This window comes from Eurosta solidaginis, chromosome 3, assembly GCF_040869045.1.
Source record: "Eurosta solidaginis isolate ZX-2024a chromosome 3, ASM4086904v1, whole genome shotgun sequence".
Classification (NCBI taxonomy): domain Eukaryota; kingdom Metazoa; phylum Arthropoda; class Insecta; order Diptera; family Tephritidae; genus Eurosta; species Eurosta solidaginis.
This window is the reverse complement of record NC_090321.1, coordinates 79,774,927-79,919,105: the sequence shown is the minus strand read 5'-3', so window position 1 is coordinate 79,919,105 and position 144,179 is coordinate 79,774,927. Positions and strand designations below refer to the sequence as shown.

The 144,179-nt window shown below is 38.8% G+C and overlaps 2 protein-coding genes and 1 pseudogene across 3 annotated transcripts in view; 2 read left to right on the top strand and 1 right to left on the bottom strand.

Annotated features, from left to right (window-relative positions):
• Nucleotides 1–49,571: 49,571 nt before the first annotated feature.
• Nucleotides 49,572–120,473, bottom strand: LOC137244057 (chitooligosaccharidolytic beta-N-acetylglucosaminidase-like; annotated as a pseudogene).
• Nucleotides 84,649–120,052, top strand: LOC137244056 (uncharacterized protein KIAA0930 homolog). 2 transcript variants are annotated; one of them, XM_067772536.1, is made up of 9 exons: nt 84,649–85,486; nt 95,924–96,090; nt 96,157–96,438; nt 96,496–96,636; nt 96,708–96,889; nt 98,044–98,291; nt 105,874–107,502; nt 109,638–109,787; nt 109,860–120,052. In XM_067772536.1, exons 1-9 carry the CDS (start codon nt 85,372–85,374, stop codon nt 109,898–109,900), a joined length of 2,955 nt encoding a protein of 984 aa, XP_067628637.1. In that variant the 5' UTR covers nt 84,649–85,371; the 3' UTR covers nt 109,901–120,052. The 2 variants fall into 2 exon arrangements, with proteins under 2 accessions (XP_067628637.1, XP_067628639.1); XM_067772538.1 differs by lacking the exon at nt 105,874–107,502 and having other exon boundaries at nt 84,650–85,486.
• Nucleotides 120,474–136,060: 15,587 nt separating the features above from the next.
• The window catches only part of fat-spondin (extracellular matrix protein f-spondin), a 76,412-nt gene continuing 68,293 nt past the window's right edge, over nt 136,061–144,179 (top strand). The window contains exon 1 of the mRNA XM_067772541.1: nt 136,061–136,609. Within this exon, the coding sequence (XP_067628642.1) occupies nt 136,417–136,609 (193 nt within the window). The 5' untranslated portion in view covers nt 136,061–136,416. The remainder of the gene's footprint in view (nt 136,610–144,179) is intronic.

The window sequence follows — 144,179 nt, the reverse complement described above, 5'->3', positions numbered from 1 at the left end:
ATCAAACTTAATATACTCTGTGAGCTCTGCTCAACTGAGTATAAAAATCAAAATTCGAAAAATTTACGAGTAGGTATGACGTAAAAGGTTATAGGAATTAGGCATAAATAGCAGACAAAATTTGAACAATTAAAATAAATTGCACATTATTCCAATTAAATTTATTATTAAATTTTTAGACTGATCGCGATGGTCGTACCAATAATCACGAATGTCCAGATATTGGACTACTCGTCCTCTCAACTTGTAACAGTAGACTGCGACCAGCGAAGTTACAAATAGGAAACTTTAAAATCATACATATTATAGAACTACAAGACTATGACGATACTATAAATCATAAATCGTCGCTCAACCTCGCTGCTGTGCGGACGTGTTCGCGATTTGCTGTGGCTACTTGTGTAAACTCAAGAAGCAAGCAAACGAGAAAAAATATAAAAAAAAAAAACAAAAAAAACTAAGGAAAAAAAATTTTTAATAATAAACGAAATAAGCAATTAAACAATAGTTAAAAAGTGAAATTATGGAAGTTTTGAACACAACAACAATCGCGTGTGATGAATGTAAGCAACCCTTGGCGACCGATGGAGACTACGCCACCTGCACCACTTGTAAAAAGGCATATCATTTCTCCAGTTGCACTGCAATATCTAGCAACACACATGCTGGAATGAACGCTGAGCGCCGTCGCGCCTGGAGATGCCACAGGTGCAGGCAATCTGCCAAGTCAGAAACGAAGCAAGTACCTCAAAAAGGTAAGGGAACAGCATAATCATCATTACCGCCGTCCTTACTGTGACGTCCATACTGTGCAATCTGATGTTAGCGAACTCAAAGCTGACAGTAAGGAAATAATGCGTCTTATATCAGATCTATCTGCTAAATTTGAAAAATCGCAGGAAGACTTGAGACAGGAATTTGCAAAAACTACACTCGAGTTTGAAAAAACAATAACAGAGTTGAAGAGCCATGTCGCTGACCTTCGTGAAAAGTGCGATGAACAAACTTTAATAATATCTAGATTAGAGCATAATGAGAGTGCACAGCAGCAGCAATCACTTATACGTAACGTCGTTATAAGAAATATTGATAAAAGAGACGACGAAAATTTGAGCGCAATTGTAGAGCGTATAGCAGCGATTGCCGATGTAAACATTGCGGAGAGTGATATAGACGTCGTCTACAGGGAAAAGAGGAAGCAGGGTAATATAGTTGTTAAGTTTTGCCGTACAACAAAGAAAAGGGAATTCATAAAGACAACGAAGGGTAAAAAGCTGAGTGCAGGTGCTGTACTAAGCAATGGCAATGGAGCTGGTAAATATGTGCATGTGAGTGATCAACTCACCGCATACAATCGATACCTATTGTGGGCCGCCAAAAATAAGGCAAAGGCGTGCGGCTGGAAATTCGTTTGGGTTAAGGAGGGAAGGTGCTAGCCAAAAAGGGGGAAAACAATGATTTTATATATATTTATTCCGAATCAGACATCGATCTCATAAATTAGTATTAAGTACTTACACCTAACATTCAAGTTTTTTACGCCCATTTCTCACTTCTCGTTATATATCGAAACTCTTTACTTTCCATACTTTTATCTATTAATGAACACTATAACCTATAACAAATATACAAGCTTTAGAGACATCAATGCGATAAATATAAAAAACTTTACCACAAACTGCGTCTTCCTAAATATACGTCCGCTAAAAACAAATTTTAACAGCTTTATAACAGAAATAGATCCAATCATAAACAATATCGATATAAAAATCTTAGTTGAAACCAATATAGTAGAAGGAGAACAAAATCTATTTTCTATCGCTGGCTTTGTCGCAGAGTTCGTCAACAGAGAACGAAGTAAAGGAGGTGCTGTAGTTGTATTTATTAGAGATCGCCTGTCCTATAAATATGCCCCTTCGAAAACTATTTCTTACGAAACCATAGTAATTGATATCATACCTGACAACAACACTTAACTCAAATGCAAACTATACGCCATATACCGACCCTCGCTCAATAGCACCCATGAGTTTGTCAGAGAGCTAGAGAGCACACTGAAGAATGCAGATGATGAAGAATGCGCAATAGTTATTGGTGACATAAACATCAATATATTTGATACCAACAATAGGCAAGCTATGCTTTACCTAGACATGTTATCTTCGTATGGATTTGAAAATATTATTAAAGATTATACAAGAGTAGATGTGAAGAGAAAAAGCGACACATGCATTGACCACATTTTTATCAAAAGCAAAGATGCAAAATTACACTCCACAATAATAGAGACCAATATTTCTGACCATTACTGCCTTTTACTTGGTGTCTCTTTTGGTGGTTCTCTTTATCATTAAGTGACAAAAAAGTCGCCGATCAACTGCGTGAGGTTAATTGGAACGAAGTACTAGAATGTACAAACGTTAGCACTATGTATGAAAAGAGACTTTCTACCTTTGGATGTATCTACGAGAATGCTTTGGTCAAACATACAAAGAAACCTCGAAAAGCAAATGATTGGCTAACGAGCGAAATTATACGTCTGTGTAAGAAGCGGGATAGTCTGTACAAAAAATGGAAGGCTAACCCATATGATAGGAGCATAGAAATGCAATACAAAAAATTTAGAAATCACGTAAATAAAACAATTCAAGGTTCGAATCGAGCTCAAGGCCAGAACAATAATTTTTTTCTAATGATAATTATTGTTATTTTTTTAATTTTTCTAAATTTGAAAAATTGTATTTTGACATGATATCCGTAAAACATGGCAGGTGATTAATGAATTAATAGGAAGAAAACCCATTAGCACTGACTAAATGTTGTCTAGGAATTTTATAGGTGGGGATTTCAAAAGTATCTGTGATACCTTTATTATAACTTTTGATAACGGCATTAAACAAGCAGTCCACAATTGTGACATAAAGACTTTAATTGCACCAGAATGCAGTATATCGAATTCAATTTATTTAGACGAAGTAAGCGAGGAGGAAGTCCTGGATATCATAAAAAATTAGATGGCAAAAAAGGACCCGGTATAGACGGTATAAAACCAAAGGACGTTAAGAACAACGCAATTTTAATGAGTCAAATCTTAGTTAAATTTGTAAACCTCCGTCTAAGTCAAAGCGAAATCCCTGACGCATTAAAAGTTTCAGTAATAAAGCCTATATATAAACCGGATATAAAAACCGACCCTGTAAATTATAGGCCAATATCAATACTGCCCGTAATTGAGAAAATATTAGAGGAAGTATTGGTACGAAGATTGAGAAATTTTATTAATAAATATAATATATTAAGCGAAAACCAATATGGATTCCAGAAAGCGAAAAATATTAATCAGCTGTTAGGACATTTTTCTGATAAGGTGACTGAAATTCTAGGTAGAAGCCATCATTGCCTAGCACTATTTATAGATTTTAGCAAAGCGTTTGACACCTTATCCCACTCGAATTTTCTCAATGCATTGTATAATTCAAGGGTGCGAGGGGAAACCCTTAGATGGATTGAAAATTATCTTTCAATGCGGAAATACACAGTAATAAAATAATTTAAAAAATTTTTTTAAGTTAAACGGTTTTATTGAAAACAATACTTACATGAAGTAATAATAATACGAAAAGCTAGAAAATAATTAGGTAGGTCCTACATACTAGTCATCACACTCCTTATCAATCTATGGCGTTGATCAGACAATTAAATAAAAGCGTTGGGCGCGTGAAATTTCTAAAAATGTGACTGATTAAGGTTCAGTTAGTTTTACTTATGACTATCAGTAGAAATTTGACGCGTCCAACGCTTTTATTTAATTGTCTGATCAACGCCATAGATTGATAAGGAGTGTGATGACTAGCACCTAGGACCTACCTAATTATTTTCTAGCTTTTCGTATTATTATTACTTCATGTAAGTATTGTTTTCAATAAAACCGTTTAACTTAAAAAATTTTTTTTAATTATGTTATTTTCAAGTTTTTAGTCTTTATTTAATTGCCTATTATTTCTCATTCTATTTAGTTCATTTAGTGACTCATTATTACAAGGACTCTTTCCTGACAATTTGTTACAACCTAAGTCCTCAATACATAATCCTTCCAAAGACTTTACTCGACTCTGCGCCACGTATGCTTGTCCCTCCTCCATCTCCAAAATATTTTGATGTCACTTCTACCGGACTGTATGCAATATTTGTTCCAAATATGAGCCAAATCGGGCATCATAGGTCGCTTTCTATTCATGTATCTATGTATTATGTGTTCCAAATATGGCCAAAATGGGACCACAAATATGATTTTTGTGAATATCTCGATCCTTCCGCAACCTAGCGGCGATTTTTTTTTGATAGGTCGCTTTCAATTCTTGTATGTATTAAGTGTTCCAAATATGAGCCAAATCGGACCACAAATACGATTTTTGCGAATATCTCGATCCATGCGCCACCTAGCGGCGATTTTCTTTCACAGGTCGATTTCTATTCTTGTATGTATTAAGCGTTCCAAACATGAGCCAAATCGGTCTACAAATACGATTTTTGCGAATATCTCGATCCATGCGCCACCTAGCGGCGATTTTCTTTCACGGGTCGATTTCCATTCTTGTATGCATTAAGTGTTCCAAATATGAGCCAAATCGGTCAACAAATACGATTTTTGCGAATATCTCGACCCATGCGCCACCAGCGGCGATTTTTTTCTTATTATTGCATTGTCATCGGGTTCTGAACTATATTCCAAGTTTCATGCTTGTAGCTTATCGGGAAGTTACTTAAATTACAGTTACAAGATTCGTTCACAACGGCCGTGCAGCCGTGCATGCGGCCATGCGGCCTGTCAACTCAAGCTAAATAAAACCGTTTAAAAATACATAACACTTATAGTGAGAGAATAACAATTGAATGCGGATTTCCCCAAGTTTCAAAGCTAGGCCCGCTTTTATACATTCTATACACTAACAGCATGCTTCAACTGCTAAATAATTGTGAAGTGTTTGCCTATGCTGATGATACAGCTGTATTAGTTCCCCACATAGACCTTAACCAAGCAAAAAAAGTAATGCAGAGAAAGCTTAACATAATTCCATGACAATGGTTTGAGAATAAACGCATCTAAAACTAAAATTATGCATATCAAATATCCTGTTTCATAGCTTCAATTGCATACATAATAACGCCGCAACGTGTAACTGTGCCGAGGTTCTTGAAAAAGTAAACACATACAAATATCTGGGTGTGCATCTGGACGACCACTTCATATGGAATACGCATATCAACCATCTGCAAAAAAAGCTTAGGTCGACATCATACTTTCTGAAACATCTTAGTGTTTGCAGCCTTTATGATGTATTGAAAAAAGCCTATTTGGCACTGTCAGAGTCGTACTTGAGACATGGAATTACCGCGTGGGGTTCATCCACAGTTTGCAACTATTTACAAGATAGTCAGAACCAGATCATTAAAATTCTAGGCAGAAAGAAAAAGATACCTGATTCGAAAATATCCCTCAACAAAGAGCTCGGTATACTAAATGTAAAATCTATATATACAGTTACAGTTCTAAATGAATTTTACGATGAAGGTAAGTGGCGAATACCCATTGATCATCACATTGGTACCCGTAGGCGTAACGAAAACAGGTGGAGAATCCCAAAATTCTCGAACAACTACACAAAAAGAACTCTTACCGTACAATTCCCTACAATTTTAAATAACCTTCCAGTCAATCTCACTAACTTGCCTAATACTCCTGCCAGGAAGTCAGTTTTGGTAAAGTTTATTAAGAGCATAATATTGTCACGGATATTAGCATCACTAAGCTATACCATCACCAAAGCGATGCTAAGGCCATGCCAAGCAGTATTTACGTCAATAATCAAATCATGTATACACATATATAAGGCAGCCGAAAGATGTCACACACAGATGCATTTACTTATACGCCTATGTATGCGCGAGAGACTGTAAACTACAAACATTCTCATCAATAATTCAATCATTATGTATCTACATAAACGAATAAATAATTGCGTCTACACATATGTACATATACGAGCAGCGGAGCGGCAATGCACAAACACATGCATATATCTTATCTGAGTTGTCACAAGAGAGAGCAATAATTTGTGCACGTAGTTGTGGCTGGCGATTTTGTAGCCGAAACTAACTAGTAACTTCTGGAAATCGAAGAGCCTAGAAGTATGCAGCGTAAACTATAAAAGCGGGGCAGGCGAGTAAGAAGTTATTCAGTTTGATTTGAGTTGTCAAGCAGTTGCGATTAAGACGATATCTAGCGAGCAATAGCAGTATTATTTTGAATAGTAGTTTCATTGAGCTATCAATCAGTGTGGTTATTAAGCAAGCTATTCGTTGCACAGTTTGAGTGTTATTGTGAAGTACTTTAATAAAGGCCATTTTGCATTACTACAAATTGGAGTTATTTATTCAACAGTTTAGTGATTCGAACTTAGCAGAGGATTGCAAATAAGAGGATTTGCAAGTAAATTCGTTACAATTGGTGTCAGAAGAGGAATTGTTGAATAAATTCCGAAGATTGGGAATACAGCTTGGACATGGCAAAGTTGAGTGAATTGAGGATCCAGCAACTGAAAAAGGAGTTGGAGAACCGTGGTTTGAATACAACCGGCAATAAGATCGAACTTCAAGCACGGCTACGAGAGGCAGTGGAAGCAGAAGGAATTGATGTGGAAGAGTATGTCTTTCATCTTGATGGCGAGGAGACAACAAAAATTGAAGAGAAAAACGAAACATCGCAGACGGTTACCAGCACAGATTTGAACATGATATTGGCTGCAATATCTGCACAAACATCGACAGTAGCATCAATGTCGTCGAAAATGTCAGAAATGTCGTCACAAATGGCATCACAATTGGAATCGCAGGAGACACGCATAACATCGAAGATTGAAGCACAAGAAACGCGTATGTCAGAAATGTCGACACAGATAACATCCAAGATGGAAACACAGTTAGAAGAACAGAAGACATATATGGCATCCAAGATGGAATCACAGGAGACACGTATTGCAGAAATGTCATCTGAAATAACAGCGAAGATTGAAGCACAAGAGGCACGAATATCCGAAATGTCGGCGCAAATTTCAGCACAGATATCATCGCAGATCTCTGCTCAACTGGAAGAGCAAGAAGAACGTATTTCCTCGAAGTTGGGGGCGCAAGATACAAAAATTTTACAGTTTGAAGAAAAATTCGAGGCCGAGGTGGATGCTTTGAGAGGACGTATCGAGCAGTTGCACCTAAATCGCCCAGCAGTTTCAACGAGTAATCCAAAGGTAAAAACACCATCCTTTGACGGTTCTGTTCCTTTCCAGGTCTTTAAGCTACAATTTGAGAAGACCGCAACAGTGAACAATTGGAATGCTGAAGATAAAGTTGCTGCACTGTTCGTAGCTTTAAAAGGACCAGCTGCGGAAATCTTACAGACCATCCCAGAGTACGAGCGGAACCACTACGATACATTGATGAGCACTTTAGAGAGACGTTACGGAAGCGATCATAGGAGACAGATATACCAAATGGAGTTGCTGAACCGCTTCCAGAGGCCTGGTGAAACATTGCAAGAGTTTGCGTCGGATATTGAAAGGCTAGCACATTTAGCGAATGCGGATGCACCCGTGGAATACACTGAAAGGGTAAATATTCAGAGCTTTATAAATGGCATACGAGATGTGGAAACGAAGCGGCTACATATGCGAATCCAAAACTAACATTTGCTGAAACGGTATCGCATGCTCTGATTCAGGAAACAGCGTCGCTTCTGTGCAAGCCAGTTTTCAAAGCACGCCGTGTGAAAGTAGAAAGGCCAGAGTGGGTAGAAACAATTTTGGAAGCTCGGCAATCCAGGTCACATTGCACGTCATTGCGATCTTGGTCCTAATAGTTCCAACAATGTGGGTGGCCGTAAACGCAAAGCTGGCGGAAATGATCAAGAGCGTGTCGGATGTAAAGAACGAAAACTTGCCCCGGCTATTGAATGTCCTGTGATATCTGTGTCGCAAATTGGAAGGAAATCAAGCAGTCTTACCGTCAGAGGGAATGTGGATGGCAAGGCGCGTGTACTGACTTTAGATCGGGCGCATCTCATTCCTTGATCCGATCTGACTTGGTCAACAGGAGAATAAAACCGTTACCTGGAGCAAAGTTGCGTACGGTCACTCGCGAGTATAACCAAGTTCAGGGAGAAGTGATATGTGAAGTCTTGATTGGAAAGGTCACGGTTCTACACAAATTCGTTGTGGCGAAGATCGTTGAAGAAGTCATATTGGGAGTGGACTTCTTGGTTGACCATGACATCAAGATCGATATGCAGAGAAGTATGATGCGTTATGAGAATCAGGATATACCACTTAACTTCAAGTTGGAGAAAGGGTTCAGTAGTAATCGAGTACTGGTGGAGAAGACTCGACAAAAACCACGGAAGTCAAAGGCAAAGGTTAATAGGTGGAATGGGCCAAATAAAGCAAAATCAAAAGTACCTGCGAGAGAAACACTGGCATTGACAAAGCCCAAAAGACGAAGGAAAACGAAGCAACGAATTTCCGAGAAAGAATGCGAGGGCAGTTTCAAGCCGGAGCGCACTACTGTTGTGAAACGTGGGAACGATACTGATTATGCGAAGCCAATCCGTCAAGCGCAAGCTCTACGAAGTAGTTCATTGGCCAAGCAACAGAGTGCGAGGGAACGATCCAGGATAATGAGTAGTAAAATGAAACACAGGTACGACAAGAAAAATAATTTGGAAGGTTTCCGGGAGGGAGATTTGGTACTGTTATACAACCCTCACCGCCGGAAAGGTGTTCCATCCAAATTTCGGTGCAGTTGGGAAGGCCCATACAAGGTTGTGAAGAAGATCAGTGATACCATCTGCCACATACAAAGCATTGAGAAACCACGGAGTAGAAGAGTGGTACATTTGGCGATGCTAGCCGCGTTTAGATCGAGAGATTTACCTGATCGGGACGATCAGACTTAGGTGGAGGGCAGTGTCACGGATATTAGCATCACTAAGCTATACCATCACTAAAGCGATGCTAAGACCATGCCAAGCAGTATTTACGTCAATAATCAAATCATGTATACACATATATAAGGCAGCTGAAAGATGTCACACACAGATGCATTTACTTATACGCCTATGTATGCGCGAGAGACTGTAAACTACAAACATTCACATCAATAATTCAATCATTATGTATCTACATAAACGAATAAATAATTGCATCTACACATATGTACATATACGAGCAGCGGAGCGGCAATGCACAAACACATGCATATATCTTATCTGAGTTGTCACAAGAGAGAGCAATAATTTGTGCACGTAGTTGTGGCTGGCGATTTTGTAGCCGAAACTAACTAGTAACTTCTGGAAATCGAAGAGCCTAGAAGTATGCAGCGTAAACTATAAAAGCGGGGCAGGCGAGTAAGAAGTTATTCAGTTTGATTTGAGTTGTCAAGCAGTTGCGATTAAGACGATATCTAGCGAGCAATAGCAGTATTATTTGGAATAGTAGTTTCATTGAGCTATCAATCAGTGTGGTTATTAAGCAAGCTATTCGTTGCACAGTTTGAGTGTTATTGTGAAGTACTTTAATAAAGGCCATTTTGCATTACTACAAATTGGAGTTATTTATTCAACAGTTTAGTGATTCGAACTTAGCAGAGGATTGCAAATAAGAGGATTTGCAAGTAAATTCGTTACAATATAATGATTGTCCAAGCCCATACATAAATTCTGTATCTTTCTTCCCACTCTTTCCCTTCTTCCTACATTACCAACTCTTATATATTCTTCCTTTAACTAATGTCTAGACATATCTATAGAAAGTGTGAATTTAGTCTTAAGACTCAATGTATTAATTTAAAGATTTTTTTTTTGTTAATCTGAATAACCGCAGATAAGCGCCAAGCTTCGCGGGAACTGTTTCCATTGTAAACGAATTGTAAAAAAATGATTTTAAATAAATGCAAAATACAAAAAAAATATTTAGAGACATCAATCAATGAACAGCTACCAAACCATCCCGTAAAGCCAATCCTCATATCACTTGTCAAACAATCGAAAATTTATCTAGATAGAATTAGGGTAGTCATCATCATCATCATCTTCCTCAACTCCTATTGGAGCATAGGGCCTCGACCACCGACTTAAATCTTATTCTGTTAGGTGCAGTTCTTGTGATATCATTCCACGTGTATCCTGCGTCTTCGAGTTCTTTATCCACAGTTCTGCGCCAAGTTTTCGCAGGTTCACCAGGTCGTCGGCTTCCTTGTGGATTCCATCGCAATGCTTGTCTGACTATATTTACTGGAGGTCTTCTGAGAGTGTGACCAATCCACGACCACTTACGCTTGGTTCTTTCTGTGGCAGCCTTAAGTTGATTTGTTTTAGACCATAAGTCGTCATTTGAGATTCTTTCCGACCATCGAATTTTCAGGAATCGGCGCAGACATTTATTAATAAAAACTTGTAGACGTTTCTGAATTAAGTTGAGCTTTTCCACGTCTCGCAAGCATAAAACAGTACTGATTTAACATTCGAATTAAACAGTCGAAGCTTCATTTTTAAAGAGATTTGAATAGACCTCCACACGTTTGCCAGTTGCCCAAAAGCCATTCTTGTTTTGTTTATGCGAGACTGAACGTCCTCATCTGCACCGCTCTTATTTGAGACAATACTACCAAGATAAACAACGGACTCTACACTTTTGATTTCATTTTCGTCAACCGTAAGCATCAATGGCCTTGATGAAATATTATAGCCGCGTCTTATGACTTTCGTTTTCACTGTATTGATGCTTAGTCCGGCCTCCTTTGCATGTGTGTTGACAGCTTCTAAATTGTGTTGAAGGTCAGTACTTCTGTGACTCAGCAGACAGACATCGTCTGCATATTCTAAATCCCCTAGCTGAGTGAAAGGCGTCCACTGTACACCGTGTCCACCATTTTCTGCGTTCCTCATAATATCATCTAACGCCAAGATAAACAAGAGCGGCGAGAGTATGCATCCCTGTCGCACCCCGCTTTTAATTTCGAAGGGTTCTGAGAGGCACCCATCGTGACTGACCCGGCACTTAAATTCGGCATACATTGCCTTTATAATGTTAATTATTTTATTCGACATCCCACGTTTTCGTAGTATTTCCCAAATATATTTCCTGTCGAGACTATCAAAAGCTCTTTTAAAGTCGATAAAAAGTAAATAAGCTGATGTTCTGTATTCACAGCATTGTTCAACAATGATTCGGACGGTATTTATTAGATCAACACAGGATCGGTTTTGTCTAAAGCCAAACTGATTTTCTCTTAGATTTCCGTACACCACCTCTTGAATTCGGGACAGTAAGATCGTGGAGAACACTTTGCTAGGAATCGAGGGTAAGGTGATACCTCTGTAGTTGCTACAGTCAGAGGTATCTCCCTTTTTTCCGACTTTAACAAGTATGCCTTCATTCCACTGTAGGGTAGGATTCTTCTTCCCATACCTGACGGAAGATTGGAAGTAAGGTTTCAGCTGCGGTATCTGGATCTGCTATGAGGTATTCAGCATATATGTCATCAGTTCCTGAGGCCTTGCCCTTTTTTAAGGACGTGATTGCTGAAATTATTTCATTTTGCGTAGGGGGCGCGCTGTTTACTCCATTGAAGTGGGGTTGGTTGTTGTAGTTTGCAGCAATAGTGTTGGAATTTAAGGCCGCTTCACCTACAGGATTATTTAATACTTTCTTGAAGTGTTCCACCCATACACCCATTTCTTGTTCGCTTTCAGTAATAAGATTTCCGTTTAAGTCTTTTACTGGTTTTTGGCCACTCCTGTATTTTCCGGTGAGTTCCCTACTAATCTCATAGAGCTCCCTCATATTATTTAATCTGGCTGCCGCTTCAGCTCGACTTGCTAATGTGTCAACCCATTCCCTCTTGTCTTTTTTAGCACACTTCTTAATTAGCTTGCATTTTTCTTTATACGTTGCGGATAACTGCCTTGCTTCCTCCGTGTCATTGTTGTTCGTCCGTCTGAGAAGCGATTCTTTAATTTTCCGGCGCTGTTCAATAAGTTTCCACGTATTATTTGTTAGCCATATTTTCTTTGCTTTGTTTTTGTGTCCAAGGATACTGCTACCAATTTCTTGGTAGATATTGTTACGAATATTAGCAAAACTAAGGAGTGCTGCCGTCTCTAAGCCGATGCTAAGCAGTGACGTGAATGCACATCAATAATTCAATCATTATGTATCTACATAAATGAAACAATAACTGCGTCTACATATATGTACCATGTACGTATACGAGCAGCGGAGAGTCACTAACACATGCATATATCTGAGATACTTCTATAAGTATGCAATGAGAAAAACTATAAAATTGTGCAATTGTAGTTACAGCTGAGAAGTTTGAGAGCTACTGGACTAGTAGATTCTGGAAGCGCCTAGAAGATGTATAAAATTGTGCAATTGTAGTTACAGCTGAGAAGTTTGAGAGCTGCTGGACTAGTAGATTCTAGAAGATGCGAAGGTTGAAATCAAAGAGTATAAAAGGCGACAATTGTAGAGGTGCTGGAATTCATTTTGATTTGAGTTGTCAAGCAGTTACGACTAAGACGATATCTAGCCAGCAATAGCAGTATTATTTTGAATGTCAGTTTCATTTAAGCTATCAGTTGGTTATTAAGCTATTCGTTGCACAGTTTGAGTGTTATTGTGAAGTATTTTAATAAAGGCCATTTTTCCATTATTCAATATTGGAGTTATTTATTCAACAGTTTAGCGATACGAACCTAGCAAAAGGGCAAATAAGAGGATTTGCAGCAAATTCGTTACAATATTATTAACGAAGTCTAACCTGTCACCTGTACTACCACTCGTGTTTACCTGTTCAACACGTTCGCGTACTGCGGCATTAAAGGCATTTAGATTTTCTTCATGATTTAGTTTCTCAATATCAATTTTCTTGCTCATTTTTTGAAGGTTTTTCTGTATTGCGGCTACCTTAAATCTGAAATTACCAGCTACAAGGTAGTGATCGCTACCAATATCTTCTCCTCTTTTAACGCGCACATCTAGCAAGGATGACCTCCATCTGCTGTTTATTAGTACGTGATCAATTTGGTTATAGGTACGTTGATCCGGAGACGTCCATGTTGTTTTGTGGACTAATTTATGTAGGAATAAGCTTCCACCGATCACCAGACCGTTTTCACAACAAAATTCTATAAGCCTACTACCATTGTCATTCCGGGTACCAGGGCTGTGTTTACCCATGTATATATCTAGACCATCATTGTCAGATCCAACTTTAGCATTAAAGTCGCCCAGAATAACACATATTCCCCTTGATTAACGTCTGAATTTACGCAGCTGTTGAGCGTATCGAAAAATTCGTTTTTGGTTTCGTCATTTTGGCTTTCTGTTGGTCCATAAACATTGATGTTGACTAGTTTCCTTGCTCTAGTGCGGAGTTTAAGTATAATAATTCTGGGGCTTATCGGTACCCATTCAATGATACTTTTCGCTATTGTACTTGTTATTAAAAAACATACGCCGCTGGTGTGACTCTCTCCTTCATTTCAGCCCGAGTATAGGAACGTTGTTCCTTGGTCATTTATTCGGCCATATCCTGTCCATCTGCACTCTTGTATGGCTAATATGTCTATTTTGTATCGCTGCATTTCCCTCCGTAGTTGTTCAAGCTTACCATTCTCATAGAGAGTTCGTAAATTCCATGTACATATTTGTTTTTTATGCTTCATGCCGATTCTATGATGTTGGTTACTTTCTGGAATATGATCTTGGTCGGTCGTTTCAGTTTCATTCATCCCAATATTAAAGCGTGAATTTGGCACCTTCACATCCGATGTGCCAGCTGCCGAAGCAGAGGGATTATGTCGCAAATGCTGGTTACCCCGTGGAGAATAGTTTCCGGTAGCGTTTTGATCCATGCTGGAATATTATTTAAATTTCGAGCGAGTGATGAGTTCACAGATTGCTCGAAGCAGGCCGCTCCTTACATGGAGAACAGATGCCCACCTGCCGGCTACTCGGCTCCCAGAGAGGCGACAGTATTTTTTTCGTACTTTGGTTTATTAACGAAGTGTCCCTCTTCGGCCTGTGTGGTCCGCGGGAGATATTTGATTTCTCTCCTACCACCCATATCTGGGAGGCATTCCCCTATCCGCCACCTGGGGCTCCGCCCTCTAGGGATTACAGGCTCCCCCCGGCCACTTTAAGTGGCCACAATGTCAATTGACTTTTTAAATTTGACTGGCCATTTAGAAAATCTCAGTTTTACCTTATGACCATTTTGGGAAAAAGGTCATAACCATATTTTTACTCTATCGAAACCAGCACCAACACCAACACACAAAAAAGCTCTCCAGTATAAATCAGGAGCTTAGATTAAATGGTTTTTCTTATTTCATATTTAAGTTTTCGCGGTCACTCCGTCTTCCCGACTCGACTAGTATCTTTCACGCGGAAGTTCTGTGTATAAAGAAGACATATACACTCCTGTCAGAGAGCTCGGTCAACGGTCATAACCTCAATGATTACTTCAAATAGCCACAAAGTCATGCGACCTTATCACAACGTCAAATTTCAAATGGTTACTACTATGTCAACGATATTGACAATATGACCATCCTGCTTTTTCTGAAAAGCTCATAAAGTACACTCTTTTCTTCTCAAGTGGCCGTAAGATCAGTTTCTTTGCTCTTCACCCCCTCGTAGTAAAATGTTACCAATTGTTGAATTACATTACGTTTTATCGTTTAATTGTTTTTCCTTTATATTGTTTAGTAGAATGAAAATATAATTTTTATTACAAATTTCGGATACGGCGCTCCCTTTTCTATATTTTGGTCCAATTCTAGTGAAAAATCGGATAAAAAACTCGCCCTATGATGTTCTCTCTAAGATAAAGGAATTTAATAATCTAAAAGTTCCGAGAAAATTTAGAATAAAAAATCGGTGGAGATAGATCATGTGCAACTCTTGCTTCCTTTTTATCTCGCTCAATCTAATTGGAACGTCTACAGTACAAGCTTCGATATAGCTAATCCGCTTTTACAATTCCCGTCATCCTGGGGACCGAACATATATGTTTTTTCTCCCTATCCTTATTTATTTATTTTATTTATTTATTTATTTATTCATTATTTAAAGTCGACGACAAACTATGGTCGACTGCATAATATAAAAGATATATAAATATACAACTCAAAAGATAAAATTTAAGATATATCGAGATTTCAACAATGTTATATTACAAACAAAGATATATTAATGAACATTACTCTTTAATTTCAGAATATAATAATAATAAGAAATATGAGCAGAAATAAGATCTTTTACCGAAATCTTATACTGGCGGAATGCATCAGATTCCGCTCAGCATGATTTCGGAATGCAGTGGATTCCAATCTCGCTGTTGGAATGCAACAAGATTCCAATCAGCATGTCATGGGAATCCGGCAGTGCTAAGAGTAGTGTAATGAGGATACGCCATCACAAGGCATAAAAAAGTAACATGACCTGTGTTGTTGGAATGCACCGTATTCCAATCAGCTCGATGCCTGACCCATAAGATTATACTGCCGGAATGCTTACGATTCCGGTCAGTGACTCATGAAAAAGCATGTTTTTACGTTGTTGGAATGCACCAGATTCCAATCAACACAGTACTGTCTTGTTCCTTCTTAATGATACATGTTGATAAATGTTCCTCCATCCTTAAGCGAGAAAGTTCCTGTTTTTTATGGAAGGAATAAAATGCAGGCAAATTAAATTAGCTTGTATCTCTTAAATTAGATAGGCAAGTATTGCATTACGTATAGTGGCAAAAGTACATTCAAGACTGATACAGCTATACAAGTCATTGTAGTGCGCGCACCAGATAAGAAGAGGATTATTTTTAGCAAATTTTCGTCGACAAAGGGGTAAATAGAAAGGAACGTAGTGTCTGGATACTCTAGGGGGAACCGCAAAAAACAAGCGGCTGAGAAGGTCCGCAGAATCAATTTCTCCAATAATGAGCTTATGGATGAACAATACCCCCAGTAATATTCTCCGATTTTCCAGAGTGGGTAAGTTAATAAGAAGAAGTCTACTTCTGTATGGAGGAAGGTAGAGACTTGAGTCCCAATTAAGGCCGCGCAATGCAAATATCAAAAATTGCTTTTGAACTGACTCAAAACGCTTTATATGCTTTTGAGAAACAGGGGACCAAACGCATGAGCAATACTTGAGTATTGGACGAACCAGCGATGTGTAAAGAACCTTAGTGAGGTACGGATCATCGAACTCTTTAGCCCATCTTTTAACAAATCCAAGTAAACCCAACTTTGTTGGGCTAATCGACATTATTGCTGCTTGGCTGTCAATACAATAATTTAAGCGGCTGTAGTTTAAACTTTCATCCAGTGCTCCCTGCAGCAAATGGCACTGCTTCGGAACTAGCACAGAACTAATGCACAAGAGTTAGTACTAGTTCTAATTCTGTTCACTCGCAATGCTTTCAACTTTATATTGCTATGTTCTACGAAATGGCAATCGCTCCACTTTGCAAACCTTTAAACACGTTCTGAAGCTCACTAAGTCCGCCATTTGAGGCACCCTACGCCGATCTATGGTCGTATGGTCTGGGCTCAGCCTGCCTCCGAGGCATTGAGTCTCGCTGCTTACCCCCTCTTATTTTTAGGTAGTTTCTTATTTGTGTGTCGGTCCTCCAAAGAAGGATAGGAAATCGCTGTAAATAGCCTATCATTACTGGCGGCGTTCCTCAGGGATCTTTTCTTGGGCCAACGACCTTCCCGGAGACATCCAAATTGTCGGCTACGCAGATGATATTGTTGCCGTAGTAGTGGCCAAGAAACTGGATCAACTCCAAGCATTATGAAATGTCGCCGTAGCACAGTGTTCCGTGTAGAACAAGCTAGCTGGACAAAAACAAAGTTTTTTTTCCAAAAATATTGTAATGGAAAATGAAAGAAAACAACAAAATAACGGGATTTTTGCACACATTTGTTTTTTCGCTTATTATATCTTGAGTAATTGAAGTAAGTAAGCAGGAGTGGCCGTAATTTGCGTTGATTAATTTACAAAAATAGTGTTGAATATTACTTTTCATAATACTTTTAATTAAACACTTTTACATAATTTTTGTGAAGGATTCTAAGCTCGAAAGTAAGTTGAATTTTTTAATAATAATCCTTCCGCAATTAGAATATTTTTAATATATTTATGATTCCGTTATTAGGAAGAACAGGTACTTTTTACCTACATTTTTAATTTTAGAAAGAGAAAAGTTATATGTACCCGAGTGTACCCGCGCCAAATGTTACATATGTTATAGTCCCAAGTATTTTCTAATAGTCAAAAGAAAAAACATTGCGAATTCTTTGCACATCTATTTTTAATTTTTTTTTGTAGATTTAGTATTAACCATACCAAGAATGGAGTTTTTTGAAATTTGGTTGAAATATTCGAAAGAATCGAGAAATAAAGAGTTATTGAGTTGTTTTTTACTTATGGCTGATTTAAGAGAAGTAGCTGAGCATTTGTTAAGAAATTTAAGTCAACAAATTTCAAAATATTCATCCAACATCGATGAGAAATGGAACAGCTCTGGAAGACATCGGGAGCGATTTTGTAATAAAAACTCGGAGTGGCTTTCGGGAACAGATTTCAAGTTTACAATTACGATGGACTCAAGGTTGCCATCAGAGCAACCAGCTTTGTCTTTAGGTAACCCAGGACCCGGAAGACCACAGAAGGACTTTCTGCTTTCCAGTTAAAAGACCAAACGTCGTCGAGTGAACGACCTACTGCAATCCAGCAGTGCTGATGAGTTAGTTTATGCGGCAGAAGTATCAACGCAGATGCCCGGCAACAGGAATATTGCTAATATTATAAAAAGCTCACAAAAAAACACACAAAAAACGACGAGCAAGGTAACATATGAGCAAGGTGCAAGATGCTTGAGCAGTGTAGAAGCTTTGGCATACTATGTAGACAGCAAGTCGACGACTCATGGGTACAAAACGGCTAGGAAGTTGAGTATCAAGACAGGCCATACGATTTATGCATCATTTTATAGTTTAAGAAAAGCTAAGGCAGAATGCTACCCAAATGAGATTGATGTGCGTGAAACAAGTGCTGAAATTAAAGTTCAAGCCGCATTAGATAAAACTGTTGAACGTTTAATTTTAGCAAATCAAGAAGTTCTTGTTAGTTTGGTACCTACATCTGTGTCATTTACTTTAATCAGCAAGTGGGGTTGCGATGGAAGTTCTGGTCATATGATGAGTTTTTCTTTATATTTTCTTTCGTTCCTCTTTAGTTACAGGACGAAAAGGGTGACATTGTTTGGCAGAATCATCGACCTTCTTCTACGATGTATTGTCGTCCAATTAAATTTATTTTCTCTAAGGAAACAAAAGATTTTATTGTTTCTGAAACGAACAAAGTTTTAGAGGAGGTAAATGCTTTGTTGCCAACAAAGTACTTTCTCGAAGAATGCGAGGTTTCTGTAAATCACAACATGCTCCTAACAATGATTGACGGAAAAGTTTGCAATGCTTTGACTGAAACTTCTTCCGCACAGGAGTGTTATATTTGTGGCGCCACTTCAAAAGATATGAATGATGAGACACGGGTTTTTATGCCTAACCGAGATAATCTTGGTTTTAGCTTGTCTACTCTCCATGCCTGGATAAGATGTTTTGAATGCTTGCTTCACATAAGTTATCGTCTCGAAGTAAAAAAATGGCAACTTAGGAATGAGGCAGATAAAGAGAGTGTTAAGCAACGTTCCAACGAAATCCAGAATAAATTTAAAAGTGAACTTGGATTGATAGTAGATCAACCTAAACCAGGATTCGGCAATACCAATGATGGTAATACTGCTCGAAGGTTTTTCGAAAATTCTGAGGCTATTGCTGAGATTACGGGATTGGATGTAACGCTCATCAAAAGATTCGACACTCTCCTTCGCGAATTAGCATCTGGGTATAATATCAATATCCAAAGATTTGAGATATTTTCGAGTGAGACTAAAAAACTATACCAAGATCTCTATCCGTGGTTTTATATGCCTGCTAAAATCTTAGTGCATAGTACTGATATTATAAAATCAGCAATTTTGCCTATTGGTCAACTTTCTGAAGGAGCACAAGAACACGATTATGGAAGTTGAGATGGGGGACTGTGGATAAGTTACTGCTACTAACTATCAAATAAATTCAAAGGCTTGTTTGATATATTGATATTGAGCACTTCGGGGCGGTGGGAGATAAAGCTTCTGAAGTTAGCGGAGCCCTAATGCGAATAATACCCAACATCGGCGGCCCGTCAGCCATTGTTTAACGTAGCTAGTGATCGATAATATTATACGCAGCACCAGAGTGGTACGGATCTAAAACGACCCACCAAAAAGATATGCTAGCAGCTTACCGGTTTCTCGGCGAAAGACACTCTGTACACAAGATTTTGGAGAGAAACCTTCCGTAAAGGAATTTACTTCCCTAATATGCAGACACATATGCTGCTGCAAAGCAAGGAACATACCATCAACAGGAATACAAGGCAGCATTTTTATTGAAATATCATTCAAGCGCTTACATTTCGCGAAGTGTGTGTCCTTCTTTGCTCTCTGAATTCTTAAATTCTCACAAGCAAAAAATTTCTCCACTAAAAACGATACCAAAGTTGTGTAAAAATACTTTAAATCAAAACTGTTGAATAGACATTTTATAAAATAGGTTTATGAATATTTTTTTACTACTTTAATTGTTACTAATTGTGTTCCTTTGATCAACTTTGCATTTTAAAACAACAAACAAAAAAATACAAGATTAGTTAGGTTTAAGAAAAAGTGAAAAAGCAAAAGAGTACAAGTACATGAATGTAAGGAAAAGTGTAAGTAACCTACGGAGCATACCGAAAATTACAAATAAAACTCCTACAAAAACTGTTTAGTACTTTGAGGATAAAAAAGTAGTAAAAGCTAGTTAGGGCTATCAAGTGTACTCAGTGGCGATTGCAAAATGTGTTAGGGGAAGCGGTAAGACGAGAGAATTACACAAAAGATATGAAGGGAAGCAATAGAAAATACATAAAAGGAAACTAAGTGACAAGAGGCGGAAATGGTAGCAGGTGAGGAAGAATGTTACAGTTACTTACTTTCTTGTGATAAAAACAAAACACGCATGCAAAGCAGTATGTACTTGTATATTTATCAGGGCTGCAAACCGCCTCATGATACGAGACGATTCGGCTCTGTGGTTCGAACCTCTTTGGCAAAAGTTCTACCAATGGGTACCTCTGAACCACCAAACCGCTTCGGTTCAAGAGGTTCAACATTTTTATACATAGTGGAAGGTTTCTAAACCGGGGCAGATTCCTGCAGAAATGATAACGACGACCTCCCCCAAATTCCAACCTTTGCTTCACAGAAAAGTACATATGCTACATTTAGTACCATATGGTCACAAGGAATAACAGCCTAACTCTGACACTTTTACATATTGAACATAGGCAGGATACGCTGAATAATATTATTCTAGATACAGCTTAGTTGAAATAGCCGGCATCGATGATGTCTACTTTACAGCTTGCGCTTGATTAGACAGTGGTAGTCAACACTGCATTATAACAAACGCATTAAGTCGTAAAATAAACGCCAAGTCGATACAGTCCACTTTTCGCATTGCAGGGATAGGACATGCAGTCACCCATACAACAGAGTCTTGCGAAATCAAAATAAGGTCTTGTACCGAAATTTACAACACAGTCGTAAAGTGTTCAGTTTTGAATGGCATCACTAGGTCGTTCACATCCGAGAGGATTGGTGGCCCTTAGGCGGTAGGAACCTAGCTCGAAAAATCTTAAGGCAATGTGTTAATGCTGTCGCATGAAAGGACGAGGAGTAAAAAAGGTGGATTTCCATTTTTGAATTTCGGAGTGGAATATGCGGGTCCGATTTTAATTGTAAACAAACGAGGTAGTGGTGCTAGACTGGAAAAAACCTATTTATTTTTATTCGAAAGCTTCGCCACTCAAGCTTTGCATTTAGAACTGGTCACGAGTCTATCGGCCGCAGGGTATATGTTGGCATTAAAAAGGTTCTTTTCCCGTAGAAGAAGGCCTAGGAAAATTGAAGCAATCCTAAACTCCCGTCCAATGTACCACATGTCATCAGATCCTAACAACCGTTCTCCTCTCACACACGCTCATTTTTTGATAGTCCGACCCTTAACATCCTACGTTGGAGACGAAAATTCCAGTACTGGATCCATGCTAATTCGCTACAGACGCATCGAGCAGTTAAGGCAGTCCTTTTGGAGAAGGTGGTCTACTGAATATATATCACAACTTCAGCAACGAATTAAATGGAAGACGAAAAATGAAGACGTCGCTGTAGGAACTCTGGTGCTAGTAAAGGATGACAATGCTCTACCACTTAAATGGAGCATAGGTCGTATTGTCAGTTTGTCAACAGGAAAGGATGGTGTGGCTAGGGTAGCAACAATAAATACGAGTAAAGACATCATGCGCAGAGCGTTTTCAAAGCTATATCCGCTCCCAGTATTGGGCATCACTTTGGATGAAAATAATGGTACCTGCAGTCAGCAGTCATCAAGTTGAGAAAATCTGGGTTCCCTCAAGCCCGCCGGGATGTTACCGCGCCATCTATACGTAAAGTATATATTTGCGTTCATCACACTCACTCCATACTGTGGCAACACCATGTCATCGGTCATTTTACAAATTTTATATATACATACTTTTTACTTTACGAAGCTAGACAGCCAGATCGAGAGAGAATGGGAACAATATAAAAATCAGTTTTGCAAAGAACCGGGTACGGCTATAAAGTTAGAGCAGCCACTAAACTTCTTGAATGATAAAGCTGGGACTTTTTCATAATCAACCACAACATACGTAATGCATATCCTGCATGCGATGGCACCAAACATCTTTTCAATTGTAATGTGGAACCTACCCCTATATCAGCTACTTCCCTACAGGCCACCCTTGTTGAAACGGCTAGCTTCCTTAGACTCCCGTTAGAGGACTTTAATGATAATTTGGGTGGTCGCACCCATTGAATGGGGCGAAGCACTGTTAATACAACAACATGATCGCACGATCGCGTGCCTCCCGTGCTTACTCCAATCCTCAAGAAATGCGATCACACAAACAACAGGTCAGTATGCTCAGATCTTGCAACCAATTTTTGCCCACAACACGTTTATCTAGCAATACTATTACGAACAAAAGAAAACTTCAAATTATTTTCCTATTGCCAACGAAAAAATACTTGTCGTTCTGTTACCGCGCCATCTATATGTAAAGTATATATTTGTATTGACCATACTCACTCCATGCTATGGCAACACCATGCCATCTGTCATTTTACAAATATATATGTACATACTGCTTCGTCAATCGCAGCTGCTACTCACGTAAAAAATTACAAGAAATTGCTATACCAAAACTTGAATTTGTTAAAAACAAAATTTACATATTTAATAAGATAAAGACTCGAGTGTCTTCCGGCAAGTACACCGGGTCGAACACGTTCATAATAATTATTGAGCAAAGTAAAAAATAAACAATTTTCGTTCCCGATTGAACAAATAACACTCAACCATGGCTGATAAAGTGGAAGTAGTACCGGAGACCAACTCCACAGTCGAAAAGAAGAAAAGGAAATCCCGCAAAGGAAAGGGTGCTCAGAAGCGCAAACAAGACCGTGATAGAAGTAGAGTTAACGCGCGGGTTGAATCTAAAAGACATGATGACATAGCAGCAAAATATAAACTATTCGAGTCAGACGAGTGAAAGCGCTATTTCTACATGGACCCAGCAAGCTATATCAGAGATAGCTACAATACATCAAGTACCTATATCGTGTATATCTTTGGATGGTACACAAGTTGTTGCTCATAGACGCGTCTTTATAGCAGATGAAATCCATGAGATTCTGCATACTATCATGGAACATAAAAAATAAACGTTGACTTATAATTACTATTCAAAAAAATATTTGAATTTTCGTTTGAAAATTATTTCAAAGCAACGTAAGAAGAAAGGGAAATCCCGCCAAGGGAAGGGTTCTCAGAAGTGCAACCAAGGCCGTTATAGAAGTAGAACTAACGCGCAGGATGAATTTCGATAAATTTTTTTTAAAGATTCTCATCTTTATTGGTTTTTTTTTGCTTTAGGGCACAACGAGGGTATCACATTCAAGAAAGACACCAAGCGACTGACCTAGGTCAACTAAGCACTATAACAAACGTTTAAAAAAAAATATTGAGCAAGACTCACCAAAAAACAAAAGCATACACTGACACAAATTACCTCTAGGGTTTAGTATATAAATAAGCTAGGCCATGCAGGCGATAAGTAACCAGAACAACACACCGGATAATACACCACACCAAGACGTATACAATTCAATATGTCAAGAAACTATTACGAGTCTGTCGAACTGGTCTCTCTCACCCCCAGCGGTGGTCGGCTACAAAATAACTGCTCTGAACAGCTACATCCGAGGGATCGATACAGCAAGACAAGGTGGATGCAAAACCCAATCCTACACGTCGTGGCTGTCGTTGCCACATTCATATGTGGGGTCGTTCTCCTCGCTCTTCACTATGATACTGTTTTAAATATTTTTGGCGATGGAGTTTTAGCGTTAGCGAAAACTCGAATTTGGGGTCAGGTAACTGAATATCAGGGTGTGCTTAAGTTGTGGAGGGAGCACTTCCCCTGAGAATTACAATATACAGGCCAAAGAATAACAAGGCCCCCTACTCACGAGATAGGCGATCGCGCAAACTGCGCCAATTACCGCGGAATGAGCCTGCTTAATATCGCGTTAAAGGTTATATATAATATACTTCTCGACAGACTTAAGCCCAAAGGCAACGAATTGATTAGACCTTATCAGTGCGGCTTTCAGGGAAATTTACCAATCGACCAAATCTTTTTGTCGACTTCGAAAAGAAGTCACTTGTATACAGTTATGTCTGAGTTTTTTAAGTTCCCTGCAAAGTTAATAAGGCTCCGCTAAATGACTTTGAACAACAACCCCAGCTCTCTTGGTCCTTCTGGGAACTAGCATTTACAGCGAAAATAATGTCAGCTTCGATATCAAACGGTGCCAAAAAGTGCTACTTTGGACTGAGTAGGCAATTGAGAATTAAATTCCTCTTTCGACGAACAAAACTCGCACTCTAAAAGTCACTCATCATCCTGATGTAGAGCTCGGAATCATAGACTGTGTCGAGGGAAGATGAGATGGCTATTGGAGTGTTCGAATAAAACCTGTCCTGTCCGGAATAAAAACACAACGGCTTCGCTGGCTAGGTCATATTATGCCAATGGACAAAGACGCTCCGGCCAAGAAATTATTTCAGACGACACCGCAGTTTGGAAGTAGAGGAAGGGGGAGACCTTCAGTGAGTTGGGAGAGGCAGGGGAAGGAAGACTTGCCCTCCCATGTGGCGTCAGTTATCGCAAAACAGCAATAGCTGTCGTGACTTGTTACGAAACGGCCAACATTGTTTAGGCGGTTAACGCCAATCAATGATCATAATGATGGTAAAAATCGTACGAAAAAATTATGCATTCAAATAAATCATTGTTAATAAAGTACCTTGGGATTGAATTTCTTTTTAGATATAAGATGAATTCGCCACGGTTTTAATTTTATCAAAGTACGTGCAATCTTAACTAGATGGATAGGTTGCATGTTAAATTGAAGGAAGATTACTTCGAAAAGAAGGCTGTATGAGGCCACGAAATCTGAAGATAGGGGTGTGCCGCGGGCAGGGTATTATCACCCCAGCTGCGAACGCTTCTTATCAAGCAACTGCCCAGTAAGTTCGACGAGGGACCCGTCAAACATAAAAGGTGCGCAGATAAGGGGTCAGTTGACAGAGGTGTAAAATGTTTTCCAGCATTTAGCTCACTAAGAAGAGTTATAGGGACCCAAAATGGACTAGGTCTAAGCTTGAAGGAATAACTTTCTATAAAATAACTACGAATCATTTTAGACAGCCCGTTGGCGTGGAAGCTAAACTTGGAGGAAATAGTGAAGAGGACTTCTACGGTACTTTAAGCATTTATCATCCTTTCTTTCTCATTGGCTATTTACTAAAAAGAAATTAATGTAAGCTCATAATGGGTACTCTGACTGAACTCTGGTTCCTTGTGTCACATGCTTTTATATTGGGCTTCGTAGTGAATCAGCTATCAGATCTAGAAGCGGTGGGAAGTACAGGTTTTAGAAAGCTCCTAGTATTTGCCAAAAAGACGGAGTAATTTTATAACAAAGTTATTGGTTTTTCAAAGGCCTTTCAGTTTTATCGTCGAGCAATCTCCTGGTAACACTATTGGACACCTTCAGTCTTTATGAGGTCCTCACGGACCGCCCAGTTCAACCTAACCTAAGATGCAAGGGTATAATTTCTTTTATTATAATTAGAAAAAATGTACCACTATATTGACACAATAATTTTTTGTATGAAAAATTCAGAAAAAATCGGAAAATTAAGAATTGGAGCATTTTACTTTGCGAACAAATAAACTGATCATCTTATTTTTCTTTTGAAGAACATGCTCAAGGCTGTGTGATAAAAAGAAAAGTATTATTTATACCTCAATTTACATGAACTCTATACTTCAAAAAGGCTTTATGCAAAGACCCCAGCCATTTTTTGTTGGTGGTTTTTGGTTCGGTCCTAGAATTTTAAATTAAAATCAGTTTTTGGTTCGTTTCAAAGCCCAAACTAGCGAATGGTTCGCTATATGAACCAGTTCGAACCGGGTTTCTAACGAGATCGTACTTGTTGTAGTTGTAGTAAAACACCTTTGCTTCTAACTAGGTATGTGGTTCAGATTCTATTTTTACGCTTTCTTTGTTGTTGCTACAGTAGTTAGTTATATTCCTTTTGTTGTTTTAAGTTAGTCCATTACTTTTTACCGTTGTCTTCATAAACGTTGCTGATGCCTTGAAAGCGTGTTTAGTTAACCAAAAAAGAGCTTAAATTCATGACAAAAGCCATCAAGAAAAATAAAGAACAAAAAAGTCAAAGCTAGTTAAAAGACAGAAACAAAAACTTGGTAGAACTTTTCACTGCAACTTGGTATATAAAACGCTTTCCGTTTATATGCAATGCTGTTTAGTACACAATGGCAGTCCCCACGTTCCAATAGACAGTGATCCAGATTCCGATTAAAATTTAACTTACAAATGCAAGAATGCGCTCGTTTTATTTCCATTGGAAAAATCCCGAAACCCCGCGCAAAATTTCCATCGGGAAATGGGAGGAACATCTAAGGAACTGTTGCCTCTCTGCAGTCGTATTTAAACTATGGGCGACCGTAAAGTCCCCTCTTACCCATCTAAAAGGGTATCGGAAATGGGAGGGAAATGCGCGCGAGCTTTCTTCCACTACTAAGTAGTGCATGCCAAGGTCAACAAATCCGGAAGGCAAGCAGTTGCGCACATAAGCATAAACACAACGCGTCTCCACGCGAAACCATCGAAATTGCTACACCATCTAAGGCAGTAGGCCCGGCCGGAATTACCATGTCGATGCTGAAAACGGTTTGCTTTGAAGGATTCAAATACCTGGCGTTCATCTTCAACCTGTCTTTATCCAATTTCCTGGTCCCTGAAAAATGTAAAAAGGCGAGGATGGCACCGCTACTAAAGCCTGGAAAACCAGTTAACGTAGTTCGATTTCTATCTTTAATCGCCAGTTGAAAAGACGTTTGAATCCGCTCTGCTCTTCTATTTCACCGCAAACCTGAAATTTGCAAATATCATCAGCATTAACACACAAATTGCTGACTGAACCAAGAAACCCACCGTAGAATAGTACTCGTAGCACTAGACTTATCAAAAGGCTTTGACACAGTCAATCACAGCACGTTACTGCAAAACTTGAAAAGGTCTACCCTTCCTCCAGTCTCAAAAGTGGACTGCAACTATTTGTGTGATCGCAAGCATCGGTGAAGTTCAGCAACGTTACATCAAAACTCAGAAGCATTAAACAAGTGGTGCCGCTGGATAATGTCTATCCACAATTCTGATAAAATTTTACTTATAGAATTTCCCTTCCCCACCAGACCCAGACTGCATGATATCGGCAACAGGTCCTGGTCCACCCATTGATGAGGTTTGCTATAAAATTAACCACTATCCCCCTAGTCTCCAGTTTTTAACCTTGCAAAGCTTGCCCTGTACCCACAAGGGATATAAACGAGTTGCTGATCAAACGGTTTCTCTTGTTCGAGGAACCGATACCTTCTTATAATGTACGCTGCCAGTTGTCAACATTACTTTCTCTAAACCACCTCATCATTAATCTTCGATATAATATCCGGCGAAATAGACTGTCCGCCATTTCTTGCGAGACCCCTTTATGGAACCCTTTAAATATATTTTCCCTGATAATAACTTGCAGGCAGAAATACGAATCGCAATTGGAATTCTTCCTCCCATTTTTTCGAAAATCTATAAATTCTGGCGAATACTTTGTAACATTCTAAAAGTATGAACTGGGGCAAATAAAGGTCTTCATATCTGAAAAAAGACGGGCTTCATGCACAAATCCAAACAACTTATGGACGATGAGTCCAACGTCCTTATTCTTCAAACCCTGTAACGAGTTCTGAATGTGCATACGAGAAATAGCTTGCGCAGGCCCAATCTTTCAAGTTTCCAACAAGCATATTCCAAACTCAAGGAGACAGCTCTGCACACTTTAACAACAAAGATTGAGAAATGGATTGCTTTAAAGGTATTCGCTACTACATATGACATTGGATCGGCCAATTATGAAATTCGTGGAGACTTCCAACTAGGAAAGCTATCTTAGTCTGGGAGACTCCTGCTTAGCACGGTACTCGTTTAGAAGCACCCCAAAGATTTGCCTCATGCTCCTCTGAAATGGAACTTAATGGAGAGCACCTTACTAGAAGGGACTGGTTGCCAAGTTATTGCTAACGCCAGGGAAAATTTTATACTTCTAGCAACAACCGGTAAACTCTACGCAAGCTAGTGAGAATCACATTATTTTCCTTAAAGGACCCACAAAGGCATGGGAGTTATGCTCAACTTTTTGCTTAAACTGCAGGCGGGTTGTAAAACATTTCGACTAAATGCAGTCCTGCCCTAAAACGACATCCGATTTATCATGCCAGCATTCTGGAAACCTTTCCCAAGAACAGACTACAGTGTCCACCTGCGTCCAAAGCCTTCATCACGGTTGGCTCCAAACTAAATGGCTATGCGAAAGTCTTTCAACTAGAAACTACAGCGAAAGAGTTCCAAGTGCGTGACAATTTATTCGAATAAGAGTTAAGCAGCTGGCAAAGCTCTTCAGGCCAGGAACACTTCATCGAGTAGCATTATATTGCATACATAAAAGCATTGGCCTCTACGCGCTCAACTGCGGTAATGTTGGTCCAAGGTTACAGTGGTGTACCTAAAAACTGTGCTGCTAATGAACTAGAACTAAAAAATCACCCTAACATATGTGTATGTTGAACACATTTGTTCGGATTTAAATTTACAATACGATAGGTTAGATTATGTGGAGCTGGCTACTCTGTGAACACCTCAAATATACGGAATGAGTCGGTAGAGGTACCAGAAGTTTGTTTTACGGCCTAAATTTAATACCCAATCAAAAACCAGGACCTATGTTATACAATAACTGCAACCTCTTGTCAAATACTGGAAGCTTTCTATGAGCTATGCCACTGTCTGCATTTCAACATGATAGCTGTATCACTCCTAATAGCTGGAGTCTGTTATGGTATCGCATTTACTATGGGAGCAGTAAGGAAGGCGGTCGGCATGATGTGGTGGTGCACAGTGGCTAGTCATTGTCGGCTGGGGCGGGTCCTTGCCAAACTTACTGTCCCTGCGCCATAATCAGAAAAAAATGTCATATCATGCCTATCAAAACTAAAAGCTGTCAAATTCAAAAACCGACAGAAGCGCAGAGACCGACTCAAAACGCTTATAAATTCAAACTAAAACAACATCCGGCAGAACCGGATGTCACGGACAGACCGTTACAACGTTCAAAATTTAAAAATTCAAAAAAAAAACTACACGCAAAAAAAATGATCGAACCGGACACGACCGGTTACTAACTGCTGAAAAATAAAATAAAAAGCTGAAAATTAAAATGAAAGCAAAAAGAAAAATAAACAAAGAGGGCCGAATATATATAGGGGGCGCCGCGGGTGGTGTTGCGACGCCCGGTGCTTTGACCCACCCTCAAAATCCATGGCCACCGACGCACCTATTTTTCGGTGGCCCCTTACCTGGTAACCCTATGTGCCTTATAAATAAATGGCGACGCCAGCATTCCCATTTTAGATACTTATTTATTTATAATTCATTTCTATTAAAGTATGTATGCTACAAAAAAAATGCGATAGTGCAGGTTTCTTAACCAGGGCTACAGCATTGTTGAACTACGAATAGTTATTCACACTATGAAAGTGTAGGTAAGTGTGTGTAGTGTATAAAGTGAGAGAAAAAAAATGATCCAACAGTTCACACTTTATTGGGCCGAAACCGAAATGAAATCTAACCTGAATACTTAAGTCTGGCCAAGCTTGTTCTGTTGGGGGTTCCTTTCTTTTCTCTTACTTCTGCTCGTAATATTTCAAATAGTACAATTATTTATATCTCCCCCTTTTTTTTATTTTTTTGACAATCGTTATAAACGCTCTGTGTGGAAAAAATATGTAATTAAATGTACTTATGTATAGTAAATATACTACATACAACGTAAGAATTTGGTCGAGTACCCCTTTTCTGTTTTCCTTTCACAAACCATATTTTAGGGCTATAAAGTTGGGATACAAATTCCGACAATTGGGGCTCTCTTACAAAAGTATTATGTTGTTGTAGTAGAACTTATTTTTGAGTTTAACAAAATATCAATTTGGTATAACGCATAGTATAATGACACTAACATGTAATATGTACAAAGAAAACTTGTTATAAAAGCAATATAGGTTAAATTTGTATAGCGCTATGTATTATATGCACGTATATTATTTGCTTCTGGTTGTTCGAACGATATTGCTAGCAATAGTGAGTCATATGTATAGATATATATATATATATATTGTATTTGAGTGATATAAGAAATGAAAGTTTAAATCTTCTAGCCAATTCGTGCATAAATTTTTTTCTAACAACCCACGGTTGAGCTCCAAAAATGGATCGTTAAAACGTTTCACGTGATAAGGAGGCTTATTATCAATAAAATTTATAGAGCTAACTTCAAACATTTTGAAGCGACAAAATATATTATTAAAATGATAAAAAAAAAGGATGTATGCCCTTTGCTGTAAAGCTAACAATTGCAAGTATTCAATAGTAAAATTTGACGGGAAAATCGACCCTTGTTAAATGGTTAAACCGGACTGTATAAAACCCTCTAAGCATTACTTAGAAGTTTCTTTAACTACCCTGCAAAAAAACGCTCTCGTCATTCCACGTCATTGGACTAGTCACTTTACAGTCATAGGTTATATTCATAGTCACGTTTGTATGGCCGTGGGTAAGTTTTATGACCAAATTTTTTGTAGGGTAACTATTTTTAAGTCTATACAAGGCTGATACTTACATGGCCGCCAGAGTACGTACCATGGGCCTCTGCCGGCGTGGTTACTGGTGATGTTGACCTTGCTGGTGAAGCCGACGCTGTTGTTGGTTGTGGTGCGCGGTCTTGGGCGCGCCGTGTCGGTACTGTTGGTGGTTGTTGCGCTCTGGTCCGAGGTGATCGAGTGAACCTGGTGCCAATAAAACTTCGTGTTGACTTTTACGACCTGGATGACTTGGTGCTAATTGGGCGTACGCTGCAGCGTACTGCTGGCCCTGGAGGCGGAGATGGTGCCGGACGCTGTTCCGAAGGTGGTAATGTACTTCTTAAACGTAGAGAAAGAGGTTTATCTTCGGATACCAAGGGTTCTCATCACAATTAGTTTAGTGCCGTCTGAATCCGAATCGGAATCAGTAGTACTTTCCTCGCTAGGTGTGACTGTGAAACCCCGACCTACTTCAACTGGATATTCTATACGTTGAGTTTGTGCCAACACAACACAACCGTTGGAATGTTTATTACCACCCAAAATAGACGAGTAGAAAAGAGGTTTGTCGGAATGGACTTTGCGCTATCGACTCTTCCTAGTTTCTGGGCATTTACTTGAATACGTGCACAGCCGGCGAGGGTGTTTTGCGATTAGTTGAGTATAGTTGGGGATGCGCAGTTGATGTGAGCAATAAAGTTACTGAAGCAGTATCGGTGCTTGACGCCTTTGCTGTAGACGTTGTGCCAATAGATGTTACACGATCCTTTTGTATAATCGCAGGGCCGCCAAAAATTAGGCTGAAGCAAATTCAAATCTTTCCACCAAATTCCGAGAATTAACGGAAGAAACACATGTTCTGTTATTCTAAGCTTCCATAAATTTAGTGACTTTCAAACAACCTTCTCCTTTGCATAACGGCTTCTTCGAGAGTTTTTTTCCTTTCTTTTCTGCTCTCAATGTCTAAATTGGTTTATCGTTCGCCGGAAACTCATGGCAAATTTTTCGCTAGTGATCGCCGAATTTTTATTTCTTTGTTTCGATACTTTTGTATCGCAACTTTCGCCCCATCACCAGTCACTAGATGTGTTCGCACGAACACGCTCCCAAGTGGACCGTAACCGTAGACCATAACAGCAGACCGTAACAAGTCTTAGCCTGGCGAGCGCAGAGTACGAGCACACGACGTGCTCAATCGTTTCCTCCTCTAAACCGCTCTTCCCACGTCTGCTATGATTGTCTAGGGGCCTAGTTTAAAAACATTTCAGGCCAGAATGCAGTGTCCAGTCAGAATAATCATTAATGATAACGGTAGCTTGTTACCGTTGTAAGGCTGTGCTTGGGTTCACGTATTTCTTACTTGGTCGATCATGAGCAACTCTCACATTTTTTTAATCTCGTCCTGGGACGTCTACGGTACAAGCTTTAAGGGATGTGCACTTTAAGCTAGCTTATCCGATTTTTCATTCCCATCTATTCTTATATGCCCTGGGACCCAATACAGATGTATGCTTCTCCCTATCTCTATTCTTTCCAATATAAAAGTTGATGTTGCTGCAGTTTAAGCTGTTGTCTTTCATAATGACGCAATTGATGTTAGATCTGATATTAGAAAAAAATTTGAAAAATAGGAAAATCGGCTACATTTTTTGGACAAATTGGCTATTGGCTACACCCGATTTTTTTACTTACATACTTTATATTAGTTTCGTTTGATGTTTCTCCGCCAATTTCCATACAAAATTGGACTTGGAAATTTCGCTTTCGAGTTTTAAGGAACTTTAAAATAGCTTTGGGCTTTGTTATGTTGTAATATTTTAGATACAAGATTTTTCTAGATGGAACAGGAATCGAGATATTAGAAGATATTTAGAAAGCCCATTTACAACACGTGGAGTAAATTCCCGTAGAGCTAGATTTTTGAAACTAAGAACATTACTCAGAAGGCTATGGCAATGCCATATAAGGGAAAGAAAATTTCGCTAGGTGGTCTAGGAATCGTGAAAATTCAAAAAATCGTCCGAATTTGCAAAATTTTCTTTCGTTTTTAGGGAACTTACCGATAAGCCAGAGACCTGATATATTTAACGAAACTTTGGGCTCAACGAGGTTTTAGTATTTAGGATAAACGAGTCTTTTAGATGGAACAGGGATCGAGATACTTAGAAAGTACATTTACAAGACCTGAAATCTTGTGAGCGGTATTTGAGTAAACTCCCATAGAGCAAAATTCTTGAAACTAAGAACATGCTTCAGACTCCCATGGCATTGCAACAACAGGGAAAAAATGTTCGCTCGATGGTGCAGGGATCGCGAAAATTAATAAAAATTGGCTGAACTTGGCAATTTTGCGTTCGAGTTTTAAGAAAATTCCCAAAAAAAACAGAGACCTGAAACTTTCAACGAAACTTCGGGCTTTAGTTTGTTGCTGTCATTTTTGTAGCGATAAGTACACTCCCCGAAGGCCTTGGGGAGTGTTATCGATTTTGATGGTCTTTGCCTGATGCAGACCCGGCACGTTCCGGTACCAAGCCCGACCATATCGGGAACCATTTGTTATGACCACATGCGACCTTCTTGGCCATACCACCCTCCCACCCCCTAGATCCATTAGGAATTCGGGGTCGAGAGAGCCGCAGCTGTTAATGAAGCAGGATATGCCACGAACAGGTGAGGTTGGCAATTGGGTTTGGAGAAGCTATATATTGCGCTGGCAACCTGAAAGGGTTGTGCCACACAACCCCTTGAATCTGGTATTTTAGTCGCCTCTTATGACAGGCATCCCTCCTGCGGGTATATTCTGACCCCTTTATCCGCTGGGGGAGCTCTTTAGTTGCTTATAATGTTTAATGGTTATGTTTAAATTTGAATACCAAAGTTCAACAAAATTATATCTCTGAAACCGCCTTAAAATTGCAGAAGATTAATATATGCAAATGAAGGCAATTGGGAAAAACTTTACAACAACTATGTCATGACGTAGCTGAATGCGTTTGTAACAATTTCAACTACCGTAGGAGTGCGGGTTCGAATCCCACTCCCGGGCGAAAAGGCTTTGAACAGATTTACAAGGTATAATCGAAACAGCTGTCTCCTTGTCCGTCCTGATGTCACGTTGTTTAAAATTTTCCCAAATTATTAACTAAATTATAAAATTAAAAATTGCTTGAAATAAATGTTTTCATACATTTAAAGCAATACGGGCAATCCCCGATTAACTCATACAAAATTATGTATATCTGTTTAAAGAGACATTTTTCGTTTCCTTTGGTCTATTATAAGAAAGAAAGTACTTGAAAATAGTTTATCTTCTTTTTATTGATGTGTTTTATTTTGAAGGTAGCTAAATCTACCCGGATACAGACACACTACTTAAGAAATGTCTGGTTAGCAAGAAGAAAACTATTTCTCGAAAATGTGGTTTTGTATACAGATCATTTAGCACTTCATAGAGTGTGTAAAAATGTGTGGATGCATCTTTTCAAAGGTAGCTCATATGTGTGCATTATGACTAGGTTAATACTTACATACATACACATACATATACATATACCTATACCTCTAAATCATTTCGTCCTCGGTTAGGCCAATTGACCACAGAATTGCCTGCCAATTAAAGTACATGTCGAATTGAATGGGCAGATACTCACAAAATAGCAATGACAATGTAATTCTTTGCCCCACCTGACGTTCGACAAACATCGACACACTGTGCTAGCAAGGATAGTGAGCGGAAATACATCCCATAACTTAAAACGGCATGCACACATGTATGTATATGATAAATTTAATATCGCTACAAGTACTCGTACCGACACTTAAATAAATAGCGTTCACATTCCCACAAAAAAAAAACGCTCAAGCTATCACATGACAGAAGTGTTTGCCGTTACGCACTTCGTCCTATAGGTCTATTGTACCCTCATTTTCCTCACAGCACCTCGTCTAGGCCAAGCTCTCTGAAGAAGTCCACAATTGTGCTCACCTTTTGAGATTGTATTTGCCTAGTTTCTAGCTTCAGCGATCCGATTATCATTGGTCCTCTTGTCCGAACATCACATGCGAGAAGAATCTACTCTGGAGTCTCATCCTAGTTTGTGCATGTGGCTTTTGAGTTTGCAGTGATCTGTGAGTATGCCTGTTAAAATTTTAGGATATGCATTGCCTGTCGCTGTCCTAGATTTTCACACCAGTGTTGTTCTCCGGGGCATGCCTGCTCCTGCGTAAACTCTTCGCATGTTGTGTGGGACCCTATCGCCATGAAAGGCCTTTCAGCAGCTGCATTTTTGGCCAGCCCGTTCACTTGCCCATTTCAATCCACCTTCTGTGGCCCGTTACCCATCCGAGGTGGATGGTGTTACCATCCCCTAAAGGGCTCAATGCCTCCACGCACTGGAGGATTATTGAGATTCTCATCTAAACTGAAGATGTTGCTTTTTTTGGCACACAGACTTTTGGCGACAACTTCGACCTGGAAAAAATTAAATAAAATTAATTTTCCGAGGGGTATGAACATTTTGGTTCTGGGGGAGATGCCCGTTGCGATACCCTCTAGTGTCTTCCAGCCATCAGTGTACCAAATGAGAGTGTGATCCTAGAGGAGTGCTCCAACTCTGGCAGTGTCCAACGTGACTTTGCCTCCCAACTCTATTGTGTACTTTTTACAGCGAATCTTGCCCACAACTCCACTCCAGGCAATTCCAGACTACTGCCGCAAGCATTTTGGTCAAAGGCGCTCATTTTTTGAAGGGTTAGCTGGCATATGTGTATGTGTTCAAAGAGCAAGGAAACATTGAAATACTGTGCCAGTAGCTGCCCTGTATGGAGGACAGCCAACCATGCAATTTTCTACTTCCATGTAAGCCTCTTCATTAAGGCGGTTCATATATGACACCCAAAAGTAGTTTATCCTGCAATTTATTTTGGTTACGATTCTGATCAGAGATGCCTTATAGACATACATCAGGCTGTGCCTAATGGCAATTCTGAAGCAACTCTACGAGTGTATATGTACATCCCATGCGAATATCCCAAACTCCCTAAATTTCTAACCGTCAGGTATCCGAAGACCGCTTCCTTTTTAATCTCCCCCAAGCGGACTGAGATGTCAGTCAGTTTTAAAACACAAAAAGTATCTTTAAATATATCCCAAACTTCTCAAAAGCTTGGAATCTATCTTTAACCTTCACAATACAATTCATTTTTCGGCCTAAATTCTCTTCGGAGGTTATTGCATCTTGCATTTATTTATTTCTTTTTTATTTAATTACTATTCTACTTGTATAGGTTTTGCGATACATGATGACCGAAACAACCCCACATCTACGGTTACACAGTCAGCGTGTACTCTTTGTCCTGCCAGTCATAGCGTCTAATACTGTTTAAGCTCTATTGGGCTGCAATCACGATTTTCGCTGTAAAATATTCTGTTCCTCTCGGTTTTTTATAACTACCAATGTCCATTGGCCGGTAAATTTGTTGGCGCCCAACGTGGGTCATGAGTTGGTTATTTGGTACGAGCGCACTTGCATTTACTTTTTGGGAATTTTCTGGTCAGCATTAGACTCCACAATAAAGCATCATCATTGGATTACCTTTGCAACAAGAACATCGCTAAACATCAGTATCACTGCTGATCCAGCACGTATCGCTCGTCATCAAGCGAATATCAGTGCTCACCTGACTTTCCCCCGCTTATTCGTCGACACCTCAACTTGCTGCTGCTAAAACTCTTCATTTGCATACCGCGTGAAAACGATGCTTCATTTTTTCAAGGTTAATGTCGTGTGTGGCCTGGCCAACCGGTTGACGAGTAGGGATACTAACCACTATAGAATATTATACTTGGTTTGTTTCTTAATTTCTCATGTTCATGAAACCACCTAATGTTTAAATATAAGTATTGTAATGAAGTTTGGGAAATTCTTATTATTTTGCATCTTCTGCTACCGTTCGAATCGCTGAACTGTAGAATAAATAACTCAAATATTTGCTATAGCAATATGGCCTTTATTTTTAACTTTGCTGAAGTAGTACTTCACAATTACAATACTCGCGTACTCCATCAATAGCGTGTTAAAATCACACTGATTCGTTATTCCTCAGCTTGCGCTGCTTTTATACTCTCGGATACGTCGTTCACCCATTTCTCCTAACGTCTAGACTTTTCGCGAACAGCTGCTTATTTTTGCCTCCTTTATGTATCTGATATTTAGGTTTCTCTTCTACTTATATGTGTATGTATGTGTGAGTAACAACTTCTGCTCTTAGCTGGCGGCTACATATATGTATGTGAAATATTTTCTTTGCTGTTAGCTTAGTGGCGGTTTACATGTATGTGTGGCTGCTTACTTTGCTGTTCTTGTTTATTGTAATTTTTAAATATTTTTTAATCTCACTGCCCATTTTGTGTGCGTTATTTGAGAGCCGCAATGGGTCATCCGATGTGGCTACAGCGGTTATGAAAAAAAGTGTAGTATCAGACTCCAGAATAAAAATACTTTACCCATCTGCCTGGATGGTTATCTTGGTCAATAAAAAAACTATTCTAACTGAAACACGTCGTTGTTAGGCTGAAAATTGGCAGCAGAACCAAAACCGAATTTGAAACGGGAAGCAAATAAGGAACCGAAATTGGTACCGAAATCCAAATTTAAACCAAAATCAGATGGCCTAGAAGGTTTAATGTGGTCATATTAAATCGTTCCCGAGATGTACCTTAATCGTCCTTGCAAACCAACAACATCGAAAACATTCAAACCTTCGGGGAGTGTATTTATCGCCACAACTACAGCAACAACAACCAAAACCGAAGCTGGAAACAGAGCCGGAACCGGAAGACGAACTAGAAAGCCAAACGGACTAAATAAATAGGATTACATTTGCAGCCCACATTTGCTTTGCACACAGAGTATATTAACTTTGATTGGGTAACGGTTGGTTGTACAGGTATAAAGGCATCGAGATAGATATAGATTTCCATATATCAAAATCATCAGTATCGAAAAAAAATTTTATTGAGCCATGTCCGTCCGTCCGTCCGTCCGTCTTACGTTAACACGACAACTTGAGTAAATATTGAGATATCTTCACCAAATTTGGTACACGAGCCTATCTGAACCCAGAATAGATTGGTATTGAAAATTAACGAAATCGGATGAAAACCACGCCCACTTTTTATATATATAAAATTTTGGAAAATACAAAAAACCTGATTAGTAAATAATACACCTAGAATGTTGAAATTTGACGTGTGGACTGATATTGAGGGTCTTGATAAAAATTTGAAAACGTTTTTTAAAATGGGAGTGGCACCGCCCACTTGTTATAAAACCAATTTTACAAATATTATTAATCAGAAATCAAAAATCGTTAAATCTATCGTAACAAAATTCGGCACAGAGGTTGCCTTTACTATAAGGAATACTTTGAAGAAAAATTAACGAAATATGTTAAGGACCACGCGCACTTTTATATAAAAGATTTTTAAAAGGGTCGTGGACGAATAAAATAAGCTATATCTTAGCGAAAAAGAGGTTTGTATCAATAGAATTTTACTTTCTATATCGAATTATAACATTAAATTGGAAAACACTAAAATTTTTGAAAATGGGTGTGGCACCGCCCCTTTTATGACTAAGCAATTTTCTATGTTTCGGGAGCCATAACTCGAGAAAAATTAACGAATCGTAATGAAATTGTGTACAAATATTTTCCTTATAGCAGAAAATATTTCTAGTGAAAATGGACGGGATCGGTTAAAGACCACGGCAACTTAGATAATAAGCTATAACTTAGCAAAAACTAGTTTTGAATCAATGATATTTTTACGAATATTAGCAACACTAAGGGGAACTGTCATCTCGAAGCCGATGCTAAGCAGTGATTGTATGCACATCAATAATTCAATCATTACGTCTACACATATGTACGTACACGCAGCGGAGAAGCAACGCACAGACACATGCAGATATCTTATCTGAGATATGCAATTATAATTATGGAAGTGTCGCTCACAAATACACGCGCATTTGAGAGAAGCTATAAAAATTGTGCATCTGTAGTTATAGCTGAGAAACTTATAGCAGATAACCAACTAGTAGATTCTAGAACAGAACCACCTAGAAATGTCAACGAGGAAACCAAACACTATAAAAGGCAGCAACAGTAGAGGCGCGAGAATCAGTTGGATTTAAGACGCTATCTAGCGAGCAATAGCAGTATTATCAGTTTCATTTAAGCAAGCTATTAGTTGCGAGTTATAAGTGTTATTGTGAAGTACTTTAGTAGAGGCCCTTTTGCATTATTAAATATTGGAGTTATTTATTCAACAGTTTAGTGATTCGAACGTTAGCAGAAGGTTGCGAATAAGAGGATTTGCAGTAAATTCGTTACAATATTTCACTTATCAAGTTTTATTGTAACAGGAAATGGGGAGACATTTTTTTTAAACGAGCGGTGCCACGTGTTATGTAGAAAAGTAATTTATCTGAAATGCAATGTACAATTGAAGCTCACGCTGAGTATATAATGTTCGGTTACACCCGAACTTAGACACCTTTACTTGCTTTTTCATTGCGTTATCTAATGCCAACTGAAGACTCCAAGGGAGATCAACTCCTTCATTTTATCCGAACTCGTTAAAGTTTTAAGATATTCGTTAAACCCTGGACAAAATATGTAGAGCAGGAGACTTCAGTTGACAAATAATGCCTCATATATATGAGTACCTCCATATCTTCACTAAATGATGGCTTTATCTCTCCTCATGGGCAAACATATGTAGAGCTCTTCAATGTTGCTATTGTAAATGTTGCATTTTTGCTTTAGTTTTGTTATTGCCGCATATTGTCCTTGTGGCAATAATTTAGCAATAATATCATTTCAGCAAATACATCAAAGGGGAGCCATAGAGATGGTTTACAGCGTATAATATTGTTACGAATATTAGCAAAACTAAGGAGTGCTGCCAGCTCTAAGCCGATCTAAGCAGTGACGTGAATGCACATCAATAATTCAATCATTATATATCTACATAAACGAATCAATAATTGCGTCTACACATATGTACACATTCCGACGAGCAACATTTACATACAAGGCAGCGAGAGATGAGATGTCACACACCGATGAATTTACTTATACGCTTATGTGTGTGCGGGAGACTGTAAACTACAAACACATGCATATACCTTATCTGAGTTATCACAAGAGAGAGCAATAATTTGTGCACGTAGTTGTGGCTGGCGATTTTGTAGCCGAAACAACTAGTAACTTCTGGAAATCGAAGAGCCTAGAAGTATGCAGCGTAAACTATAAAAGCGATGCAGTCGAGTAAGAAGTAATTCAGTTTGATTTGAATTGTCAAGCAGTTACGAGTAAGACGATATCTAGCGAGCAATAGCACTATTATTTTGAAAGTCAGTTTCCTTTAAGATATGAGTTTGGTTATTAAGCTATTCGTTGCACAGTTTGAGTGTTATTGTGAAGTATTTTAATAAAGGCCATTTTTCCGTTATTCAATATTGGAGTTATTTATTCAACAGTTTAGCGATACGATCCTAGCAAAAGGGCAAATAAGAGGATTTGCAAATAAAAATTCGTTACAATTGGTGTCAGAAGAGGAATTGTTGAATAAATTCTAGAGGACAACAAGGACATGGCAAAGTTAAGTGAATTGAAGATCCCGCAACTGAAGAAGGAGTTGGAGAGCCGTGGATTGAATACAAGCGGCGTTAAACTCGAACTTCAGGCACGGCTACGAGAAGCAATGGAAGCAGAAGGAATTGATGTGGAAGAGCATGTCTTTCATCTTGATGGCGAGGAGACAACAAAAATTGAAGAGAAGAACGAAACATCGCAGACGGTTACCAGTACAGACTTGAACATGATTTTAGCTGCAATATCTGCTCAAACATCGACAGTGTCATCTCAACTGGCAGAACAGAAGACATATATGGCATCACAACTAGAATCGCAGGAGACACGCATTACATCGAAGATTGAAGCACAAGAAACGCGTATGGCAGAAATGTCGACACAGATTACATCAAAAATGGAGACACAACTGAAAGCACAAGAGGCACGCATAACAGTACAACTCGAAGCACAAGAGGCGCGTATATCATCAAAACTCGAAGCACGTATGGACGAGAAAATAACGCAGTTTGAGGAAAAAATCGAAGCCGAGGTGGATGCTTTGAGAGGTCGTATACAAGAGTTGCAATTAAACCGCCCAGCTGTTTCAGCAAGCAATACAAAGGTAAAAACACCATCCTTTGACGTTTCTGTTCCTTTCCAGGTCTTTAAGCTACAGTTTGAGAAGACCGCAGCAGTGAACAACTGGAATTCGGAAGATAAAGTTGCTGCACTATTCGTGGCATTGAAGGGGCCAGCAGCGGAAATTCTACAGACGATTCCCGAAGGAGAGCGGAACAATTATGAAGCATTGATGGCTGCTGTAGAACGACGTTATGGAAGCGAGCATAGGAAACAGATATTCCAAATTGAGTTGCAAAACCGCTACCAAAAAGCAAATGAAACATTGCAGGAGTTTGCTTCAGATATTGAAAGATTGGCTCATCTTGCAAATGCGGACGCACCCGTGGAATACACTGAAAGGGTAAAAATCCAGAGTTTCATAAATGGCATACGGGACGTGGAAACGAAGCGAGCTACATACGCAAACCCAAAGCTGACATTTTCTGAAACGGTATCACATGCATTGACTCAGGAAACGGCCTCACTATTGAGTAAACCAGCATACAAAGCTCATCGTGTAGAAGTGGAAAGACCAGATTGGGTAGACACTATTTTGGAAGCACTGAAGGGATCACAACAGAAAAATGCCGGAGTTATTAAATGTTTCAAGTGCGGCAACCCAGGTCATATTGCACGACATTGCAGCAGCGGTCCCAATAGCTCCAACAATGTGGGTGGTCGTAAACGCAGAGCAGAGGGTGATGAGCAAATATCCAATACCACTCAATCGTTAAACTAAATCGAGTCAGCCGCAAGGGGCGACAGCTGGCTCCCGCAATTGAATGCCCCATAATCTCTATCTCGCAGATTGGAAGAAGATCGAGCAACCTTACTGTTGGAGGACATGTGGACGGAAAGGAACGGTTATTGACTGTAGATACGGGTGCATCTCATTCCATCATTCGAGCGGATTTAGTCAACAAAAAGATAAGACCATTGCTTGGAGCAAGATTACGTACAGCCACGGGAGAGGACACCCAGGTAATTGGAGAAGTAGAATGTGAAGTCGCAATTGGGAACGTCATGGTAGTACACAATTTTATAGTGCCAGAAATTGTTGATGAAATCATAATTGGAGTGGACTTCTTAATCGACCAGGGCATCAAGATCGACATGCAAAGCAAGACGATGCGATATAAAAACATGGATGTACCACTTAATTTCGGCTACGAGAGAGGCTACAGCAGTAAACGAGTGCTGGTGGAAGAGAGTCAGCAAATACCACCAAAATCCGAAGCAGTCATCTGGGCAAAGGTTGATGGAGATTGTGGGAGAAACAAATTGTGGGTTGTCGAAGCAGCAAACAAATCAGCACTAAACATACTTGTAGGAAAAACCCTGGCTATGACAAAACAAGATGGACGTATTCCGGTAAGAGTACTCAATGAGTTCAAGTCACCACTCAAACTGACTAAAGGAGCTATTTTGGGAAGATGCCAAGAGGCTGAAGTGGTTATTAACTGTGAACAGCTCCAGGGACACGTTTCAGCTAGTAATACTGATCTTTCAAATGACATCACGGCATGGATGCAGGGACTAGAGGAAGCATATCAGAGTAAGGCAAAACAACTGCTCCTAAAGTACGCGAACATATTTGACCAGGATGATTCTAAACCAGGCCGCACCAACGTTGTGAAACATCAAATTGACACTGGAGATGCGAGACCGATCCGTCAAGCTCCACGTAGTGTTCCACTGGCGAAGCGGGAAGTTGTGAGTCAAATCATTCAAGAAATGAACGACAGCGGCGTCATCGAACCATCAGCTAGTCCATGGAGCTCACCGGTAGTACTTGTAAAAAAAGAAGGATGGAAAAATGAGGTTTTGCGTGGACTACCGGAAGTTGAATGACGTAACGAAAAAGGATAGCTACCCATTGCCAAGAATTGACGACACTCTGGACTCGCTATCTGGTACGAAATGGTTTTCCACGCTGGACTTGAAAAGCGGCTACTGGCAAGTGGAGGTGAAGGAGGAAGATAAAGAGAAAACAGCCTTCAGTGTCGGTGATGGTCTTTGGCAATTTACAGTGATGCCTTTTGGACTTTGTAATGCACCAGCTACTTTTGAGAGACTCATGGACCAGGTACTGAAAGGACTACATTGGAAAACATGCTTGGTGTACCTGGACGACATCATCGTATTGGGCAAGAACTTTGATGAACATCTTAAGAACTTGGAGGAAGTTTTCCAGAGAATAGCTGGCGCTGGTCTGAAGTTAAGTCCCAAAAAGTGTGCGCTGTTTAAAAAGGAAGTCAATTATTTGGGTCACAAGGTAACGACAGAGGGCATCTGCACTGCGAAGGAAAAAATAGAGGCTGTACAGGATTGGCCAAGACCACAGAATCTACATGAATTGAGGAGTTTTCTTGGGCTGTGCACATATTACCGCCGATTTGTACCAAATTTTTCCAGCGTAGCCCATAGCCTCCATGAGCTTACAAGAAAAAACAAAGCTTTTGAATGGAAGAAGGAGCAAGAAGTGGCTTTCCAAACATTGAAGGAGCGTTTGTGCACTGCCCCAATGTTAGCATATCCGATTCCAGGAGCAACATTTATTCTAGATACAGATGCAAGTGGATATGCTATAGGAGGCGTTTTATCACAACTGGTCGATGGACAGGAGAAGGTAGTTGCATATTACAGCCGTTCGATTGGAAAACCAGAGAGGAACTACTGTGTTACGCGGAGAGAGCTGTTGGCATTGGTAGAGTGCATTAAACATTTTCACAAATACCTCTACGGCCAGCGATTCCATGTCAGGACAGATCACGCAGCATTGAAATGGCTTCTGCAGTTCCGTAATCCGGAAGGACAATTGGCACGGTGGATCGAGCGACTTCAAAGCTATGACTTTTCCATTGAGCATCGAAAAGGTAGTACCCATGGAAATGCCGATGCAATGTCACGAAGGCCATGTAGTTTGGAATGCAAGCACTGTTCAAAGGCCGAGGCTAAAGAAGACATAGATGTCCGGCTAATGACTATAACGTGTACGGATGAATGGGACAAGGAACAACTAAGAAAGTGTCAGCTAGAAGATACAGATCTGTCACATGTTATGCAAGGGCTCGAACGAAACGAAAGACCAAGCAGAGAGGATATGTCAGCAGAGAGTCCCATTGCGAAGTCATATTGGGCACAGTGGAACAGTTTGGAATTGATATCCGGTTGCTTGCATCGAGTATGGGAGAGTGAGGATGGTCAGTGCAAGAAGAAACTTATAGTTGTTCCCAGAAAGAGGATTCCTGACGTGCTCAGCGAGTTGCACAATGGTCCAAGTGGAGGCCATCTTGGAATCACGAAGACACTCGAGAAAATTAAGCAGAGATTCTATTGGGTTGGTTGCCGTCAGTCGGTCACCGAGTGGATTGCCAATTGCGAGGTATGCAACAGAGCGAAAAGGCCCAAAACCCGAAGTCGTGGCCAGATGAAGCAGTATATTTCAGGTGCACCATTTGAAAGGATCGCCATGGATGTCGCAGGTCCATTTCCTACTAGCAACCGCGGAAACAAATACGTACTGGTGGTTATGGATTATTTCAGTAAATGGCCAGAGGTATACCCAATCCCAAACCAAGAAGCAGAAACAGTAGCAGAAGTGGTTAAAAACGAATGGGTTGCAAGGTATGGTGTACCAATGGAGTTACATTCTGACCAAGGCAGGAATTTTGAATCAGCTGTGTTCCAAGAACTGTGCAAGAAGTTGGGCATTCGAAAAACACGGACAACTGCATTGCATCCTCAGTCCGATGGTATGGTGGAACGTTTCAATAGAACATTGGAGGAGCATTTAAGGAAAGTAGTCGACAAGTACCATAAGGACTGGGATACACACATATCATTATTCTTGATGGCCTACCGATCGGCAGTACATGACACAACGGGCCAAACTCCCGCAAAGGTAATTTTTGGCAATGACCTTCGACTGCCAGCTGATTTGAAGTATGGGATAGATGCCGATGCGGAGAGGAATGTCAGGAAATCCACTGATGTCTTAGAAGAAGAGCTGAGAGAGATACACGATCTGGTAAGGCAACGAGCAAAGATTATGAGTGACAAGATGAAAGCGAGGTACGATAAAGCAATTAATTCGGAAGGGTTTCAGGAAGGAGATTTGGTGCTGCTATACAACCCACAACGAAAAAAAGGTTTGTCCCCGAAATTGCAGTGTAACTGGGAAGGCCCATACAAAGTTGTAAAACGGATCAACGATGTAGTGTGCCGCATACAAACCACTACCAAACCACGAACCAAAATGAAAGTGGTTCATTTGGAGAGATTAGCAGCGTTTAGATCGAGAGATTTGTCTGATCGGGACGATCAGACTTAGGTGGAGGGCAGTGTTACGAATATTAGCAAAACTAAGGAGTGCTGCCAGCTCTAAGCCGATGTAAGCAGTGACGTGAATGCACATCAATAATTCAATCATTATGTATCTACATAAACGAATCAATAATTGCGTCTACACATATGTACACATTCCGACGAGCAACATTTACATACAAGGCAGCGAGAGATGAGATGTCACACACCGATGAATTTACTTATACGCTTATGTGTGTGCGGGAGACTGTAAACTACAAACACATGCATATACCTTATCTGAGTTATCACAAGAGAGAGCAATAATTTGTGCACGTAGTTGTGGCTGGCGATTTTGTAGCCGAAACAACTAGTAACTTCTGGAAATCGAAGAGCCTAGAAGTATGCAGCGTAAACTATAAAAGCGATGCAGGCGAGTAAGAAGTAATTCAGTTTGATTTGAATTGTCAAGCAGTTACGAGTAAGACGATATCTAGCGAACAATAGCACTATTATTTTGAAAGTCAGTTTCCTTTAAGATATGAGTTTGGTTATTAAGCTATTCGTTGCACAGTTTGAGTGTTATTGTGAAGTATTTTAATAAAGGCCATTTTTCCGTTATTCAGTATTGGAGTTATTTATTCAACAGTTTAGCGATACGATCCTAGCAAAAGGGCAAATAAGAGGATTTGCAAATAAAAATTCGTTACAATATATATGAACACAAAAACAAACGCATATTTCGCGGTAGACATTACGAGTGCCACACCCATTCCTTTTTTATACTCAAATTCATTCAAAAAGGACCAAAAAATAAAATAAGTACCCATGAGTTTATCACAAACCAAAACAAATAAATTTTGAAAATCGGATGATCAAAGAACGGCCGACTATAAAAATTTGATTAATTGATAAAAAATAAATTACAAACTTATACGTAAAAACGATATACAAAAAACAAAGTTCGGTAAAAACAGCATCACTCGTTGAAACCTATGAAAGTTATATACTCCCTATTTTAATTAAACCTTGTCTGTTTTTTGTATTCCTTTTTTAAGGCCATGAAAACCTTCCCAGTGAAAACTTATCTGATGCAGTTCGGAGTCGGCGTAACACACGAAGGTCACGTCCCGCCAATTTGTAGGAAAAATTTAAAGGGACGCAGCGCAATTTGGAAGAGAGGCTCGCCCTAAAATCTCTTTGAAGGCTATCGCGCCTTGTATTTATTTTTTTATTTTTTACGGATGTGTTTATAAGTTTTTCTTTTACTCTGTCTTAAAATAAATCAATTTTTAAATATATATAAATATATGAATTAAAACCCCTTCACGGCCCTAGCTAACGATGTGAGGGAGTTATGACGATGCTCCCACTCCCACTCCTACTACCGTTCCCACTCCCACTTCCGATTTCAATGCCGCTATCTTTCCTACTCCACCTCTACTCCTATTCGCAATTCCATTCTGACCTTAATTTCCTCATATGCGTAATCTCTATACCAAATATCGAATACCTGCATCTCCTGGCCGATTCCAATAGCTTTGTTTAAACCACTACGAAACTAAACAAAACTGACGTATGTTCAACTTTTCAAATCGCATTCATTTTTATATCGTCCTGTTTATTGGTTAACCGCATATCTCCTATTGGGGCATTTTCGGAAGAAGGAGAAAACTAACTGAACAACTTGCGTATTGCACACACACAATATGTACGAGTACATGCATGGTAATTGGAGCAGCTTAAAACTATGAAGGTAATATTATTTTGCCAAACTGACTCTGCTTTATCGATGCATTATGAGAGTTTTCACAAAAAAAATCGATTTTATCAAAAATCGTGGTTATGTGGATAATGAATAAACGGGCGATATATAAGATATAGATAGATAATTGACTCTCCAAGTAAACAGAGCCATTTTCCATATTGTAGGATTTCCAAAAAAACTTTTTATGTTCCTCTTCATGTTTGATTCCTGTCTCTTCTCCGTATCTTCCTCATTTCATAATCTCGATTTTTCACTCTTCCACTTACACTTTCTTTGCTCTACTACCCTCCCCATTTACTTGTATTCATTTCATTCCTTTCTGTCTTCCACTTTTTTTCCTCTCCCCAACTTCTCTATATTTTTCTTCATCTCCTTCCTTTCTATTGTTTCATCTCCTTCCTATCTCCCCTCGCATTTTCTTCATTCTTATTTCACTTTCCTACTCCCACTTTCTTCCATCTCCTTCAAGCTTTGTCTTTTTTCTTCTCTCCCCTTCTCTTTAATCCGCTACGCAAATTGCATTATAAAGGAGATAGCAAATATTCCTCAAATAATAAGCAAGTCGAATTTAAGGCAAATCGCACCATTGATAAGATATTTGGGATTAATTATGTTATCCATGGTCTATATGCAAGAAACAAAGTTTTCCAAAGAGGAACCCCTGTACCAAATTTCATGCAACTCGTACCGTAAATAAAATTTTTTGGAATAGGCCAACCACTGAGAAATCTTAAATTAGCTTTGTTTTTAGAAACGGTCGGCCCCTGGTTCCCTTGCCGGAAAGATTAAAAAGAAGGCGGATCGGATTGTGAATTTAGAGCATCCTCAAATCCCCTTGCGCACACACACAAAATGACATTAACATCAGTTCAGTCATTTAGAACGAGATATACATATATATGTATACAAGCAGACCCGACAGACGTTGTTCTGCCTTTACTTTGTGTGTCTGCATAAGTTTTAAGAAGTTTTTAGTTGACTTAATATGTTTTGTTGATTTTCCGACAGGGTGGATAAATGCTGTACATATATTGGAACGATTTTCCGTCATCCCTTGTCAAATCTGGTTTCGAGACAAACCGGTTCGTTCGACACTGATGATGGCACAACGCCGAAACCGGTTTGTCGCGCAATCAGATTTTACAAGGGATGACGGAAAATTGTTCCAATATACATCAGGTTTTTAGCTCTTAATCTCCCTCCCTTTCTCCCCCTCTTTTCCTTATATTTTTATTCATTCCTCCTCCTACCTTTCTCCCTCTCCGTCTCTTCCCCCACTTCTCCATCTATCCCTATCTCTAACTTTGTCTATCGCCATCTCTTTTTCAGTCTCTTTCTTCTTCCCTCTTTTATCTTCTCTCTAGTTTTTTTTCTCCATTTCTAACTTCCTACTCCCAGCCGAAGCCCAAATTCAAGTCCCAGTCCTGGTCCCAGTTTCAATTCTAGTCCCAGTCGGTTCTTGGTCAATTTCCACAAAAAAAAAGTGTCGTGAATACTATTCTAGGCAAATAAATCGTGAATGGAATTTGGTCTTATAGATCGGTCACTAATCCACTTTCCGGAAAAAGGCTTCATAGGAAAACTCTGTAAAGCCATCCTGCAAATTTGACGGAGTGGTTTCGAAGTCCAACAGCATACAAACATACATACATACATCCTTCCTTATATACATATATCGAAGATTAAGACATATCACCGATCTTCATGGCTTTTTAAAACAACTTTGTGTGGTTTATACCAAAGCATCTCGTTTGAAGTTGGTTCTGTTAAAAAGGGTGAAAAATGCCAAAAACCGTTTGATGTGAAGAATTGGATTTATGGACGATGGCGCAATAGTGGTCCGATGCCATAGGTTCCAACAAATGATTAATGGGACATCAAAATTTTTCCGTTCACCAAATTTCATTGCGTTCAAACAGATATATATAGAGCTTAATCAACTCAGCTCTTCATCCTGATCATTTCTGTTCACTTATTGGTGGATCTATCTTTCTTCTTCAAAAACTAACAATTCACTAGAATCGGACCAAACTTAATATACAATTTCGTCTTCATGAAGGTTATACAAATATATATCCTTTTCTTATCACTAACTAGACGCGATTTTTTCATCAAACCCTTCCACGCTTCCAAAAAACTAACAAAACCAGAATACCAAAATCAAACGAGAAGGACCACTTTTGGTTTGAATTGACCGAAATGGCAATTGCTATGAGCATTGTCGTATATACGCACTACACACATACTCACTTACGCATTGATTAAAAAGCTTTGGCGTGAAATACACAAATATTTTGTGCCTCATGAATAGAGCTCCATTGAACAATGCTGGACAGTTTCAAATTTTTCATCCCGAAATCCAATACAACGAACAACCGCTAGCCGCATACCTACCTCCCGTCTCGTAGCCGACTATTTTTTCAACAATGAAATCTCTGCTGCTTCACAAAGGCTGCGGTTTCACAAGCACATACATTCTAGTATTGTCGAGTTTTGTTGGCTTCCTCGGTATATTTATCCTTAAATAAATGGCACGTCATGGAATTTTACAACAATGCATTTTGTTGTTGAGCTATATATGTACATATGAATGTGTGTCCTGCATTTGCTTGCATCGCTTTTATGGGCTCTATGTAATTTAATGTGATAATGTGAAAAGTTGACTTCAATAATTCGGATAGCAAATTTAGCTGAAAATAAAAGCAACGTCCATCGACGGCAATGAAAATAATTAAGTCTTACTAAGCACTGATTTGGTTAGTTGATATTTTATAGGTTTTAGCAGAGATATGGGCTAGAACATAAACCTTGTCTGTTTTAAGCTTTAAAGCTGAGAGAATGGTGATGTTGGGAAATTATGGCTCGCTTAAACTAAGAATATGACAGTTTAGGCTTAGGCATATTAAGTGGTTCCTTTAACATGTACCTACACTGGCAATTATGTTTAGAACAATTTCCCGATCTTGTAACGAGGCAATAAGATCACCACTGGACAAATCCTTTAACATTGTAACAAAGACTTTAGCAAATGTTTACAAAAAAGAACTGTAGTCTATATGGTAGTTGTGGCGTCTGGATTTTTCGGTCGAGGAATGCATTACGTATTGCCGCCAGAAAGCTGCCGCGCATTTCTTCTCATCTCATAGTCCTTTATCGTCGAATTTAATGTTTAAGCGCTAAATTTAATTTTTTTATTATTTTTTTCAAGGCCTGCACTTCTGCTTTAAAAGAGCATTCGTCGATACATATACAGTTATTTATACCTTAAAATTATAATACTGTAAAACGAGACCGAAATGTTCAACTTGCATATTTATATGCAGACTAGAGTAACCCGCAGCCTTTTTCTGCCCCAAAATTGGTTTGCCTTCATGTAGCCCCACTCCCACTACAGAATGGATCGAAATACTTAAAAAAATCGTATTTGTGAATTGAATTGGCACATATTTGGAATACATAATACATATGTACATGAATAGAAAGCGACCTATGAAAAAAAATCGCCGCTAGGTGCCGCAATGGTCGAGATATTAAAAAATCGTATTGGGGTCCAATTTGGCTCATATTTGGAAAACATATTTGACATACAGAAATAGAAACCGCTTTAGTAAAAAAAAATCACGCTATGTGCCGCAAGAATTGAGATATTCAAATAAAATAAATTTAAAAAATTTTAAGTTAAACGGTTTTATTGAAAGCAATACTTTTAAGTAGTAATAATACTAAAAGATAGAAAATAATTAGCTAGATCTTAGGTACTAGTCATCACACTCCCCATAAATCTAGGGCGTTGATCAGAAAAATAAATAAAAGCGTTGGACGCGTAAAATTCTTTATGACCCCTGTCTCTCCTCCATATCTCTCCCTTTCGCATTCTCGATATTTCTCTCTTCTACTGCTACTTTCTTTAATCTTAGGTTGGCCCCTAGTTCACTTTGTAATGAAAATAGATCGGTCCCAGCACCAAATTTCAAGCAAATCGCAAAATATACTATTTGTTTAGAAAAGGTCGGCTCCTGGTCCACTTCCGAAATTTAGAGTTTGTCAAATATCATCTTTGTCAAAGGGGTACCCTCGTATCGAATTTTAGGCGGACCGCACCATAAATAAGATTATTTGGAATAGGACCGTCCCTGGTTCACTTCCCCCTTCCCGGTCGAAATTGTGAATCTTAAGCCCATAAGGAAATCGGCCTATCAGGTGAAACAGGTACTCAGTATTTGGTATAGAGATTCCATATTTGATTGGGGTGAAAGACGTTGAGGAAGAGGGAGTAGGATTCGGAGTAATGTGGAAGAGGGATAGGGAGGGGGAGTGGGAGTGACAAGAATTAGTGGTATCTTAATGGACCAGCTGGCCTAAGTGAGATCCTTCTGCTTGATGTGAGGAAAACTTTTTAATCTAACATACTTTGTGATATATTCACAGCTGGGTATAAAAATTGTATCCATAGGTGCAACGCTTCATTTAAGCAAAATGTGTGAATTTTAATAGTTCATAAATTTATTAATTTATTACATACATATGTACGTACCGAAACCGTTTATAAAATATCAATGACAATGCCCAAAATAATGGTTTGTAGATATATTTAGTTGCGGGGACATACTTTCTCATTTTGCACACAATATTCCGGTTGTAGAGCCTCTGCCCTTATTCCCTTAGCAACTAATCGTTCCCGATGATACAATATACGAGCTTCAGCTCCGCGAAAGCCTTGATCGGGGTTCGACCACATACGTTCCGAAAATGCGCTAGAACGTGGCCATAGCCGATAGTCCAGGGTTAATACGTCGATTTGTTCCGACCAAATTACTGCCTCAGCACCCAAAACTAAAGATTTATTTGTGCCAGCTATTGTATCCAAATTATTATCGTAAACTTTCTGCCAACCAATAAATGGTGAGCACCAATTATTACCACTGCCAACCCAACTCGGCCCACCACAATCCAAATAAAGACCATCACTATTTGAAATGATGACACGAAAGTCTCGATCTACGATGACTTTAATTTCAGGACTGGTGCTAGCAGTCCAAATTTGTATTATATATCTCGAATTATCCATATATTGATCAATGTAAGGTTCTTGCGTCAGGGTGCTTGTCCAAAATATAAGTTGAAGCGTGCTGTTATTTGTTACTTTATCTACTCTCTCGACTGCTTTTTTTAGATATTCACCCAAAGTCGATAGAAGTCTGTCCTTTGCAAACCCCAACCCTGTGAAAGCATCCAATTTTGTATACGTTCACTTTTATTCCAACAACTAGGTACCACCCCATCGCCTCCTATATGGAAGATATCTGGTTTAAACACACCAATTATTTCACCAAAAATATCTTTTAACGTTGAATACAATTCATTCACAGTAGGATCAAGTTGTCCAGATGGTGGATAATTGCAAGCAACAACCAAATTGCTATGCTGCCAACCTTCGCCAAAATGAGCGGGAGCATCAAATTCTGGCATTACTCGTATCCCTCGTATTAACCCATATTGAACAATTTCTGAAATTTGTTTCTGTGTATAAACTTGACTGGGAGAATATGCACCAAGCCTATGAAACTCGGGGTGGGATTTAAGTTCAAGTGGAAAACTTTGAGCATCTGTGATGTGCCAGTGGAATGTGTTGAGTTTAACCATAGCTAAGGCATCTAGAAAATACGAAAAAAAGTGTTTTTATTAGCGTATAAAATTAATAAGTAGTTTAATTGAACTTGATTACATATGGAAGAATTGAACGGGCGGCACGAAAAATGTTGTAAGCGCCAATAACAATTGTTTATGAAGGCAAATAAAAACGCATAGAAACACGCATCTTTCATCGTGTATAATTCACAGAACCAAAAAACTGTGATCTATACCATAATAAAGAGTTCTTTCCGCAATAATGGTTGGCGCTTACGTTTTTAGAGTCGCCTATGCAATTATTTACTAGGGTAGGTAATGGCGTGGAATTGTACTAGTAAGTTAACAGTAGACTGGTCGTTCCACACAAAAAACCGATTAACGCCAGCGTATTTCTTCGTGCACTACGAAAAAGTGAGAAACCTAAGCACAAGATTCACTAACCAAGATAGGAAGCTTGTACGGCCCCAATCCAGCATTCTCCGATTCAAAGATCACTGTTGTTTTCAAGAAAGATTTTGCCTTGGAGCAAGTGCTTCCTATCTAAATTTGCCAATATGTTTTCAATCCCGTAGCAGGGCTTGGAAGACTCCACCTAAAAACCATTCCAACAAAAGATATGGCTAAGCCCGCAACAATAACATGAAAGGGTCAGATATGAAGTCCATCACCTCCTACAACGTACCGCAGCAAACAAAGTCTCTAGCGTTAGACTCTAACGATTAGAGAATTGTTCGCTTGCACGTTAGACTGACTACTGTCTACTTGTAAAAAAACACATCTAACCGCCAGATAAGATCTCCGGACTTTCGATGACGATAAGTTCTGTGGAAAAGATCGATAGGGAGGCGGTCTTGCTGTTATCAGCCATCATACCCTTGATTGGCTGCAACATCTGCCGAAGGTAGAGTACCTTAGAACGTCAAGGTATAATTATCCAATATCGACTTCTAAATCATAAACTAGGTAGCGGTTTACTCCTATCGTCTGTAATCGTATGATCTTCGACGATTTTTACGCTCACCATAACCGCTACCACTGTGGTGTCATGGTAGCGTACGCCTACCACACCGAAGGTCATGTGTTCAAGTCCAGGGCAAAGCAAAGCCAAAAATTTTGAAAAAAGTTCCGCCAATTTGTAGGAAAAAATTTAAAAAGGGAGCACGGTGGCCAATTGGAGTAAATGTCAATCGAGCTGAATCGCGCCAAGTATTTATATTTTTTATGATGGTATTGGAAGAGGAAAATTTTGGAGTGAATCGATAACAGAGTCGTAGGAAATTTCCGATTGACTTTAGCCCTTGCATCTAACCTCCTACTCATACTTCTCTAACTAGAGGGACCAGCCGAATTCACCACCTCCCGTTGTCAAGATCAAAATTATGTTGTGCTTATTATTACCAGGGCCACTGAGCTCCACTGTCAACACAAAACAAACAAGAGCAACAGAGGTACACAGCGCCATCCAAAAGAATCACCCTTTCAACGGTAATGTGGACCCAATACCTCTGAGGCTGGTAAGTCTTGTGTCCACCAGATAGGAGAAAGCCTTAAGAAGACCCCATGGTAAACTGACAGGACCCATCTTTTTGTCGACTTCGAAGCACCTTCTAACAGCGTAAAAAGGTTCTCCTGTATGCTGCCGTGCCTAAATTAACCGCCCTAAAAAACACATAATAATATGCCAAATTACGTTCTGCGAGTAATTCATAAACAATCGAGGCTCCATGCGAGGTGAGTCGTTATATTGCTTTTTCTTAAGAAAGACCCAGCGCATTCGGACTTTACCAACTCCATCACTGTTGACATATATGACTTTGAAACTTTAAAGAACTTGATCTATTTGGGAACTACAATTAACAACGAACACAAATAAGGCTTTGAAATTGACGGATAATTTATCTAGCAACTACGGCTTTAGACTGACTAGACAATTCAGAAGTGAAAATCTTCGTCGATGTACGAAAGTAATCTACACGTCCCTCATCATACTGTGACGAATATTAGTGACACTAAGTGATACTCACATCACTAGTCTGATGCTAAGTAAATGAAGCCACAACAAAAATAAAGCAGGCAGTCACTTGTATCTACATAAACGAATCAATCATTATGTCTACACATATGTACGTACACGCAGCGGAGAGAGATGCACAAACACATGCATATATGAGATGCTCCCAAAAGTAGGCAATTAGCTGTGGAGGCATCACTCACATATACACGCGCATATAAGAAGCTATAACGTGCATCTGTAGTTATGTTATAGCTGGTAATTTTATAGTTGCTAGTAAATTCTTGAAATAGAAGCGCCTAGAAGTATGCGAACGAGAAATCTCAGAGTAGTATAAATGGAGGTAAAGCTGAGAATCAGTATTCAGTTTGCTTTAAGCAAGCTATCAGTTGAGAAGTATAAGTGTTATTGTGTACTTTAATAAAGGTCATTTTGCATTATTGAATAGTGGAGTTATTTATTCAACAGTTTAGTGATTCGAACGTAAGTAGAAGGTTGCAAATAAGCGGAATTGCAGTAAATTCGCTACAATATGTATCTGGATACACGGCTCAGAACCATGGACTGTATTGAAAGAAGACTCTTAGGGTCGTCGAGAGAAATGCTTTTTGGAAGATTAATGATTCTACCCGTTACTACAACAGCGTAAATCGAAGGAAATTTAAAAGCGAACTGCATGAACTATATACAAATAGGAAGATAATGCAGTGAATAAAGGCCCATTGGCTTCCCTAAATAGTTATTATGATTTCGATGAAAGTTTGAGTGTCGAGAAACAATTTTAATATAGCTAAACAAACAAATATTTAGTTGTATAAATATCTCATGTGTGAACATTTTTGCTAACGGTATGGTGGAATGATGAATGTAAGCGGAGTCTTTGTAAATGATATGCTATATATCGCCATGTACAATTTAAATGCAGGTGTAGTGTGTAATATTGGTATATGTACTTTATGGGGGGCAAGAGAATGTGTATGTAGTAATAAAGAATGGGAGCGGAAGTGTACTCACTACACTGTAACGTAATGTGAGAACACGTTGGGGAAGAATTGATATGAGCGATATAGCACAGCAGGTTGCCTACATTTTGTGAATGTTAACAATTTCGATGCGTCACTGCGCTGTTGGTAAACAAGCCCTGCAAAAAATAGTGCGACTAATCCCTAAAGAGAGCGATCTCCGATTGATCTATTTTGTCTACATTGAGGGATAATTATCACCTCTAGTTCCTTTTGGGTATTTTTGGGATTAGTCAGGTTGAAATATGTGTAGCCCGTTTTAAGAAACATAAAAAAGCGGTAACAAATTAAGTTAAATAAATATAAAAAATAGTATATGTGATTGATTAGAAGTATTTAAGAAAACTGTGGAGCCCTATACTGAACCTAAATTACTTGGACCATATGTTCCATTATCGTCGACCCATATCTCTTGGAATGAGTTGGCGACTTAATAATTTTTTTACATATTTTACAATTTTTGCAAGTTTTATTATTGCATTTAAACTCTACATAACCTCGTTCCATACAAAACTAACAATTTTTGATGAGAAAAGAGATTAGTCTTCATTCGTTCCCATATGGGTACAAAGGGAATTGGTCCTATCGTTCCCGTTCGGTATAAATGGGTACAATTAGTCTCTTCATAGGACATGCTCACACAAAATGGGAACAGTTCAACACATACAAAGAGATCAAAACTGGCATTAGTCGCTTACTCCTTTGCGACTCATTCTGGACTATCCTAGACTAATCGCATTTTTTGCAGGGAATGTACAACAACAGCAAAGTAAAGGGCCAATTATTATACCTTTCATGAAAATGAAATGGTATATTAATTTCGTCACGAAACCGAAAATTGTAAGTCCTTAAAGGAAAATAGATAGACCCACCATTAAGTATACCGAAATAATCAGGTTGAAGAGCTGAGTTGTTTTAGCCATGTCCGTCTGTCCGTCTGTCCGTCTGTCTGTTTGTATGCAAACTAGTCCCTCAATTTTTGAGATATCTTGATAAAATTTGGTGAGCAGGTGTATTTGGGTGTCCGATTAGACATTTGTCGGAACCGACCGGATCGGACCACTATAGCATATATCCTCCATACAACCGATTTTTCAGAAAAAGAGGATTTTTGTAATATCTTACCCAATTTAACAGATTGAAGCTTCAAACTTCACCATATACTTTCGTATATTGAACATATTGTTGCCTGAAAAAATTTATGAGATCGGTCGTATATATAGTATATATCCCCCACAACCGATTGTTCAGATAAGGAACTTTTCGTAATTACTGCCCTATTTTAAGAGCTAGAGGCTTCAAATTTCAGCGAATGCTTACGTATATAGCATATATTGTTGCCTGAAAAAATCATAAAGATCGGTGGTATATATAGTATATATATGGTGGTATATATAGTATATATATATAGTATATATATATATATTTTCGCAAATTTTAGCCCCATTTTAACAGCTAGAAGCTTCAAATTTCACCGAATATTTACTTATATAGCATATACTGTTGTCTGAAAAAATCATAGAGATCGGTTGTATATATAGTATATCTCATACAACCGATTGTTCAGATAAGAAACTTTTCGCAATTTCTACCCCATTTTAACAGCTATAAGCTTCAAATTTCACCGATTGCTTACGTATATAGCATATATTGTTGTCTGAAAAAATCATAGAGATCGGTTGTATATATAGTATATATCTCATACAACCGATTGTTCAGATAAGAAACTTTTCGCAATTTCTACCCCATTTTAACAGCTATAAGCTTCAAATTTCACTGATTGCTTACGTATATAGCATATATTGTTGTCTGAAAAAATCATAGAGATCGGTTCTATATATAGTATATATCTCATACAACCGATTGTTCAGATAAGAAACTTTTCGCAATTTCTACCCCATTTTAACAGCTAGAAGCTTCAAATTTTACCAACTGCTTACGTGTATAGCATATATTGATGTCTGAAAAAATCATTGAGATCGGTGATATACATAGTATATATCTCATACAACCGATTGTTCAGATAAGAAACTTTGCGCAATTTCTGCCCCGTTTTAACAGTTAGAAGCTTCAAATTTCACAAAATGCTTTCGTATATAGCATATATTGTTGTCTGAAAAAATCATAGAGATCGGTCGTATATATATTATATACTTCATATAAACTGTCATATTGACCCCTTTTTTACGGCTAGAAGCTTCAAGATTCATCAAATTTCATCAAATAATTACGTTTACGTCATATATTTTTGAAATACGTGATTCGTAGCCATAGTTTTTACATGCAGACCACAAAAAACGTGAAGCTTTGCATCCTCACACAGATTACCTACCTATTTTTTATTTTATATTTATCTTAAAATCGTTTAGATATGTTCAAATTTCACCAAATGCTTACGTGTATAGCATATATTGTTGTCTGAGAAAATCATAGATACCGGTGGTATATATAGTATATATCCCATACAACCGATTGTTCAGATAAGAAACTTTGCGCAATTTCTTCCCCATTTTAACAGTTATAAGCTTCAAATTTCACCGATTGCTTACGTATATAGTATGTATTGTTGTGTCAAAAAATCATAGAGATTGGTGATATATATAATATATATATGATGGTATATATAGTATATATATATAGTATATAAATATTTTTTTTACGATTTCGGCCCCATTTTAACAGCTAGAAGCTTCAAATTTCACCAACTGCTTACGTGTATAGCATATATTGATGTCTGAAAAAATCATTGAGATCGGTGGTACACATAGTATATATCTCATACAACCGATTGTTCAGATAAGAAACTTTGCGCAATTTCTGCCCCGTTTTAACAGTTAGAAGCTTCAAATTTCACAAAATGCTTACGTATATAGCATATATTGTTGTCTGAAAAAATCATAGAGATCGGTCGTATATATATTATATACTTCATATAAACTGTCATTTTGACCCCTTTTTTACGGCTAGAATCTTCAAAATTCATCAAATTTCATCAAATAGTTACGTTTTCGTCATATATTTTTGAAATACGTGATTCGTAGTCATAGTTTTTACACGCAGACCACAAAAAACCTGAAACTTTGCATCCTCACACAAAGTACCTACCCGTTTTTTATTTTATATTTATCTTAAAAATGGTGAAGGTATGTAGATCTGTTCACTATATATTTCTTATCTTATACATGCGATTATTCGGAGATTACGAACGGGATAAGATTATTGTCCAGCCCCATTCATGAAAGGTATGAAGTCTTCGGCACAGCCGAAGACAGTCCCGTTCTTACTTGTTCATACTTAGCATAGACATGACTTGACTTGAGAACTGTCACTTACAGTTCTTTTAAATGAACATTGCATGTTAGTGATTACTCAAAACTTAGCAATACTTAACTTGACTTAGAAGTCTGTTGAATTCTGATTTTCTATGTCAGTTCTAAGTGACGTTTACATTTTGAGATACCATTTGTTTTTTTTCCATTTCATTTTGACATTTTGTCATACAAATTGACATTTATTCTTATTTTATTTATTAATTTTTACACTCATAAATTTATTGTAGTACTCAAAATTAACTTTGTTTAAAAACCGCCACTTTTTGTAGCATATATTTCACAATAAAATGACAGCTGATTATGATTCCAGATTGTATGCGCTAAGTGGAGTATAATCGTAGCTAAGGCCCGGTTTTTCAGTAGTTGGTTAAGCTAAGCTTAAACTAAGTTTGCTTAAACTCTAGTCAAATTTAAACTCCAGTTAAACTACTCAGCAGTTTCTCAGTCACAGTTTAAGGCCGCCTTTGGGGTTGACTTTCTTGTGCGCCAACATTGGTTTTTTTATTATCTAGATAATTTGTAGATACGGCAACAGCTGAATTTTGTTTACCCAACAAACATAGAAAAAAAATTCTCCAGCGAAATATATATCTAGTTCAGGAGGTGATATCAACATCGTTATTTATTTTTAAACCAGATAGTTCTCGAGTTGATATTCAACTTCATTCTCGAATCAATACCAACCTTTGAGAAATTTTGTAAAATTAAGAGTTTTCGAGTTGATCTCCAACGTCATAAATATTTTCCAATTATTATCCAATTTTCGGGAGATTTTGGGAAATGTACAGTTCTCAAATGAATATTGAACACATTTCTCCAGTTGATATCCTACACTGGATATCGAGTTGAGGTGGAGTTGAAGAAAATCGCCAAGGTGGTACCACCAAAATCAGCAGCTGTTTATTGTGAGAAATAAACATCTGGTTGATAGCAGTAATGAAGCGTAATTAATCAAAAATAAATTATATATATTTTACTTTATTTTCGTGAAATTACTGCAGTTTGGAATTTTACATTTGAGTCCAGTTAAGGAACCCAAGTTGTCAATTAAATGTTTTCAAATTAAGTAATAGCATTTTTCGTTTTATAAAAAATTCCCTCTTTTGCTGAGTACGAGTTAAGCCTCTGTTTCGAAACGACTCTTGAGATTTTGGAAGTATGGCTAGTCATCAACATGAGCTCTAATGGTACTCAAGCCCAAATGCTTGTTGGGTATATTCGACTCCATTTCGAACGAACGCAAATATCTGATGGGTTAACTAGAGTTTAAACCTGCCAGATCGGCCGCTTAAGCTCAGCTTAAACTTCAGTTCAAGTAAACAGCAGAATAAGTTTAAGCGTAGTTTAACTGACGAAATGAGTTGAACTTGTACTGAAAACCCGGGCGTAAGTTGCCAAGTTTACGCCAAGTCTATGCTAAGTATCAGTAATGGGCCCTTAAGAAACCACACATATGGACATGTAAACATCAAAGAAGCAGCCACACATACATGTAAACCGCGAAGCGGCAAAGAGAATATTTCACATACATACATGTAGGCGGCAGGTAAGAGCAGAATGCAAGCTGAGGAACAATGAATCATTTTGATTTTGAACGCTATAATTGAAGAATACGAGTATTATAACGGCCACAGTAGAGTTGTAAATAAAGAAAATTTTGCTATTAATAAGTAATTTCCGAGAACTCTTCCCAATATAAATTAAAGTCTCTGGGCATATACACAATTTGTATGCATGCAATTGTTTAAAGAGATGAATGCACTGCTGTTTTGTTGGAAATAAAATGTTTACAATTACAAAGCACGTGTTTAGGTTTAAGTTGAAATTGGTTTCTTTTATGATTTTATTAGTTGTAACATCTTTGAACCTTATTTGGCTAGATTAATATGAAATAATGAAATGAAAACAAAGAAAAATAATAATAAAACAGTTAAGTTGCATAAAATTAAATTAAGTATAGCAAAATAAAATAAATTGAGATAAATTAAAAAAATAAAAAAATGATAAAATAAAACAAAATTAAATAAAATAAAATAAAACAAAGTAAAATAAAATAAAACAAAATAACAACATAAGATAAAAAATTTTATCAAATAAAATAAACCAAATGAAATAAAACTAAATTAAATAAAATAAAATTAAATTAAAGTAAGTAAAATAGAATAAAATTAGCTGAAATGAAATGATATTAAATTAAATTAAAATTGCTTTAATTATATTAAATCAAAGTAAACTAAGTTAAATTTAATTGAATACAATTAAATTAAACTATATTGAATTAAATAAATTTGTATTCTATTCAACAGTTATCCGTTTGGTATCGGCAAGTGTAAATTCTATTTTTTTAATATTGTTATCGAATTGTTACCAATTTTTGACCGGAGTATTATAGAAAAGTTATCGACTTAACAACAAACACTTAAAACTAAAAACATCCATCAGTACCATGGTCATTGGGACTTTTGTCAGTATTGTTGTTTTATGTTGTGTGATGTTTACACGTTAATTTAATACTTTTTTATATTATACCCCTGAGGATGTCAAGGAGCTTGGCGAAACGTAGGGTAATATTGGAGAAAAAGTACGAGTTTTTACTTGGACTAACTACACTAGACCAGCAATGCCTAATAAAATTCAAATAAATCCAAACTGGTCAGCAAATTATTAATGGATATAAATTTGTTTGCGTAAGTTTATAAATTTGTTATCGAAGTGTTACCAATTTGATATTGACGTATTAACGAAAATTCATCGATTATGTCAGCAAAAATGTATTGATTTTTTGTCTGAGTTAGCGACTACTCTGCTGTTTTTTCCGATAGCAAGCCAATTAGGAATCAATACGATGGTAAACTGATAACAAATCCAAAACACAACGATAGAAATGCTCTATCAATAAAAAACCGAAAAATGCAATAATTTGTCGGTATCGGTATTGTTACGCCTAAGAAGCCGATGAAGTTCTTCTCAAAAGGCCTGAAACCTATTTTACCTCCGTTTTGGTTTAACTTCTACCCCTGGGCAGACTCTTATTCACTTCAAAACATTAGGTTTCTACATAGTCGTACGCCTGTATGTTTACACATCGAACTTCACGAGTACTTGCTACTCACGCAATGAGTTTAGCTCCTTTTTTAAAGTCATACATTTCCAAAAATTTCTCTACAATTGCCACTTACCCAAAGTATGTTTTATTGACTCAACGGAAAAGAAATGTCATGATGTATTTATTTAGTATGCCACGCCATTCATAAAACGGTGCATCTTCAATTTCTATTTTACCCAAGAGAAGGTATTCTTCTCGTATACATATCATCGTAAACAATCAGTTGTGAAAGTGTTTCCAAGCCATGGCGAGCACCAAAATATGTGTTTGCTGATATTTTAGCAATCGCACCTTCTATTTCAGTACAAGATATGGAAAGCTTGAACAGCTTTCATCGGTATCAAGAGTTAGACATGGAAGCCCATCGGTATCTTCATTTACTTCTGTTATAATCCCTAACTTGGAACCGCCATCTTTTACGGTGTTCATCTTTCTATTTTCATTTTTTAACAGTTTTAAAAACCTTACTTTACTTGCTTTCCAAAGTGGTTGTTGTTGGCTGATGTTAGTGGGATATTTAAAAAATATTCTCCTCATATTAACATTTAACAAATCATCTTGAGCGTTTACATCATTGTGAATGATAACTAAGTGTGATATCTTATCTGTCAAATGCCTGACAGGATGTTCAATATGGCTACTTTTTAGCGCTTTGACAGGGTGTTCAATATGGCGGCGCCTATCTTCAGCGGGTGATAGAAAGATATACAGAATGAGACAGCGATAGTCAAATACAAATCAGGTGATCCAATCACTTTGTAATTTTGACGTCTATGCATAAGATATCACACTTAGTTATCATTCACAATGGTTTACATTTCCCGTTGGCATGGGCCAGACGGTACCCACTTTCGCGTCACCACAAAGCATCCCAACAAATATTTAGGTTAGAAAACGATTAGAAGGCGAATCGAATTCTAATGTATTTCTCTAAGGTAAAATGTTAGAGGACGATTTGCGAAACTGTCGCGAATTATAGCATTCTCAACAAAAAGGGGACTTCGTTCTCGATATCGAGAAAAGGGTTAGAATTCTAATCGAATTCTAACGTCAATTGCTAATGGGTTTCTAATGAGAATTTTGAAGTGATGCGCAATTAAGGTCAGTTATTTAAAATCAGCGAAATTTTCATTGTTTCAAATACTTTTATTTGGTTATCAGCTTATAAATTATAATCAAATAAAAATAATTCAAAATCTTATGTTTCACAGTTTTCAGTACTAGTTATTGTGTCGAAATTTTCGCTTCCACTTATTTCCCTAGGACTGAGCTCACCATTGGTTTGAGGTACGGATGCGTTTTCTTCATGTCACTCAATAGCACTTCAATAATCTGGTCGCTTTCCCTTTTTAACTTTTTTTGATCCATTTTCACTTACTAGTATTTATTATTATAAATAAAATAAACTTCTTTCGCAGCTTATAATATTTCCACACAAGTATTATTATGTTTGTATAACACTAAGGATGACTGATCATGTCGTGCAAATAATCGATAACTGTGACAATAATCATAACATCACATTTCTAGTGTTATTCGAATCGTTTCACAGTCGAATTCTAACCTAGTTTTCGATTCGAAATGCATTAGAGAACTACATTATAATTCTAATGTAAAACTACAACATTTCTCTAACTTAGAAACTGTGTTTGCTGGGATACGACACACCGATAAACTGGTGGCTGTCCCATTGGTCTCCTCAGTTAATTTAACTTTTTTACATATGTTTTGCCGACATGCGTAGCCGTATACAGGACTGTAAATGAAATATCAACTTAGATATAAAACAAGTTTTAAAGGGTCGTAGACTAGAATAATAAGCTATAACTTAGAAAAAAATAGTTTTGAATCAATGATATTTCTCTTATCGAGTTTTATTGTAAGAAGAAATGGGGAGACATCTTTAATTGTTTTTAAACGGTTTTATTTACCTTGACTTGACAGGCCGGCCGCACGGCCGTTGTGAACGAATTTTGTAATTAAAATTCAAGTAGGTAACTTCCCGATAAGCTACAAGCTTGAAACTTGTAATATAGTTAAGAACCCGATGATAATGCAATAATAAGAAAAAACTCCGATAGGTGGCGCATGGATCGAAATATTTCAAAAAATCGTATTTGTGGTCGGATTTGGCTCATATTGGGAACACATAATACATACTTGAATAGAAAGCGACCTATGAAAAAAATCGAAGCTAGGTGGCGCAGGGATCGAGATATTCAAAAAATCGTATAGGTGGTTCGATTTGGTTCATATTTGGAAAACATATTTGACATACAGAAATAGAAACCGCTTTAGTAAAAAAAATCACGCTAGATGCCGCAAGAATTGAGATATTCAAATAAAATAAATAAAAAAATGTTTAAGTTAAACGGTTTTATTGCAACCCATATTTACATTAGGTAGTTATAATACTAAAAGATAGAAAATAATTAAGTAGGTCCTAGGTACTAGTACTCACACTCCTCATCAATCTAGGGCATTGATCAGAAAAATAAATAAAAGCGTGGGTCGCGTCAAATTTCTATTGATAGTCAACCGCTCATATCTTTACAAATAATATTTTCATATATCCATAAGTACGATCAACTGAACCTTAATTAGGTTAAGCTACGCCTCACGGTTTTAGAAATTTCACGCGCCCAACGCTTTTATTTATTTTTCTGATCAACGCCCTAGATTGATGGGGAGTGTGATGACTAGTACCTAGGACCTACCTAATTATTTTCTATCTTTTAGTATTATTACTACTTAATGTAAGTATTAGGTTAGGTTAGGTTAGGTTGTACCTGCCCTGATAAGGATAGGTCACTTGGACAACACGAAGGTCCATTGTGATACCACATACACCAAAACTAACGGTGACTTAGATCTAGCTACTTAGAGAATCGTTGGGTAGCAACGATAAAGCTCCGAATGATACCGATCTCAACTTTGGATAAATCCTCGGGAGATCTAAGTGAGTCTCGACCGAAGTACTCTCGCCTAGTTCTGGCAAAAGCTGGGCAATCTAGCATAAAGTGATTTGGAGATTCCACCTCATCATCCACCATCCAGCTGCAGCAGGATGGGGTTTCCAGTATATTGAGACGTACCGCATGGATACCCATGGGACAGTGCCCTGTCAAAAACCAATGACCATTGATAGGTGAGCCTTAATAATTATTTCAGCAGACCTCCTGTCATCCACTTTCGGCCAGAAAGATTTTGCTACCCTGCAAGATGTGGTGTCCGCACAACGTTTTCTGAGCTGACTCGAGGCCCAGCTATGGAGGAGCAATCCACATGTGGCCAGCGGAATCCCGAAATCCCTACAACCATCTTCATCCGGTTCAGTTGTACCGATGCGGGCTAAGAGATCCGCTTGACAGTTACCCCGGATATCACTATGGCCCGGGACCCAGATAATCTTAATTGTAAAATAATTCGATGCAATCGCAAGCGAAGTCAGGCACTCCCAGACCACCCTCGATCGCACTATAATTGAGCTCAAGGCCTTAATAGCCGCTTGGCTATCAGAGTAGATGTTAAACTTCCTAACCGTAGTAGCAATGGATAGCATTCCATCCACCGCATCCTTAATCGCAGCAACTTCCGCTTGGAATACATTGCAGTGATCAGCCAACTTAAAGTTGCCGCTTACATTTAGCCTTTTACAAAAGACCCCCCGCCAACCTTTCGGTCCAACTTCGACCCATCCGTGAACAAGTTAACCGGTCCCATGCCCCAGATAATTCCTTTTCCCCACTCCTCTCTCGGTGGAATGACTGGGGTGAAGGTTGTATAGGGAGCAGTTATCGACATACAATGGTCCGTTCTGTCCGAGATAAATTCGAAACCGGTAAGAAGGCTAGAGTGTCCGCAGTTAGAAAGCTTATAGCCCATATCACGAATCCTGACCAACGACCTTGCCGCGGCCGCCTTTCCCGCAATATCTACTAGGTATATGTTCAGCATGACGTTCAGTGCCAAGGTAGGTGTTGTTCTGAGAGCGCCAGTGACACCGATCAGGGCCGTCCGTTGCACGGACATTAACATTTTGGAGGTGCTCGCCGTTTCCAGTGTTTTCCACCAGACCAGCATTCCATATAGCAGAATCGGTTTGACCACCATCTCACAAAGCCAGTGTACTACTCCTGGCGAGAGTCCCCATCTCTTTCCGATAGTCCCTCTGCAGCAGTACAAGGCAACGGCGGCACGATTTTCCACATTGGGTCTCCAGGACAGCTTATTGTCCAAAACAATGCCCAAATGTTTAACCCTATCAGAAAGTGCCAACGGTACCCCTCCAATCGAGGGAGTTCTGGAATCGGGCATCTTATATCTCCTTGTAAAAAGAATCAATTCCGTTTTTCCCGGGTTGACCGCCAATCCACATGATTCAGCCTACCTAGCCACAGTATCCAGGTACCCCTGCAGAACATCGCGCAGGGTGCCCAGAAATTTGCCTGTGACTAGGATAGCGAGTTCATCTGCATAGGCAACCACCCGACAACCATTGGCTTCCAGCTCCACAAGAAGCTCGTTGACTACCACAACCCAGAGCAAAGGAGATAGGACACCCCCATGTGGCGTGCCACTGCACACCTTCCTCTTAATTATGGCTGTCCCCACTCCGCTGCGACAATTCTGCCGCATAAAAGTTTGCTAATAAATTCAACCACAGCCGCTTCGACTCCTAAACTCACCAATCGAATGGAGAGCCGTTTCCGTCGATCTGCCCTTGCAGTATGCATGCTGTGAAGCCAACAGTAACCCCCGTTGTATCCTTTCCCGTAGGTACAGGTCAATCAACCGCTCAAACGTCTTAACAAGAAACGACGAGAGAATGATTGGCCATAGGGTCGTTTGATGATTCCAGGTCACATATGTATACGATTGTGGCATTTTCCCAGTGCAGGTCATGCCTCGGATGATGCTCCTGCGATGCTAGAAGCTGGCTCCGCAACGGTATCCGCCTGAGTGGTGCATTTGTTGCAGCATGCTGCCTAGGCGCTCACCCAACAATACCGGGTCCCGGCACATGCTTTGTGGCACTCTGAGCCTGGGCCACGCCGGTACTCGCGATTTTGATTGAAGGCATAACATCCGCATTGCAGCTTAACTGGAGACGAAAAAAGCAAACACCCCAAGTAGGCGCTCCTCACTCCGGCACTGCAAACTTTTCCAATATCAACCTTAAAATACGCAATCTTTGTCTTGAATGTGATTTGTTCCCATATGACTCCAATTTTCGTTTCATTGTGAAGCCAACGCCTTTAGCACCAAAACATCTATGGACTTCATTTAGAAAAAAAATTTATGACAATTCGTGAATGATCGCCCTTATTGAATGGGGCCATGGCGGACCCATTTAGGTGACGGTCGGAATTTCGCTGATTGGTAGGTACTTTATTTTATCTAATTTGACATTTTATCGAATTACAAAAATAAAATACATACATACATTGAATTTGTATGGTTCCGCCCTGGATGGGGCGAAGCAGTGCCACTAAAAGATGAAGAAGCTATTGAGGTGAAAAGGCCAAGATTTACAGCGAAAATAGTTCCAGCTTAACCCAACGCATACCACATTTTCTTTAATGATCAGCATATTCACCAAGCCTCAATCCATTGAACTATATCATTTAGCATATGAAAGCCCTTAAATAGCTAAAAAGTTTATAACAAACTCTTGCACTAAAAAAGGCTACACCGAAACCGGCTGATCATAGGATTTCGTTTTTGCTCCGTTTTGACATTGTTCAATAATACACCCTTTATAGCGTTTTCTTTTCTGAAATTAATTGTTGCCTAAGTAAATGGTAAAGCCTTAACACATTGATTGCCATGTCGCACGTTTTGGTGCGACACCTAATACTTCCTGGAGTGCCACGTCGCACAGTGGCGCCTTTGCCGTTAAAGCATGGCAAAAATCAAAAAAATCATGAAAGCGTTCGCTAAATCTAATACATGTTCTTCACAGAAAATTATAGTTTACCAGGTAGAGCCGCTCAAAGTTGACCAATTTTCAACATTGGGAAACATTTGAAATTTGTCTTCTTTTTCGTTGTATTTAAAATGGTTTTGTGAGTAAATAAGGCGGCCGGTTGTCGGTTTCTTGTATAGCAATTAAAGATAGTTTAATTTAGGATTGAAACAAAAAAAAATTGTTTTTTTTGTTAAAAGTTGGCGGATATGTTTTTCGAAATGCCTATTTTTAGGCCCTTTTTAAAACTTTGATGAAAAAAAAAATGTTAAAATATGTGCTCCGTCAAATTAACAGTAGTTATTTATGAAATATTCTGTTATCTAAATTCATAAAGTCTACCTGCGTCCAGCTGCAACTTCACTTTTTACTTCAAATAAAGTTAAACAGCCTTGGGCATATATACGCGCCTGAGCAGGTATATATAATTCAGTACGGCCGTAAGGTCGTTTTTGTTATTGGAACTTGTAAACAACATACATTTTTTAGTTACGAATTGTATACCTGAAATTCATTTTAATAATTTGAGTAAGTATATAAAGCTATCCATCATACAATGCACACTATCAATCGTCTTTTGGAGATTAAGGAACTAAGTATTCTGTTTACTTAAATAAAGTGAATAGTATTTTTAAATATAGTTCACAGTTTAATATTTAGTCAGATACGCTCGACGCCAATTCTAATATGTATCTAGAAAACTCAAAAGTATTTGCGGTGTTTAAATCTACAAAGTCAAGACGGGACTTCGTTGAGGCTATTATGAGAGAATTAGCGAGTGAAACAAGCATTAAAGAAAAGGAAGGCCTGGAAGAAAAAATTTGTTTACAATACATTATGATAGAAAGAAAATGGAAGGACGTCTATCGTAACAATTCAAAATTTCTAAGTAAGCATGAAAAGTGGCTAGCTGACAAAACTTTTTTGGACGAAGAAACGCCTAGCACGTCAACCAAGCCAACTAGAGGGAGACCAACAAAACCCATAGAAGATTGTTTTACCTACACAAGGAAAAGGAAGCTGTCTGATACCACAAAAGCTATGGCCACGACTCATCTTTCAGAAGTACTGGCTATTAAATATAAAAAAAGACGAAGAAAACGTGAAGTCTCATATAACAGCAGAGGATCAAAAACAGCATTCCCACACCACCAAATGCGCTAACTAGGAAATACACTCCCGAAGAACCTTTGGCGCTGTTTATAGATCTCGCCTTAACGAAGAAAAAATATATTATATTGCGTAAGTCATTATTGCAACGTAATGCCGATATTTTACCTGGATGCAAAAAAATTACTCAAGCCAAGAAAGAAGCAGTTCCTCTAAGTCCCAAAATGACCGAAGTATCAGCTGAAATTGAGCTACAAAACTTAGGATCATACGTATACACGACTCCTTCAAAGTTTTACTGAAGGAAAGTTGAACTCACTGCCAAAGGATCTAGCATTGATAACTAAGTGTGGCTGTGATGGATCATCAGCACAAAGCGCATATAAACAAAGAATAAATGTAGACGATGAAACAATTACAGATAGTAATATGTTTATGTCTTCTATTGTTCCATTACGACTAAAAGATGAAGCTTCAGAATATTGGAAAAATCCACGTCCGTCATCAACTATATTGTGCCGCCCGATATTATTTAAATACGAGAAGGAGTCTTCGGAACTCATAAAAGCTATAGTGAGTGATATAAAAAATCAAATTGCCAAATTAGAAACAACAATAATTGAAATTGAAGAGGGGAATGTCATTAAAATAAAGCATGATTTTCTTCTAACAATGGTCGACGGAAAAGTTTTGAACTTAATAACAAATACGACATCTACAATGAAATATCCAATTTGTAAAAGCCAAAAGGACTTTGAAAATCTTGATGATTCAATAACTGACGAACTAAATTATGAGTATGGAATATCTCCTTTGCATGCTAGGATAAGATGTATGGAATTTGTTTTCAAGCTGGCTTATACACTACCACAACAAGGAGAAGTTTTTGACGACAATACAACATGTCTCCTTACAAAACAGGAGAAAAAAATAATTCAGGATGCATTCTATAAAGAGATTGGCCTTAGAGTTGACTGTCCAAAGTATGGATACGGAAATACAAATGATGGTAACTCCTCAAGAAGATTTTTTGAAAACGATGAAGTGACTGCTCACATAACAAGAGTTGATAGAGATATTGTGAAAAGATTGGGAGTAATTTTAAATATTTTAAGCTGCCATGAACAAGTTAATAGACCCAAATTTGGAGAATATGCTGCATTAAAAGTATCCTGAGAAGAAACTTACACCAACGGTACATACAATTTTAGCACATGGAAAAGATTTAATAGAGTACCAGTGCTTACCATTAAGAGAATTGTCTGAAGAAGCTCAAGAATCTAAGAACAAGGACTACAAAAGATATAGATGTATGAACACCTGCAAAGTATCACGAGTTAGACAAAACGAAGACCTTTTCAACATGTTAGCTATCTCTTCTGATCCAGTCATATCATCTATGAGGTATGTAAGAACATAAAAAGATCCTACAGATGCGTATAGCTCAGAAATGATTGCTTTGTTAGATATATGTTCCAGTGACGATGACTATGTTAAGATAGAATAAGTTTCTCACTTCTTATCACAACAATGAAAAAGAGATTTACTAATCAATTTTGTTACTTTATTGAAAAATAAAATATGTATGTACCAGTTAATTTTTTATTTCAAATAAACGAATTAATTAATTTAGTAATTTATAAATATATACTTTTCGTTATTGCATTTCTCTGAAGTTTATCAAATTTATTTCAAAGCTTAGGCATTTCGCCGTCAAACGAGTATTAAATTTTTATAGAAATCAATACGTCTATCGATTTTGGTACAAATTTGTAAAGCGGTTACTAAGATCAAACTTTTTAGCATATGTGGGCAGTGCCCCTTTTCCAAAATTCGTTGGCTGTTTAATATTTAGCTCAAATAATATTTCATTGAACCATTTTCAATAACTTTTAGTTATTAATAAAATACATATTTGGCTTGTAAATTAAAAAAAAAAACAAATAAGGAAGGTTAAGTTCGGGTGTAACCGAACATTACATACTCAGTTGAGAGCTATGGTGACAACATAAGGGAAAATAACCATGTAGGAAAATGAACCGAGGGAAACCCTGGAATGTGTTTATATGACATGTGTATCAAATGAAAGGCATTAAAGAGTATTTTATGTGGGAGTGGGCCATAGTTCTATAGGTGGACGCCATTTAGGGATATAACCATAAAGGTGGATCAGGGTTGACTCTAGAATGCGTTTGTACGATATGGGTATCAAATGAAAGGTATTAATGAGTATTTTAAAAGGGCGTGGACCTAAGTTCTATAGATGGACGCCTTTTCGAGATATCGCCGTAAAGATGAACCAGGGGTGACTCTAGAATGCGTTTGTACGATATGGGTATCAAATGAAAGGTGTTAATGAGCATTTTAAAAGGGAGTAATCCTTAGTTCCATAGGTGGACGCCGTTTCGAGATATCGCCATAAAGGTGGGCCAGGGGTGACTCTAGAATTCGTTTGTGCAATATGGGTATCAAACGAAAGGAGTTAATGAGTATTTTAAGAGGGAGTGGGCCTTTCTGGACCAGGGGTGACTCTAGACTTTGTTTGTACGATATGGGTGTCAAATGAAAGGTGTTAATGAGTATTTTTAAAAGGGAGTGGGCCTTCGTTCTATAGGTGTTCGCCTTTTCGAAATATCGCCATAAAGGTGGACCAGGGGTGACTCTAGAACGAGTTTGTACGATATGGGTATCAAATTAAAGGTATTAATGAGAGTTTTAAAAGGGAGTGGTGGTAGTTGTATATGTGAAGGCGTTTTCCAGATATCGACCAAAATGTGGACCAGGGTGACCCAGAACATCATCTGTTGGATACCGCTAATTTATTTTTATATGTAATACCTGCCAAGATTTTAAGGGTTTTTTATTTCGCCCTGCAGAACTTTTTCATTTTCTTCTACTTAATATGGTAGGTGTCACAACCATTTTATAAAGTTTTTTCTAAAGTTATATTTCGCGTCAATAAAACAATCCAATTACCTTACCATATTTCATCCCTTTTTTCGTATTTGGTATAGAATTATGGCATTTTTTTCATTTTTCGTAATTTTCGATATGGAAAAAGTGGGCGTTGTCATAGTCGGATTTCGTTCATTTTTCATACCAAGATAAAGCGAGTTCAGATAAGTACGTGAACTGAGTTTAGTAAAGATAAATCGATTTTTGCTCAAGTTATCGTGTTAACGGCCATGCGGAAGGACAGACGGACGACTGTGTATAAAAACTGGGCGTGACATCAACCGATTTCGCCCATTTTCACAGAAAACAGTTAGCGCCATAAAAACTATGCCCCTACCAAATTTCAAAAGGATTGGTTAATTTTTGTTCGACTTATGGCGTTAAAAGTATCCTAGAAAAATTAAATGAAAAAGGGCGGAGCCACGCCCATTTTTAAATTTTCTTTTATTTTTGTATTTTGTTGCACCATATCATTACTGGAGTTGAATCTTGGCATAATTTACTTATATACTGTAAAGATATTAAATTTTTTGTTAAAATTTTACTTTAAAAAAATTTTTTTTTAAAAGTGGGCGTAGTCCTTCTCCGATTTTGCTAATTTTTATTAAGCGTACATATAGTAATAAGAGTAACGTTCCTGCCAAATTCCATCATGATATTTTCAACGACTGCCAAATTACAGCTTGCAAAAGTTTTAAATTACCTTCTTTAAAAGTGGGCGGTGCCACGCCCATTGTCCAAAATTTTACTAATTTTCTATTTTGCGTCATAAGTTCAACTCATCTACCAAGTTTCGTCGCTTTATCGGTCTTTTATAATGAATTATCGCACTTTTTCGGTTTTTCGAAATTTTCGATATCGAAAAATTGGGCGTGGTTATTGTCCGATATCGTTCATTTTAAATAGCGATCTGAGATGAGTGCTCAGGAAACTACATACCAAATTTCATCAAGATACCTCAAAATTTACTCAAGTTATCGTGTTAACGGACGGACGGACGGACATGGCTCAATCAAATTTTTTTTCGATCCTGATTATTTTGATATATGGAAGTCTATATCTATCTCAATTCCTTTATATATTTACAACCAACCGTTATCCAATCAAACTTAATATACTCTGTGAGCTCTGCTCAACTGAGTATAAAAACGTGTAAAATTTTACGATGAATTTTGAAGCACCTTGTTATTGTGGCACCAAAAACGGACATTTGAGTTTTATAAGAGTATTGCCATTTAAAAGAAACAATACGTCAATCGATTTTGGTAGTTATTGATTACGTGACTACTTAGATAAAACTTTTTATCATAAGTGCGCAGTGCCACGCTATCTTATCAAAATCATTAGTTTATCTTATTTAATGCTTAAATACGTCATTACAAGACACATCTCATTTTATTTATTTTTTTTTTACTAAAAACATTTTGTTTTTGCATTTTGGAATTTGACGAATTTTTTTGAAGCACCCTGTATCTTTGACATTCTGAGCTTTCACACAAGTAATTAGCTTTCATTTGCATTTTAAATTTTTAAAATATCTTCATTGGTTCAAAAGTTATGATTTGCAAAGAAAAAACTCAAAAGGCGCCACTGTGCGTCGTACGAAAACGTGCGACAGGTATTGTTTCGCATTAGATATTGTCGTGCAGTTCTGTTTGACATTACAATGTTTTTTTAATGTTTTCCTAGTACCATAATTTTTTTTTTTTTATCTGGATTTTTGCGGGTTTTATGATAAAATGTTGGAGGTGCTTTTTAGATTTGAAAATTTATTGGAATTCATTCGATATTTGGGAAAAAAAAGTTTAAAAAAAGATACAAAAATATTAGGATATGTTTTTTAACTTGCATTAATTTTTAAGATGTGTATATTTTGGAAAACAATCAATGCAAAAATGGGGAGTGTTGGGGCATTGCGGACAGTATGTAGTTGTCCTTTTAATATTTTTTCTTGCTTCCTTTCGACTAAGTCTTTTTTTGATTAAGAGTAGCATAAAACGCAAGCCCGTCGGATGCTTTTATTATTATCATCTACTCTTTTTGTGATAATATGTTTTGATTGCGATACAGGATGCGGGAATGTGAGATCTATTAAGTCCTTAGCAACGCGTTCACGGAATGTGCGTATATTAATGTTTTTATGCGTAGCTGCTTTATACACAGTAAAGGCATTTACCACGGAAAGTCCGAGTAAAAGTTCAATTCCCAGCTGTCGAGACCATTTTAACCCTTTGCGAAGGGTATTTGAGTAAGAAGCTATTTGGTCGGAAAGATCAATGCCTGATTTTCCCTTATTATATTCTACCACAACCAATGGCTTTTCTGTTGATCGTCTTTTAAATCTCGGTCCTCGACTAGTTGAAGGCTCTGCAGGATTACTTGCTCCACCTGAAGTGGATACCATTATCGGGGCATGTTTCGTAGATAACATTCTGACGTCGCGTTTATCTTTCCACTTCAGCACAACTGTACCATCTTCTCTAGCCATCTACTTCGCCTTTCTTTATAGGAGCAACCGTAAATTCTTTTGGGAAATGTTTATTGTTGGCACGGAGTGTACCGACAGCATGTGTTTTTTGATCTAGCATTGAACGAACCAATTCATAGCTTGTGTAAAAGTTGTCTACATATAAAGTTCGACCTTCACCTTTCAACTCAATGATCAGATCCTCGCAAACACTTTTTGACAAACCGACTTCTCTCAATCCACTTGATGACTTTCCGGAGTATATTTTCACTGACCAGGTGAATCCTTCTACGGTCCATACATGACACAAAAACCATGCGCAAATATAAAACGACGAAATTTGTGCAAATGAAAGTTTTGATATACACGGCTCAAGAACACTGCGCAATATTCATTTTTAAAGTAGCGCAACAAATGAAACATGTATTTTAATTGTTTAAAAAAGGCACTAATTGTATAAAAAAATCACAATTTTCCACAGTGCTGGTAATTCACGGTATAAGTCGAAAAACTCGCACAGAAGCGTTTATTTTCCATTGTATTTATAAAATTTATATTTTAGTTGCAACACCAGTTCAACTCATTGCAGCACTGCGCAATATTCATTTTTCAACTAGCGCAACAAATGAAACATGTGTTCTAATTGTATAAAAAATTATTATTTATTATTGAATTTATGTGAATTCCTGTTACAAGCTAGAGATGGTCCTTGCGCCTTCGATATTAACATTTTTAAGCAATAATTACTGATATTATATTATCAGGAACCACAGGTAAACTGTGTAAGATTCACCACACACGAAGAAAAAAGCATGTGCAATATTTGCTGACATGCGTAAATATCAAAATCGTTTTGATTTTGGCGCAGTTCTCTGCGCAAATAGCGCAACCAGTGCACACACCGAGCAAAGCCTTGTGCAAATTGGTAATTGGCACAAGGATTATTCCGTCTAGCTCTGCCCCCCCCCCTCCTCAATTTTTCTTAATCCTTTTATTCACTCCTCCCACCGTATTTTCGCTACATCTATCTCTATTTTCGTCTCACTCTATCTCTTTCTCAGTCTCCTTCTCTCTTTTCTCTTCTCTAAAGTTTTTCCCATTCTTCTTCATCCCTTATTGCCAGGCAAATCGAATAGGACGTATGTAAATAGTTATGTGGGTATTATTAATTCATGTCTTTATTTCGGCTTCGCATGCACATTTATCAATTTTGCCAGGTTAATGCAACTAATTCGAATATCACAATGAAAATTACTTTAAAGCTCTCAGCAACAACTTTCATTTGATATCCATATTGCACACACATTCTAGGGGTATCCGGGTCCAGGTTTTGCCCATATCTTCAGACCCTAGTCACCCAGCGGTATAAAAATTACTCTGTACTAAAGCACTCATCAACAGCTTCAATTTGATACCCATAATGTAAAAACACATCCTAGTGTTACCCTGATGCACGTTTGGCCTATATCTCGAGACCCTTCACAAATAGGTATGAAAACTACCCTGTACTAAAACCCTCATCAAAAGCTTTCATTTGTTATCCATATTGTATAAACACTTTCTAGGGGTACCCGGGTTCACGTTTTGGCCTCAATCTCGAGACCCTAGTCACCAATAGGTATGAAAAGTACCCTCTACTAAAGCACTCATCAACAGCTTTCATTCGTTATCCATATTCTATAAACACATTGTAGGGGTACCCGCGTCCACGTTTTCGCTTATATCTCGAGACCCTAGTTACCCGCGGGTACGAAAAATACCCCGTATCAAAGTACTCATTCGATACCCATATTGTACAAACATATCCCAAGATTACCCACGTCCACGTTTTGATCTCAAGACCCTATCCAGAACGGGATAAAAATTAGCCTATGCCTGTCTTCTGGTTCTAAGCTACCCCTCCACCAATTTTCAGTCAAATATGTTCATCCGTTACTTCCTCTTCAATCACTCTTTATCTATTAAAAAAAATCGCATCAAAATCCGTTGCGTATTTTTAAAGATTTAAGCCAGAGCAGGCCAAAAGTTGCACATTGTGCAATTTGTGTTCGTATTTTCACACAGACACTAACGGTGTGCGATCACGATCGTTTGCTTTCGCTTGTCACTAACTACAATCAACAGTGAGTGCAAAAGGAAAAGTCCATGCCACCTTTTGGGCACATAATAAAAACAATATGCTGCAAGGTTAAAGTTACTTTTAATACGTTTTAGTTAGTATTATTAAGTTCCTTTCAACATACATATTAATATTGACGATTTATATATTAATAATTAATAATAATTAATTATTAATAAATATTGACAATTTAATATAAGTAACTTTTTATACGGTCTACTTAGTTTTATTAATTTTTACACATTTTTTTTATTGAATAACTTTATGTTTTGAAAATATATATTTCTATCTTTACTTTAACTTTGTTTTTTAGTTCTTTCTTAATGAAAAAGTGATTTTTTTAAGTAAATTTTGCATTGAAGAAACACCATACCTTCTTTTATAAAAAAGTTTTATCTGGCTGCTCGACCTCCGCGTTCTTAGTTATATGAGTATAAGTAAATATTGTTAGGATTAGCTTGAAATCAAATAACCAGAGTCCTTTTTAATTTCGAACTTCACAGTCCACATTTTCTTTTAGCACACTGTGGGGAGTTGTCACTCAATTTTTACACATACTTATGCAATTGTTTTAGTATTTGTGTGGCCGGCTCTGGTTTTAGCATTCAAAGGGACATAGGGACAGAAAAAGCGAATTTGTTTTATACCAGAGCCGGCCAAAAGTTGCACATTGTGCAATTTGAGTTCGTATTTTCACACAGACGCTAACGATGTGCGATCACGATCGTTTGCTTTCGCTTGTCACTCACTAAAATCAACAGTGAATTCAAAAGGAAAAGTCCATGGTACTATTTGGGCACATAATAAAAACAATATGCTGCAATGTTAAAGTGACTTTTAATACGTTTTAGTTAGTATTGTTAAGTTCCTTTGAACATATATATTAATATTGACAATTTAAATATTAATAATTAATAATAATTAATTAATTATTAATAAATATTGACAATTTAATATAAGTAACTTTTTATACGTTCTACTTAGTTTTATTAATTTTTATACATTTTTTTTTATTGAATAACTTTATGTCTTGAAAATATATATTTCTATCTTTACATTTACTTTGTTTTGTAGTTCTTTCTTAATGAAAAAGCGTTTTTTTTTTTGTAAATTTTGCATTGAAGAAACACCGTACCTTCTTTTATAAAAATTTTTATCTGGCTAGCTCGACCTCCACGTTCTTAGTTATATGAATATAAGTAAATATTGTTAGGATTAGCTTGAAATCAAATAACCAGAGTCCTTTTTAATTTCGAACTTCACAGTCCACATTTTCTTTTAGCACACTGTGGGGAGTTGTCACTCAATTTTTACACATACTTATGCAATTGTTTTAGTATTTGTGTGGCCGGCTCTGGTTTAAGCATTCAAAGGGACATAGGGACAGAAAAAGCGACTTTGTTTTATAACAGAGCCGGCCAAAAGTTGCACATTGTGCAATTTGAGTTCGTATTTTCACACAGACACTAACGATGTGCGATCACGATCGTTTGCTTTCGCTTGTCACTCACTAAAATCAACAGTGAATTCAAAAGGAAAAGTCCATGGTACTATTTGGGCACATAATAAAAACAATATGCTGCAATGTTAAAGTGACTTTTTATAAGTTTTAGTTAGTATTGTTAAGTTCCTTTGAACATATATATTAATATTGACAATTTAAATATTAATAATTAATAATAATTCATTAATTATTAATAAATATTGACAATTTAATATAAGTAACTTTTTATACGTTCTACTTAGTTTTATTAATTTTTATACATTTTTTTTTTATTGAATAACTTTATGTCTTGAAAATATATATTTCTATCTTTACATTTACTTTGTTTTGTAGTTCTTTCTTAATGAAAAAGCGTTTTTTTATGTAAATTTTGCATTGAAGAAACACCGTACCTTCTTTTATAAAAATTTTTATCTGGCTAGCTCGACCTCCACGTTCTTAGTTATATGAATATAAGTAAGTATTGTTAGGATTAGCTTGAAATCAAATAACCAGAGTCGTTTTTAATTTCGAACTTCACAGTCCACATTTTCTTTTAGCACACTGTGGGGAGTTGTCACTCAATTTTTACACACACTTATGCAATTGTTTTAGTATTTGTGTGGCCGGCTCTGTTTTATACTATGTAGTGATGTACATCCATACATACCTATAAACCTACGCCCGAAGTTAAATAACGCAGCGAATGCTATATATGTACGTATGTATGTGTCGCATCAAGCCTCACTCAAAAGCAATTAGGGCGGACAGTTCACAGCGAACAAACACACATACGCATTTTTTGATAAAAATGTTACTTTTGTTTAAACAATTTGGCTGATATAAGAAAGGAATCAAGTATTTTTTTTTATGCAGATCGAAGGTAAATATTTCAAAGTTTTACTGAAAAGTAGAATTTTTGAAATCCATCCATCCGTTTTTGAGTTATAGCTGTGTAAACAAAAATTTTATGATTTTTTGCTACATTTTGGCAATTTGCCACGCCCCTATAATATATACATATCTTCAAATTATATTAACCGTACCATCTCACGTAGCTAAGCTTTCAAATGCAAAAAACCGTTTTAAAATCGGAGTATTCTGTGTGAAGTTATGTGCATACATGGCATTTAGCGACTTTATTTTATAAGATTTATAGATAGATATATTGTAACGAATTTATTTGCAAATCCTCTTATTTGCAATCCTCTGCTGAGTTCGTATCACTAAACTGTTGAATAAATAACTCCAATATTGAATAATGGAAAAATGGCCTTTATTAAAGTACTTCACAATAACACTTATACTTTGCTACTCGCTGGCTTAATAACCAAACTGATTGATAACTCAAATAAAACTCTACTATTGGCCGCCAGATCGCGTGCTTAATCAATAACTGATTGATTGCTCAACTCAAACTGAATTTCAGCGCCTCTACATCTGTTGCCTTTTATACCCTTTGGTTTCCTCGTTCGCATTTTTCCAGAATCTACTAGCATTGTCCATGAGCTGCACAATTTTATACATCTTTTAGGCGCTTCCAGAATCTACTAGTCCAATAGCTCTCAAACTTCTCAGATATATGCATGTGTTAGTGCATTGACTCTCCGCTGCTCGTATTCGTACATGGTACATATGTGTAGACGCAATTATTTATTCGTTTATGCAGATAAATAATGATTGAATTATTGATGTGAATGTTTGTAGTTTACAGTCTCTCGAGTACACATAGGCGTATAAGTAAATGCATCTGTGTGTGACATCTCTTTCGGCTGCCTTATATATGTGTATAAATGACTTGATTATTGACGTAAATACTGCTTGGCATGGCCTTAGCATCGCCTTAGTGATGATATAGCTTAGTGATGCTAATATCCGTGACAATATTATTAATTTATACTACGAATATTCTTATGTTATTTAGCATAATAAGAAACTAACTAGCGTGAATAAAGAAACTAATATGTTTTTTTTTTATTAATTTTATGTTTTATTTTGGGTGGCCTCTTCGCTACCCATAGTTTTAGAAGTACTCTTCCATAGCCACTCCAAGGAGTAATGCTTTGAGAGTACTTTCTTAAGTAATATCCTGTATTTACTCAATAGGTAATCCATCGAGGGTGGTTTAACGAGTACTCTTTTGCTAGTATTCCAAGGAGTAATGTTTTAAGAGCAGTTTCGCAGGTAATCTCTTGTCGGTACTCCATGGAGTAATATTTCAGGAACAGTTTAGAGAGATACTCCATTGAGTAGTTTTTCTGGAGTACTTTGGCATATGATCCTCTGTGGGTACTTCATGTTGTTGTTGTTGTAGCAGTGCTTCGCCCCTCCTAACAGCCGCGACCGATCACAAATTTTCATCAATATCCTCTAACGGGAGTCCAAGGAAACTTGTCGTTTCAACAGGGGTGGACCATAATGAAAGGGGTGTTAGAGACGTTGGTTCCACTATACAATTAAAGAGATGGTTGGTGTCATGTGGGGACACATTGCAAGCGGGGCATACATTTTGTATGTCGGGGTTGATTCTGGATAGGTAAGAGTTTAACCTGTTACAGTATCCAGAACGAAGTTGAGAAAGAGTGACACGCGTTTCCCTGGTGAGTATGCGTTCCTCTTCCACAAGTTTTGGGTACTTTTCTTTGAGTACTGGATTCACCGGGCAATTCCCGGCATAAAGGTCCAACGCCTGTTTGTGGAGTTCACCAAGGACCTGCTTGTGTTTTTTGCTCAATACGGCTGGGTTCTCAGGTGCCGTATTTCCTCAAAATGCTTACGGAGATGACTCCTTAAGCCCCTAGGCGGTGTTGGCTCATCAATCAGATGTCTGTTTGGATGCCCAGGTTTCTGGGTATTCAACAGGAACTGTTTGGTTAGCATCTCATTTCTCTCCCTGATGGGGAGTATTCTCGCCTCATTATGTAGATGGTGTTCTGGGTACATAAGAAGACAGCCCGTGGCGATTCTGAGAGCAGTGTTTTGGCAGGCCTGTAGCTTCTTCCAGTGGGTAATTTTTAGGCTTGGCGCCCATATGGGTGACGCGTAGCACGTAAACGGCTGGCCAATTGCTTTGTATGTAGTAATGAGCGTTTCTTTATCTTTTCCCCAGGTACTGCCAGCAAGGGATTTGAGGATTTTATTACGGCTCTTTTTTTTTGCGGCTGCGCGCTCACCAAAATGTAGATCCTGATCAAACGTCACACCCAAGATTTTGGGGTGTAGGACGGTCGATAGCGTAGTGCCATCGACGTGGATGTTCAAAATGGTCGACATTTGGGACGTCCATGTTGTAAATAAGGTCGCGGAAGATTTAGTCGGTGATAATGCCAGGTTTCGCGAGGCGAAAAAACTGGAGAGATCAGGGAGGTAGCCGTTTATTCTGTTGCAGAGCTCATCGATCTGTGGGCCTGGGCCTGTGGCCATTATTGTGCAGTCATCGGCGTATGAAACGATAGTGACTCCTTCTGGTGGTGAAGGTAGCTTAGATATGTAGAAATTAAACAAAAGTGGGGATAGGACACCACCCTGTGACACCCCTTGTTTAATTTTTCTTGGTTTTGATGTTTCGTTTCTAAATTGCACCGATACCTGCCAAACACCCAGATAATTTTCGGTCCACCTTTTAAGACATGGGGGAAGGGTAGACCCTTCCAGGTCTTGCAGTAACGTGCCATGGTTGACCGTATCAAAAGCTTTTGATAGGTCTAGCGCTACGAGTACTGTTCTATGGTGGGGGTTTTGATTTAAACCGCAATTTGTCTGGGTGCTGAGGGCATTTAGCGCGCTGGTGATGCTATGGAGTTTTCTGAAGCCATGCTGATGACAGGCTAGCTGCAAATTTGCTTGGAAGTGGGGGAGCAAAATGGCTTCAAGCGTCTTTGCTACTGGCGATAGGAGAGATATTGGACGATACGACTCTCCTATGTTAGCTGGTTTCCCAGGCTTTAGTAGCGGGACCACCTTGGCCATTTTCCATTTTTCGGGTATGACAAAGGTGGAAAGAGACAGGTTGAAGACATGCGCTAAGTATTTGAAACCCTCTTTCCCTAGGCTTTTAAGCATCGGCATGGCTATGCCGTCTGGGCCCACTGCTTTGGATGGTTTAGCGTGACCAATTGCATCTTCAACCTCTCTGACGGTGATGGTAATTGGTGACGCGCTGAATTTATGTTTATGTGCGTGTCTGTTGGCCCTCCGTCTATCTTTGTCGACAGTAGAATGCATTACATATTGACGGCAGAAAGCGCTCGCGCATTTTTTCGAATCCGACAGCACTTTATCGCCGAAGGCGATGGAAACTTTGTCGTTGTGCTTAGACGGATTCGATAGGGACTTTACGGTGGACCAAAGTTTACCCACCCCGGCAGAGAGGTTATAATCTCTTAGGTGCTCCTCCCATTTCGCCCGCTTGTGTTCATCCACAAGCAATCTGATGCGTTGGTTTATATCCCTTATTTGGGGGTCGCCTGGGTCGAGCTGTCTTATAAGGTCACGTTCTCTCGCTAAATTTGCGGCCTCCGCCGCGAAGTGGGTCCGAATTTCGGGAATTCTCCCGGCGGGAATGAAACGTGCCGAGGCGGATTCAATGACCTTGCGGAAAGCACGCTCCCCTTGGCGGGCATCAGCCGGGATAGGGAGGGCAGCAAAGAGGTTGTCTGTAAAAGATTTGTATTCGTCCCACTTTCCTTTTTTAAAGTTTATGAAAGTGCGTTTTTCTGTAACGATGAAGTCGGCGGTACGCTCGAACGAAATAAGTATAGGCAGCTCACGATTGAGATATCCGGCGAACTGTGACATACGTGTGGGGGCGTCTCCGTTTATTGTGCAGAACGTCGTTTCTTCTATTTGATCCGCCAACATCTCACCCCTACTGTCCGCCCGAAAATTTGAATGCCATAGATCGTGATGGGCATTAAAGTCGCCTAAGATAATGCGATTGTTGCCAGTGAGTAAGGCGCTAATATTAGGGCGGTATCCACTGGGGCAACAGGTGACAGGAGGGATGTAGATGTTGATGATTTCTAGGTTTGCATCGCCTGACCGGACAGATAGGCCTTGACGTTCTAAGACATTGTCCCTGCGGTCGATGCCAGGATCAAATATATGATATTGCAAAGAGTGGTGTATTATAAACGCGAGGCCGCCTCCATTTCCGCTCATGCGATCATTTCTGTGGACATTATACTCAGAACAGGTTTGCAGTGCAGAACTTGCTGTGAGTTTAGTCTCTTGAATCGCAGCAATGCGGATGTTGTGCCGCTTCATGAAACCGACTATCTCCGTGATCTTCCCAGTTAGTCCATTACAGTTTAACTGGAGAATTCTGAAGTGCATAGGGGGAGACGTCGCCACTCTGGGAGTAAGTAACGGGTGACTACGCCTGGGTTGAGGAAGGCTAGGGCACAACTGCTGTTGTGGCCCTGGGACTGGGCGTCCTTGGGCAAGCATAAGGCGTAGACTACGGGACGCCCTTGGACGTGAACAGCAAGGAGCCACAAAAGATTTATAAAAGTTACGCGGACGTCGGGTTTTGGGATCAAGCCCAGAACAACCTGTCCGATGCAACCATCCCTTACGCGAGACACACTGAACAGAGTATGACCGTCCTAAAAAGAATCTTTTCCGGCAGATGCAGCAAAACCATTTCTCAGGACCGGGGTCAGGAGACGGTCCCGGATTGGATTCGATACCTTCCCGGAGCAAGAGAATATGGAGCAGTCCCGCTGCAAGGGGAGGATGACAATTTGTGGGAGGGACGCAACAAATTAATTGGGGTTACACTGAAATGACAGTCCTTGGTCGGGAAAAATCCCGAGTCGCTCCGGTACATATAACCGACTGCCTTGGGAAGCGGTGGGTACTCCATGGAGTAATACAGTGAAATTACTTTGGAAAGTACTCTCGCGTATGTACTCTATGGAATACTCACAAACAAAGAGAGAGTGGGATCACCTACTCCTCTCCTAAGACATCGCAATGTTAATTGGAGCACATTTTTTGTATGAATACGGATAAGTTTTGGAGCACTCATATACTCCTAAAGGAGTATTCCTTACACTATTTCTGAAGTACCCGCGTTCACTCGCAAATGTGAAAGCACCCTTAGCCAAAGTAAAGGTCAAAATATTCTTCTTATGCTTTGCTTGAAACAAAAGTTTAAGGATAACTACTTTGTCATGTCAGCTCGATCTGCCGTTCTCCATAAAAATACGCAAAAAAAGCGAGCTATGGTGAAACAGCGAGCAAAGCATATAAAAAAATAACCAATTTTCAAAAGACGCGCTTTGGAAAAACTCAAATCTCGTTAATACGCTATTCAACAAAAGATGACGCTGTGAGGCGTAAAAGCCAAATTGACATACAACTTTTTTACCACAGCAACCCTTTGAACGTCATAATCAGCTGAATTCTTGTCTCCTTTGTTTACAAAACAAATTAATTTCTTTTTGTCTGGTTTTATAATTACATGTTTTGGGATTTGCGCAGTGGAAGGCCGAATAAACTGAAAGTGCAACAAAAAAAAATTATTAATTAGTTTTCATATTAAAAGTGCATATCAAGACTTTTACCAAAAAGAGGAGCCTAAAGCTTGGGGCATGCAAAGAACTTAACAAAGGGAGCACATCCATCGCGTTCCCGCTGCGATTGCCACAAACTTATTTTGATAAATATTGCAAACTCTGTTGTGGAGTGTTGAAGGTGTTCGGAACGAGGCAGCGAGGGTGGATGCCGGATACTTACATACAGATATTGCTAAATTAGTTGACTGATTCGGCATTGGGCTGAGTTCGTAAAACCAAAGTGGAAGCGAAGTACTATTTGTAGTAGCAAAATTAGCAGACGGTTCGGTTTAGTTAAACAAGGACGCGCTTTCGATTTCTGTTTGCTGCTTTTTGGAACTTTTTACTATTAATTGTATTTTCAAAGTGTTTTTCAAATTTTAATTGAAGCAAAAAGAAAATGCAATTTTATAAAATATATTTCATACGAATTTTTGCTTGAAGATTTAAGAGAACTACAAAAGAATCAAGTTACGCACATAGTTATATAAGCGTATTAAAGTGAAAAACCCTAATAAAAAATCCCCCCTTCAATTTCACCACAACATTCCACAAGCAAGATCGCTGCTGATTATTAAACAAAAGAAATAGAAATTTGTATAATTTTAAAGCAATATGTCATTAGCCAGTGCTGCAGGCATTTTACTTAAACCACAGACTCCATTACAACAACTGCTCGAGGATATAAACTTTCAGCGCACCAAAGAAATGCGACAATTGCTCAAGGATGGTAAATATTACGTTATTAATAAATTCGTTAAAATTCCAATTTAGTTAATTCAAATTGAACTGATGCATAATTTTCAAGTGATTTTATAAGTCGTCCTACGCATTTAGAAAATTATCTCTACATTTGTACTTTATCGATTTGTCCAATATCTCTGTATCCTGTCTAGCATGTTTTGCATTTTCATATGTATGTATGTTACTTTTGTTGTTGCCGCATGTGGCTTTGAATTGTGCCTGCACAAGGCAAGCATATCAGTCATATGTATGTACATTAGTGTTTTTTATCAGGTGTATATATGGATAGAACTGCTGTTTATATATATATTATATAAAATTCAAATCCTACGTACATTTTCCCTTTGACTACAAGTTTGGCATTTTATTGTTTGAGATTAAGGGTGGTTAGGGTGTATTTACCTTGGTCGTCTAACCGGCTTTTTGGTGTCCTCTTGGTGCGCTGATTCATAATACTTAAATTCTGTCGTTATCATTCTCTTTTATTGTTTACCACCAACGTGTACCTATACTTGCATACATATGTAGTACACATATGAACACTCATGTAAAGTTAAAACTTCAAGCACCAATGAAATGCCCTGGGACTCTGTGTAGGTTGAATGTTTGTCGAAGATTATTCACACAGGAATGAGGGCAATCCCCGCTCAATTCATACATATATAAAATTTCGTTTTCAATTTATCTCTGCTCTGGGATTCAAGTACGCGTCTTCCACCATACAGAAATAGGCTTCTTTTAATTAATTTGTCATCTCTAGAAAATTGTAGAGCTTTACTCGGCGTTATGTTCATTCATAAGCTCATCATCAGCGTGATTGACTCTCATGACCTAGTCAGTCAACTAAATTTTGCTGTTCCTGCTAGGGCCTCCAGACATTTTGTACCTTTTCATTTACCTCTATACCGGCAAAATTTTGCTAGAAATAGTCCCCTGCGTCGTTGGTGCTCACGTTACAATGATTTGTACAACTGCATTAGCCTTGAATGTTCGTTGGCGCTTTACATACTGCCATACTCTTAGGTTTAGCCTGATATTTTAATTTTATTTTTCTTATGCAATGCGATATCAAATTTTTATAACATATTAATTTTCCATGTACCTCTTTTAAACTTTTTAATTTTAAGAATGGTTCAGTATTTACATATATATATGTTTTATTACAATAGTTAGTCGACCGCTTTGTGTTTGTGTCGACTTTAAATAAAAGTAAATAAATATAAAAAAATTAAACTTTTATAAATCGTTTAATAATTTGGGAAAAATTTAAGCAACGTGACATCAGGACGGACAAGGCGACAGCTGTTTCGATTATACCTTGTAAATCTCTTCAAAGCCTTTTCTCCCGGGAGTGGGAGTCGAACTCGCACTCCTACGATAGTTGAAATAGTTATAAACGCATTCAGCTACGTCATGCCTGTTGTAAAGTTTTTCCCAACTGCCTTCTTTTTGCATATTTTAATCTTTTACACGTTTTCGCGTTCTACCTTTGCCAAGATGAAGATCCGTTCGGCACATAGCAGAATTTTTGTTGTCGTTGTAGTTATAGCAGCAGTGCTTCGCCTCATCCAATAGGTGGGACCGATCACAAATTGTCATCAACAAACTCTAACGGGGGTACAAGGAAACTTGCTGTTTCAACAGGGGTGACCAGAGAGAGAGAGAGAGAGGTCTTAGAGGCGTTAGTTCCACATTGCAATTAAAGAGATGGTCGGGGTAGATTTTGGATAAATAAAAAAAAAAAATGTAAGGCGCGATAACTTCCGAAGAGATCTAAGCCCGAGCTTCTCTTCCAATTTGCGTCGTGCTCCTCTTGATTTCCCCTACAAATTGGCCGGACGGGACCTACATGTTGTATGCCCACTCCGAACGGCATCTGCAAGGCAAATGAGTTTTCACTGAGAGCTTTTGACGGCACTCGGAGCGCTTGTGAAAAACTGCCGAGGGGCGACCCCGCTTAGAAAAAATTTCTTCTAATTGAAAACCTCATTTCTAAAATTTTGATGTTGCTTTACCCGAGGTGTGAACCCAGGGCATACGGTGTGGAAGGCGGACCACGCTACCATCACACCACGGTGGCCGCCGTTGATTTTGGCTAGGTAAGAGTTTAACCTGTTACAGTATCCAGATCGAAGTTATCGAAGTATCTTTATGAACTGAATTCGCCCGGCAATTGCTATTATAGAGCTCAGACGCCTTTTAGTGGATATCACTGAGGATATTGTTTGTATATTTTTTCTTGTTGTTGTTGTTGTTGTAGCAATGCTCGCCCCACCTAATAGCCGCGACCGATCACAAATTGTCATCAATATCCTCTAACGGGAGTCCAAGGAAACTTGCCGTTTCAACAGGGGTGGACCATAAGGAAAGGGGTGTTAGAGGCGTTGGTTCCACATTACAATTGAAGAGATGGTTGGTGTCATGTGGGGACACATTGCAAGCGGGGCATACATTTTATATGTCGGGGTTGATTCTGGATAGGTAAGAGTTTAACCTGTTACAGTATCCAGAACGAAGTTGAGCAAGAGTGACACGCGTTTCCCTGGGGAGTATGCGTTCCTCTTCCGCAAGTTTTGGATAATTTTCGTTAAGTACTGGATTCACCGGGCGATTCCCGGCATAAAGGTCCGACGCCTGTTTATGGAGTTCGCCAAGGACCTGCTTGTGTTTTTTAACTTCATACGGCTGGGTTCTCAGGTGCCGTATTTCCTCAAAATGCTTACGGAGATGACTCCTTAAGCCCCTGGGTGGTGCTGGTTCATCAATCAGATGTCTGTTGGGATGCCCAGGTTTCTGGGTATTCAACAGGAACTGTTTGGTCAGCGTCTCATTTCTCTCCCTGATGGGGAGTATTCTCGCCTCATTATGCAGATGGTGTTCTGGGGACATAAGAAGACAGCCCGTGGCAATTCTGAGAGCAGTATTTTGGCAGGCCTGTAGTTTCTTCCAGTGGGTGATTTTTAGGCTTGGCGACCATATGGGTGACGCGTAGCACGTAATCGGCTGGCTAATTGCTTTGTATGTAGTCATGAGCGTTTCTTTATCTTTTCCCCAAGTACTGCCAGCGAGGGATTTGAGGATTTTGTTGCGGCTCTGAATTCTCGGAACAATTGCAGCTGCGTGCTCACCAAAATTTAGATCCTGATCAAACGTCACACCCAAGATTTTGGGGTGTAGGACAGTCGGTAGCGTAGTGCCATCGACGTGGATGTTCAAAATGGTCGACATTTGGGGCGTCCATGTTGTGAATAAGGTCGCGGAAGATTTAGTCGGTGATAATGCCAGGTTTCGCGAGGCGAAAAAACTGGAGAGATCAGTCAGAGTGCAGTCATCGTTGTAGGAAACGATTGTGACTCTTTCCGGTGGTGAATGTAGCTTAGATATGTAGAAATTAAACAAAAGTGGGGATAGGACACCACCCTGTGGCACCCCTTGTTTAATTCTCCTTGCTTTTGATGTTTCGTTTCTAAATTGCACCGATGCCTGCCGACCACCCAGCTAATTTGCGGTCCACCTTTTAAGACATGGGGGAAGGGTAGACCCTTCCAGGTCCTGCAGTAACGAGCCATGGTTGACCGTATCAAAAGCTTTTGATAGGTCTAGCGCTACGAGTACTGTTCTATGGTGGGGGTATTGATTTAAACCGCAATTTATCTGGGTGCTAATGGCATTTAGCGCGGTGGTAGTGCTGTGGAGTTTTCTGAAGCCATGCTGATGAGGGGCTAGCTGCAAATTTGCTTGGAAATAAGGGAGCAAAATGGCTTCAGGCGTCTTTGCCACTGGCGATAGGAGAGATATCGGACGATACGAATCACCTATGTTAGCTGGTTTCCCAGGCTTTAGTAGCGGGACCACCTTGGCCATTTTCCATTTCTCAGGTATGACAAAGGTGGAAAGAGACAGATTGAAGACATGCGCTAAATATTTGAAACCCTCTTTGCCTAGGCTTTTAAGCATCGGCATGGCTATCCCGTCTGGGCCCACTGCTTTGGATGGTTTAGCACGACCAATGGCGTCCTCAACCTCTTTAGCGGTGATGGTGATTGGTGACGCGCTGAATTTGTGTTTATGTGCGTAGGATGCATTATATATTGTCGGCAGAAAGCGCTCGCGCTTTTTTTCGCGTCCGACAGCAATTTGTCGCCAAAGGCGATGGAAACTTTGTCTTTGTGCTTAGTCGGATTCGATAGGGACTTTACGGTGGACCAAAGTTTACCCACACCGGTAGAGAGGTTACAACCTCTTAGGTGCTCCTCCCATTTCGCCCGCTTGTGTTCATCCACAAGCAATCTGATGCGTTGGTTTATATCCCTTATTTGGGGGTCGCCTGGATCAAGCTGTCTTATAAGGTCACGTTCTCTCGCTAAGTTTGCGGCCTCCGCCGGGAAGTGGGGCCGGATTTCGGGAATTCTCCCGGCGGGAATGAAATGTGCCGAGGCGGATTTAATGACCTTACGGAAGGCACGCTCCCCTTGGCGGGCATCAATCGGGATAGGGAAGGCAGCTAGGCGGCTGTCTGTAAAGGATTTATATTCTTCCCACTTTCCTTTTTTGAAGTTTATGAAAGTCCGTTTTTCAGTGACGATGAAGTCGGCGGTACGCTCAAGCGAAATAAGTATGGGCAGGTGGTCGGATGCCTATGTTACCATCGGCTGCCAGTTGACGCAGTTTACGAGTTCTGTGCTCACGATTGAGATATCTGGCGAGCTGTGACAGCTTCCTACCATACGTGTGGGGGCGTCTCCGTTTATTTTGCAGAACGTCGTTTCTTCTATTTGATCCGCCAACATCTCACCCCTACTGTCCGCCCGCAAGTTTGAATGCCATAGATCATGATGGGCATTGAAATCGCCTAAGATAATGCGATTGTTGCCAGTGAGTAAGGCCCTGATATTAGGGCGGTATCCACTGGGGCAACAGGTGGCAGGAGGGATGTAGATGTTGATGATTTCTAGGTTTGCATCGCCTGACCGGACAGATAGGCCTTGACGTTCTAAGACATTGTCCCTGCGGTCGATGCCAGGATCAAATATATAATATTGCACAGAGTGGTGTATGATAAGCGCGAGACCGCCTCCATTTCCGCCCTCGCGGTCTTTCCTGTGGACGTTATACCCAGAGCAGGTCTGCAATGCAGATCTTGCTGTGAGTTTAGTCTCTTGAATCGCAGCAATGCGGATGTTGTGCGGCTTCATGAAATCGACTATCTCCGTAATCTTCCCAGTTAGTCCATTACAGTTTAACTGCAGAATTCTGAAGTGCATAAGGGGAGACGTCGCCACTCTGGGGGTAAGTGACGGGTGACTACGCCTGGGTTGTTGAAGGCCAGGACGCAATTGCTGTTGTGGCCCTGGGGCTGGGCGTCCTTGGGCAAGCATTGGGGTACCCGAATGATTTGTGTTTGCAACCTGACAACATGGCGCGATGAAACCCGTCGGGGGGTTGACGTCGCGGAGACCAGAACATCTAGGAAAGTGGCACCACCCAAGGCAGGAGCTGCATTGGGCGGATGTCGCAAACCTATATATTCTGTGCTGGCAGACGGTGCAAACGGAGGTAGGGACTAAGAGTCTGTTTCCGTGACCTGCACGATTGCTGCCGGAAAAGAGGGGGGGAGAAGACGGGGGCAGGGGCTTATGCTCAGCATTGCTACCAACTCTACTACGAAGGTAGTAGTTATGAGTGGTATCAGCTGTTTGAGTTGTTGGCGCCGTGGGGCGCGAGCAGCAGCGGGTACTTGTTGTGGCTTGCTGAGCAGCGGGGCTGCTGGAAGGTAGTGGGGGCGCTTATGCGTAGACTACGGGACGCCCTTGGGCGTGAACAGCAAGGAGCCACAAAAGATTTATCAAAGTTACGTGGACGTCGGGTTTTGCGATCAACACCAGAACAACCTGTCCGATGCAACCATCCCTTGCACGAGACACACTGAACAGAGTATAATCGTCCTAAACAGATTCTTTTCCGGCAGATGCAGCAAAACCATTTCTCAGGACCGGGGTCAGGAGACGGACCCGGATTGGATTCGATGCCTTCCCGGAGTAAGAGAATATGGAGCAGTCCTGCTGCAAGGAGCTGCTGGGAGGATGACAATTTGTGGGAGGGACGAAACAAATTAGATGGGGTCACACTGAAATGACAGTCCTTGGTCGGGAAAAATCCCGAGTCGCTCCGGTACATAGAACCGACTGCCTTGGGAAGCGATATTTTTTTCTTCATATTGCTGTGTTCTCAGGTGACGTATTCCCTTCGCCTCATTGTGTAGGTGGTGGTCTGGGGACATAAGAAAGCAGCCCGTAGCTGTTCTAAGAGCGGTGTTTTTGCTGACCTGTATTTTCTTCCAGTAAGTAACCTTTAGGCTTGGCGGCCACATCGATTCCCATGTAACGAAGCGGCTCGGGATTTTTCTTGACAAAGGGCTGTCATTTCAGTGTAACCCCATTTAATTTGTTGCACAAAGATCATACCACGAGGTGCATATTTGTGATCTTTGCTGTCTTGCTTTCACAACTAAATATTAATGTAAAGTGGTCAACCCAACGGGTTAGAATATACCCGCGGTAGGTATGCCTGTCGTAAGAGGCGACTAAAATACCAGATTCAAGGGGTTGTGTAGCGCAACCCTTCAGGTTGCCAACGCAATATGTAGCTTCTCCAAACCCAATTGTCAACCTCACCTATCCGCGGCGAATCCTGTTTCACCAACAGACGAGGCTCTGGCGACCCCAAACTCCTCATGGAACTTGGGGGTGGGGAAGGAGGGATGGCCTGAAGGTTTAATGTGGCCACATAAATCGTTCCCGAGACGGGCGGGCTAGCACGTTAATGGTGCTGTGTTACCGGAGCCTACCGGATCTGTATCCGGCAAAGGACTATCACATCAATAACACTCCCCAAAACCTTCGCGGAGCAACCTTATCGCTACACCAACAACAACAATATACGAGAATAACAGAGAACTCGTCTACCATACTACTTGCTCATTAGTAATAATGATCAAGTTAAGTCGGAAAATACAGTTGAATATAGAATTTCGGATCATGAAACAATTAGTTTCAAAGTGCCAACAACAAAATTTTGCAAAATGAGAAGTTACTCTACTTTTACCTCATGGGAATACTATGGTTCCGAAAACCTTTCAAATAAGCTAAGAACATGCGAACTGAAGTAATGCAAGCACTGACATATGTGAAAAGAACAAAAATACAACTGAGAAATAAATGGTATGACCGTGAGCTTACAGCTCTCCATAAAAGATAAATTGAGCTATATAATATTGCCACAGAAATAGGATACTGGGATGAATACAATGTATTAAAGAAAATATACAAAAGTACGATTATGTATAAGAAGAAGATGTATATGGAAGGCATAGCTCGCAGCAGTAACGGAAACATTAAACGGATGTGGAAGTGTCTGAAAGACCTCGCAGAGCTTACAGATAACAAAAAACATATCACTAAGATAGTAATACATGGCGAATGCCTCGATAATGAGTATCATATAGCTAATGCCCTAAACAATTTTTTTGTACAGAGCATAGTCGAAATTAGTGATAGTATCGAAGAAATGTCTACTGCATTCGAACTAAACGTTGATCGCTCGATCGCAATAGAACCATCTCTTTTCACTGACATTGTGTTAGATGATATAATTAATATCACAAAAGCTTTTAAAAATAAATATGGCGGAGAAAAGCTTTTATCTGAGGGTGTTTTCAAGGAACAAGTAACTTTTACAAAGACATAATAAGTGAGTCCCTAAATAATGGCATTGTTCCAAACTGCTGGAAAGTTTCAACAATAGTACCTGTGGAAAAAGTAAAAAATACAGTGAAACCGGAGGAGCTACGGTCCATCAATACGTTACCCTCAGATGAGACAATTATGGAAATGGTGGTGGATAATCAATTGGTGGCATACCTAGAAAAGCACAAAGTTATTATACCAGAACAGTCTGGATTCAGGAAGAGCCATTCTTGTGAAACAGCACTCAACATGGTTATTGCAGAATGGAAAGAAGATATATCAGATATAAAAGTTGTGGTGTCTGTCTTCTTAGACTTGAAACGGGCCTTTGAAACAGTTGATAGACGGGAATTGTTTAATGTTTTGTTCAAAACTGGTGTCAGAGGAAAGACTTTGGATTGGTTCCGAAGTTATCTCAGTGACAGAAAGCAAAGGACGGTAATTGGAAACGCGGTATCATCGGTTGTGGATGTAGATATCGGATTGCCACAAGGTTCAGTACTTGCACCGATACTATTTACATTGTACATAAATGATATAAAAAAATGCTTAAAATATTGCAATATACGTCTATTTGCGGATGATGCACTGCTCATCATCAGTGAGAAATATGCCGACTGTGCAACGCAAAAGGCACAAGAAGATCTTGAGCCGGTTGTGCCTTAAAAAATTGAAGTTAAATATAGATAAGACTAAGTTCATGGTATTTTGCAAACACCAGAACATCATACTTAATAACGATTTAAACAATATAACCCTGAAGATAAAAAACAATATTATTCAAAGAGTAAATGAAATGAAGTACTTAGGAGTTTTTATTGATGAAAACCTGAATTTTGGAGAACATATAGATTATCTTGACAGAAAAATTACGCAGAGAATAGGATTCATGTACAAAACATGCAAACATATTAGTCAACGTCATAAAATAATGGCGTATCGTTCAGTTATTGAGCCGCACTTTATATACTGTCCTACAATTCTGCTGATAGCGCGTGATATGCAAATTAAAAGACTACAAATACACAAAACAAAGCAATGCGATTTATATTAAAATGTCCCCAAAGAACATCAAAAACTATAATGCTGAATCGGTTAAACTGGCTTAGTATAAAACAGTCAATAAGTTACTTCACTTTGAAATTTATACATCTTGTAAGATTAGGAATGCTACCGAGTTACCTGAGCAATAAAATATTATATAATCACGAGATCCATAGTTATGGAACTAGGTACTGCAATAATATAAGACTGCCTAGAGTAAGAACAGAGTTCGCAAAGAAGACTTTAGAATACACTGGTTACAAAATGTACAATGAACTACGTACTAAGATAAAAGATTGTGAAAATATTAAGTTGTGGTGTCTGTCTTCTTAGACTTGAAACGGGCCTTTGAAACAGTTGATAGACGGGAATTGTTTAATGTTTTGTTCAAAACTGGTGTCAGAGGAAAGACTTTGGAATGGTTCCGAAGTTATCTCAGTGACAGAAAGCAAAGGACGGTAATTGGAAACGCGGTATCATCGGTTGTGGATGTAGATATCGGATTGCCACAAGGTTCAGTACTTGCACCGATACTATTTACATTGTACATAAATGATATAAAAAAATGCTTAAAATATTGCAATATACGTCTATTTGCGGATGATGCACTGCTCATCATCAGTGAGAAATATGCCGACTGTGCAACGCAGAAGCACAAGAAGATCTTGAACTGGTTGTGCCTTAAAAAATTGAAGTTAAATATAGATAAGACTAAGTTCATGGTATTTTGCAAACACCAGAACATCATACTTAATAACGATTTAAACAATATAACCCTGAAGATAAAAAACAATTTTATTCAAAGAGTAAATGAAATGAAGTACTTAGGAGTTTTTATTGATGAAAACCTGAATTTTGGACAACATATAGATTATCTTGACAGAAAAATTACGCAGAGAATAGGATTCATGTACAAAACATGCAAACATATTAGTCAACGTCATAAAATAATGGCGTATCGTTCAATTATTGAGCCGCACTTTATATACTGTCCTACAATTCTGCTGATAGCGCGTGATATGCAAATTAAAAGACTACAAATACACAAAACAAAGCAATGCGATTTATATTAAAATGTCCCCAAAGAACATCAAAAACTATAATGCTGAATCGGTTAAACTGGCTTAGTATAAAACAGTCAATAAGTTACTTCACTTTGAAATTTATACATCGTGTAAGATTAGGAATGCTACCGAGTTATCTGAGCAATAAAATATTATATAATCACGAGATCCATAGTTATGGAACTAGGTACTGCAATAATATAAGACTGCCTAGAGTAAGAACAGAGTTCGCAAAGAAGACTTTAGAATACACTGGTTACAAAATATACAATGAACTACGTACTAAGATAAAAGATTGTGAAAATATTAATAAGTTTAAAGTAAAATTATTTTTATATTGTAAAACACTTAATATTTAATGAAACAAATGTTTACTTAACATCAACTAGGTCTTACAGACCGTAAGAAACAAATATAATAATAATAATAATAATAAAGTGGTCAAATTTTCCTGACATATTTTTTAGGTAATTTCTGCAATATTTGGAATTAAAAAAAAAAAAACAAAATCACAAAAAAAACCAACTGTTCATCCACCCATTTTGACCAATTTTTCATAATATCTTCCAGATAGCGGTTTCGTTGTACTCCAAGGTACCACATATTGGACAGATTTGTTTGTGAGACATTTCTTATTTCAGACTGAGTCCGTGAGCAGCATCGATTCAGATGATTTGCTATTTTTTGTGCGCAAAAAACATGTAAAAAGTTCTTCCCGACATATGCCAAAATATGAGGTAATTCAAAAACAATATTTTGGTTATACATTTAATTAATATTAATATCGTACGTAAATGGGGCAGACCGAAGTGGATGTATTTCGCAAGGACTCACGTAAACTACCAATCGGCGATCCCGACGTTGACTGGGAAGAGACTGTCTATTTAAATATGGTTATACATCAATTTGATTATACACTTACATTAGCTATTTGTACACGCACATCGCCAAAGGAATTGCAGGTGCTAAGGCGCCATTCACAGCGCGTCTATGCCAGCCCAAGTCGACGGAAAATGGATACCAAAGGAGAAGGCGAGGAGATTACGTACCCGCATATTTGCTTTATGGTTGATAATTTCGATGAGGTATTGTTAATAACGCATTATAAATAATACAAATAAAAATACATATGTATTTTGCAGGTCTTTAGCGATATATTAGTGAGAGATGGTGAAATGGTATGCGTTGAATTGGTCGCCAACGACAAAGATGGTGCTGTTCAAGGTGTTATATTTCTAGGTTCTATACGTTATGATGCACTGAAAAAGGTTTATGATGCAAGGGTAGGTTTTATATATAAATATTGAGATAAAGAGAAAATTTTTGATTTAAAGTGTTTAATTCCTTTCATCAGCAATCTAGTCTCAGTTCAAAAGTTGCGCAACGCATGTCCTTCGGCCTTTTCAACAGTGGAGCGGGTGTACAAACGCGTTGTGAATTTGTACGCATGAAGGGACCACAGGGCAAAGGTCATGCCGAAATGGCTGTCACTAAGCCTAAAGGTTCCGGTGTAGAGACGCCAACAAGCGAACCAGGGTATGTACAGTAAAAATATAGGAATATTCAATTTCATCTAGAGCAAGTGCAAATGCTAACATAAGTTATTATCAAAATAGCCATATGGATCTACTATAATTTTAGTCTGGACATAAGCGGAATAATGGTGTAATCATTAAACGTTCGTGAATTAAATTTCAGAAGACGGCATAATTTTTGCCCTTTGTTTCATTCTATACAAAAAGAGCAGAAAATGTAAATATTATCAGTTGTGGTTCTTAGAGGATGGATATAGGGGCTAAAGACACCTCACTGACCCTAAAAATTTGAATGTACCAAGAAATACAAATAAATATATCTGATAATTTTGCGAAAGTTCAAAGTACTTTCGTCTGTCTTTATGCGTTAGGCATGTCAGGCTTCCTTGGAGTCAATTAAGTGAAGTGAATGACAACAGCCTTATAATTGACTATAGACCACGGCTTAGAATATAGCACCGGTAGTTATGCCCGTCGTGAGAGGCGACTAAAATACCAAACTATAATATATAACTTCACCAACCCAATTGTCAACCTCACATACCCATGGCGAATACTGTTTCCTTAACAGCCGAGGCTCTGGGGACCACAATTTCCTTATGGATCAAGGGGGTGGGAGGCCGGTATGGCCTAGAAGGTTTCATGTGGTCATACCAAATCGTTCCCGAAATGGCCGGGCTAGTAACTTGATGGTGCTTGTTACTGGAACGTACCGGATTTGCATCCAGCAAAGGACCACCAACATCGATAACACTCCCCAAGGCCTTCGGGGAGTGTCCTTATCGCTACAACAACAATTGCCGACAGAATTCCCAACTTCCCTGGGAATCGATACCAGGTCCAAGCATTGAAATTATAAAATAGTCCCTAACTTTCTCTTTTCCATTCAATCATTAAATCAATGCATCCTTGAAAGATAATCAGAGCATTTTTGGACAGTTTCTTCTTTTGGACACTTTTCTCCCGTTCGCTTTATCGAAAAATAAGAATATCCTGCACATTTGCTCCCTCTTATTGTTGAAACATTTAAGAGCCTAAGAAAAAGGAAAAGGAAATACTCGTTTTTACATTGCCAAAAATATGAGACTCATAACATCTTAACTATAGTATGTACATAATCCTTTACATATTGTCATTCTAATTCTTTTCTTATAGTTTTTGTGCTACAGATATGTGGGATGATTGGGAGGAAGAAAACGATGATTACTGTACATATCGTCATCAGCGTCGTCTAAGTGATCCCAGCGCTAATTTAAATAATTTTTCAAGATACGCCTGGCGTACCAAAGGTACTGCAGATAGGGTTGGTGGTACTGCGGCCTCTAAGGCGCGTTCCGAAAATGAAGGACTAGATTCGCTGGCGAATGAAGTATCAGAAATTGAAGCTGGTGATTTGCGTGATGGTAAATATATCCAAATATACATTTTAAACATTTTCGTATTCGTATTTTATATGAAAATAGTTTTTAATTTCGTTAAAATAAAAAAAGCATATAACTTTTTTTACTATCGCTTATTTTTTTTTTAACATAATACTGTAAAGTAAGCATTCTCTTACGCATTGTTATTTTTTATTTTGTACTTTTGTAAAATTACTAAAAACACGATAGCTCATTTTTCATTATCATACGCTGCAGCACTTTTAATACACAATTTTGTTATTGCATGCTTATAAAATGTAAATATACATATATGTATACCTTCTCACATGCATATATATTTGTTATAGTTTTCGGTATGCATTTGTCTTTTTTTCTAATATTTACCATTCCACTTGAAATCGGTTCTCCATAGGAGGCACTGCGTATGACCAACAAACAAAACAAAAGTTGCACATACGCAGTGTACTATCACCCAGTTCTACTTTCACTTAACTCTCTTCACGTTTAAGTTACAAACTTCCTAATGAAGATGGAAAAAATATCATCGAAACGCGTAGAAGGAAAATAAAAATGTGTGTTTTATCTTTAAACTATCGGCCGAAAATGACCGCATATTTAAAGTGTTTTCTATCACTGATCCGTATAACAAGCCTAAGGCAGTGTTGTTGTAGCTTTAGGTAAAACACACTCGCCAAATTTTCAAAGTTGTTGCCGAAGTGGCACTGCTCTGCTGATATATATTTCGTATCTTCTCAAAAAAGCTGCTCACGAAGAAAAACAATAGATCGATAGTGAGAGGTCCAAGGCCATTACATGCGTAGATCTTTAATCGAGATACTGATGTTCTTAATCGGCACAACCACTCGCATGATTCTCATCACGTTGGACCATGCTGAGGTTATTGTTGTGTAGATGGTTTGTGCCGAGTTGGAACATGCAGGCGTACCGTAAAATGTTTACAATTAGATAAGGTGTAGTTAAGGCTGACACATAGTTTGGACACTTAACCGCTCTTTTAAACTCCGCTATCTTAAGCTACTATTTGTTTATAATCTTACTGGCCTATTTGGATGGCAACCGACGTTCAGTACGATTATTTATTCACGCAATGAAGCCACTTTACTTTGACTATCATTCTCCTGCCTTTCTTTCACATTAGGTGGCACGATGTATCTCCAAGAATCTGTATGGAGGACTTATAAAATCAAGAGGATCTTAGACTTTCTAGGTTCCCGCTTCATATCTGGCAAAGGACTGTGCCAGCAGCGCTTAGGGTTTAGGGAAGGCCGTCTCCATTATTTTTTTTTTATAGCTAATGTATGTTTGTTCCAAATAGAAACCGATTCGGGTTATAAGTACAGACTTTAGTTAAGGTATATTGCAATTAAAGCTAAATTAAGTTAGGTTAGGTTAAGTCATGTTAAAGTGGTCGACCAATAAAATCCCCACATAGGCGGAGTGTGTCCATATTGTTATTAGAATTTGTCTGACGATCAAACGGAGACCCCTGCTAACTACACGGACTTACATATGTTATAAAATAACTCAGTTTTCGTGACAAATACGAGATGTTTCCTAGGAGCAATGTCTAGTTGTTACTTCTCCCAAACGGACTGGGACATCTGCCATATATGCAGCGAATGCATAACCCTCTCTTATGACCGGGAACACAGTACAGTTGTACGCTTCGCCCTGAGCGAATTCTGTGTAAAGCTCGTTTGTATTCCAGGACACTTCCTCTCGCCTAGCTCCGCCTGAACGCCACTTTTGGAATTGATCGGGAATTTTGAAAGCCTCAACCTCTTGCGTAAATTTGAAACTAAAGGTACATGCGACGCCACTGCTTGAATTTTTTGCATTTATGTTTTTCTTGATAATTATTTATAAGATTTAAGCTTGCTTTACACTTTCATATTCTACCACCCTTCCTACTAATTCTTGTTATTGTAATGTGTTGCTATTCTATTGAAACATTTTATTTTCACTTTACATTAGAGCAAATAAAATAATATAAAAATTGTCACGAAAATAAAATCTTCTGCAAAAAAGAAAAACACATAGTATTCAATGCAAACATAAGCGAAAGTAAGAAAAATTGCCGAGAAAGCAGGACTTGGATTACACACATTTATTTCATTTGTATACATTTTTATCAAATTCATCAACAGTCATTTAAAAGGAATTTGATAATTAGTAATTGCATATTTAGAAATATATTTTTTTATCATTTAAGTTGGTCTTTTGGATTAAAATATAATTCCCCGGATGTGTGCAGTCCTAAGTTTTATTATGTTTTTGCAACATTTTGTACATCTTAAGATACAATATACATTTTCTCTTCCTAAATACTTATTTTAAAACAAAAAAGATCTTTCATTGTGCCTTAAAAAAAATTTATAGGAGTATATCTGTACTTATTTGTAATCGACCCATTCTTATAGAAAAGACTAAGCTCGGGCGAAACCGAACTGAATAGACCCAGCTGTGTGCTCTCATATATATTAGGTACACATTAAGAAGAAATATCACGAACATTAAATGATATGAAAACTGAAATATACACAAAAAAACAGTCAAAGAAACAATATTTTTACAAAATCTCATTAAAATTTGTCGCTTTTTTACGACTTTGGTATTGAATGTTTTGAAAACAGGCGCACCAGGACTATTTACAGTAATTTTTTAACTTTTGTACTTTGAACTAACATATGTATAATAGTGATTTAGTTACAGCAAGAAATACATTGCCAATTTTTAACCGTTTTAATAAAATCAAAGTTAGTTTAGTTTCTTCTACTAAATTTAACTTAATGTTTACTAAGCTTTTTGCTCAAAGACAATATTTATACCAAATTTCGATAGTATTGGCCGACTTTTGTTCGATTCATTAATAGTGTTGTAGAGAGAATACCTAAAAAAGCGGCGGGTCCACGCGTAATTTCCGCAATTATTAAATTAATCTTTGCCATACCATACCATGCCGCAAATTTTTCCTGTCATTATACTTGGAAAAAATTTTTTTTTGAGGGGACGTGGTCATCAACCGGTGTTGCTAATTTCCACAAAGTGTATATATATGTAATAGCAAGGACAACCACTATGCCAAATTTCATCTTCATTTTCTTTTGATTTACGGTTTGCGAAACTTGTAACTTTTCTTTCTTTGCGAAAATTTTACCAAACTTCAAGTAGTTGTCTAAAGTCAACCTACTTGTAAAGTTTCATCACTTTATTGGTCTTTGGTAATTTTTCGAAATTGATTTTGTTAATTTCTACAAGGTGTGTAGCTATGTATATTATTGCAAGGAAAGCCTCCATGCCCAATTTCAATATAATCAGCCCAATTCTAAACAAAAAATCCCTACGAGTTTCTTCACTTCTCCCATTCCTCTTATACTGAGCAATGTTCGAAAAAGGGAAACCCGATTAATGGAGAAAAGTAGGTATTATGAATGTGATTGAAAGTGAGATTTCTCTGGTCCTGGAAGAGGTTGGGCATGCCGCTCTCCACCTGCAAGCTCAAAATAAAGGAGGTTCTACTGATGGAAGCGGGGGTCAGGTGGAAGCACCATGATAGATGCCACACGGCAAAACTCACACGGCCGGAATGGAATGAGAAGAGATTGCGTGAGCTTCTCACCCTCCGCAAGAGGGATCTTTCCTTAGTTGTGGGTCTTCTCACACGTTTGTATTGGACCACATTTATTGTAGAAGCTGCGGCAACGAAGAAAAGCCTGAAACTGTTAGGCATCTACTCTGCGAATGTCCAGCGCTCGGTAGAAGAAGGCAACGTTTTATGGGCAAGATGTTTCTCGAAGATCTGACTTATATAGCTGACGTTGAGTTAAGTTCCCAAACTCAACGAAGTGGTTTGATTAGGAGAGTAGGAACAAATCCATGTGGTTTCACAATGGGCCTATGAGGGCTTAGGTGTGCCGCTCCGACTCGGACGGCAGCCACTTGAACCTAACCTAACCTTCACATGTTGAATTAAAGATAATGTATCAAAATAGTTCAAGTTTACTGTTTCTTATAACAAAAGACACTACTTTGTATAAATTTGTGCTAAAATACATTAACATTATACCACAAAACTCCTTGTTACAGTCCAAAAGTATATACATAAATAAGCAACGGAAGAGTTCTTAGCAAATTTGATGCGGATATCCAGAAATTGCGCAAGGCTTTTTTAAGAAGGCTTCATTCGATTTTGACATATGGCGAAAGAGGAATTCAACTCGGCGTGGTCGCCAGAATATTGTTTTGCTGAATGGAAGCAGGCAACTCCAGCGGATTTGTGTTATGCCGCATTTTCCCGAGGAATTTTTCCGCGGGAATAACAAAATCCGCGAGAACAAAATTCCGGGGAATATTTAGAATTGGGCTGAATATCTTTATAACTCTTTGATTTATGGCTTATAAAACTTTTAAAATTTCTTCTTCTAAATGTGGGCGGTGCCGTGCCCATTTTCCAAAATTTTAACCAATTTCTATTTTTTTGTCGTACAGTCTACCCCCATATCAACTTTCATTACGGTATCGATCTTTGGTAATAAATTATCGTATATTTTCCAATTTTTGAGATTCTGATATCCATTTTTTTTAGTGGGCGTGGTAACAAGGTATCTTCATCGTCAATATGCTATCTTCATGGACTTTTGATTTACAGCTCGAAAAACTTTTCCATTCCAACCCACGTATCACGTTTCATAACTTTTTGGTTTTTGGTATTAAATTATCGAATATTTTTTCCATTTTTCGAAATATCAAAAAAATGGCGTGGCTTTCGTTCGATTTTGTCTAATTTCAATACAGATTTGTTTTGGGTCAAGACAAGTGCAATTATATAATAATATGCTGATAATTTTGATAGAAGGAAGCCTAAATCTATCTCGATTACATTATCCAACCAAGTATAAGTATACGCTGGATATAAAAAATTCATATCTGAAAAATTCTGTTCAAAAAATAGTATCTCAGTGAAATTATTACTAATTACTAAACTGTTTCAGCCCGTTAAAAAGGTTGTAACTGAAAAAGTAAGGTTGTCGACATTGAGGATATGAAGCCATTCCCACAATTCATATAGGACTTGCTATAATACTGTAACGAATTTTAGAGAGTTCCTAACTATTTCGCAGCTTCTGTTAACGTTCGAATCTCTGAACTGTCGAATAAATAACTCAAATATTTTGTATAGCAAACCGTTCTTTATTTAGACTACTTTGCGAGTATTGCTTCACAATTACAATTATCGCGTACTTCACTAATAGCGTGTTTAAATCAAATTGATTGATTATCTCATGCACCGTTCTGCTTTTATACTCTCAGTTAGCGTCGTTCACCTATTTCTCCTAAGGCCTAGACTTTTCACGAACATGCCTTCTGGATAATATAGTGATGTTAGACATGATAATATTCGCCACAATACAGTTTACGGATTTTCCTCAGCTAAAATACGACGTAAAACGTTGTCATTTAAATCAAAACGGCTCGAAATACGAAATCAACTTCGCTTCATGTCGATTTTGCCAGAAATTACCCCTTACTGGCTTACTTGAAATCAAAATTTCTATTGTCAACATGTTGGCAAATCGTTTTCGTTTATCAACTGGTGTCCCTTCGATTGATAATGCCATACCATGTGGATATAATGAAACTGTATTTTAGTTTAGTTTTTTGACACGAACGACTTTATGGACTTAAAACCTTTAATGTTACGCAATGGGAACGCATTAAACACCAAATAGCCATCCTTTCGGTTTAAGGCAGTTTTTGATGTGAGCCTTTTCGAAAATTAAAACCAAGCACTGGTAATTGTGCAATAGAATTAAAGTTGCGTGTACGATATTGGTATCAAACAAGACCAGTTGCTGTAATATCGCCATGAATGTTAAATTAGGTACTACCAACCATCAAACGAATATTTGTCAAACCTTCGAACCCATCCAACTTTGAATAAGTTCGCATGCAGAACAGATATTTTCTCAATATTACTATATTGCTAAACAAAAAAATGCCCCTTTTGTTGAGAACGTTTCGGATTTCCATCAGCCCAATTCTAAATATTTTGTTCTCGCGGATTCTTTTATTCCCGCGGAAAAATTCCTCCAATTCTTTTCTCTTAGGGAGAGCAATAATTGGGGAATAGGAATTTCGAATTTTCGAAGTCAGCTGTTTTGTCAATTGAAATTTCGTTCCGCGTTTCTTATTTTGTTTAAAAAATTGGAAAGTTTAATTATTGTTGCTAATTTGTTTGAAATTAAGAAATAAAGTATATACAATACACAGTATTGCATTTCATATGGTATTCACTGAAATGAGTAATGAATTGGCGCCACAGAAGCATCAACAGAGGAGCATAAGAAGAAGAAGAAGACGGGATAACACAAATCCGCTGGAGTTGCCTTCTTCCATTCAGCAAAGTAATTTTCTGGCTGTCAATTTTTTATTCAGAATACGAGGAATGGGAGAAGGGAAAAAATTCGCAAGAAATTTTTGTTTATAATTGGGCTGCATATGTATAGTACTTTTGAGAAATAACGGAGACTACAAATTCATCACAAATATAAAGGTTTATTGGGTAGTGTTAACAGGTAAGGACTCCAGCTATTAGAATTTGAACAATTTTCCGTTTTAAAAGTAGTATTTGTTAAGAGACCACAACTATTTTATAACATAGCTCCCGGTTCTAGATAGGCCTTTTCAGCTTGATTCTAATTAACGAAGCTTATTACTTAAAAGAGGAAAGAACGGCTCAATTAGAGAAGTACTTAATGTGTCTGAAATAGTGCTAGAAAAACTTTGAAATAGTTGAAACAAAACCAAAAAATTTAATTTAACAGATCATGTAGAGCCGATTTTTTCTTTTCAACGGTGGCTGTGGTATGACGGTAGCGTGCTCGCCTACCACACCAAAAGACATAAAAAAGCAATATCAAAATCTTCACAAATAAGCTGTATCAATTAGAAAAAAAGTGTTCCAAACGGGGCCGCCCCACGGCAGTGCTATAGCAAACACTCCCGAGTATATTTCTGCCATGAAAGAAACGCTCTTCAACTAAAATTCATCTGCTTACAGGTGACGTTCGGATTTGACTTAGACATAGAACTTGTAGGTCCGGTTCCGTCAATTTGTAGGTAAAATTAAAAAGAGTACGACGGAAATTGGAAGAGAAGCTCAGAATTGTTCAGATGTGGTTGCACAAACACCTGGTCGTGCAGAACAACATTTATCAGCTTGTGTATGATAATTTAGTTGATCAACTCACTGCCAATTTGTTTTTTAATTTGAAGCTTAGATTTTTTGTTTTATACAGCCTTGCATAATTTGACATATAAAAACAACTACAAAGCGAAACCCTCGGCATGTCCTCTCTCAATTTACTGCACGCTATGTCGGCGCATTCCCCTTTCCTTTCCATTGCTCAGTACAAGAAACCCCATATAATAGTTAATTTGGTTTGTCTGCAATATTATTTCTGCTTACTTTTTCTTTCTTTTTATATAAAGAATACTATTTTAGTTATTTCCAATGTTAGAGACTTTTATTATGATTTTTCTGTTATTTAAAACAATGCCAACGATCTATATTTCATTGTAGATCTACGCCCTGCTTTCTCGGCATCCGAGGCAAAACTTCATCTCAATCCGAATTGCGAAGCAGCTAATACAGCTGCCGTTAAGCTGCCGATTTCACCTGAAAACGAAATGAAACACAGCACTGAACATCACAAAACGAAGAATGTTGTAGAAGATGAGGACAGCGTGCCCGTTGCGGAAGCAATAGAAGCAACGGCTGTAACAGTCAATTCACCAACCTCGAATACAAGCAATACAGGTTGCAGTAATTGTTTTGGTCGTAAAAAGTGTAAACGTTGGGTTAGCTTGTCGAACGATAAGAGTACGCCCGAAATGTCGGAAGTCTATTGTCCAACATGCGACGATGCGGCTAATGAGACACCAGCATGTCTTAGTAAAATGCCGGATAAAAAGTCAAAACCAAAGCATAAAACAATATTGAGTGTGGAGAGTGAGCTAATTGTGAGCAAAAGAGGAAGTTTGAAACTGACAGCGAGAGGCAGCAACGCGAAGAAGGTGGTTATGCGCAGCGCTTCACTCAGTGCAGCCGATCGTAAAATAAAACGTACTCCCAGTCCAGCTAAGAAAATTGAAAAAGAAAAAGACAAAGCTAAAACGAAGGATAAAGGAAAAGATAAGGAAACAGATGTAAAAGATAAAACCAAAACTAAAACTACGAATTTACTCGCCAAGGTTTCTCCTAAACGAATCAGGTCCAAGACGAGCACCATTACCACAACAAAAACTAAGAACAATAATGAAACGATAAATACTAACGAAAACAATTCGTTGCCACTCAAAGAGCACAATAGCAATAATAACAGTGTGGATGAGCAAGAGAGCATATCGTCGCTAAAAGCCGAAGAATATGAAATAGCCGATGATGCAACTTCATTGAATGGTGCAACCCATGATGAACCTAGTGAAGCCAAAATAGCAATACTGAGCGAAAGCGACACGAAACTCATGATAAATGTACGTGGACGTGAAGAGCTCCCAGTTGTAGAACAACGCTCACCACCAAATACAGCCGAATTGAATGGTACTAGCAAGAGCGGTAGTAGCAGCGCTGGAAGCAGCAATTTGAAAAACAATCCATATAATTTCGAAAAGTGTATACTTGTACCTGTTAAATCAGAATGCCATCCATTACAGCCGCAGCAGTTAAGCCAAGAGTCACTCAATGCAGATAATACCGTTGCTGCTGTTAATAAACAAGACAATAGTATTTCGGGTGCAATAAACTCGACAACTGCTAAAGCAGAAACAAATGAATTCTCGACTATAAATGAGAATGAGCCGCTCGGTGGCGATAATGCAATTCTCCGAAGTAATGATGGTAGTGACTACAATGGTAATTGTCACCACACGATGTCACCACCGTCGTCTTCGAGTGCACCACGTTCACCCATTTCTCCACCACCGGCGGTTCCGGCTTCGGGTAGCATTGAAAATGGCAGTGTTAGCGATGCTGGTGTTGGTGGTTGCTTCAGTGAAAATAGTCACCAGAATGCAACTTTGCCACGCGCCAAACGGAATGCCGCACAAAATGCATTCTATCAGCGTGCTATGAGTTTAGTGCCAAAGCGGCGTACACCCGATGGCACTAATATATACTACTGGTGTGATTTACCACGTAGAGCTCTCAAAGGTGTGTTGCAAGTAGTTTTGGTTTATAAAGTGGGAACCATTGCAGGAGAGTTAATTAAATAGATCTGACGTTTCTGGGAGCTTATTGGTTTTTATTTGTTTTAAACCTTGGTATATTTTGTTGTACACATTATCCGCTTCATAGATAAGCCATTTTTGACTCGAGCACGCTGTAACATCATTAGCCTCAGATCAAACTAATGCAGCAGATTTATCAAATTTCGGTATTCTTATAAATAGGTTCAAGATTTATTGCTTCTTATAAGAACTCTTACCACCAGACTAGATCACATACTGTGAGTTATTTCCAATGATGGCGTATGTATGGAGAAAGCCGTATTATTTCATTGCAAACATCAGAGAAGGATTAGGAACACTCGCGAAAACAAATTCAAGCTTGTTAAAGCTTCAAAAATGTCATCAAAGGACATGCCCCAAATTTGAAGCTTATGTTGGGAGGGTCTCAGAAATATAAGTTTTATTTTTTGCATCCTTGCAAACAGATTTTAAAATTAATGTCATTATTTTGGTTTTTGTTGTTGTAACCGTGCTTCGATTTCACTGTTTTGGTCTCCAAAATCTTTATATTTCCTTCTAATGGCCCTTAAAGCATGTTTCATCAAACTTTGAAAAAGCGGCTATGCGAAAAGGACTGCAGAGCTCTAAACAGCCATTGTAGGAGATATAGAGGCCTCCAGCGAGTTAGGGGGATTAGAATATACCCTCGGTATGTGTGCCTGTCTTAAGAGGCGACTAAAATACCAAATTGATTCAAGGGGTTGTGTAGCGCAACCCTCTCCAGGGTTGCCAGCGCAGTATATAGCTTCTCCAACCCAATTGTCAACCTCACCTACCCGTAGCGAATCCTGATTCACTAACAGCCGAGGCTCTGTCGACCCCCAGTTCCTCATGGAGCTAGAGCGTGGGGAGGGCGGGATGGCCTAGAAGGTTTAATATGGTCATATAATTCGTTACCAAGATGATCGGGCTAGTACCTTAATGGTGCTTTGTTACCGGAACGTACCGGATCTATATCCGGCAAAGGACCATCAACATCGATAACACTCCCCAAAGCCTCCGCGGAGTCTGTTGTTGTTGTTGTTGTTGTTGTAGCGATAAGGTTGCTCCCCGAAGGCTTTGGGGAGTGTTATCGATGTGATGGTCCTTTGCCGGATACAAATCCGGTACGCTCCGGTACCACAGCACCATTAAGGTGCTAGCCCGACCATCTCGGGAACGATTTATGTGGCCACATTAAACCTTCAGGCCATTCCCTCCCTCCCTACCCCCAATTTCCATGAGGAGCTTGGGGTCGCCAGAGCCTCGTCTGTTAGTGAAACAGGATTCGCCGCGGATAGGTGAGCATGACAATTGGGTTTGGAGAAGCTATATATTGCGCTGGCAACCTAAAAGGTTGCGCTACACAGCCCTTTGAATCTGGTATTTTAGTCGCCTCTTACGACAGGCATACCTACCGCGGGTATATTCTGATCCCCTAACCCGCTGGGGTCTCCGCTGGGGGCTCCGCGGAGTCTCTTTATCGTTAATATAACAACAACAACAACAGGAGATATAGAGCTTCTTATGACATAAATCATGATATATCCGTACTACGTAGGTTGTATGTGCAAGTTTAAAAAAGGAAGTCCAGAAAATATAAAAATGCTATCGTCCAGAGAATTATATATATGTATATAGTATATATTTAATGAGAAAAGAGTTGCCAGCGCAATGGTTAGCTTCTTCAGCAGGCGAGGTCATATCAAGTCGTTCCTTAGATAATCGGACTATTTGTTGTTGTTGTATTAACAGTGCTTCGCTCCATTCAATTGGCACGACTACTAACAAATTGTCATCAAAGCCTCTAACGGGAGTCCAAGAAAATAGGCTGCTTCAACAGGGGCGGACTATAGGGAGATAGGTGTTAGAGGCGAAGGTTCCACATTGAGTTAATAAGATTTTGTGCAGTTGGTTAGTTAGTATAGGACCTCAATCGTGTTTTTTTTTTTTCGGAACATACCATAGTCTTTTTTGCTTAATTAAATAACAAAAATCTTAATTAAAATAACCGAATTTGATAACGTTTTGTGTTTTTTACATTTTAAAAGCAAAATTTGTTTAAATTTATATTTATAGAACTCGACGATGGTGCATATAATCCACTTTGGGCAAGTCGTGGCTTTACACAAACATTTCACTTTTGGAAAGAGAATCGCCGGCAACAATCCACACCGCTCAATGCATTCCTTACCTATGTCACACTACCTTGGTGGAGCATTGCTAAAGGTATTGAAGCGTGCAATTTTTAATTTATATACGCAAAAATACTGACAATATATTTTTTTAATATATTTTCAGATCTCCTGGATCATCGTGAAACGCCCATTCTCACATTTTAGTATTAAATTTAATATTTTATTTATTTTTTGTTAGTAATTTGTACATAAATTTATTGCAAAGCTACTTTTTTACTCAATTTTAAATTAGCGTGATTCACACCTGCTTCGTAGGTGATAGTTCTTTTGTGTATTTTATTTTCATAATTTGAAATTTGATAATTGTATGAAAACAAAATACACATATGAAAACTACCGACTACCGTCTAACGAATTAATAACCCAGTTGTGAATCACGCTTAAAGCGCGGTATCTAGATCGTAAAAAACAGCTCAGAAAATGTGTTTTAATTTTTCTCTTGTAAGCCATACAAGAAAATTTTCAATCTCAGAATACGCGTTTTCCTTTTTTATTATTCATTTTATTTAAGCTGGCAAGTATATCTTTAGCTTTTTTGGACCCTTGCAGAAACGCCCAAGAAATTCAACTGATGCATGCAGAATGCATCTCGAACGAAATTTCGTAAAGAAAATGCATAATAAAAAGGAAAAACCTCAAGTTTGGCTTAAAAGAAGAATGAACAAATTTCTTGACCATTTTCTTACTATCTGGATAACGCATTTAAATATTTATTATTCAATAGTTTAAATTATTTATGATACGCACATCATGATAGTGCAGTTTTAATGTGCGAATATTCATCGAATTGCGCTATATTATTTCGTAATCATTTTTAATCATTTATATGTGATTCAATTCAATTTTAGTCGATATATACATATAATTACATATGTGAGTTTTTATATTTTTTTAATATCGTTTCATTATTTCTTATATATTTTATATTTACTAGGCAACGTCCTTTTTTAACTTTGTAGTTGTATTAGGATTTCAGTTATTTTTCGAGATGGTTCATGTCAATATGCATTCTATATTGTAATTATGCTGATGTTGTTGTATTAACGATAAAAAGCACTCCCCGAAGCTTCGTATTGCGCTTATCAACCCCTTGCATCCCAAATTATGCTGATAAATGTATTACACGTACTTATTCTTTTTTTTTTTTTTTGACTGGGTGGATAATTGATGAATGTATATTGGAGGGATTTTTCGTCATCCCTGATGATGGCGCAACGCCGAAACCGGTTTGTATCCAACCCAAATTTGACAGAGGGAATCGTTACAATAATAAAAACTATTTTGAGCACCCTTAAACAATATTTTATAAACATAAATCAATGGCCGTATCGTGATATACATTTTACTCTGAATTAAATTATTCTTTAATAACTTGAAGTTTAATATAAATTTATTTTAGTGTAATGATAAGATCGAACATTTTACTTCTGTAGCATAAACTCTGCCCTCCTTATGCCGGGGTATTGAGTGCGAGTTTGAACTCCAGTTAAAGTTGACTAGAGTTTAACCCTGCCACTTCGGCCGCTTACGCTGAGATGAGCAGCAAAAGTTTATGTTATCGAACAAAGTGGCAAGGTTAAAGTCTAGTCAACTAGATTTTAAACTCACCATGAAAAACCAGGCATTAGTCATAAGAAATAAAAATTGTTTATAAAGCTCTTATAATTGGAAATTCGGATGGAAATGCCGTTTTAAAAGGCTTTATGAACAATTTTTAATTTTTATGAATATGAGGTTTGTGACTAAAAAATATTTTCTAATTACTTGCTCGGGTAGCGATAAAATCGTGTTTTTCAGTTTTTTTCAAACTATTATTTATTTTTATTTATTAGTTCGATATATTTTTCTCTCGATCATTTCATCATTCGACAGTCATGAAAGTTTTTTTACAGTTTTCAACTCTTTTTCGCCAATCTGCTCTTTCTTTGTGTTGTAGTTTCAAATATCATTTTTGTTTCCACGAGTGCTGAACAATTAAATGGCCAACCCTCCCTGACGCTAGCGACGTTACATTTTTAAGCGCTCTTTGTATTCATCCCTCGGCACGTTTTTCACCTTATTTTGGATTGGGTGACATAAAATTCAGTGAAAATTTAGAGCTTGGATATTATCAGTATAATTGGATACTGCTATCAAATTATTTTATTATCATCGGTACTTGATACACAAACTTCTGGATATTGGTGAAAATTATGCTCAAAGATTCTGTTGCGTACAGACACATATACAGGCCAAGCTAATAAAAGCGAAGTAATAACACAAAAGTGATTGTCCCAAATTTTGTTTTATTCAGGCCTGTTCTGAATTCCAACTCGTTTTGAAAAGTAAAACGAGGCTGATTCCGAGTCGATTTCGTTTTGGTGTTTTCAATTCCGATTGAAACAAAGCTATTCGAAGTCGATTTCGAATCGTTTTCATTTCGAGTCGATAATCAAGCGAAACAGCTGTTTTTATTTATTTTGGTTTTAGTTAAATTAAAATTGTGCAAAAATTTTAACAAGTTGACAGCACCAATGGTTTTCGGAAATGCAGAGGCAAGAAGACGTGCAATTGTGCATAAAAAACTCAAAAATCGATCGATCGAAATTGAGAACACGTCGGTTTCCTTTCGACCAAAATCGCTTTGTTTAGCTTGGAGAATTTTTGATAGGAATTTTCAAATTAAGATTTGTTATACTAAATAATCAAATAGTCCAGCAAAAAGTTGTTATAAGTCTTCCAAATAAAATGAATAATTTAATAAAACTTATTTGTGGGAAAAATAATGTAATTATCTGTGCGTAATAGGCTAATTACTTTCGATTCCGACTGCTCAGAGGCAAAACTTTTCAAATCGACCAAGTCTGGTCGGAATCGATATTCAGAACGCCAATCCATTTCGATTCCGAATAAGTTGGTCGGAATCGAAATCCAGAACAGGCCCGATTATTAGCAGAATACTTACGAAAAGGCAATCCGGCCGGAACTCCGACTTTCTTAGTCGAAATATTTTTTTGCAGTTTTTTTTCGTACAATTTTTTTGATCTTTAGCAAGCGAGCTGTGGTCACTAGCAATAACAGCGTTTGTCCTATACTCTTACATGGGATCTAGCACAGTTATCGGTTATGACCCCATATCCTTATATACCATAATTTATTGGTTCATACAACATTAAACGATATCACAGCACATAAACATACATAGTAAATACAAACGTGGCTAAATAGAACTAATAACGCAAACGCAATACAAAATTATAACTAAATAAAGCAAAATCATTCGAAATAAATACATTAGGCCGGGTCGATTTGTGGGGAGGCAAAAAAATCGCCCATTGCTCTGTGAAAATCATATTCTAGGGATCAAAATAAGAAACTTAACCGAAGGAACCATACCTCTAAAACGAATTCTGATGTCCCCCCCTTTGGGTCGTAGGGGCAAATTTTGAAAAATCCCACTTTGAAATGCCTATGTTTTTTCTTTTTGAAGTTTATTTTTCTCTTTAGAAATTTATTTAGTCAGAACATATGTAAATGAAAAAATGAATTTGACTTAGTAATAGAAAAGAAATTTAAACAAATTATTAGAAATTAGCGTTTTTACAACCCCCTTTTAAAACCAAGGCATCACTGTGATGCATTTGCACGTCGTAAACATAGTTGTGTGGGTTTTTTATTCAACCGTTTTAAAAAATGAAGGTATCACTGTGACACAATTGCAGATCGTAAAATTGCTTGTGTTGTTTTTTTAAGCCACCACAAGACACAGCAGGTAGAATTGAAATTGCCTCTACCCTAAAGTTCGACCCAAACGGGGGGACATCAGAATTCGTTTTAGAGGTATGGTTCCTTGGGCAAAATTTCTTATTTTGATCCCTAGAATACGATTTTCACAGAGCAATGAGCGATTTTTAAATCGACCCGCCCTAACATACATACATAAATAATAAGTACATCATGTAGTCAAAACGAATCATATAATACCAGTTGCTGTATAGAAATACAAAATCTTAAATGCTAAAACGAGCGTGAAAAATTTTGATAAGAAAATATTTTACTTTTAATTAACTCAGATTTTTTCGCACTATCTTTTATATACATTGCATTCCAACTAATGAAATTTCGCAAACTATTTCGAACATACTAGAACCGAGGGCTGACTAGTAAATATATGTATTTATGTTACTGTATACAAAACATTCCCTACAGAAAAAAATTGTTAAAAAGAAGCTAACTAGTTATTGATCATTTCGCGGGAGCAAGGAAAGTGGCTCACTTTTAGTTAACTTTAAAAGTCAGTACTGCATCTGTGAAATTGGAAAACAGTCAATTCGTTTGTTGTCCTCTATAAAATCCACTGTTTTTAACGATAATCGCAATTTATTAATTAGCAAATCGGTAACTATAACGATTTCGATATTCAGTAACTGTTATTTATGATCAGCTTTTGACGATAGGTTATGTTGAACTGGCCGATCATTAAAAACCTCATATAGACTGAATGAACCAAAGTAATACCAGAATTTGTTTGACGATCAAATGGAAAACCCCCAATTAGGTACCAAACTTATGTTGTAGAGTAACTCCGTCGTCTTGGCAAATACTAGAAGATTTCTAGGATCTTGTTTAATTCTTACACCTGCTGTTACTGACGAGGCCTTACTTATAAGCACGTGGCGCCAGAAGGCAGTGTCTAGTTAATTTGCCCATTGTGAGCCCTAAGCCCCCTTTAGAGATATGAGCTACTTTGTGTGTCTATTGTCTTAGGACTTGCATTAGATATTAGAAATGTTAGAGCCCAACCCTTTTATCTACGCCTTTCCTGCTTAATGGATCATATGCAAATTTTGCCTCCTTTTGATTTCTTCCAAACGGATTGCGACGTCTACCACTTCGAGTGCTGCACCCTCCTATGCCATCGACCTTTTCGTTACCTTCTATCCCTTTGTGACAAAGAACCCGGTAGAAATGTGTAGTCCAACCTGGACGAAGTCCCTCCAATACTTCTTTGCATTACAAAATACTTCTTCATGAAGTACTGTGTGACATTTTTGCCGTAATCGATTACCAATATACATTGACGCGACTGCAGCTTAATCACACTTCCTCCAGAATTCCTGCTACTTTCTTCAATTTCTGTCTGGAATAAACTGTAGTTATCTGACAGCCTGTAGGATCTACTTATTTCTGGATCGACACAGTAAACAGCAGACCCGACCCCTTCCATCAATTTGGAACTATCGCCACAATCCTCCGGCTCAGCCACTTTTCTTTCACTTAGGCCCGGTTTTTCAGTAGTTGGTTAAGCTAAGCTTAAACTAAGTTTGGTTAAACTCTAGTCAAATTTAAACTCTAGTTAAACTACTGAGCAGTTTTTCAGTCACAGTTTAAGGCCGCGCCTAGGGTAGGCTTTTTGTACGGCAACACTGTTTTTTTTTTTTTTTTGTTATCTAGGTAATTTGTAGATACGGCAACAGTTGGATTTTGCTTACCTAACAAACATGGAAAAAAAATTTCTCCAGCCTTTGAGAAATTTTATGAGGTGGGTTTGGTCAAAGGCTGAGGTATGCTCAAGTCAATCCAGAGTCGGATGGAGGTCCCACTTCCCCCACCTAAATAAATACACAGTAAATTAGTGTTTTTATTTCGAACACACACACGCGGCTCTCAGGCTAAAATATCCACAACCTTGAATCCAGGAGAGAGAGAGAGATGTTCACTAGGTAGTGTCGCTGACAATATAGTGTAACCCAAGGACGACGGCTCTCCACAAATAGAGGGAGATAGAGTGCTGGCTAAATGGTGGCTGAGATGGTGAAGACGACGGTGGCTCTCGCTAAGGGGTGCTAACGGCGGTAGTAATGACGGCGGTAGTTAGGATGACGCCCGAAGAGAGAGTACTGGGTGACGGTGACTCTCACCAAATAGCTATGACGACGGCGGTGGCTAGACTTCGGGATGGGATGTCCAAGGATCGGGATGGCGATGATGTTGTACCTACGGCGAAGTGTCTATTAGTATGAGGCTAACTAACTACAATATATTGGCTCGGGTATTCGGCTAGGGTAGTAGGGGAGTTTGTCCCGCCGCAGGCGTTGGGAAGTGTTCCCCTCTTACCTGAGCCGTGTATCCGTGCATTACCCTTCCTCTGAGTAATAGGGGGGGTGAGTCCCGTCTTACTCAGAGGAGATGATAACAAAATATTAGGGTTGCCCAATAGGCCGCGGGGGGAAGTACCATCGGCAGAACCGACCTTGTAACTTTACCCCCCCCCCTCGACCCAAAGGGAGTCCCTGGAATATGGGTAAGGCTGCCCAACAGGCCTGGGGGGAAGTACCATCGGCAGAACCGACCTTGTAACTTTACCCCCGTCGACCCAAAGGGAGCCCCTACAATGTATTTATATTTGCTCGGGCAGTCTGCCAGGGTAGTGGGGAAATCCGCCCCGCCACTGGTGTTGGGACGGGTTTCCTTCCTACCCAAGAAGGCTGCTCGTGCATTACCTTTCCGATGAGTAATAAGGGGTGTAAATCCCGTCTAACCGGAAATGTGGGTAAACCTGCGGGGTGTCCGATAAGCAGGGGGGCGTACCATCGGTGGAACCGACCTTGTAACGCACCCTCCTAACCCAAAGGGCACCCCTTGTCGACCGCCAGTGGCGGCCGACACGCACTTCACTTACCTACGGCGAAGTGTGCCTGGTGTATTTCGGCCAATCATTTTATTCATAGGTAACTATGAACACGTTGGGAATTATGCTCGCATTGTCGCGCACAGCGTGCCACGAATGAAAATTCCCAAGCATTGTGCGTTCACCATCGCTGGCTTGCTTTGTGCTTGCGCGATGGTTGTTGGGCCGGTATGTATGTATATATGTATTTCGGTACATACACTACTAGGGGTGGGCAGTAAATGGAAAATATGATGTTAGGGGTGGGCGCTAAATAGGAAATAGATATTGTGGCGTAGCATTTGCTATGTTACAGTCCCCCTCCTACTTCGGCGGACGAAAGGTTGTGGTATTCTACGGTTTTTGCGCGGAGGCCTGAACTACCATGGGCAGAGCCCAGGTATGTTTTATCATCGGTTCAATCCGATGGCTCGGCCTACATGTGTGTATATGTGTTCGTTGATGTTTTTATTATTATGATTGATTGATTTTTTTTTTTCTTCTCTTTTTTTCAACAATAATGTGTACATTTCATTTGTGTTTAAATTTAAATTGCAAGTAGAAATTCATTTTACATTTATATTACAATTTACATTTCAAGATTAAGGTATATACATACATATGTACATTTTTATATTACATTTTAAATTTACATTTCATCTATAGAAAACTTATCAAACTGGGTCGGATCTTGCTTCTCCTCAGCCAGCGAATCGTACCATCTTGGAGTGTTCTTTCAGCTTGATTATGGCGTGATCTTCGTCCACCCTACGCGCCGTGTTACACCCTTTTGCGATTTAGCCATAGTCCGGGCAAGGAAGTCTGGGCGTGGTTTCCATTAATAGTATCGTGTGGTTCTCGGTTTGGTGCATACGGTATAGTGTCACCAGCGGTTAGTTTGTCGCATACGATGGCGTTTAGATGGCCGGCTATTAATGGCGGGTCCCAGAATATCTTAGCGTCCAGTATTCGTGGCTTATTTGCGGGCCACGGTACTGCGTCGAATGGAGGCGGTTCTTCGGGCATGGCATATTTTGTTCGTGCTTCTCTCGGCCCAACGAAGTTGCGGTTAAAATTTATTTCGGCGGTTGATTTGTGTTGGGTCGTATTTATGGCGAACGCTTTTTCTGGTAATTCCCGTTGCCAGTTCCGATGGTCTTGTTTCGTACGTTGCGCCACCCTTGTTTTGATAACGCGATTAACGCGTTCGGTAGGATTTTTGTGGGGGGCACACGGTTTATTGTGAGAAATAAACACCTGGCTGATAGCAGTAAAGAAGCGCTATTAATTAAAAATAAGTTATACATATTTTATTTTCTTGAAAATACTGTAGCATTGTAATCTTACATTTGAGTCCTGTGAGAGAACCACACATAAATACAAGTTGGGAACTATATTTTTTTTAACTTAAGTAATAACATTTTTTACTTTATAAAAAATTTCCTTTTTTGCTCAGAACGCTATGATTCTCATGTTGAGTCCTGTTTCGAAACATCTTTTGACTTGTTATCAACATGAGATGTAGTGGTACTTAAGCCCAAATGCGTGTTGGTATATTCGACGTCATTGCCAACGAACGCAAATAACTGATAGTTTAACCCTGTCAGATCGGCCGCTTAAGCTCGGCTTAAACTTCAGTTAAAATAGATTGAAAAACTGCAGAATAAGTTTAAGCGTAGTTTAACTGACAAACTGCGTTGAACTTGTACTGAAAAAGCGGGCCTTAAATTTAATATGATTATTATAAAGCAGAAGTAACCACCAGCAGTCGCTGTAGAAATGTAGTCTGCTCATTTGAAAGAAAATAGCCAGATAATAACCCATGTTGGTTTATTGAAAACCAACTTATAGTTAACTCGTAGTTAGCTTCTTTAACTATATATATTTTTTTCTAGATTACTTTGAAGTCCAATATGATATAAAATAAACTTTGTAATAGTATGTTAAATACATACACTTACGGTCAAAAAAAAAAGCCGAGGAAACTGTTTTCCCTGTTACGACGTTTCTACAGTCACTACAGCTGCGTAACGAAACTTTTTAGTTATTGTGGTTAATATCTATAATTCCTTAACTAATGATATTTTAAGACGAGAAAGTTAGAAAGTTCCTAGCAGTTTGCGTAAAATCAACTATATTTCATATAAGTAACCATTGTATCCTTAAAGAAAAAATTAATATAATTGTCTAAAAAGAACAAATCACGCAAAATATGGAAAGCGTCAGCGGAGAACATTATAATGAATTATCCCTAAGGAGATTCTGAACGAAATACATTGAATAGGTGACTTTATTCACACGTTATCAAAGTGGACGACCACGAAAGCCAGTGAACGTGTTAGAAGGAATATCTTCAGGATAGCTCCTCTGAAACATTTAAAATTGTTCCAGAAACTTTCGCGGGATTGAAAGATAGTATAAACATGAAGACTATAATATTGTTGGTTCGCCGTCACTTTAGGTCAAATAATTATATAGTCCCTGGCTAGAATAAAACCAGCTTCTTAGCACAAAAATCCTTCCTCCCTACTAAGCTGGTTCTGCGAAAAAAAAAACTGGTCTCAGAGCCCCCAGTCATATTCTCTCAATAGCGCAAAATAAATAAATTCAATTCAGTTTTGTAATGCGTGGTTAGCCCCAAAAATACAAAAATATTGACTCACAACGTTCAGATTACTGTGCTCGATTAGCCTCCCAATTCTTGGTGAGATGCCGTCTTGAATTCTGTCAATTGCTATTGTAGTTTTCATGTTTATATTATCCTTCAATTCCGCCGAAGTTTCTGGAGCAGTTTTAAATGTTTTTAGAAGAGCCACTTCGTCCACTTCGAAAATGAGAGAATATAGTCAACTATTTAATATATTTCGTCCATAATATTTTTAAGAATAATTCATTGCAATGTACTCCGCCTACTATTTCCATAGTTTGCGTGATTTGTCCTTCGTAAACAATTATATTAATTTTTTTCTTCAAGGATAAAACTTTTACTTTTATGAAACATTGTTCCTTTACGCAAACTGCTAGGAACTTTCTAGCTTTTTCACCTTAAGATACCGCCTAATGAGTTAAGGAATTGTCGATGTTAATCACAATAACTAAAAAGTTTCGTTACGTAGCTGTAATGACGGTATAAACGATGTAACAGGGAACAATTGTCGTCGGCTTTTTATGACCGTAAGTGTATGTGTGAACTTTGTATGAAAAAAAAATGTCGCTTTAAATAATGATTATCTTTAAAATTCATTAACAAAAACAGGCTTTATTTGACCACTATGTGCTTTAGTGCAAGTCAAAAGACTCCACTAGTATAACCCGACGTTTCGCTAATCATCTTAGCATCCTCAGGGGTGAACTGCATTTATTTCAATTATTTTTCCCATTTTCAGTCAACAGCATATTATTATCTTTACTATTTTTTTAAATAATGCTTTAAGAAAACAACATAAACTGCAAGTATAAAAATTAAAAAATGTTCTTAGTCAAAACAAGGGATCTCAAATAAATGATGATCAACAAGCTAAATAATAATTTTACGCTTAAGTCGACTTAGGCTACTTTAGAAAAATGTCAGAGATATAGAACACACATACTTATGTACACAAAATTAGCCACTATTTAATAAAATTGAATATGTAAAACGATTGTCATATACGAATTATATATACATACATAACAAATTTAATGAAACAATAAAGTAAAACTTACTAAAAATCAGGTAATTTCTGCAAGTTGAATGGGCCTTGAATGACGCTATACTGGGCGCTTTCATCGAGTACAACTTTCACGACATCCCGACACGACCATATGAAATGCCTGTCCCTAATCGTCCGGAAAACCCAGCACAAAATTTTAAAATAAATTTTTAGTTTTTATTTTACTTTTTGGCTGTTTTTCTTCATTATACTTCATTCTGAACGATACAATTTTCAATTCTAATAATTTTAATTTTAATAAACCATTTTCTGAATCAGAACTTGTTGTATGATGCTCTTATCAGTCGTGAATTTGAACCCAAAGGTTAAGCTGATTTCAATTATTACATTGAAAGCAATGTAAAGCTTTGTTCAACTGTCGAAATAGTCCAATTGATTAAATATCACTCAAGAAAAAGCTCAAAATGCGGCAGAAGAAGGCGTTCCCTATATATAACTTCAATATATTTTGAGCAGAGATAGATTGTTTATGAAAAAACTTCTTAAAGAAGGCGTCAATAAACCGACTTTTATAAAAGAAAATTCTGCGAGGCTCTGGTGACCCCAAGTTCCTCAAGGAAGTAGAGGGTGGGCCTAGAAGGTTTAATTTGGTCATGTTAATCGTTCCCGAGGTGGTCGGGCTAGTACCTTTATGGTGCCTTGTTACCGGATCTATTTCCGACAAAGGACCACCAACGTCGATAACACTCCCTTAAACCTTCGGGGAGTGCCTTTATCATTAATACAATAACATTAACAAGACCAAGATAATTATCATAATTTGGACTCCTATACTTCCGAGGTGGTTAAGTATTTGAACCTGGGACGTTCGAAGCTATAGGGAAGGCCTCACAACTTTTTAATACGGCTAGAGTATCAGAAAATGGATATAATCCTATTAGAACATCCAAAATTTACTTTAGTGGTCATGCAGTTAAGCGCAGTTGCGGTGTCGGTGGAGGGATAAAGACTTCTTCGAGCACTATATACTAATAAAGCTATATTGGTAAAGATGCTCGGTCAAACGCATAATCTGTATGGTTCACAAAGTTGCACTTCAAGTTAAGAAAATTTCATCATATTGTGGCGAATATTAGCATCACTATGCTGTTAGTAAATAATCACAACACAAAAACAATAAAGCAAGCTACACTTGTGTACATGAATACATCAATCATCATTTATACCCATACATGGAAGGCGACGAGAAGTACATGCACACACATAACCAGCAGCTCGAAGTGAAGAGATATCTCACATACACACATGTAGTCATCAGCCGAAGTTCTTACTCACACATACACATGCATATAACTAAATTACCAAGCAGGAGATACAACAGTTCTAGAAGGTGAAACGTCTAGGCCTTTGGAGAAATATGCGGATGAGGCAACAGAGAATATAAAAGCAGCGCAAGCTGAGTAATAACTAATCAGTTTAATTTAAACACGTTTTAGTGTAGTACGTGATATTAAAGTATAATTGTACTTCTCCTAAAGTAGACTAAATAAAGACCATATTGCAATACTGAGTATTGGAGTTATTTATTCGACAGTCAACGACACGAACGTTAGCAGAAGGTGCATAATAACCAGGATTTCCCTAAATTCGTTACAGAATGAACATTCTACATTGCATACATATGTATGTTATGTTAGCTTAGGTTAGGTTAGGTTGAACTGGCCGGTCCATGAGGACCTCACACAGACTGATTGAGTCCGTAGGGTTGCCAGAAGTTTGTTTTAACGACCAAACTGAAAAACCCTATCAAAAACCAGGACCTATGTTATAAAATAACTCCGTCCTCTTTGCAAATACTAGAAGCTTCCTAGGACTTAAGCCACTTGCTGCTTCTAGATATGACAGCTGTATCACTCCTAATAGCTGGAGTCTTAGCCTGGCAAGTGCAGGGCACGAGCAAAGTACGTGCTCGATCGTCAGTCTACAGTCCTCTTTTTTTAATGACAGAAGCAACTTTTTTAGTCTAAGGTTGTAAGATCTACACATAATCTTCGACACTTTACAGCCCCGCGCTTGAACCCACGCCTTTCCCGCTTGGTCGATCATGTGAACCTCTCGCCTTCGCTTAATCTCGCCCAGTCTAATTGGACGTCTACGGAGCAAGCTTCAAAGGATGCGTCCTTTTTAACTAGTTCGTCCGCTTTTTCATTCCCATCTATTCCCATATGCCCAAAGACCCAATATAGATGTATGCTTCTCCCTGTCCCGATTCTCTCCGGATACTGCTTACACTCTAACACGCATTTAGATGCTGTGCTATGCGAGGCTATTGCCTTAATTGCTGCTTGACTGTCAATATAAAAGTTAACACGGTTGCAGCTTAAGCTATTGTCTTCCAGGGTTTCTACTGCTTTGGTTACGGCTAATATTTCCGATTGGAAAACGGTACAGTAATCCGACAGCCTGTAGGATCTGCTTATTTCCGGATCAGGACAGTATACCGCAGACCCTACTCCTTCCACTACTTTGGAACCATCTGTGTACACATGTATCGTACACCAACCGTACACCTGTATTGTGGCCTTAAGATCTCCCTCGAAGCGCAGATAGGGAATCAGGTAGTCTGTTCGTCTTGTGATTGATGACGCTATACTACTATGGCCATGTGGTCGGCGCTCAAGCTGCCCCGAGGCACCGAGCCTGGTTGCAGTTGTTAATGCTATATTCTTTGCTACCAGGTCTACAGGTGGAATGTGCAGAATGGCATACAGTGCAGCCGTTGGGGTTATTTTCAGGGCTCCCGTAATGCTAAGCATCGATAGTCTGTATACCCCCCCCCCCCTTTTTTTGAGGTATGTTGTTTTTTGTGTGGCTTTCCACCAAACAAGAACTCCATAGTATAGAATAGGGCTTACAATCGCTGTAAAAACCCAAAGAGGAAGAGGGGCGATAAGCCCCATGTTCACCCCAGCATTCTTTTACATGCATATAGTGCCGTTGAGGCCTTCTTCACCCTCTCCTCCACGTTGAGCTTCCATGAAAGCTTACTGTTTAGGATGATTCCTAGATATTTTGTGCAACATACATATGTATGTTATGTTAGATTAAACGGTTGCGGTTTGTGCCGACGTCTATAATAGTGCATGTCAATCGGAAATCGTGGTTTAGGTGGGACAGGCTCCGGTGGCACCAACGCACGTATGGCACTGAACTTTCTTTAGGCTAGTGAGATTGTAGTTCTTACTTTAAGCTTCCCACCAAACTATAGAGTTTGTGCACCATTTTTGGAGCTGAAACCCCATCTCTTACCGAACATGGCCTTACAAACATAAAAAGCGATGCAGGACTTCAGCACCTGCTTCTCGATGACCGCTTTCCGGTTGAATATAAAATCGATTGTTGGTTCCAGATACTTGGTCCTATTTGATAGGGTTAATTGCTGGCCGTTTAGCCTTTGTAACTCAAAGGTGGCTGGTTTGTACTTCCCCTTGAAGAGTAGTATATCGGTATTCTCCGAATTTAACGTAAGGTCATATCCCTGACCCCACCTTCTTAGTTTTGCCACGTTCTTGCCATGATTTCACTCAATATTCAAGGGAATGGACGTGAAATCAGGATAACCACATCGTCAGCGTAGGCCAGAAACGTACCATTTGTATTGCTAGAATATCGTTTATTGCAATAAGCCATAGTAGAGATGAAGGCACCCTACTTGTGGTGTGCCTCTACACTGGAGGGTGGAGCCGTGTGTAGAAGTCCACGAAAGTGGGGAAAGCTTCTGCCCACCATTCACCTGGGAATGGCCAGAGCGATTCTTCTGCATGCGGTTCAAGCAGCTCACTACGTCTGGTCGCTTGCGGCCAGGATGTTTAGTGGTGAGTTAATGTGAGAAGGCGACAACCTGGCTACGCCACTCTGACATAATCGGTTTAAAGGCTAGCCGGTTGATCTCCCATCGGCAGCGTCTGTTCACCACTAGGTGCGGCTGCAAGCGGGCGTCTGTCTTGGAGCAAGCGGCTCGCTATATAAATGTGCAAGTAATATTTTCACCCCTGCTGAGCGGGTTATGAGCTGGGCTTGGGACCCGCCACGTCATACCATACTCCAATGAAAACAAACAACAAGCCTCGGATAAAAAGAACACTATATATTGATGACGACCATGGCAAACGTTTGAAGGACAATGAATTGAGGGCATGTACCTGGAACGTCCGCTCCCTGAATGGGATTGGTGCAGATGCCCGGCTGGTTGATGTCCTCGTCAAAGCAAAATCTGACATCATCGCCATTCAAGAAATGCGCTGGACGAAGCAAGGAATAAATAATCAGCCCAATTCTAAACGAAAATTCCGTGCGAGTTTTTTCCCTTCTCCCATTCCTCGTATTCTAAATAAAAATTCCTTGAGAGTTTTTTCACTTCTCCCTTTCCTCCTATTCTGAACAATGTTCGAAAAAGAGGAAACCGGTTATGGGAGAAAAGTAGGTATTATGAATGTGAGGGAGAGGGAGATTTCTTTGCCATTTCATAGGAGTTTTTTCACTAGTTAAATTGAAGGGAATGCATCAAAATAGTTAAAGGAAATTGGTTCTTTTAAGAAAGAAAACTTATTTGTACAAATTTGCGCTAAAATATGTATTTACATTCTACCACAATATTCTCACTGTTAATACAACAACAACAGCAACAATATTCTTTATTTTAAGTCGAAAAGTATATCATAAGCAACGGAAGAGCTCTTTGTATATTTGATGCATCCATCCAGAAATTGCGCAAGGATTTTTAAAGAATGCTTAATTAGATTTTGGCATATGGCGAAAGGCGAACTCAACTCGACGTGGCCGCCAGAAAATTTCTTTGCAGAATGAAAGCAGGGGGCCTACTCTGTATTGCGATGCGAAAGGCAGTTCGATGCGAAAATAAATTGCGATGCGAAAGGTAATTGGAACTCTGTAGCGCTATCGCATCGCTAACAATGTCGCTTTTTTATTTTTCGCTAATTTTTTGCTTGAGTATGCATCACTGACCAAACTCAAAGAAAGAGAACAAAAGAAACAAGGCGATTACAATTTCGGCAAACGATTAATTTTTGTTGAACAAATTAAAAAAAGGATTCTGTAGCATTATGGAACGATTTAAATGAAGAAAGGATTGATTTAAATGAAGAAATCCTCCCAGTTCAGAAATTGAACTGGAAGAAGTGAACGTGATAAATACAGAAAACGTGGAAAATCATAGAATGGGAAATATTGCTAGTTGTATCAGAGAACAAATAAAAAATGACATGATTTCCAATAGAAATGCTTTATAAAAAAGTGGTTTCGATTTAATTGTTATTTATTTATGTATTTTAAGTCCACTAGGATTACAAATTGTTTCTTTTGTGTTTGTTTTGATTTTTAAGTTGTCCTATATATTTTTAAATGAATATAAAGATATCAATTTATAAAATCATCAATTAATACTTACATATTTGAACAATGCGAATGCCTATTACTTGTAGCAAGAAAAATGCGAAAATGAATGCTGTTTGGCATTCGCTTTCGCTTTACAGAGTGCCGGCAATGCGAAAAGGGAGAAAAATGGCGAATGGGCAAAATGTGAATGCGAAAGTCAAAATATACATGCGAATGTCAAGATACAGAGTACCAATTTTGCGATTTCGCGTATTTTTTCTTTCGCATCGCAATACAGAGTAGGCCCCCAGGTAACTCAGGCGGATTTGTGTTAACCCGCCGTCTTCTTCTTATGCTCCTCTGTTGATGTTGCTGTGGCACCAATTCATTACTCATTTCAGTGTATACCACATGAAATGCAATAGTGTGCATTGTTTATACCTTATTTCTTAATTTCAAACAAATTCGCAACAATAATTAAGCTTTTCAATTTTTTAAACAAAATAAGAAATGCGCAACGAAATTTCAGTTGACAAAACAGCTGACTTCGAAAATTCGAAATTCCTATTCCCCAATTTTTCTTCTCCCTAGGAGAAAAGAATTGGAGGAATTTTTCCGCGGGAATAAAAAAATCCGCGAGAACAAAATTCCGCGAGAATATTTAGAATTGGTCTGAATATTAAAAATTGTGACATCTATTGGAATGGCCATACAAATAAGCGCAGTTTTGGCGTCGTATTCGTGGTGGGAGAGAGACTTTGTCGCCAAGTATTGGCGTTCACGCGTGTGGACAGCGTCTCGCCGCTATCCGAATAAAAGCAAAATTTTGTAATATATCATTCATCTGCGCCCATGCGCCGACAGAGGAGAAAGACGATGAGGTGAAAGACGCTTTTTATGAGCAATTAGAACGCACATACGAGCTCTGCCCCCGCCATGATATAAAAGTCGTGCTTGGCGATTTTAACGCCAGGGTGGGCAAAGATGGTGTTTTTGGCCCTACAGTCGGAAAGTTCAGGCTACACAATGAAACTTCTCCTAATGGACTGAGGCTGATTGACTTTGCCGGTGCTGGAAACATGGTCATATCCTGCACCAACTATCGTGGAATCAGCCTTCTTAAATCGCATATAAGGTCCTTTCAAGTGTATTGTGCGAAAGATTGAAGCCCACCGTGAATCAACTGATTGGAACTTATCAGTGCGGCTTCAGACCTGGTAAATCTACCATCGAGCAGATTTTCACAAAGCACCAAATCTTGGAAAAAACCCGTGAAAAAAGAATCGACACACATCACCTCTTCGTCAATAAAGCCGCCTTCGACAACACGAAAAGGAGCTGCCTATATGCCGCTATGTCTGAATTTGGTTTCCCCGAAAAAATTATACGGCTGTGCAAAATGACGTTGAGCAACACCATCAGCTCAGTCAGAATTGGGAAGGACCTCTCCGAGCTGTTCGATACTAAACGAGGTTTCAGACAGGATGACCCCCTATTATGCGATTTCTTTAATTTGATGCTGGAGAAAATTATACTAGCTGCAGAACTTAACCGCTCTGGAATAATATTCTATAAAAGCGTGCAATTACTGACATATGCTGATGACATTGATATCATCGGCCTAAACACCCGCGCCATTAGTTCTGCTTACTCCAAACTGGAAAAAGAAGCGGTAAAGATGGATTTGATGGTGAATGAGGACAAAACGAGGTACCTGCTGTCATCGAGCAGAGTCAGCGCATATGCGCCTTGGCAACCACTCTACTGTTGGGAGCCATAACTTATAAATAGTAAAAGACTTCGTTTATTTGGGAACCAGCATCAACACTAGCAACAACATCAGCTCTGGAATCTAGCGAATAATCACTCTTGCCAATAAATGCTACTTTGAACTAGGTAGGCAATTGAAAAGTAAAGTCCTCTCTCGTCAAACGAAAATCATACTCTATAATCCACTTATCGTACCCGTCCTGCTATATGGGGCAGACGCGTGGACCATGACAACAGCAGATGAAGCGGTTCTGGGAGTGTTGGAGAGAAAATTTCTTCGAAAGATTTATGGACCTCTTCGCGTTGGCGATGGCGAGTATCGAAGAAGATTTAACGATGAGCTGTAAGAGCTATACGCAGACATCAACATAGTCCAGCGAATTAAAACGCAGCGGCTACGCTGGCTAGGCCATGTTATGCGAATGAAAGATGGCACTCCGGCCAAGAATGTTTTTCTATCGGAACCCGCCTATGGAAGCAGAGGTACAGGGCGGCCACCACTCCGTTGGAAGGACCAGGTGGAAAACGATTTAAACTCCCTTGGTGTGACCAATTGGCGCCGGTTGGCAGGGAGAATGAGCGACTGGCGCGCCTTGTTGGACGGCCATAACCGTTTAAACGGTTAAGCGCCAATTAAGTAAGTAAAAGCTAAATTGTTTATACAAAAGGGACTTCTCCACTGTTCGCACCACCTCATGTAGCGCTGCCCCTGTGGATTTCCCCTTAGGTACGCATGTTGTGGAAAGTGGCTCATCAAGAATATCTCAAGTGGTTTTATTTTATTATTAGCCTGAAATCAATGGCCAGTTCGTGTCTTCTTCCCAATTTTGTTTGTACTCTTTTTCCGAATGCATACACAAAATATTACTTTTAGTTCATTAACCAAAGATTTTTTAGTCTTTAGCATTAACCCCTTCGGATTTATACAGCGAAAAGCTATTTGTTGCCCAGGCGATTTTATCTTCTGCCGTGATCTTTCCTGTTTGCCCGTCAATTGCTTCTTGCACCGTTTCTGTTACTTGTGCTGCCTCTGCGGGGTCATCCGGAAAGTGAGCGTCTATAAGGATGTCCAGGGTTTCAGTTGCTGATTCTGCCCATGTTCGATTAGCGCGCTTGGAAAAGGTTTTATTTGAATGATTTTTGGCTAGAATCTTTCCAAGTCTTACTAAGTCCTTCGTTGATTCGATGGACATTGCACTCCGTATGCATTTTTTTGTATTCCCTCATGGAGGTCTTATACTCCAGGAAGTCACATATTGATTAACATTCGTTGAATACCTTCCTAAGATTTGAGCTTACACTTCTAAGACTTTTATCCCACCATGGAGAGAAGGTCATTTTGCTCCTTGAAATTGGACGCACCTTTGTACGCTACCTGGATTTTTTGTTTCAGAGACCTAACTCGGCCATCCTGATTACCTGAAGAAGTAGAAGACGATATTTCGTGATATTTTTGTGAATCCATTCATGTCAAACAATCGGCGTATAATTTTTTTGCACTGTGACTATTTTTGGTTTATGTTGCGATAGGTACTAATGCAAATGCTCCAATAAATTTTGTTATCAATATATGTATGTACATTTCGCCCGTTCCAAAGTAAACAGATGTAACTCGAAATTTTCATTTTTTTTTAGATATTCTGATACATTTTGATAACTGGCAGAGGCCATTATATTCAATCTTATGTAATAGTCATTGAGACAAAAATTGCGGAAATAGATTCCTTTGCATCTTTGTATTATAAATTTTCGCAGCTAACCTGTTAATTGTAAACTGATCGAATTCAGCGTTACTCCGGCTATGCTCTTTGAATAGGCTTTGATTTTTTAATGTAAAGTGAATCAAGTCGAAATAAATCTTTAGTTTTCGATAATTTATGGTATAATAAATTCAACTTTGTATTATACTTCAAAATTTCTGAGCATTCATAACTAAATACTAAGAAACTCAAAACTTAACTAACATCAAGAATTATTTAAATCCGTATCCAGCTGTTTTACATTGGGAAGAGGTAAATACATACAAATCCATAATTTTTAAATAATTATGGTGCTTTATTTCAATTAAATAATTTTATTTATATAATTTTATAACTGAAAATATAGAAGTTGGAGTAATGGACGCTCAGCATATTAAAAGCTTGGTTGATAGTAGCTTATCAGAAAACGAGGAAGATCCTAAAGAAATCACAGTAGTTTTTAATATCCCTTCTTTATCTAGTACCGCATCTTCTTTATCTACTCCGCAGCAAATTAATTATAGAAATGATAACGTAAGTACTTTTATACGATTTACATAATGCTGTTTCTATTCTACACCATCGTACTGTAAGAACCCAAATACTCGACCTACACGTCAAAAAAGGTCGATTTTAAAATTCCAAACGTCTCCTGTATACACAGATGAAAGTGATGCCGATCTCAGCGATGCAGATCCAACTTTCCAATGCGTGTTTCGTAGAAATAACTATCTGTTTTATCAATCTTCTTCTTCAGTGAGTTCAGATGAAGAGTCAAGAGTTGCTTCAACCCAAAAAAAACCAAACGTATATCTCAGCCCATAAATTGGAAACAGAATAAAATGAAAAGCTATCGTAATAGAGGTAAATCTTATGTATCCAGAGCTCAAAAAATCTTCCCGGCACGTTGCCTCAAAACACCATGTAATCAAAAATGTAGATTTAAATGTTCTGAAAAAATTAGCCTCGAAGATAGGTACGAAATTTTCCGGAAATTTTGGGATTTAGGTGACTTATTGAAGAAAAGGACTTATTTGCTTTCGTGCATGATCGACGTTAGCCCAAAATATAAGTATTCAAATGCCAAGCAGCCAAGACAAAACAATAAAGCATTTTATGTCCTAGTAGATAATAAGAACATAAGAGTATGCAAAACATTCCTTAAAGCAACTTTAGATATTTCAGAACGTATGATTTATACAGTTCAAGCAAAGTCGAAGGAGCACGTATTGGATCTACAAGATTTGAGAGGAAAATCTTGCAGTTCCAAGAACCCTCAACTGACTGAGGATATAAAAGCTAATTCCTCGGATTGAAGCGCATTACGTCAGAGCCCCTTCGTCTAAAGAGTACATAGATGGCAGTAAAACTATACGAGATTTATTTAATGATTTTAGAAGCCAGTAATACGATAATTTAAAAGATCCTAGATCATATCAAAAATGCTATGATATATTTAAAACCGAAATCAATATTGGTCTTCATCACCCCAAAAAGGACCAGTGTGACCTTTGCGTGTCTCGAAATAATAGGAAACTTGATTTAAATGACGAGCTAGAGGAAAAATATAACACTCATTTAGAGGAAAAAGATTTAAGCAGGGATGAAAAGCTAAATGATCGTAATAAAGTCAACAATAACTTTAAAGTAGCTGTGTATGATTTAGAGGCAGTATTGCAATGTCCGAGAGGACAAACTTCTTCATTTTACTACAAATCAAAATTAAATTGTTACAACTTGACTGTGACTACTTGATGTGGTATTTTACTCGGATAATTGTTGCGGTCAAAATAAAAACATGTTTATAGCTTCTTTGTATTTCTTTGCTGTACGAAACTTAAAAACTAATAGTATTACACATAAGTTCTTAATCAGAGGTCATACACAAATTGAGGCCGATAGCATGCACAGCATTATTGAAAGAGAGGTAAAAAAAACTTAAATTCTGGCCCTCTGTATAGCCCTGATCGGTATTTAGCTTTAATTAAAAATGCAAAAAAAACCAACCCACCTTTAAAAGAACACGAGCTAAACTTTGAATCATTCTATGACTTAAAAGCTTTGCAAGCTGAATGGGGATACAATTTTAATACCAATATGGATGAAGAAGATTTAAATTGGAATGAAATAAAGGTTTTAAAAATGACTAAAGAGCACCCCACCACATTTTTTTACAAATATCTTACAAGCAAGAAACTTACGAGGAAGTGAAAGTAAGAAACAAACGAAGAAAAATGAAGCCTATTACAGCAATAGACCTTTAAGCCGGCATATTTTCAAAAACAAGAGTTGAGTGACAACAAGAAAAGAGATTTAAGAGATCTTCTGCAAAAAGGACTAATACCTTCCTTCTATGAAAGCTTTTATAATTCTATATTATAAATATTTAAATTTGTATTAAAAATACTAAAATAGTTAGTAGTGTTGAATGCTATGAATAAATACCACGAAAATCTTTAATAAAGGAGTTTCTTTTAGCTTTTAATTAGACCGTTGATAAAAAAGTACATACTAATTTTGGTTAAACTCGTTTTTTCTGCCTCTACGGATAATTAAATTAATGCCTTTGTGATATGATATGAAAATAAGAATGAAAGCTGTTGATGAGTGCTTTAGTACAGAGTAATATATATAATCCAGAGACGGATTGGGACTGGGATTAGGACTAGGACTGGGACTGAGACTCGGAGTGGGACTGGGACTGGGGCTGGAATAAAATACATACCACTCTCTGGGACAGGCAATAAGGGATGCAGAAGAATGAAAAGAAATTGAGAGAAGAGAAAAGAGAGGAGAAGGAGATTGAGAAAGAGATAGAATGAGACGAAGATGGAGATAGATGAAGCGAAAAAGACGGAGGGAGGAGTGAATAAAAGGATTAGGAAAAGTGGAGAGGGGGGAGGGTAGAGTCAGACGGAAAAAGCTTATTAAAATGTATGCAGATAGGCCAAATTTAGGGCAGGATAACGTCTGCCGGGTCTTCTAGTTAGAGTTAAAATCTAACTGTTTAAAATTACAAAACTTTTTTTTCCTAAAAAATTTAAATTTTGAATTACATCTCTTTACTTTGCAACGAGCGATTTGTATTTACATAAATATTTATAACAAACTCATATATATGTACATTGTCTTTGTATGGCGGCCGCCGTGGTGTGCTTAGTGCTGCGCCTACCACACCGAAGATCCTGGGTTCACGCCCGGTTAGGTTAGGTTGCACTGGCCGGTCAATAAAGATCTCACCTAGACTGATGTGTACATAGTCTTACCAGAATTTGTTTAACGACCAAACGTAGGAACCCCAATCAGGTACAAGGACTTATGTTATAGAATAACTCCGTATTCTTCGCAAATACTAGAAGTTTTGTGGAGCCTATGTAGCTTAATTGCTGGCTCGACATCTGGCAACTCTGCCACCCTTAATAACTGGAGCCTTGACCTCGCGAGCACAGAACACGAACACAGAATGTGCTTAACAGGTTTCTTCCTGTATCTCGCACTTCCTACACCTGCTGTTACTGACGAGACTTAACTTATAAGCATGTGACGCCAGGAGGCAGTGTATGCCCAGTTGTTATGCCCATCGTGAGCCTTAAGTCTTCTCTCTTCAGAGATATGGGCCACTGAGTGAGTCTTATATCGTAGGCCTTGCAAATGATCTTAGAAATTTTGCAGCTCCGCGCTTTTGTCCACGCCTGTCCTGCTTGATGGATCATATTCAGATCCTGTCTTCTTTTGATATCTCCAAAACTGATTGGGACGTCTATTGTCGTTTGAGCGAGTGGTGAGCCCTCCGTGGCCAAGTCATCGGCCTTTTCGTTACCTTATATCCCTTTATGACCGGGAACCCAGTATAGATGTATTGTCCGGCCTGAGCGAAGTTTTTCCAAGGCTTCTTTGCATTCCAGAACACTTCTTGATGAAGTACTGTGAGAGATTATGGCCTTTGCCGCCTATCCATATATATTTTGGCGCGACTGCAGCTTAAGCACGCTTCCTCCAGAAATTCTGCTGCTTTCTTCATGGATTTAATTTATGCTTGAAAGATGATGCAGTAATCTGGCAGCTTGTAGGATCTACTTATTTCCTTATTTCTGCACCCTGACACCAACCCTCCGGCTCAATTGTGGTCCCAATAAATCTTTCGAAGCTCAGGCACGGGCCCATATATTCCGTTTGCCTGATATTAGATGGCGCTATACCGCTATGGCCATATGGCCTGCACTCAAGCTGCCCTGAGACCTTAAGCATTGTTGCGATGTTTTTGGCCATTAGGTCTGCAGGCGGGATGTGTAGAATGGCATGTAATGCTGCTGTCGGGGTCATTTTTAGCGCCTGCGGAGTTCCTCTGTTTACAGTTTGTTGCCTCGCATAGAACCCATTCGCGCCCCGAGCAAAGCAACATCAAAATTTTAGAAACAAGTTTATTAATTATGAGAAATTTTTTTAATCGGATTCGCCGCTTGGTAGTGTTTAGCAAGCACTCCGAGTGCATGATTGTAAATTTTACCAAGTAGCGCAACTAACAGCTGATCAGTGAAAATTCGCACAATCACACGAACAGTTCTCGACTCAGTTTCAAAACAAAACTTTAGATTATTTAACTCAAATTTTAAAGTGAGATAATCTTTACGAATTTATTTACATAGAATATATAAGGCGTTTTTGTTGTTATTAAAACAGTAGTTTTATTTTTATTAAAGCTTTTATCAATTTTTTTTTTAATTTTGAAAAAACTCCGAACACCATTCCTTCATTTTATGACATTCGACTGCCTAGTCCACTGCCTTCCACTCTATTCGCAACATAACCTCTGTTTAAGTTGCCAAACTATATAGTAAACAATGGAGTGCATAGTGTACAAGTACAAGTGTGTTGACTTCTTTCTGACAGACACTCGCTTAAGTGAGCATAACGGGGAAATCTTGGTTGCCATTGTTGTTTCGGTTGAAAACGGTCAATTAGGGTTCTGTGCAGGACGTAAAAGATTGAAACAGAGTTTATGTAGTCACAAAACTGTTGCTCCTGTTCCACAGCATTTTAATTTTTTTCATGGCGAAAATTGTTCAGAGTTATTGACTTTCATTAAAAATTTAATTTATTATACAAGGTTACTTCTCTAAGTGTGAAAAGCATAGAAAACGTAGAGTTTTTCAAATTATTGTGAAAAACTTTTTAAACTCAACAACAAAGTATATCGGTAACATATTTTCTAGGATTTCTGAATTTCTGTACCCAAGTTCATTATATTTGTTTAATAAAAGAGTTTGGTAACAGCATTTTTAAAAGAAAAAACAACAATGTTATTGCACAAAAATGTATCTAATAGTTAAACTTTCATTCATTCATATTTTTGTCCACTTCTTTGGTTTGCTTCCACTCACAGCACCGTTTTATTTTCGGGAGACTTTCACAGCGACAGAAATTAAGGCGGATTTACATATACGCTTTGGTTGTGTTGCAACGATCTGACGCCTTGGCAGGCCCATAATATAAAAATGAGACTCCTTGCCATTTTCTTCGCTTTGAAGCGATGAGAGTTGTAAATCCTCCTTTGAGAATTTCTAAACTTTTTGAGTCCTTTAACATTCAACAAACTTTGCTTGGCAAAATATAGGAGCTGCCATAAATTTAACTCATCTTTCGGCGAAGCATCAAAATATTTACATAAACGTTTTGGTTGCGTGCCTACGCTTTGACGACGCCATACGAAAAACAATCAAACGCCTTGCGTTATCTTTGCTTTGAAGCGACCAAAGCGTTTATATAATTTTGCTTTATACATTTGCCCTTCAAAAAACGCGAGTACTCCATAAATAATGTAAGGAATACTCCTTTGGGAGTATAGGAGTATTCCAAAACGAATCTGTATTCATACAAAAAATGTGATCCAATTAACATTGCGATGTCCTAGGAGAGGAGTAGGTGATCCCACTCTCGCTTTGTTTGTCAGTATTCCATAGAGTACATACGTGAGAGTACTTTCCAAAGTACTTTCACTGTAGTACTCCATGGAGCACCCACAGAGGATCATATGCCAAAGTACTAAAGAGGAATTGTGGCGGAAAGAATTATCGGAGTGAATTTAATTTAAAATGAAAGTAAATGAAGAGGGGCAATACAACTTTTATATTTTTTACTACGAATATTCTTATGTTATTTAGCATTTGCGTGAATAAAGACACTAATATTTCTCTATAGGTACTATAGTATGTATACATAAAACCAGTGCGCGGTTGCATTTTATCAGAGTTGCCATAGTAAAATTTTATTATCAGTTATTTGTATGCAATATTTTACTTTTGGCAACTCTGTTCGATCGTCATTGTGTCGTGATCACGGTCGTTAAAAAACGAGCAATGATCGGCTGATGGTGGTCCGCAAACGCATTGCAAAGGAGTATTGTTAGAGTAGGTAGGTTGAACTGGCCGGTCCATGAGGACGTATTGTTAGAGTACTCCAACATGAAATAAATGGAACACGTAATCCAAAAATTTGTGCAGGGTGTGTAAACAGCCATAAAAGTGAAAATTTTCACGCTTTATATTTTGTTAAGTTTCTCTAGATCTTTTTGACTCTAATTTAAATAAATTTTGCTTTTGGTATATTTCCGCATTGTTGGAGGCTACAAATCTTCTATTATTTATATTTCCGCGGAAATATATGCAACTATTTCATCTGTTAAAACTACAAAGTTTTAGTAAATTATCAAATGCAACTCAGCTTAAAGTACTCTTAGGTACCAAAAATGCAACTCTAGACCTGAGATTTGCATCAGGTGAGCGAGGCTGTTTGTAATTTTGACATTTATCGCTTAGTTGACACACTGGTACTGTACACAATGTCCGAGTGTATATGTGCCATGAAAAGCTCTCAGTGCAAACTCACCTTGCAGGTGCCGTTAGGAGTGGGCATAAAACAAGTAGCTTCCGTCCCGGTAGTTGGTGCGAAAAATTTAAAGAAGCACGACGGCAATTGGAAGAGAAGCTCGGCCTAAAATCTCGCCTTACAGTTATTTTTTATTATGTCTTCGTACATATGTATATACATACATTTGTAGAACGTCCGAGCTTGCAGTCCCACTCGATGGATCATCTACACTCGTACTTATCTTCAAGGCATTCAGTCTGATCGCGTACGTCGCATAGAATAGCCGCTACTAATCTAAGCAAATGTGGTACGAGTTCATATATAATCGGATCATCGGTTTCAAGCGTTTGCGTGACGTAACGCTGATGACACTCAAAAAGTGTAGATTGTTCTAGATTACGACCTTTGACACTCACATGCATTCATACATACATACTATGTAAACTTAAATCTTGTGTGCGTTCATTACAAGATATAACAACTAATTTATCAGCATACATACATAAATAACAACATATCAGACATATTAGCTGACACACACATATCTACATTTAAACATAAAGGAAAGCTGGGAATAATAAAATTAAAATGCAGTGCCATTCACTCGACAAGTGTTTCGTGATAATTTTACTGTTATGTTTAGTGGCATTTCAATTGGCAGCATGTTGTACGCGTGCACCAATACATTTACCGCATGGCAGACGTTCGCGTGGAGACAATGGTTATAGATTGTTAGTTGCTGAGGGTCCCAGTGGTTATGTGCCGGGGGAAACTTATAACGGTAAGTACTAAAAAAACTGCAAAGCTCAGGGTCACCTGCAGATATCAGTAATCTTTTAATTAGAAATGAGGATACGTGGGTGGTCTTATTCATAATAATTGTCCCAGTTTGGCCGCATGGATATCTGACAGCCATAGATTAGCTTGGGTTGAACTGGCCGATCCATGAGGACCTCACATAGACTGAATGATGCCGTAATGTTAACAGAAGTTTATTTTAACGACCAAACTGAAAACCCCTATGAAAAACCATGACCTGTGTTATAAAAAAAATCCGTCCTCTTCGCAAATACTAAAAGCTTTCTAGGACTTAAGCCACTTGTATCACTCCTAATAGCTGGAGTCTTAACTTGGCAAGCGCACGGCACGAGCACAAAACGTGCTCGATCGTTTCCTCCTCCAACCCCCACTTCCTACATCTGCTATCACTGGCCAAGCCTAATTTGAAGGCATGCGACGCAAGAAGGCAAAATACCCGTCATAAGTCTACAGTCCTCTCTTTTTTAATAATAGAAGCAACTTTGTTAGTCTAAGGATGTAAGCCCTAGATTAAACTCACATACTTAAAAATTGTTATTTTTTATTTTCAACGTATTTTCGCAATTTATTTGAAACATCGAACTAGGCGGTCACCAGAGTCGGATTTTATTGTAAAATGTTTTGATTGGTACACCAATAAATTGCGAATAAGAAAACGAGGGGTCTAATCTCGCATAAAGTGATATGATGATAGCGATCTTTTGGTCGTAGCCCCAGCGGGTTAGGGGGCTTAGATTATACCCGCGGCAGGTATGCCTGCCGTAAGAGGCGACTAAAATACCAAATTGATCCAAGAGGTAGCCAGCGCAATATATAGCTTCTCCAACCCAATTGTCAACCCGTAGCGAGTTTTTTTTTAACAGCCGAGGCTCTGGCGAGCCCATGTTCCAACGGACCCAGGGGGTAGGCGGGAGGGCGGTATGACATTGAAGGTTTGTGTGGTTGTTGTATTTGTTGTGATGGTCCTTTGCCGGATAGAGATCCAGTAACACAGCACCATTAAGGTGCTAGCCATCTCGGGAACGATTTATATGGCCATATTAAACCTTCAGGCCATACCTCCCTCCCCACCCCAAGTTCCATGATGAGCTTGGGGTCGCCAGTGCCTCGTCTGTTAGTGAAACAGGATTCGCCGCGGATAGCTGAGGTTGACAATTGGGTTTGAAGAAGCTATGTATTGCGCTGGCAACCTGAAGGGTTGCGCTACACAGCCCCTTGAAACTGGTATTTTAGTCGCCTCTGACCCCTAACCCGCTAGCTCAGGTTTATGTGGTCATACTAAATCGTTCCCCAAGGCCTTCTGGGAGTGTCCTTATCGCTACGACAACAACAACTTGTTGGTCTTTGAAATTTTACATCTATTTATGGATCGTGTGATTTTATAATTTTGAATTTTAAACATAATTTTGTCGTTGCTGACCAATCAATCCTAATTCAAACAAATGTGATTCGAGTTGTTGCTGCTGTTCCCTCACTAGGGTAGGCACCTTGTCGTTGGTGTGAGGGCTTAGTCGATCTCCATAGAGCTCGACTATGAGGCGGAGCTGTTTAGGACTGGCATCTACGCCGTTTCGCCTAATAGGAGGGCGGCGGGATGTCGGTGACCAAGAACTGCCAACCCCCTAATCCAGGGTGTTATGCGGACCGTGCCTATTGAACGATTTGCAGCCAGGGGATAAATTCGGCTGTATTCGAACGGAGCCTTCCCGATACCGGGCCACCTCGGGAAGTATTGATGGCCTTACCACAGTAAGGGGCGCTGCTGTGGCTGACGGTTCTTTCCCCGTATATAATACTGGACCGCTGAGCCCGCCTTGTCGGGCAGGTGGTCGTACGACCAAGATGAACGGCTCATTACCAAATTGCAATAAGGAGGATGATAAGAGGAGGACTGGGTCACAAGCCAAGGACGACGAATACGCATTAAGCGATGCGTCGAGGAGCGAGAGTAGTGCTAATTCAATGAACTCCGTGTTGGAAAAGCACACAAATGAAAACGGAGTAGAAGAGTGGAGAAGGGTACGGAGCAGAGGAAGTAAAATAGCTCTACCGTGCGCAGTACCGTGCAGCAATAAGAATTGTTCAACGCCTGGGAGCAGTGGTCGACCCAACAGAAACGGAGATCGAGCGCTTGGCATGGGCCCATGACGCGGTAGAAGTAGGTCGAAGGCAGTTCAAAAGGTTTGCTGCTAGAAACCCTCGGTTCTGCAACCAGTACGAGGAGGAAGAAGCGTCGAATGGCAGCATGAAGAGGCAACGTTCGGCGGAAGGCGACAAGCCTGCTTTCAAGAGGCAGAAAGGACCCAGTCCCAGAGCCGCGAGGCAGGGCAGTCGCATAGACAAGACAAGTAGGCCCAAAGCTGTTAAACAGATGGGCCCCAATAGCGAGGTAGCAACTTCCTCGAAAGCTGCGAGTCAGAGGGAAGTTCCAACTACGGAAGTAGGAGATAAGCCAAAGGGAGATAAGACTAAGACTCCGGCTTTCTCGGAGGTGCTAAAGGGAGTTAAAGCTAAGACTCCGGCTTTCTCGTAGGTGCCAAAGGGAGTTAACACTAAGACTCCGGCTTTTCCCGAGAAGATGAGTGAAGTAGCGAAGCAGTCACTGACTGTGCCGCTGGTTGATCGTAGCAGTCCTTTCGGACAGATGACTACTGAAAGGTGGAGATCTGTAGAAAGGGAACTTATTAGCTTAATGCTTAAGATGATGCGGAAACAATCAAGTAAGCCCCTTCCAACCATTGATTCGGGGGGATGGTATAATGGTGTGAAGATGATAGCGTGCGACAACATCGCGAGCTTGCGGTGGCTGGAGGAAGTGGTTCCAAACCTCCAAAGTCAAGGCACGTTTGAGGTGGTGGATAAAGCGCAAATCCCCACGGTACCAAAAGTTAAGGTATGGATACCATGCGTGATGAAGTCGGAGGATACGCTGCGACTTCTGCAGAATCAGAATCCGAACATACCGACACAGGATTGGAAGGTACTTACTGTATCTCGCCCTACGGAGGAAGCTCAGTTCTACATCTTCCAAATAAACAAGCAGGTGGAGGATATATTGTAAACGCAGCTTGGAAAAATGTCCTTTGTTACAGGTAAAATTTATATGCGACTCAGGAAAAGAAGTCCCGAGGATAAAAATCCTAACACGCTGGAAGTGGGCGAAGTCGAAAAGGACCTCAAATGCCTAAGAGAAAAAAGACAGGTGGAGGTAGCCGACGTCACCACGAAGGTGTTAGAAGAGGGCCAACAGCCAAATGGTGCTGTGAGTCGCACAGAGGAACACCCGGCACAACAGTTACAAGAGGCTAAACGGGGCTCCAAATACCCTAAACCAAAAGGGCAAGGGAAGGACGACGACGTCACGACGAAGGTGCAGGAGGGTGACAAACAGCCCAATGGTGCTGCGAGTCCTACAGATAAACCTCCAACACAGTAAAGTGGCGTCGAGCGAACTCCTCCTAACCCTTGAGGAGGGTTCTTTTAACGTGGCGCTGATCCAGGAACCGTGGCTCTCATCGGGAGGAAAGGTTTCTGGACTTAGCGCGCGCGGATTTGGCGTTTACTATGCGCAAACGGAAGGACGGGTGCGAGCTGTAGTAATGGTAAGGAAACAGGTGCATTCATATATGCTGCCTAACTACAATACTGAGGGCCTCTTAGTAGTGGCCGTTGAGCAAAGGAATAAGCAGGCACTTTTCCTGACATCCTACTACATGGCCCATGCTGCGGAGGTTCCACCGATGTAGTGCAAGAGGCTAGTACAGGACGAAGGGCGCAAAGGGCAGTTGGTCATAGGCGCGGATGCAAATGCGCACCACAATGCGTGGGGAGGATCAGATACGAACGAGAGGGGCGAATCTCTATTTTGTTACATCCTGCAAACCAATTTCCTCAAAGCCAACAGGGGAAATGTCCCTACATACATTGGTCCGACATCCAGCAATGTTTTGGATATTACACTGAGCTCCGAACGTGATATATCAAGGTATGATTGGATGGTTCTTGATAGACCATCCTTCTCCGACCATGCGTATATCAGCTTCAGCATCCCCCTAAAGAGGGTAGAGAAGGGAGGAACCTTTAGAAACCCTAGGTTAACAAACTGGACTAAATTCGAGAAACAGGTAGAAAAACGGACGGAAACTGGGACAACCCAAACAGGTTGCCAATGTGGAAGAACTGGAGGAGTCTAATGAATTCCTAACTAGGACGCTTATGACTGCGTATAATAAAGCTTGTCCTCTAAGAAGATTCAGAGGAAAAGCAAAGCCGCCATGGTGGAGCAATGAGCTGAGTCTTCTAAGAAGACAGGTAAAAGAAATGTTTAAACTCGCAAAGACCGCGGAAAGCGAAGGGTGTCGGGACGAGTACAGGGATCTACTGAGGATCTACAAGCGTGAAATTTCCAGGGCGAAGAGAATCTCATGGAAAAGCTTCTGTACGGACATAGAGTGCTCCAGCGAAAGAGCACGGTTGAGAAAAGTCCTAGCAAAGGGAAATATAGTCCAGGGACTAATAAAGAATGAAAACGGGGAATGGTCATGTAATAGTGAGGAATCCCTTGAGGTGCTTCTCGATACACATTTCCCATCGGGAGATGGTTTAGAAGAGCCAGCAGAGAGCACTCACACTTCGATCACTGAGCGGGTAGTGCCGGGCTTGGTGACCTATACCAAGATCGAGTGGGCAGTGAAGACGTTTTCTAAGTTTAAATCACCAGGCCCAGATGGTATATTCCCGGCCATGCTACAAGTCTCAAGTAAGGCGGTCGTGGAATGGCTTAAAATAATATTCGATGGGTGCATAAGACTGAACCATGTACCGCACTCTTGGAGAACTGCTCGTGTAGTATCACCTCTGCTGTGGGCCCTGGTTTTCAACCAACTGCTCAGGCGATTTGATGAGGGACCCGTAAAACTTACGGCTTACGCGGATGACGTTGCAATTATCATAAGTGGAAAGTGCCTTCCAACGATTAGCTCTTTGATGGATCGGGCGCTTCGGGGTATTCATACCTGGGCATCAAATGTCGGGTTGAAAGTCAACGCGGATAAGACGGATATGGTGTTGTTTACAAAGAGGTCCAAGGTCCCAAATTGGATCCGGCCTAAGTTAGGAGGGGTGACCCTACAGGAGAAACCTTGCACAAAGTATCTAGCAATCATCCTAGACAGTAAGCTGTCATGGAAGCTCAACGTGGAAGAGAGGGTGAAGAAGGCTTCAACGGCACTTTATGCATGTAAAATAAAGCTGGGATGTACATGTGGCTTATCGCCCTCTCTTTCTCATTGGGTTTTTACAGCGATTGTAAGCCCTATCCTATTCTGTGGAGTTCTTGTTTGGTGGAAAGCCACACAAAAAGCAACCTACCTCAACAAATTAGAGGGGGTATGCAGGCTATCAATGCTTAGCATTACGGGAGCCCTGAAAACAACCCCGACAGCTGCAATGTATGCCATTCTGCACATTCCACCTGTAGACCTGGTAGCAAAGAACATAGCGTTAACAACTGCAACCAGGTTCGGTGCCTCGGGGCAGCGTGAACGCCGACCATATGGCCATAGTAGTATAGCGTCATCAATCACAAGACGAACAGACTACCTGATTCCCTATCTGCGCTTCGAGGGCGATCTTAAGGCCACAATAGGTTGGTGCAAGGGTGCTCAAATGGCGGGCGAGGCAATACATGTGTACACATATGGTTCCAAAGTAGTGGAAGGAGTAGGGTCTGCGGTATACTGGGATGATCCGGAAATAAACAGGTCCTACAGGCTGCCGTATTACTGTAGCGTTTTCCAAGCGGAAATAGTAGCCGTAACCAAAGCAGTAGAAACCCTGGAAGAAAATAGCCCAAGCTGCAATCGTGTTAACTTTTATATTGACAGTCAAGCAGCAATTAAGGCAATAATCTCGCATACCACATCATCTAAATGCGTGTTAGAGTGTAAGCAGTCCCTGGAGAGAATCGGTACAGGGAGAAGCATACATCTATATTGGGTCTCAGGGCATATGGGAATAGATGGGAATGAAAAAGCGGATGAACTAGCTAAAAAGGGCACATCCCTTGAAGCTTGCTCCGTAGACGTCCCAATTAGACTGGGCGAAATTAAGCGAAGGCGAGAGGTGCACATGATCGACCAAGCGGGAAGGCGTGGGTTCAAGCGCGGGGCTGTAAAGTGTCGAAGATTATGTGCAGGTCTTACAACCTTAGACTAACAAAGTTGCTTCTATCATTAAGGAGAGAGGACTGAAGACTCATGACGGGTATTCTGACTGGACACTGCCTTCTGGCGTCACCTGCATTTAAATTAGGCCTGGTCAGTGATAGCAGATGTAGGAAGTGCGGGCTGGAGGAGGAAACGATCGAGCAGGTTCTGTGATCGTGCCCTGCGCTTTCCAGGCTAAGACTCCAGCTATTAGGAGTGATACAGCTGTCAGATTTAGAAGCAGCAAGTGGCTTAAGTCCTAGGAAGCTTCTAGTATTTGCCAAGAGGAGGGAGTTATTTTATAACATAGGTCCTGGTTTTTGGTAGGGTTTTTCAGTTTGGTCGTTAAAACAAACTTCTGGTAACACTACGGACTTATTCAGTCTATGTGAGGTCCTCATGGACCGGCCAATTCAACCTAACCTAACCTGTTGCTGCTGTTGTTGTTGTTGTATTAACGATAAACTTCCCGAAAGTTTTGGGGAGTGTTATTGGGGTTGCTGGTCCTTTGTGGGATACAGATTTGGTACGTTCCGGTAACAAAGCACCATTAAGGTACTAGCCGGACCATCTCGGGAACGATTAATATGACGACTGTAGGGTACTTTTATTGTATTGTTCTTTTTGTTTTAACTTTAATACAACTTAACTCCTGTTTCACTTTGAATTGTTTTAATATTTATTTTCAAATTATTCTTTCAAAAATTTTCATGCGGTTGTGAATTTTATGAAAAATATTGTAGCATACATTTAGGAGTCGTGAAAATAAAGCCACTTTATAACAAGTAAGGAAGGCCAAGTCCAGGTGTAACCGAACATTACATACTCAGCTGAGAGCTTTGGGGACAAAATAAGGGAAAATCACCTTGTAGGAAAATGAACCTAGGGTAACCCTGGAATGTGTTTGTATGAAATCGGTATCAAATGGAAGTTATTAAAGAGTATTTAAAAGGGAGTGGGCCATAGTTCTATAGGTGGGCGCCATTTCGGGATATCGCCATAAAGGTGGACCAGGGGTCACTCTAGAATGTGTTTGTACGATATGGGTATCAAATAAAGGTGTTAATGAGTATTTTAAAAGGGAGTGGGCCTTAGTTGTATATGTGAAGGCGTTTTCGAGATATCGACCAAAATGTGGACCAGGGTGACCCAGAACATCATCTGTCGGGTACCGCTAAATTATTTATATATGTAATACCACGAACAGTATTGCTGCCATGATTCCAAGGGCTTCTGGTTTCGCCCTGTAGAACTTTTTAATTTTCTTCTGCTTAATATGGTAGGTGTCACACCCATTTTTATATAGTTATATTTTGCTTCAATAAA

Bases quoted from the DNA above. Each gene is read 5' to 3' on its own strand.
- LOC137244056 (XM_067772536.1), top strand. From the start codon at position 85,372: ATGTCATTAGCCAGTGCTGCAGGCATTTTACTTAAACCACAGACTCCA. The intron at 96,091-96,156 runs GTAATTCAAAAA...TAAATGGGGCAG, and splicing joins GACATATGCCAAAATATGAG to ACCGAAGTGGATGTATTTCG. The intron at 98,292-105,873 runs GTAAATATATCC...ATTTCATTGTAG, and splicing joins AGCTGGTGATTTGCGTGATG to ATCTACGCCCTGCTTTCTCG.